Source organism: Lampris incognitus, assembly GCF_029633865.1.
Source record: "Lampris incognitus isolate fLamInc1 chromosome 5 unlocalized genomic scaffold, fLamInc1.hap2 SUPER_5_unloc_1, whole genome shotgun sequence".
Taxonomy (NCBI): Eukaryota; Metazoa; Chordata; class Actinopteri; order Lampriformes; family Lampridae; genus Lampris; species Lampris incognitus.
In genome coordinates, this window is record NW_026611071.1 from 311,426 (window position 1) to 455,604 (window position 144,179).

General features: G+C 43.4%; 1 protein-coding gene, 1 pseudogene and 1 gene segment (V, D, J or C); all 3 read left to right on the plus strand.

Moving 5' to 3' along the window:
- Positions 1–19,275: 19,275 nt before the first annotated feature.
- Positions 19,276–99,109, plus strand: LOC130131917 (immunoglobulin mu heavy chain-like). The gene is made up of 14 exons (XM_056301644.1): positions 19,276–19,340; positions 33,895–34,179; positions 51,905–51,924; positions 81,154–81,202; positions 82,595–82,894; positions 91,474–91,791; positions 92,207–92,510; positions 92,565–92,902; positions 93,015–93,299; positions 93,596–93,913; positions 94,593–94,916; positions 96,171–96,458; positions 98,510–98,655; positions 99,024–99,109. Exons 1-14 carry the CDS (start codon positions 19,295–19,297, stop codon positions 99,030–99,032), a joined length of 3,030 nt encoding a protein of 1,009 aa, XP_056157619.1. The 5' UTR covers positions 19,276–19,294; the 3' UTR covers positions 99,033–99,109.
- Positions 99,110–107,757: 8,648 nt separating this feature from the next.
- On the plus strand, positions 107,758–110,775 carry LOC130131912 (myosin-9-like; annotated as a pseudogene).
- A 29,449-nt stretch (positions 110,776–140,224) lies between these two features.
- LOC130131915 (immunoglobulin heavy variable 4-38-2-like) lies at positions 140,225–140,721 on the plus strand. The segment is given in 2 exon segments: positions 140,225–140,303; positions 140,414–140,721. Coding segments are annotated over 2 exon segments (354 nt in total).
- The last annotated feature ends 3,458 nt before the right edge of the window (positions 140,722–144,179 follow it).

Here is a 144,179-nt window from a genome sequence, read left to right on the forward strand (position 1 = left end):
AACACACACACACATACACACACACACACACACACACACACACACAAACACAAACTCATCGGTGGTTTAATTTATAAAGAGAGGGCGACTTAAAGAGCCAGTTGAAGCTCGTGTAAGTCGTAATTTGGTTTTAATTATGAATGCCATTAACTTAAATTATGCTTAAAGTATGCTTAAATTAAAATGTTAGATTGTCTAATTTTGGGCCATGGCAAAGTTAATGTAGTACAATTCTAATTTCTAATGTTCTAATATTTTCTTTTGTTTTAGTTGTTTTTATAACTGCAAGCAATATTGTATGAAAACCAAGAATAACAATAAGCAAAGAGGCAGACAATTTGACACAAATCTGATCTTATCTTTTGTGTACAAGTTGCTGAGTACATCTGAGTGACTGATTAGTGTATAGGATTTACTGCAATATATAATCCAGTAGAAGATAAACAAAAACACTTTAAAACCTGTTCTTTTACCATGCTGGTCAGGACTTCCACCTTTAAGTTATCTGAATGAATCAGACTTGTTATTGTCTGAGACAAATGTACCAAAACAGCCCAAATGTCCTCCACCTACAAAGTAAATCTTACCACTGACTTTCTCAATGTCGGAAATGAAATGATCACGACGCTGAAATTTTCACTGAAATCAAAAATTTGATGAAACCAAAAGGAGCACTTCCATATTCATCTTAATTAACCAACTAGCATACTGTCCACATCTACCCTCAGAAAGAAATGTAAGGTTTGCTGTTAAATGCAGACAATTTGGACACTTTGTTTGTGAAACTAGACTCCATAGTTCACAATACTGGATATACTCCAAAACCAGGACATCACCATTTGAATGATTATGACCCTCTCTTAAACGTGTTTAATGATTAAGCATAAAATACGGCAATTGCAATCTGTTAATATTTGTAAATAAGTACTCCATATTCTTTGAATACATCAGTAGCCACCTATTACACCAGTTGCTCGTGCTATGGAGGTCTGCTTGAAGATGGGCTGTAGCAGCGTCCTTATTAATTATTCTAAATATTTTTGTATCGTCCGCAAAAAGGTATGAATCAGATTGTATCACACTTGGTAAATAATTTATATAACCTGCACAACAGGGGAATGGGCCTATGCTTGCGCAGGGACAGTTTACAGTCTAATGTCTAAGTTCAGTGGAGATTGGTGTAGGTTTTTTTCTAGACCAGATTCTAGTACTTACCCCAAAGACAACACACACACTCGTGGGTATAGTTTACAATAAAAAGCAATTTATTTCAACAGCTCAAAGTCAAGTTATTTCAATATCAATACTAAATGAGATGTGTTATATTATATATATATATATATTACTCTATTATACTTTTTAAAAGTTCTTCCTAATATTCTATTTATTGTCTATATCTATCTATATTCTATTTTATACCCTTCTAATATATTACTTATGCAGCCATATTCTACACTAACAAATTAAACAAAATAATCCAAAATAAAGTATGAGTGCACTCAAAGAAAATAATAAAGAAAAGAAAAGGGGGAATGATTCAGCCTTCCAATTTGTGCAAGGTGCAATGTCCAGATCCTACCACAATCACAGGGGCAAGTTAATGTAGAGGGCGATGATGATGAATCCAAATCCAGGGCGATGATGGGGGCAATCCAAAGGGGGTATCCAAGGGTTCCAAAAGGTGTAGCAAGGGGGGATTGTTCAGGGTACTAAAAAAAAACAGTCTGCACAAAATTGTACAGATTCCTTATTAATTGCAATCTCTATCAAACAAGTACAAACAAAATAAAAATACCCAAATCTAGAGTCAATTCTCAGAATTAAATCATTTCCTACGTATAACTAATATGCAGTTGAATGACAACAGCCTATTGCTGTAAGAACAGTTAAAAACAATGTCATCGCAGCCAGGCTGCATGACGGTCAGACGGCACTATCAACGTGAATTCACGTCCAGCTGGCTGCTTTGGTTTCTATGGATGCCATGTAGGCCGAGTTGGCTCGGTGGCTAGTGGCAACAAGCATATTATTATATTAAAACGTCTAACATTCCTACATCAAATAAACCCTATGGATCGGGTGTCCTGACTGGTTTTAAAGCTCTGAATCATATGGGAAACTGCTAAGGATCATAGATATACATTTTAGCTGGGTTAGCTTAGCTTAGCAACCAATCGAAAATTGTCAGTCTTTAGATTTCAAGATTTTAAACTCTTAGCTCACCAGGATTCCAGCAGCGTACAAAACACAAGAGACAAGAGTCTTCCTTCTTCCTTCAACAGGAGATCATCTGTCTTTGGATAAAATCAAGATATCCTACGTAAATGGCTATGATTACATGGAACACAGAAAGCTGTTTACTTTTAGCTTTGGCTAGCGGCTCACCAAGGAAGCTTCGTGGGAGGGATCTTTATGTCGTAGTTCAAATGTCCTATAGTTCAAATATCCGTAGTTCAAATATCAATAATTCAAGTATCCATAGTCAAAGTTGTCCGTATTTCAAAATATCCGTATTTCTCTTCTCTTCCAGTCTTTCTCTCGTCAGATTCCTTCTCTCTTCTCTATTGTTGACGGTTGTTTGTTATGGTTTAAACTCTGTAGCTCGTGTGCCTCCTAGAGGCTACTAGTGGAACTTACATATGTCACAGGGTACATGTAATCATGTGGGTTACATTTACATAGACAACAAAGAGTACAGGGCCCAACACAGAACCTTGTTGAACTCCAGAGGTCACCGGTTTCCATTTTGAAGTGGCCCCATTTACCACCACCTGCTGTTTCCTATTATGTAAAATAATCCTATATCTCTGTCGTCTATGCCATAAGATTTGAATTTTGACAGCAGTCTTTTATGAGGAACTTTATCAAAAGCTTTTTGAAAGCCCATATAGTATATGCAATCAGCTGATTCCCCTCTATCCAAAGCTGCTGACCACTTATCAAGAACGGTAAGAAGCTGAAGTGTAGTCGATCTTCCAGATAAAAATACATACTGCCTGTTACTAAATAGTCTGTTAGACTTCCTTTGGTCAACAATATACTATGTCCTGATTAGTTTTTCCATTGTCTTACATGCTACAGATGTCAGACTAACTGGCCTGTAATTTCCTGGGAGTGACTTGTTTCCTTTTTTGAAAATTGCACTGATATGTGCCTCTTTCCAATCACAGGGTAAAGTTTATTCTTCTAATGATTTATTATGCAGCATTGTTAGAGGTTCAGTAATCACACTAGTCAATTCCTTTAAGATACTGGGATGTAGCACATCTGGACGTGGTGATTTTTAGACGTTAATATCATGTAGAAGCCGTTTTATATCTTAAAAAGTTATTATAAAACATTCTGTTTGCTGAACTTCCAATCTTGGCAAGTCAGGTAATCACAAATACAGGTTCGATCACCAATACACTACTGAAATAATCTGACAGTATTTCTGCTTTTTCAGTATCTGTCTGTTTTTGGGGAGTTCTTATCCTTCTGATTACTATATAAATCTCCTACTGACGTCTTAATTTTTGTCCTCTTATTAATATAATTCCAGATAACCTTTGATTTCAGTTTAGATTGTCTTGCTAAGTCTTCTTCGTATAACTTTCTTAAATAACGTGTTCCTATTTCTCACAAAGTTTCTAATTCTTCAATATTGATGTTGTACCTCTGGTTTTTTACTTCTTATTGCCTTTCTCGCAAGAATTTTTTTTTTCTACAATTTTCCGTTTTGCAATACCGTCCAAGGGGAATTTATGCTTTTTATTCTGGGACCTGGTTTTACTGTTTGGTACGTACTTATCCTCTATTTCTTTCAACTTATCCTGTATTAATCTCTATTTGTCTTCAACACCATAATTAGATAGGTATTGTGTCCAGTCAAAGATTTCCAAATCTCTACGTGCTTCCTCAAAATTCCCCTTGTTGTAATTTTTTCTTGTTGTTTCATTTCTCACCGTTTTTGTGTAACAAATGAACTTAAACATTATGACACAATGATCACTTTTACCTAAAGGGCCTAAATACTGAATGTTATCTATCATTTTATCCTCATTTGTAACTAACTATAAGATCCAACACATGTGTTGTGTCATCACCTCGCCACCTTGTTGGTTCTTGCACATGTTGAAACAGCAATGCATTCTGAATACAGTCCAGAAACCCATTATCTAGTGATGTAAGATTATCCCCCTTTGCATCATTAAAATTCCAGTCTATATTTGTCAAAATAAAATCACCCTTAATTAATTTATGTAAGTACTTTCTAGTTGACACCTCTTCCATTAGAACCAAAAGATTATTATTGTTAGTTTCTGTACCACTATCAGACCTATAAATTAAATCCACCATCAAAAACTCTTGGTTATTGCATTTGATCTCCACCAAACAATTCTCTTAAAACTCTGTTGCTAATGCAATTTCTTTAACTTCTAATGATTTATGAATATAAAGCAGTAAACCTCTACCTCTATCTTTGTCTATATTCCTTGAAAATAAATTATAACGTTCTATATATCATCCAAATTAAATTCTGCTGGGCTCATTTCGTGCTTCTGATTTTTGGACTTAACTTCAGTAATTCCTATAATATGAATAAGAGGGAGTGATTTCAAATTAGCAATAAATTCATGCATTTTGTTATGGCGTTGCTCTGCATTTGTACAGAGACACATAATACTCTCTGAGGGTGGAGATTTACAGACATGCTGCGGTTTATCGCAAACAAGCTTATGATCAAGTCACTGGGTGTTGGGGATTCTCACCACCCTCTTCTCCTTTAAGAACTTAAAAAGGACAAGCACATAAATATATCATTACAATACGTTATAACACACCATACTTGTAACTAGAGTGAGATCTTGATATGTTATGAATTTGTTGTATGGTTATTTTGATTTAATTATCACAGGATAGGCACTCCCCTGACCGCACGTCACTGACTGCACATAAAACAACTTGTGTTGGGGTCCTTGGCTTGGTGTGCATGACATCATTTGATCCTTGGGGAAAACTACTTGGGGAGCCCGGCTGTAGAGGAAGTGGCTTTACGTTTAACTGTTGCGTTATATTTTGGATAAGACAACCAACACGGGGAGCGCTGGAAAGGATAGGGCACAGATGTTCAGATGCCAGTGGAAATCTTTATGGCAGTAAAATGCAAGGGCTCATGGGAGTTACCAGAGGTGACAGCAACAGCAGGGCACATCTGGAAATGTCCAACTTAAAGCCAGAAGATTCTGCTGTGTATGACTGTGGCAGAGTGCTACAGTATTGGTAGGGAGTGGAAGGGCTGAACAAAAACACCTTTGAGACCTGTAGGGGGCACCAAGCCCCCAACACACACACACACACACACACACACACACACACACACACACACACACACACACGCACACACACACACACACACACACACACACACACACACACACACACACACATTGGTGGTTTAATTTATAAAGAGAGGGCGACTGAAAGAGCCAGTTGAAGCTCGTGTAAGTCATAATTTGGTTTTAATCATTAATACCATTAACTTAAATTATGCTTAAAGTATGCTTACATTAACATTTTAGATTGTCAAATTTTGGGCCATGACAAAGTTAGTGTAGTACAATTCTAATTTCTAATGCTCTAATATTTTCTTGTGTTTTTTTTTATATAACTGTAAGCAATATTGTATGAAAACCAAGAACAACAATAAGCAAAGAAGCAGCCAATTTGTGACACAAATCTGATCTTATCTTTTGTGTACAAGTTGCTGAGTACATCTGAGTGACCGATTAGTGTTACTGCAATATATAATCCAGTCAAAGATAAACAAAAACACTTTAAAACCTGTTCTTTTACCATGCTGGTCAGGACTTCCACCTTTAAGTTATCTGAATGAATCAGACTTGTTATTGTCTGAGACAAATGCACCAAAACAGCCCCAATGTCCTCCACCTACAAATTAAACCTTCCCACTGATTTTCTCAAGGTCGGAAATGAAATGATCACGACACTGAAATTTTCACTGAAATCAAAGATTTGATGAAACCAAAAGGAGCACTTCCATATTCATCTTAATTAACCAACTAGCATACTGTCCACATCTACCTTCAGAAAGAAATGTAAGGTTTGCTGTTAAATGCAGACAATTTGGACACTTTGTTTGTGAAACTAGACTCCATAGTTCACAATACTGGATATACTCCAAAACCAGGACAAACCCATTTGAATGATTATGACCCTCTCTTAAACGTGTTTATTGATTAATCATAAACTACGGCAATTGCAATCTGTTAATATTTGTAAATAAGTACTCCACGTTCTTTGAATACATTATTGTGGCGGGGTGATTTTCAATGCAAAGTATACTTCCTTGTTAGTCCACTATAAGAAGTTCATACCAGGCTCTTAGTTGGACCAGAAGAAGAGCAGCTCCCAGCAGTTCAACTTCAACACAAATCATGTTGTCTGTAGCTCTGCTGCTGCTGCTGCTGGCAGCTGGATCCTGTGAGTCTCTTTGAGGGAGAAACATTCAGGACCACAAAGCTTCTTCTGTTTATCCTTTCTGCACTGAGGCACAAAGTTGAGTTTTCAACTTTTTTCTCTCTCTTCTACAGGTGTGAACAGTGAGCAGTTGAATCAACCAGCGTCTCTGACTGTCCAGCCAGGACAACCACTGACCATCACCTGTCAGGTCTCTTATTCTTTTAGTAGCTATTACACAGCCTGGATCAGACAGCCTGCAGGAAAAGGACTGGAGTGGATTGGAATGAAAAGTGCTTCATACACATTCTACAAAGAGTCACTAAAAAACAAGTTCAGTATCTCTTTAGCAGCTTCCAGTAAGACAGCGACTCTAACAGGACAGAATATGCAGCCTGAAGACTCAGCTGTGTATTATTGTGCCCGAGGCACACAGTAACACAAACCACTGGTAGACCTGTACAAAAACCCTCTCTGTCCCTGAACAGTTAAGAGATGATCCACCAGATGACACAACCTCAACTCACTAAAAACTTCAACCACTGTTTCCTGATGAAACACAAAAACACCCTTTGAATAAATGTAAAAGTAAAAAATTGGAGGGAAAATAGCATTCTATTGAGAGCATCTAAATAAATCTATTCATGAATAAATAGCTATGTATGTAGTAATTTTACCCAGATTCACATCTCATTCTTTTTCCAAATAAATGGGTGCCATATTGGGACTATAAGAAACTTTATATTTTGCTCTACATTATGTATTATGTTGTTTGGGAATTATAAAATAAACAGCAAAGTAAAAGTAGTGATAGACAATATCCAACTAGAAAGAGTATATGAAAATAAATGTCTAGGTGTGATACTAGACCACAAGATCTGCTGGAAACCTCACATAACATATGTGTGAGCAAAGCTGGCAAGGAGCATTGCAGTCATGAGAAAAGCAAGACACATTCTGGATCATAAGTCATTGTACACTCTGTATTGTTCATTTATTTTACCATACCTGATCTACTGTGTGAGGTATGGGGTAACACCTACAACACCAACCTACAACCATTATGTACACTACAAAAAAGAGCCATAAGGACAGTTCACAATGTAGGATATAGTGACCACACCAACAAGCTATTTTTAAAGTCAAGTGCCTTGAAGTTCAGGGATTTAGTAGAATTTAACACAACACAAATAATGTTCAAAGCAAGAAACAATCTACTACCGAGCGATCAGGCACGGAACTATGCACGGGCTTACCTGGGCTTGAGCCCAGGGGCCAATCAGGAGAGAGGGCCTATGATAGAAGGGGAAAACATATATACTTTAATTTTTTTATAGGCCCCAAGTCCGAAATCTCCCCCGAATCCGAGCCCCCTCCCCCCTCCAAATGGTGCTTGTAGTCTATCGTCGAAATGGCAATGTGTGTCTTTCATGTTCACGTTACCTTAGCTGACCCTGGGTTGTACGTGTATCTAAATGCTACCTTAGCCTACCTCGTTTATAACCAATCAGGGGTCATGTTCTCTTCAAAAGTGGTATGCAATGCGCAGGTGCACGTTGGTTTTGAGATTGTGGGTAAACGACAGCTAGTTTACCAATTCAAATCGATGCAATCAAAATGTCAGAGTCTCAGCCACCGCGTAAATTTGAAAGTGGTTATCAAAAAAGAAAGACACAGAAACTCAAGGAGCTTCGTGAGCAAGAACTGCTTAAAAAGATTCCGAAACTTACTGGATATTTCGGTAAGGCTCCTGCTGATCAGTTGCCCGTGGGGAAGAAATTGAGCGCCGCTGCCAAAGAGCTCGACCCAGCTACAAGTTGCAGCGCTGCTAATCAGCAGCAGCAGAAGAAGCAGCAGCAGCAGCACTTCCAGGCCCAGCAGCAGCAGCAGCAGCACTTCCAGGCCCAGCAGCAGCAGCAGCACTTCCAGGCCCAGCAGCAGCAGCAGCACTCACTAGCCCTGCTGCTCCCAACAGCACACCATCAGCCGACCCAGGCGAAGATCCGGTCAAACAGCCTAGCGACGAGAACGCGGACTTCAATATCACAGCAGCCGACCCTAGAGAATCGACCGCAGAGCCCTTGGCTACTAATGCTGATGGTGTAGCAGCAGCAGCAGCATTAGTAGCCACCCCGATCAAGCTGCCAGGTCAAACGTGGATGAGGATCCATACAGTACAGATGCAGCATGCTGGGGTAACATTAATGAAGATGTGCAGACTTATTGGGCGTGTAAAGGGCCAGAATCATGCCAGAATAAAAACGTGGATTTCTCAGCTTCTGAGAGACAATATAAACATCAAAAGCGGTGTTTTTCAAAAACGTTATTCAATCGAAGGCCTGTTAATGGAGAATATGTGCCCCGTGAGTGGCTCCTTTACTCCCCATCTAAAGGAGTGGTGTTTTGTTTCGTCCGTCGCTTGTTCGGGGACATAACATCACATTCAAAGCCATTTGTTAATAATGGCTATAATGATTGGACACATGCCCATGATGGCCTAGTTGAGAGTGAAGGCTCTGACTCCCACAGGAAGGCGATGCTTGCGTGGCTTGCTAGGACGGCAGATAAAGGACAGATCGATTCAGACCTGAAAAAACAATTGGAGAGTGAATGTGATTGCTGGAAAGATGTGCTCAAACGGGTGGTGGCAGTTATTAAGTTTTTATCTGAGCGTGGGCTGCCTTTTAGGGGTGACAGCGAGTTATTTGGTCTTCCAAGTAATGGCAATTATTTAGGCATGTTAGAAGTGATACGCCAATTTGATCCTTTTCTAAAAGCACACATCAATAAATACGGGAGCGCTGGCCGAGCAAATCCTTCCTAGCTTTCTTCAAATATTTGTGAAGAATTTATCGGGCTGATGGGACAAAAGGTGCTTTCAGAAATAATAAGTCAACTGAAGATCGCAAAGTACTTCTCCATCAGTGTCGACTCGACTCCTGATGTTTCGCAATACGTACGTGTCAGAGGACACGTTTTTGCGAGACCGAAATACGTGTATATGGACACGTATTAGTTGCCACTGGGGCCGCAATCCCGTCTTCTGGCCACTGGGGGCGCAACAAAAAGGGCGGACAGCGTCATGGTGGCAGCAGTCCTGCAACCAACATAGTAGACGAATGCGGGAGGTGCGGCAAGACGCAGCACACCGATGAGCGGAAGTGTCCTGCAATGAACAGGAAGTGTAACAACTGTCATAAAAAGGGACATTGGGAGCGTGTATGTCACTCTAAAGCGGTGACAGACGTCACTGAAGAGGTTAAACAGCTGTACTTTCTGGGAGAAGTCGGCAAAGACAGCAGTCAGGAACATTCGCTCCGCCATCTTTGTTCAACATTTTCGACATTCTATTGCGTCATGACCATGGTCACGACAGACCTAGTAGGCTACAGGGCGCCCCTAGCGGCATCTGTAAGATACGTGTCAATGAACACGTATAAGTGACTTGCAGAAGCGTGTCCATACACACGTAAAGAGGAGGAGACCGGTGTGGATGTTTCGCAGTAGATCACCTTACGTTCATTATGCGTTATGTCACGTGTCGCCCGACGGCTCCATTGAGGAGCGTTTCCTGAAGTTTTACCAACAGCAAGTCGCACAGGAGAAGCGTCGTGCAGTTCAGTTCTCGCTGCTTTGCAGGAGATGGATCTCGATATAGCCAACTGCAGAGCCCAGTGCTATGACCATGCTGGCAATATGGCAGGGTGGTACAAAGGGTTTAGTCACGCATACGGGAGATTAATCCACGAGTGGAGTGGCTTCCGGTCGCTGCCCACGCGCTCAGTTTAGGGGGAGTAACACGTGTTACCTGCTGTCTTGAGACAGACGAGTGTTTGTCTTTGGTGCGGCGCCTTTTCCATGTTTGTTCCAAGTCAACCTCGCGCTGGCAGATGGTTACCTCGGGGTTACAGCCAGACGATAACAAGCCAACTGAGACGCTTAAAAGCCGATCCGATACGCGGTGGTCCGCGCATGCCCAAGCTACAAAGGCACTCTGCCTGAATTATGTTAATATCCAGCAGTCTATTAAAAAAATATCTGATGACCCAAACCAAAATGTGACCACTCGTAATGAGGCACGAGCACTCAACAAGAAAATGGAACGTCTCGAGACGGCTTTCCTTTGCAGCTTGTGGAATACTTTTCTCCAACCATTTCAAAAGACAAGCACTTCCCTCCAGGCTGCGGAGCCTGACCTATGTCACGCCGCTGATTTGGTGCGCTCATTAAGAGAATTTGTAGCTGCGGAGGAAACTAATTTCAGCCACTTGTACCCGCAATCTCACCCTTTCAGTCACTACCCAATGCTCATGACCATAGGTGAGGGAAGATTGACTGGTAAATTGAGAGCTTTGCCTTCCGCCTCATCTTCCTCTTCATCACAACGGTCCGGTACAACGTCAACATTACTGCTGATGCTGCACCAATCCACCTGCCAATCTCCCTCTCCATCCTACCCTCACTCGTGAACAAGACCCCGAGATACTTGAGCTCCTCCACTTGAGGGAACAACTCATCCCCAACCCGGAGGGAGCAACCCACCATTTCCGGTAGAGAACCATGGCCTCAGACTTGGAGGTTCTGACTCTCATCCCGGCCATTTCACAAACTGCCCCACTGCGGTGCTGGAGGTCGCGTTCTGATGAAGCCAACAAAAAAAGCATCATCTCCAAACAGCAGAGATTCAATTCTGAGGTTCCCAAAATGGAAACACTTGTCACCTTGGCTGCGCCTTGAGATCCTGTCCATGAAAATCACAAACAGAATAGGAGACGAGGGACAAGCTTGGCGGAGTCCAACACCCACCGAAAACATGTTTGACTTTGTGCCGAGAATGCTGACACAGCTCTCACTTTGGTTATACAAAGACTGGGTGGCTTGTTGTAACTGCCCCGGTACCCCATACTCCTTCAGTACCCCTAACAGAGTGCCCCGGGGTACAAGGTCGTAAGACTTCTCCAAGTCCACAAAACACATGTAGACTGGCCTGAGCACTTCCGCAAGGGTAAAGAGTTGGTATGTTGTTCCACGGCCAGGACGGAATCTGCATTGTTCCTCCTGGATCCGAGGTTCGACAATCGGTTCGAGCCTCCTTTCCAGCACCCTAGAGTACACTTTCCCAGGGAGGCTGGACAATGTGATGCCCCGATATTTCGAGCACATCCTCCAGAATATAATTTGAGAGGGAAATTAAACTTCAAGAAATTATGTGTTCGTACAACTTTGAAGAGCATGGGGATTTCAATCTGTGGGGTAAAATTGTGGAACAGTCTGACCATGGAGCTCAAATAAAGTACAAACATTACACAGTTCAGGAAGAAGTACAAAGGTCTGATTATTTTTTATTTTCCTTTCTTAATTTATGTTTATTTACTTACCAGATTCATTTCCACTATTCACTGATTAGACCTGCACATTGAGTCTAGTTTAGGTGCTATTACACAGTAAATCCTGTAGATGGGGGACTGCGGCCACAAATGAAAGGTCTCTGGTCTCTGTGTAGCTGTAGTTTAAGTTGTATTAACAGAATGTTGAGTGTTTTGGAGGCATTATTTTGATTGTTAGATTGCTGGTTGGCATACTACTGTGCAGCTGGCTGGGCTCCGTTTTCTCAGTGGCCGGCGTGGGGTGGCATGTGGCCAGCGGAGGTGCAGCATGCATCACCTGAATTTTGGTGGCGTTTCGCTCAGTAGGAGACACATACTACTATGTTTATGTGTGTGATTAACTTCTAATGCGTTTGTGTGTTCAGTTAAGTAACTGTCATGATAAAGGAGAGACCAATGGCTACTAATGCTTTGCACGATGTGTTGGTTTATTTTCAATGTATTTGGGTTTGATTGTTTAGGATTGTGTTTGCTGATTGGTGGACCTTTCTCATGGATACTTGCCTGTAGTGTTTGACTTTACCTGTTTAACACTAGAACGACCGGGATTTCACTCCTACCTAAAACCACCATGGGCGGTCAAAATGACGGCCGGTTTTTAAACTCTATATTCTGTCAAGGCAAATACCCAACTGAGATATTAATGCATTAGATATGTTAGTATGTCTGTTAGGATATTTACTGGATACCAATGATTTTTTTTAACGAAGAAAGGATCTCTCTCTCTCTCTCTCTCTCTCTCTCTCTCTCTCTCTCTCTCTCTCTCTCGCTCTCTCTTTCTCTCTCTGTATGTGTATATATATATATATATATATATATATAGATATATATATATATATATATCCGCTTACTGTCCACAATAGTGGAAGCATTATATCCACCAACCATGGAGCATAAACCCCTCTTAGAATACATACAAGCAGTGGATAGAAGCAGCCAAAGCAGAAACATGATACTGAGCATTAAAGATGGGTAATGTCTCAAGTTACTGTAAATAGCATGGGGTGTTGTGTCTTTTTGTTGCTGTACACTCAGACAGTAGTGGGGAGGAATATGTCCCACATGACACTAAGACAACTTTTTGAGGAAGTAAGATGTCAGTCAGTAATGTTAGCAAAGGGGACTTAACACATAGTATTTACTGTGAAGGAAACACCTGCTGTCAACAGTAATTTGGGTGAATATGAATATTTGCTGGAGAAGAGAAGTACACTAGAAAATAGCAGAAAATAACTGTCGATAACACCATGGGCTAAAAGGGACAAAAGTAAAATAAGTGCTGGTACTATTGCATGAAGGCAAGAACAAAAAAGATGACTAAAAAGAGTCTCGTTGATCAGCAAAACCTGATCTTATCATTTATGTAACAATACTAAGTACACATGAGTTATGTATTTGTGTGGAGCATTTTACTAGTTGGTATATACAGTACAAAACACCTTGTAGTTCCTCTGCTTTGCTGCTCAGGACATCCACCTGTCAGTTATTTGAGTGAAGCAGGTGTTTTATTGTGCAAGATGGACACATCAAAACAGCCCAAATGTACTCCACATACAAAGTAATCCTTCACATTCACTTTCTCAAGCTGGAATTAAAATGATCCAGCAATCCAGTCTTTCACTGAAATCTAAGACTGGTACAAAGAACATGTCCACTTCTGTATTTGTGTCAGGTCACCAAGTTGTTATTCAAATCTCTCTTGAGAAAGACATGTGAGGTTTTGCTGTGTGTGTTCAGGGAAGATTATTAGAAAACAAGCAATCAAGCTCTATTCATATTTACATAAGACTAGTGACTATTCCTGGAGCACTTTAGTATGTAGGTGTCCTATTCTATGCAAAGTATACTTCCTTGTTAGTCCACTATAAGAAGTTCATACCAGGCTCTTAGTTGGACCAGAAGAAGAGCAGCTCCCAGCAGTTCAACTTCAACACAAATCATGTTGTCTGTAGCTCTGCTGCTGCTGCTGCTGGCAGCTGGATCCTGTGAGTCTCTTTGAGGGAGAAACATTCAGGGCCACAAAGCTTCTTCTGTTTATCCTTTCTGCACTGAGGCACAAAGTTGAGTTTTCAACTTTTTTCTCTCTCTTCTACAGGTGTGAACAGTGAGCAGTTGAATCAACCAGCGTCTCTGACTGTCCAGCAGGGACAACCACTGACCATCACCTGTCAGGTCTCTTATTCTGTTAGTAGCTACGGGACAGGCTGGATCAGACAGCCGGCAGGAAAAGGACTGGAGTGGATTGGATGGATATATACTGGGGGCACATACTACAAAGATTCACTAAAAAACAAGTTCAGTATCTCTTTAGCAGCTTCCAGTAAGACAGTGACTCTAACAGGACAGAATGTGCAGCCTGAAGACTCAGCTGTGTATTATTGTGCCAGAGACACACAGTAACACAAACCACTGGTAGACCTGTACAAAAACCCTCTCTGTCCCTGAGCAGTTAAGAGATGATCCACCAGATGACACAACCTCAACTCACTAAAAACTTCAACCACTGTTTCCTGATGAAACACAAAAACACCCTTTGAATAAATGTAAAAGTAAAAAATTGGAGGGAAAATAGCATTCTATTGAGAGCATCTAAATAAACCTATTTATGAAGAAATATCTAGAAATATACAAATTTCATCCATATTTACATCTTATTAATGTCCAACTAAATGGTTGCCATATTAGGACTATAAGAAACTTTATATTTTGCTCTACATTATGTATTTATGTTATTTGGAAATTATAAAATAAACACCACAGTAAAAGCAGTGATAGACAATCTCCAACTAGAAAGAGTATATGAAAATAAACTCCTAGGTGTGATACTAGACCAGAAAATATGCTGGAAACCTCACATACAACCTCAATTCATTGAGAAGCACAATATGTTGACCGGTAGACAGTACGGGTTTTGACCAAACAGATCGACATCTCTGGCACTCATTGAATTAATTGAAGAAATAACTAATTGCATAGATTAAAAAAAAGTTTGCGGAGGGAATATTTATAGATGAAAAAAACATGTTTTTTCACAAGAATGATCATAATAGATTAATAGATAAATTGGAAAGGTATGGTATCAGAGGGGTGGTACAGAATTGGCTAAGAAGATATTTAAGTGACAGGCAGCAGTTTGAAGGTAGGCGAACATGAATTGTCATGCATGGATATTACTTGTGGTGTACCACAGGGGTTGGTTTTAGGTCCAAAACTGTTCATTCTCTACTTAAGTGATATATGCAACATATCAAAAATATTGAAATTTGTTTTATTTGTGAATGACACGAATATATTTTGTGCTGGTGAGAATTTACAGCAGCTTTTGCAGGTGACCACAATAGAAATGGAAAAATTAAAACTGTGGTTTACAAAAATAAATTATAGTTAAATCTGGACAAAACAAAGGTTATGTTGTTTGGAAAATATAAAATAAAAACACCAAAGTAACAGTGTGATAGACAATGTCCAACTAGAAAGAGTATATGAAAATAAATGTCTAGGTGTGATACTAGACCACAAGATCTGCTGGAAACCTCACATAACATATGTGTGAACAAAGCTGACAAGGAGCATTGCAGTCATGAGAAAAGCAAGACACATTCTGGATCATAAGTCATTGTACACTCTGTATTGTTCATTTATTTTACCATACCTGATCTACTGTGTGGAGGTATGGGGTAACACCTACAACACCAACCTACAACCATTATGTACACTACAAAAAAGAGCCATACGGATAGTTAATAATGTAGGATATCATGAACACACCAACAAGCTATTTTTAAAGTCAAGTGCCTTGAAGTTCAGGGATTTAGTAGAATTTAACACAACACAAATAATGTTCAAAGCAAGAAACAATCTACTACTGAGTAATATACAACAAATATTCTCAGATAGAGAAGGGGAATATAATTTCATCTCATCTCATCATCAACCGCTTCTCCGGGGTTGGATCACGGTCGCAGCAAGATAAGTAGGGCACTCCAGACGTCCCTCTCCCCAGCAACGTCCTTCAGCTCCTCCTGGGGGATACCAAGACATTTCCAGGCCAGATTGGACATGTAGTCCCTCCAGCGAGTTCTCGGTCTACCCTGAGGTCTATTCCCAGGTGGCACGCCCGGAAAACCTTCAAAGGAGGGTGCCCAAAAGGCATCCTGATCAGATGCCTGAACCACCTCAACTGGCTCCTTTCAACACTAAGGAGCAGCGGCTCTACTACACCAAGCTGCCTCCGGATGTCCGAGCTCCTCACCCTATCTCTAAGGCTGAGCCAAAACACCATACGGAGGAAACTCATTTCAGCCGCTTGTATCTGCAATCTCACCCTTTTTGCTCACTTCCCAAAACTCATGACCATAGGTGAGGGTTGGAACAAAGATTGACTGGTAAATTGAGAGCTTTGCCTTCCGGCTCATCTTCCTCTTCACCACAACGGTCCGGTACAACGTCCGAATTACTGCTGATGCTGCACCAATCTGCCTGTCAATCTCTCGCTCCATCCTACCCTCATTTGTGACTAAGACCCCGAAATACTTGAACTCATTTACTAGAAGCAACGACTCATCCCCAACCCCTACAGAGCAATCCACCATTTTCAAGTAGAGAACCATGGCCTCAAACTTGAAGGTGCTGACTCTCATCCTGACCATTTCCCACTCAGCTGCAAACTATCCCAGTGTGCACCAGAGGTCGTGCTCTGATGAAGCCAACAAAACCACATCATCTGCGAAGAGCAGAGATGCAATTCTGAGGTTCCTAAAATTGACACACTCCTCACCTTGGCTGCACTTTGAGATCCTTTCCATGAATATCTCAAACAGAATCGGACACAAGGGACAACACAGCTCTCACTTTGGTTATACAAAGATCGGATGGCTTGTAGCAACTGCCCCGGTACCCCATATTCCCGCAGTATCCCTAACAGAGTTCACTGGGGTACATGGTCGTAGGCCTTCTCCAAGTCCACAAAACACATGTAGACTGGCTGCTCAAACTCCCATGCCTCCCTGAGCACTTCCAAAAGGGTAAAGAATTGGTATGTTGTTCCAGGGCCAGGATTGAGTCCGCATTGTTCCTCCTGGATCCGAGGTTCGACAATCGGTTCGAGGCTCCTTTCCATGACCTTAGAGTACACTTTCCCAGGGAAGCTGAGCAATGTGATGCCCCGATAATTGGAGCACACCCTCCGGAATATAATTTGAGAGGGAAATTAATCTTTAAGAAATTATGTGTTCGTACAACTTTGAAGAGCATGGGGATTTCAATCTGTGGGGTAAAATTGTGGAACAGTGTCACCATGAAACTCAAAGAAAGTACAAACATTACACAGTTCAAGAAGAAGTACAGAGGTCTGATTATAAAGAGATATAGGGATGATGAAGAGTTGTGTTAATGTAGAGGACTGAAAAATATTGGGTTATAACAACAGACACCCTTCTATTTAATTTTTTACTTTCCTTTCTTAATTTATGTTTATTTACTTACCAGATTCATTTTCACTGTCCACGGATTAGAACTGCACATGGAGTCTAGTTTAGGTGCTATAACGCAGGTAGTCCTGTAAATGGCAGTCAAGGCGCACAAATGAAAGGTCTCTGGTATCTGTGTAGCTGTAGTTTAAGTTGTATTAACAGAATGTTGAGTGTTTTGGAGGCATTATTTTGATTGTTAGATTGCTGGTTGGCATACTGCTGTGCAGCTGGCTGGGCTCCGTTTTCTCAGTGGCCGGCGTGGGGTGGCATGTGGCCAGCGGAGGTGCAGCATGCATCACCTGAGTTTTGGTGGCGTTTAGCTCAGTAGGAGACACATACTACTATGTTTATGTGTGTGATGAACTTGTAATGCGTTTGTGTGTTCAGTTAAGTAACTGTCATGATAAAGGAGAGACCAATGGCTACTAATGTTTTGCACGATGTGTTGGTTTATAGTCAATGTATTTGGGTTTGATGGTTTAGGATTGTGTTTGCTGATTGGTGGACCTTTCTCATGGATACTTGCCTGTAGTGTTTGACTTTACCTGTTTAACACTAGAACGACCGGGATTTCACTCCTACCTAAAACCACCACGGGCGGTCAAATGATGGCTGGTTTGTAAACTTTATATCTGTCAAGATAAATACCCAACTGAGATAGTAATGCATCAGATATGTTAGTATGTCTGTTAGGATATTTACTGGATACCAATGATTTTTTTTAACGAAGAAAGGATCTCTCTCTCTCTCTCTCTCTCTCTCTCTCTCTCTCTCTCTCTCGCTCTCTCTTTCTCTCTCTGTATGTGTATATATATATATATATATAGATATATAGATATATAGATATAGATATATAGATATAGATATATAGATATATATATACGCTTACTGTCCACAATAGTGGAAGCATTATATCCACCAAACATGGAGCATAAACCCCTCTTAGAATACATACAAGCAGTGGATAGAAGCAGCCAAAGCAGAAACATGATACTGAGCATTAAAGATGGGTAATGTCTCAAGTTACTGTAAATAGCATGGGGTGTTGTGTCTTTTTGTTGCTGTACACTCAGACAGTAGTGGGGAGGAATATGTCCCACATGACACTAAGACAACTTTTTGAGGAAGTAAGATGTCAGTCAGTAATGTTAGCAAAGGGGACTTAACACATAGTATTTACTGTGAAGGAAACACCTGCTGTCAACAGTAATTTGGGTGAATATGAATATTTGCTGGAGAAGAGAAGTACACTAGAAAATAGCAGAAAATAACTGTCGATAACACCATGGGCTAAAAGGGACCAAAGTAAAATAAGTGCTGGTACTATTGCATGAAGGCAAGAACAAAAAAGATGACTAAAAAGAGTCTCGTTGATCAGCAAAACCTGATCTTATCATTTATGTAACAATACTAAGTACACATGAGTTATGTATTTGTGTGGAGCATTTTACTAGTTGGTATATACAGTACAAAACACCTTGTAGTTCCTCTGCTTTGCTGCTCAGGACATCCACCTGTCAGTTATTTGAGTGAAGCAGGTGTTTTATTGTGCAAGACGGACACATCAAAACAGCCCAAATGTACTCCACATACAAAGTAATCCTTCACATTCACTTTCTCAAGCTGGAATTAAAATGATCCAGCAATCCAGTCTTTCACTGAAATCTAAGACTGGCACAAAGAACATGTCCACTTCTGTATTTGTGTCAGGTCACCAAGTTGTTATTCAAATCTATCTTGAGAAAGAAATGTGAGGTTTTGCTGTGTGTGTTCAGGGAAGATTATTAGAAAACAAGCAATCAAGCTCTATTCATATTTACATAAGACTAGTGACTATTCCTGGAACACTTTAGTATGTAGGTGTCCTATTCTATGCAAAGTATACTTCCTTGTTAGTCCACTATAAGAAGTTCATACCAGGCTCTTAGTTGGACCAGAAGAAGAGCAGCTCCCAGCAGTTCAACTTCAACACAAATCATGTTGTCTGTAGCTCTGCTGCTGCTGCTGCTGGCAGCTGGATCCTGTGAGTCTCTTTGAGGGAGAAACATTCAGGACCACAAAGCTTCTTCTGTTTATCCTTTCTGCACTGAGGCACAAAGTTGAGTTTTCAACTTTTTTCTCTTTCTTCTACAGGTGTGAACAGTGAGCAGTTGAATCAACCAGCGTCTCTGACTGTCCAGCAGGGACAACCACTGACCATCACCTGTCAGGTCTCTTATTCTGTTAGTAGCTATTACACAGGCTGGATCAGACAGCCTGCAGGAAAAGGACTGGAGTGGATTGGAATAAAATACACTGGGGGTGCATACTACAAAGAGTCACTAAAAAACAAGTTCAGTATCTCTGTAGAAGCTTCCAGTAAGACAGTGACTCTAACAGGGCAGAATATGCAGCCTGAAGACTCAGCTGTGTATTATTGTGCCCGATACACACAGTAACACAAACCACTGATAGACCTGTACAAAAACCCTCTCTGTCCCTGAACAGTTAAGAGATGATCCACCAGATGACACAACCTCAACTCACTAAAAACCTCAACCACTGTTTCCTGATGAACCACAAAAACACCCTTTGAATAAATGTAAAAGTAGAAAAGTGGAGGGAAAATAGCATTCTACTGAGAGTATCTAAATAAACCTATTTATGAAGAAATATATAAAGGTTTACAAATCTTATCCAAATTCACATCTCATTCTTCTCCAAATAAATGGGTGCCATATTAGGACTATAAGAAACTTTATATTTTAATAATAATACCACTAAATTAAACTTCTATAGCGCTTCTCTAACACTCAAAGTGGCTTTACAATAAACGGGGTGAAAGAAGACAACAGATAAACACAACAGACATACAGGGGTGGAGGGGAAGGGGGGCTACGAGAGGGAGAAGCAGCAGCCACACACGGCGGCAGCAGTACTCTCCCACTTAAACACTCACAAAAGGGCAAGAAAAACAAAAAACCACAGCAGTGTAGACGTTGGTGTTGTGTAGGGGTTTACCCCACAGACCCGAGGTATCCACTAGGTGGCACTATTTACCCCATAGCTGGGGGCTGGGTGGTGGGCATTGTAATGTCCGTAGACGCCTTGTCTTACTGACATAAGAATAATTCAAGAACGAGCCGACTTCGTAGGTTCTTAACTGTGTAGCTTTTACTAGCGTTCATCCGACATACAACCTTCATAACATGCGCTTCTCACTTCCTGTATACGTCACACGCACTGCACGTACACCCGTGAGTAGGTCAAGTTAAACACGTGACCTTTCATTCATTACATCTCCCCCTCTAAGATGATTTTCTAAACATTTCTCTGAACATTTACTGCCAACAATTTTAACCTGTATATCACCCCCCTTTTCACAAAAAAATAAAAAATCTCCCACAGTACACAAGTCCATACGCCTCACAAATCCAGCCGGATTGCAGGCTTGCTCACCCTGCCAGAGCGAGTAACATGTGGTGTGGAAGTTGGCATTTCTGCTGCTCGGGACTCATCCGTGTTTCCACTCTCCCCTGGAGTGACATGGTCAGGATCCCTGCTGACAAAGGTGAGTGTTTTGGGTGTGGCCAACAGGTGGCGCCTGTTCCTTCTGTAATGTTCACCTTGAGCTGTCTTCACTATGTAGGATCTGGGAGTGGAGCTCTGACTGTGAACAACTGCTGGCATTGTCCATGTTTTCTGTCCATCAAGTTTGGTGAGTACTGCGTCACCCGGGTTCAGTGGGCGCAGTGTCCGCACGCCGTTCCTGCGGTTGTAGTAGAAAGCCTGCCTCGATTTGGCTGCGGCGTCAGCGGTTTTGATCCGTTCCTCTTTAGGCCAGGCCGGTTTCAGGTTATGCTGCAATGTGGGTAAGGTGGTTCTGAGTCTCCTACCCATGAGCAATTCCGCTGGACTGGCTCCAGTGGAAGAAGAGGGTGTAGCTCTGTATGTCAACAGGGCGAGGAGAGGGTCTTCCTGCCTTAATATGCTTTTGGCTATCTGAACAGCCCTCTCTGCCTGTCCATTACTCTGGGGGTAGTGTGGGCTTGAAGTCACATGGATGAAATCATAATCCTCATTGAACCTCCTCATCTCTTCTGAAACTAGCTGTGGCCCATTATCACTAACTACAATTTCAGGGATACCAAAACGTGCAAATGTAGCCTTCAGCCTAGCTATAACCTGACTGCTAGTAGTTGTTGGTAGATTTAGAATCTCCAAAAACCTGGAATAATAGTCAGACACTATCAAGTAGTTTTGCTTTTTGTACTCACACAGGTCTATGCCAACTTTCTGCCATGGTCTGGATGGGAGCTCACTTGACATTAAAGGCTCTTTTCTCTGTGTGTTCTTGTGTTCTCTGCAGAATTGACATTGCTGTATCTTTGTTGTAATGTGCTCTGTCATTTTGGGCCACCACACTGACTGGCTAGCTCTCTCTCTGCACTTAACTATCCCCTGGTGCCCGTCGTGTATTCTGTCTAAGATCACCTCCCTCATCTCTGTGGGAATGACGATACGACTGCCTCTGATGACTAAACCATCTACCTCAGATAACTCCCCTCTCACCTGATAAAAGTCTCTGACTGTCTCCGGCACTTTATCGACATACTCAGGCCAGCCGTGTCTGATGAAGCCCAACACTGTCTGGAGCTGCAGATCCCCATCCGTGCTCTGTTTTATCTCCTGCATCCTTTGAGGTGTGGCAGGCACCTGGCACACGATGGCATCAATGTGCGCTGCAACATCATCATGAGAAGCACCATCTCCGTAGCGCTGCTCTGGGCCTCTGGAGAGTGCATCAGCCACAGCTAAAGTTTTGCCTGGTGCGTATTCAGCCACTGCATTGAAACGCATCAGCCTCATTAACAGTCTCCGGCACCTAATGGGCACATTATCCAAGTCTTTGCTGTTCATGAGAGGCACTAGTGGTTTATGATCGGTGACAAGTCTGAAATTGTCAAGCCCAAACAAGTACTTCTCGAACCTTTCACATGCCCAGACGCTGGCTAAGCACTCTTTCTCGATCTGTGCGTACCTTGTCTCTGCGTCACTCAGCCGTCGGGAGCAGTAGGCCACGGGCTTCCAGTGTTCCCCGTGCTGCTGGAGCAGAACGCCTCCCAGCCCGTAGCTGCTGGCATCTGCTGACACCACCGTAGCCTTAGTGATGTCGTAAAAGGTGAGTACCGGGGCGGTGGCGAGTGCTGCTTTAAGGTCTTGGAATGCTGTGTTCTGTGCAGGTCCCCACAGCCACTCTGTCGTTGCTTTAAGCAGTCCATAAAGCGGCTGACCTACAGTGGACAGCTCTGGGACGTATTTTGCCAAATAGTTCACCATCCCGAGGAACCTCTTGAGTTCCGTCACGTTCTGGGGCTGAGGAAAGTTCTCTATTCCGGCCACTTTGTCCGGGTCAGGTCTGATGCCTGCCTCGTTGATGATATGACCAAGGAAGCGGACTTGTTTCTGTTTGAACTTGCATTTCGCTTGGTTCAGTTTGAGACCTGCTGTTTCAATGACCCCCAGCGCTTCTGCTAGGCGCCGGTCATGGATTTCCTCAGTCTCTCCATGTATAAGGATGTCATCCATGTACACCTCTGTGCCCTCTAGCCCGGTCAGAGTTTCCGCCATCTTTCTCTGGAAAATCTCTGGAGCACTCGTTATACCAAATGGAAGGCGGCAGAAAGCATACCTCCCAAATGGGGTGATGAAAGTGGTGAGCCCCCTGCTGTCTTCATGCAAGGGGATCTGGTAAAACCCACTTGCTGCATCCAACGTTGTGAAGAACTTTGACCCTGCGAGCCTTGGCATTATTTCCTCCATAGTGGGCAGCACGTATTTCTCACGTTTCACCGCTCGATTCAGCCTCCTGAGGTCAGCGCAGCAGCGAACCTCTTTCTTGTTCGGTTTCAGCACCGGCACCATAGCGGCGCACCATTCTGTGGGCTGAGTCACTTTTTCAATAATGCCCTCATTTTCCATGCGCTGCAGTTCTTTCTTAACCAGTGGTACAAGTGGCAGCGGTATCCGTCTGGCTGTATGCACCGCGTATGGCTGGGCACCCTTCACCAGAGCTATTTTCACTGGGTCTGTTTTCAGCAGTCCACTTGAACCGAAAACTCCACTGACCTCATTCATCCGCTTCACTAGACCCATCTCCACTGCCTCTGGACGACTCAGCAGACAGTTGCCTCTCCCCTTGATCACATACACTGGAAAGGAGTATTGTTTCTCCTTGTAGTTGGTTGTGGCTTGAAACTGTCCTATGCAGCTGATGTTTCCACCTGGGCTTATGAAGCATGTGTCAGGAGGTCCCAGTTTTATGTTTGGCTTCAGCTTTTTAAATGTCCCTTGGTTGATAACAGTAGCGTCAGCCCCCGTGTCAATTTTAAAGGTTATTGGTACATCACTTATTGTTAAACTAACAGTCCAATCTTCCTGACTGCTCTCTTTGCCAACTTCTCCCAGAAAGTACAGCTGTTTAACCTCTTCAGTGACTTCTCTCACCGCTTTAGAGTGACATACACGCTCCCAATGTCCCTTTTTATGACACTTGTTGCACTTACTGTTCGTTGCAGGACACTTCCGCTCATCGGTGTGCTGCGTCTTGCCGCACCTCCCGCATTCATCTACTTTGTTGGTTGCCGGACTGCCGCCACCATGACGCTGTCCGCCCTTTTTGTTTTGGCGTTCGTCCCGCCATCGGACAACATTGACGTTAGCCAGCTGGGCCTCTGGTTGGTTAGCTTGGAGGCTGAGCTGCTTTGTTATTGCCTCCGCCTGGCGCACTTGTTCAATGACTTTCACCAGAGTAAGGTCCGCTGTGAGCTGGAACTGACGGGAGAGCACCTTATCTTTTATGCCCACTACCAGACGATCTCTGATATGTTCATCCCTCTTGTCCCCAAACTCACAGTGTTCAGACAGCTCATACAATGTCCGGATGTACATCTCCGCTGTCTCTCCTGGCTGCTGGCTACGTTGATAGAAGCACGCCCTCTCATGTATGATGTTACGGCGGGGAATAAAGTAGCCGTCGAACCTTTTCAGTACGAAATCATAGTCCACTTTATCACCCTCCGCCGCGAAGTCAAACGAGCTGAATATCTTTTCAGCCTCGCCGCCCATTGCATAAATCAGCGAACTCACTTGAATCTCCCCGTCGTCTTTATCCAGCTTTGTCGCGAGCCTGAATCGCGAGAACCGTTGTTTCCACTGCGGCCATTCAACTGGGCAGTCAAACTTGAATTCACTCGGCGGATTAAACTTCGGCATGACCGCTCGTGTTCAGATACACAGACTATTCTGACACCATGTAATGTCCGTAGACGCCTTGTCTTACTGACATAAGAATAATTCAAGAACGAGCCGACTTCGTAGGTTCTTAACTGTGTAGCTTTTACTAGCGTTCATCCGACATACAACCTTCATAACATGCGCTTCTCTTCCTGTATACGTCACACGCACTGCACGTACACCCGTGAGTAGGTCAAGTTAAACACGTGACCTTTCATTCATTACAGGCATCAGGGAATCTCCACACACCCCGGCGGGCCTGCGTACCGCACGTCTAGGAGCCAGACCTCCTCCGAGTCCCTTGTAGACCAGCCAGGGTCCAAGATGTAGCCAGTTACGAGAAGAAGGATGCTGGCGTCATGGGAAATGTTTGGCGTCTGATACTGACGCACGACGCACCCTTAGCGTCTGTGTGAGACGCACCAGGCTTTCACCTGACTTTAAACTGAACACATCCACCGCAATATGTGATGCTCAGAGAGGTAAAGGTAAAGGAAAGATCAGCAATAATGTGTATTTGAATAAAATAAAGGACGTCAGACCAAAACTTTTTAGTATGTGTACAATACCAAAACAGATGCAGAGCAGTTTCAGGCATAGTAACACAAAACGAGCAACCAATATCAACATCATTGTTAAGCCTTTTAAGATATAATTTAGCAGGGTAGAATCTATGAGTTAGTTTAAACGTGATTTCTCTCACTTTATTAGTTAACAGGTATTTGAGAGGTAAAGTCCAAACTCTTTTCCAAGGAATGTTCTCCACAAATTTTTCCTAGAAAATTTTTACATAAGGTATTGATACTATATCTCTTTGAGATGAAGCTCTAACACATCTATTTCTACTTTTACGATAATTTGAAACACAGTTTACTGATTACAGATCCATCCAGCTCTATAGAGGGAACAAGAAAAACACTTCATTTTGAGTCTCTTATCAGCATCAGAGCACCATAAGGAATGGCATCAAAAACAACTGCATACTCCTTTGCAGGTACTGGAATTTTTAAATTTTGATAAAAATTCAGAGTAATTCAGCAAGTGACCTTTTGAGTTAAGCAGTTCACCCACCAACCTAATATCATTGTTAAACCAGTTTCCAAAGAATAATGAGTGATTTTTATAAAGGATATTCCTGTTGTTCCATATAAAGTATTTACGAGGAGAGAAGTTGTGTTTATGTAGGAGAGACCAAGCCAACAGAGATTGCTTATGAAAGTTTGATCATTTTACGGGTATTTTAAGAATATCATAATTGCATTGTAGAACAAATTTCAGGCCACCTATTATAGAAAAAAATATAATTAGGGATGAAATTCCATAAGGAAGTGGTGTTTTTCACGAACTGTCTTATATAATTACTCTTAAATATATTGTTTAATGTTGTAAAATCCAAAATGTTTAATCCTCCACAATCAGCAGTATTCATAATAAAAGTTCAAAATGTGTCTTGTTATTCAAACAAAAGGTTATCAATATTTTTTACAGTTGAATTCTCAACAGGGAAGGAAAGAGCGACATAAGTTAGTCTTGAAATGCCTTCAGCTTTTGAGAGAAGACGTCTCCCTCTTAATGATGGCTCTCTCTGTAACCATTTATTAAATTTTTTGCCTGGCCTTTCAATGACTGGCTCAAAATTCAAAGAACATCTTACAGATTCATCTATTCTAATATTTACACCCAAATATGTAACTTGATTCTTAATTGGAATACCACATACAGATGACATTTTATATGTCTTGATAGGCATTAATTCACATTTGTTCGTGTTTAAACATAAACCGGAAGCATTGGAAAATTCTTAATAAGGTCCAAATCATGAGGAATTTGAGTAGCATCTTTTAAGAAGAGGACTGTATCGTCTCCCAGCTGACTGATGAAGACCTGTCTGTCCGCAACCACTACACCCTGCAAATCACTATTGGAACTGTAAGTAGCAAGAAGTTGTGCAGTGATCAAAAAGTGATAAGGGGAAATGGGACCACCTTGTCTAACTCCGCGATAAAGGTTGAACTTGGAGAAGTACTATATTCTAACTTAATTGAGCTACTACCGTTATTATAAAGAGTTTGATAGTTTTACAAAAGAAGTCCACGAAACCAAACTTTGATAGGGCTTTGATAGGGCAAAAGTAGTTAACGTTGATTGTTAAGTACTTGGACTTGACCTAGTAGATTGTAACATGTCTGTTGCAGAGATTAATGCACATTTTTTTGGAGCTACCAAATAGAGATGTTCCTACGATGCCATCTTGGTCCTTCCCCAACCGCCATAAAAGTTAAGATGATAAAGACGAAGTAGATGACGTGACGAGGAAACATGGAGGTGAGTGAAATTACAAATACAGAACAAGAGGAGGCATCCAAACCAACCCAAGATGGGGGAGATGAATTTGTTACTAAAAGGGTTGCAACTTCTATTGTGTGGACATGGTTTGGCTTTAGAAAAGCCAACACCAAACAGAAAACTATACTCTGCAAACTGTGTCGCATGACAGTCATTGCTGGAGGTGGACATACTTTTAACTCAAGTGTTGTCCCACTGTACTGCCCTGTATTTTTGTTCAGCCCTTCCACTCAATACCAATACTGTGGTGGTAGTAGTGAGTGGAAGGGCTGAACAAAAATACCTGAGACCTATAAGGGGCACCAATCCCCCAACACACACACACACACACGCACACACAAACACACACATTGGTGGTTTAATTTATATAGAGAGGGCGACTGAAAGAGCCAGTTGAAGCTCGTGTAAGTCGTAATTTGGTGTTAATCATGAATGCCATTAACTTAAATTATGCTTAAAGTATGCCTAAATTAAAATGTTAGATTGTCTAATTTTGGGCCATGACAAAGTTAGTGTAGTACAATTCTAATTTCTAATGCTCTAATATTTTCTTTTGTTTTAGTTGTTTTTATAACTGTAAGCAATATTGTATGAAAACCAAGAATAACAATAAGCAAAGAGGCAGACAATTTGACACAAATCTGATCTTATCTTTTGTGTACAAGCTGCTGAGTACATCTGAGTGACTGATTAGTGTATAGGATTTACTGCAATATATAATCCGGAAGAAGATAAACAAAAACACTTTAAAACCTGTTCTTTTACCATGCTGGTCAGGACTTCCACCTTTAAGTTATCTGAATGAATAAGACTTGTTATTGTCTGAGACAAATGCACCAAAACAGCCCAAATGTCCTCCATCTACAAAGTAAACCTTCCCACTGACTTTCTCAAGGTCGGAAATGAAATGATCACGACACTGAAATTTTCACTGAAATCAAAAATTTGATGAAACCAAAAGGAGCACTTCCATATTCATCTTAATTAACCAACTAGCATACTGTCCACATCTACCTTCAGAAAGAAATGTAAGGTTTGCTGTTAAATGCAGACAATTTGGACACTTTGTTTGTGAACTAGACTCCATAGTTCACAATACTGGATATACTCCAAAACTAGGACAAAACCATTTGAAAGATTATGACCCTCTCTTAAACGTGTTTAATGATTAAGCATAAAATACGGCAATTGCAATCTGTTAATATTTGTAAATAAGTACTCCATGTTCTTTGAATACATCAGTAGCCACCTATTACACCAGTTGCTCGTGCTATGGAGATCTGCTTGAAGATGGGCTGTAGCAGCGTCCTTATTAATTATTCTAAATATTTTTGTATCGTCCGCAAAAAGGTATGAATCAGATTGTATCACACTTGGTAAATAATTTATGTAACCTGCACAACAGGGGAATGGGCCTGTGCTTGCGCAGGGACAGTTTACAGTCTAATGTCTAAGTTCAGTGGAGATTGGTGTAGGTTTTTTTCTAGACCAGATTCTAGTACTCACCCCAAAGACAACACACACACTCGTGGGTATAGTTTACAATAAAAAACAATTTATTTCAACAGTGCAAAGTCAAGTTATTTCAATATCAATACTAAATGAGATGTGTTATATTATATATATATATATATATATATATATATATATATATATATTACTCTATTATACTTTTTAAAAGTTCTTCCTAATATTCTATTTATTGTCTATATCTATCTATATTCTATTTTATACCCTTCTAATATATTACTTATGCAGCCATATTCTACACTAACAAATTAAACAAAACAATCCACAATAAAGTATGAGTGTACTCAAAGAAAATAATAAAGAAAAGAAAAGGGGGAATGATTCAGTCTTCCAATTTGTGCAAGGTGCAATGTCCAGATCCTACCACAATCACAGGGGCAAGTTAATGTAGAGGGCGATGATGATGAATCCAAATCCAGGGCGATGATGGGGGCAATCCAAAGGGGGTATCCAAGGGTTCCAAAAGGTGTAGCAAGGGGGGATTGTTCAGGGTACTAAAAAAAACCAGTCTGCACAAAATTGTACAGATTCCTTATTAATTGCAATCTCTATCAAACAATTACAAACAAAATAAAAATACCCAAATCTAGAGTCAATTCTCAGAATTAAATAATTTCCTACATATCACTAATATGCAGTTGAATGACAACAGCCTATTGCTGTAAGAACAGTTAAAAACAATGTCATCGCAGCCAGGCTGCATGACAGTCAGGCGGCACTATCAACGTGAATTCACGTCCAGCTGGCTGCTATGGTTTCTATGGATGCCATGTAGCCCGAGTTGGCTCGGTGGCTAGTGGCAACAAGCATATTATTATATTAAAACGTCTAACATTCCTATATCAAATAAACCCTATGGATCGGGTGTCCTGACTGGTTTTAAAGCTCTGAATCATATGGGAAACTGCTAAGGATCATAGATATACATTTTAGCTGGGTTAGCTTAGCTTAGCAACCAATCGAAAATTGTCAGTCTTTAGATTTCAAGATTTTAAACTCTTAGCTCACCAGGATTCCAGCAGCGTACAGAACACAAGAGACAAGAGTCTTCCTTCTTCCTTCAACAGGAGATCATCTGTCTTTGGATAAAATCAAGATATCCTACGTAAATGGCTATGATTACATGGAACACAGAAAGCTGTTTACTTTTAGCTTTGGCTAGCGGCTCACCAAGGAAGCTTCGTGGGAGGGATCTTTATGTTGTAGCTCAAATGTCCTATAGTTCAAATATCCGTAGTTCAAATATCAATACTTAAAGTATCCATAGCCAAAGTTGTCTGTATTTCAAAATATCCGTATTTCTCTTCTCTTCCAGTCTTTCTCTCGTCAGATTCATTCTCTCTTCTCTATTGTTGACGGTTGTTTGTTATGGTTTAAACTCTGTAGCTCGTGTGCCTCCTAGAGGCTACTAGTTTAACTTACATATGTCACAGGGTACATGTAATCATGTGGATTACATTTACATAGACAACAAAGAGTACAGGGCCCAACACAGAACCTTGTGGAACTCCAGAGGTCACTGGTTTCCATTTTGAAGTGGCCCCATTTACCACCACCTGCTGTTTCCTATTATGTAAAATAATCCTGTATCTCTGTCGTCTGTGCCATAAGATTTGAATTTTGACAGCAGTCTTTTATGAGTAACTTTATCAAAAGCTTTTTGAAAGCCCATATAGTATATGCAATCAGCTGATTCCCCTCTATATATATATATATATATATATATATATATATATATATATATGCAATCAGCTGATTCCCCTCTATCCAAAGCTGCTGACCACTTATCAAGAACGGTAAGAAGCTGAAGTGTAGTCGATCTTCCAGATAAAAATCCATACTGTTTGTTACTAAATAGTCTGTTAGACTTCATTTGGTCAACAATATACTATGTCCTGATTAGTTTTTCCATTGTCTTACATGCTACAGATGTCAGACTAACTGGCCTGTAATTTCCTGGGAGTGACTTGTTTCCTTTTTTGAAAATTGCACTGATATGTGCCTCTTTCCAATCACAGGGTAAAGTTTATTCTTCTAATGATTTATTATGCAGCATTGTTAGAGGTTCAGTAATCACACTAGTCAATTCCTTTAAGATACTAGGATGTAGCACATCTGGACGTGGTGATTTGTAGACATTAATATCATGTAGAAGCCGTTTTATATCTTAAAAAGTTATTATAAAACATTCTGTTTGCTGAACTTCCAATCTTAGCAACTCAGGTAATCACAAATACAGGTTCGATCACCAATACACTACTGAAATAATCTGACAGTATTTCTGCTTTTTCAGTATCTGTCTGTTTTTGGGGAGTTCTTATCCTTCTGATTACTATATAAATCTCCTACTGACGTCTTAATTTTTGTCCTCTTATTAATATAATTCCAGATAACCTTTGATTTCAGTTTAGATTGTCTTGCTAAGTCTTCTTTGTATAACTTTCTTAAATAACGTGTTCTTGTTCTCACAAAGTTTCTAATTCTTCAATATTGATGTTGTACCTCTGGTTTTTTACTTCTTATTGCCTTTCTCGCAAGAATATTTTTTTTCTACAACTTTCCCTTTTGCAATACCGTCCAAGGGGAATTTATGCTTTTTATTCTGGGACCTGGTTTTACTGTTTGGTACGTACTTATCCTCTATTTCTTTCAACTTATCCTGTATTAATCTCTATTTTTCTTCAACACCATAATTAGATAGGTATTGTGTCCAGTCAAAGATTTCCAAATCTCTACGTGCTTCCTCAAAATTCCCCTTGTTGTAATTTTTTCTTGTTGTTTCATTTCTCACCGTTTTTGTGTAACAAATGACCTTAAACATTATGACACAATGATCACTTTTACCTAAAGGGCCTAAATACTGAATGTTATCTATCATTTTATCCTCATTTGTAACTAACTATAAGATCCAACACATGTGTTATGTCATCACCTCGCCACCTTGTTGGTTCTTGCACATGTTGAAACAGCAATGCATTCTGAATACAGTCCAGAAACCCATTATCTAGTGATATAAGATTATCCCCCTTTGCATCATTAAAATTCCAGTCTATATTTGTCAAAATAAAATCACCCTTAATTAATTTATCTAAGTACTTTCTAGTTGACACCTCTTCCATTAGAACCAAAAGATTATTATTGTTAGTTTCTGTACCACTATCAGACCTATAAATTAAATCCACCATCAAAAACTCTTGGTTATTGCATTTGATCTCCACCAAAAAATTCTCTTCAAACTCTGTTGCTAATGCAATTTCTTTAACTTCTAATGATTTATGAATATAAAGCAGTAAACCTCTACCTCTATCTTTGTCTATATTCCTTGAAAATAAATTATAACGTTCTATATATCATCCAAATTAAATTCTGCTGGGCTCATTTTGTGCTTCTGATTTTTGGACTTAACTTCAGTAATTCCTATAATATGAATAAGAGGGAGTAATTTCAAATTCGCAGCAATAAATTCAGGCATTTTGTTATGGCGTTGCTCTGCATTTGTACAGAGACACATAATACTCTCTGAGGGTGGAGATTTACAGACATGCTGTGGTTTATCGCAAACAAGCTTATGATCAAGTCATGGGTGTTGGGGATTCTCACCACCCTCTTCTCCTTTAAGAACTTAAAAAGGACAAGCACATAAATATATCATTACAATACGTTATAACACACCATACTTGTAACTAGAGTGAGATCTTGATATGTTATGAATTTGTTGTATGGTTATTTTGATTTAATTATCACAGGATAGGCACTCCCCTGACCGCACGTCACTGACTGCACATAAAACAACTTGTGTTGTGGTCCTTGGCTTGGTGTGCATGACATCATTTGATCCTTGGGGAAAACTACTTGGGGAGCCCGGCTGTAGAGGAAGTGGCTTTATGTTTAACTGTTGTGTTATGTTTTGGATAAGACAACCAACACGGGGAGCACTGGAAAGGATAGGGCACAGATGTTCAGATGCCAGTGGAAATCTTTATGGCAGTAAAATGCAAGGGCTCATGGGAGTTACCAGAGGTGACAGCAACAGCAGGGCACATCTGGAAATGTCCAACTTAAAGCCAGAAGATTCTGCTGTGTATGACTGTGGCAGAGTGCTACAGTATTGGTAGGGAGTGGAAGGGCTGAACAAAAACACCTTTGAGACCTGTAGGGGGCACCAAGCCCCCAACACACACACACACACACACACACGCACACACACACACGCACACACACACACGCACACACACACACACACACACACACACATTGGTGGTTTAATTTATAAAGAGAGGGCGACTGAAAGAGCCAGTTGAAGCTCGTGTAAGTCATAATTTGGTTTTAATCATTAATACCATTAACTTAAATTATCCTTAAAGTATGCTTACATTAACATTTTAGATTGTCTAATTTTGGGCCATGACAAAGTTAGTGTCGTACAATTCTAATTTCTAATGCTCTAATATTTTCTTGTGTTTTTTTTTATATAACTGTAAGCAATATTGTATGAAAACCAAGAACAACAATAAGCAAAGAAGCAGCCAATTTGTGACACAAATCTGATCTTATCTTTTGTGTACAAGCTGCTGAGTACATCTGAGTGACCCATTAGTGTATAGGATTTACTGCAATATATAATCCAGTAGAAGATAAACAAAAACACTTTAAAACCTGTTCTTTTACCATGCTGGTCAGGACTTCCACCTTTAAGTTATCTGAATGAATCAGACGTGTTATTGTCTGAGACAAATGCACCAAAACAGCCCCAATGTCCTCCACCTACAAAGTAAACCTTCCCACTGACTTTCTCAAGGTCGGAAATGAAATGATCATGACACTGAAATTTTCACTGAAATCAAAGATTTGATGAAACCAAAAGGAGCACTTCCATATTCATCTTAATTAACCAACTAGCATACTGTCCACATCTACCTTCAGAAAGAAATGTAAGGTTTGCTGTTAAATGCAGACAATTTGGACACTTTGTTTGTGAAACTGGACTCCATAGTTCACAATACTGGATATACTCCAAAACAAGGACAAACCCATTTGAATGATTATGACCCTCTCTTAAACGTGTTTATTGATTAATCATAAACTACGGCAATAGCAATCTGTTAATATTTGTAAATAAGTACTCCATGTTCTTTGAATACATTATTGTCGCGGGGTGATTTTCAATGCAAAGTATACTTCCTTGTTAGTCCACTATAAGAAGTTCATACCAGGCTCTTAGTTGGACCAGAAGAAGAGCAGCTCCCAGCAGTTCAACTTCAACACAAATCATGTTGTCTGTAGCTCTGCTGCTGCTGCTGCTGGCAGCTGGATCCAGTGAGTCTCTTTGAGGGAGAAACATTCAGGACCACAAAGCTTCTTCTGTTTATCCTTTCTGCACTGAGGCACAAAGTTGAGTTTTCAACTTTTTTCTCTCTCTTCTACAGGTGTGAACAGTGAGCAGTTGAATCAACCAGCGTCTCTGACTGTCCAGCCAGGACAACCACTGACCATCACCTGTCAGGTCTCTTATTCTGTTAGTAGCTACTGGACAGGCTGGATCAGACAGCCTGCAGGAAAAGGACTGGAGTGGATTGGATATATATATACTGGGGCCACATACTACAAAGAGTCACTAAAAAACAAGTTCAGTATCTCTTTAGAAGCTTCCAGTAACACAGCGACTCTAACAGGACAGAATATGCAGCCTGAAGACTCAGCTGTGTATTATTGTGCCAGAGACACACAGTAACACAAACCACTGGTAGACCTGTACAAAAACCCTCTCTGTCCCTGAACAGTTAAGAGATGATCCACCAGATGACACAACCTCAACTCACTAAAAACTTCAACCATTGTTTCCTGATGAAACACAAAAACACCCTTTGAATAAATGTAAAAGTAGAAAAGTGGAGGGAAAATAGCATTCTATCGAGAGTATCTAAATAAATCTATTTATGAAGAAATATCTAAAAATATTCTAATCTTATCCGTATTTACATCTTATTAATATTCAACTAAATGGTTGCCATATTGGGACTATAAGAAACTTTATATTTTGCTCTACATTATGTATTTATGTTGTTTGGAAATTATAAAATAAAAAATACCAAAGTAAAATTAATGATAGACAATGTCCTGCTAGAAAGAGTATATGAAAATAAATGTCTAGGTGTGATACTAGACCAGAACATCTGCTGGAAACCTCACATAACATATGTGTGAGCAAAGCTGGCAAGGAGCATCGCAGTCATGAGAAAAGCAAGACACATTCTGGATCATAAGTCATTGTACACTCTGTATTGTTCATTTATTTTACCATACCTGATCTACTGTGTGGAGGTATGGGGTAACGCCTACAACACCAACCTACAACCATTATGTACACAACAAAAAGAGCCATAAGGATAGTTAATAATGTAGGATATCATGAACACACCAACAAGCTATTTTTAAAGTCAAGTGCCTTGAAGTTCAGGGATTTAGTAGAATTTAACACAACACAAATAATGTTCAAAGCAAGAAACAATCTACTACCGAGCAATATACAACAAATATTCCCAGATAGAGAAGGGGAATATAATTTGAGAGGGAAATTAAACTTCAAGACATTATTGTTTGTACAGCTTTGAAGAGCATGGGCATTTCTATCTGTGGGGTAAAGTTGTGGAGCAGTGTGAGCATGGAACTCAAACAACGTACAAACACTACACAGTTCAAGAAGAAGCACCAAGGTGTGATTATCAAGAGATATAGGCATGATGAAGAGATGTGCTACCTGTCTAAGGTTTACTGATCTCCAAACAGCAAACACTCCTAATAAAATGTTTATATTAGTGTATATCTGGGTTGTTTTATATCTTCCATCCATCCATCCATTATCCAAACCGTTTATCCTGCTCTCAGGGTCACGGGGATGCTGGAGTCTATCCCAGCAGTCATTGGGCGGCAGACGGGGAGACACCCTGGACAGGCCGCCAGGCCATCACACAGGGCCGACTGTTACGGCCACGGGTGTGTCCGTGTCCGTATAGTTGTGTGTTGTGTTGCCTCCTGTATCTAACCCTCCCTCTGACTCTACATCCAGGTATCCTCCAGGTGCTCCTCCTCACCTCACCAACCGGGCAACAAATTGTCCAGTTCCATCAGCTGTCCAGTGTCCCATGTAAACCCCCCCCCCCCCCACGTGTCTTCAGGTCCCCGGCCAGCTGGTTTAGTTTGTGTGATTTTCTTTTGTGTGTTGTAGCTACTTTGTGTTGATGTCTTTGTCTCTGTAGCTACTTTGTGTTTGTGTTTTTGTCTCTGTAGCTACTTTGTGTTTGTAATGTCTGGCCCGTTTTCATTTAAGTTTTGCATTGTTTAAATCTTGAGTATTTTGAGTTGTGTTTAGCCTTTAATTTGTTTAGTTCTTTTGGGCAAGGGGGTCAAGGTAAGATGCCCATGAGCAAACCCCCCATCACGTAGCTTACCTCTGTTAGACACACTAGGTTAGCAGCGGCTGCCACTTTTTGTCTTTAGGCTTGGTGCTTTTCAGCACTGTCGGGGGGGGGGGTTACTTTTGTTAGTAGTGTATTGTTTTGGCAACCGTTCGGTTCCCTTGTCCTGTCATGGTGTTAATAAATATTTATATTTTATTATATATAAACGTTTATGTCTCATGTGTTGCACCTTCACCTCAATGTTACCCAGTACACTAATTGTTGCACCCTCATCGGACCGAGGGACGTGACACACACACACACACACACACACACACACACACACACACACACACACACACACACACACACACACACACATTCATTTCATACCTAGGGACAATTTGGATTCACCTGGCCTACATGTCTTTGGACTCTGGGAGGAAACCCACACAGACACGGGGAGAACATGCAAACTCCACACAGAGGACGACCCCCCAGGGTTGGACTATGCCGGGGCTCCAACCCAGGACCTTATTGCTGTGAGGCGAGCGCGCTACCCACCGTGACACACACACACACACACACACACACACACACACACACAATGAGGAGCGGAATATCAACACAAATACAGGAGAAAAGGTTTTAATACATTGCAGTACAGCCCCGTTTCGTGCGTCGCGCACTCATCAGCAGCTGGCGAGTGTGCGACGAACGAAACAGGGCTGTACTGCAATGTATTAAAACCTTTTCTCCTGTATTTGTGTTGATATATACAGTGCTGCTTGAAAGTATGTGATCCCCTTGAGCAGTTTAGATGTTTCTGTTGTTTTACCATGATTTTCTTATTCTATCATCACCAGTTTTTATGTATGAAATGTCAGATATATGTTTATCAGTTGCATGTACTTGTTTAGTGGGACTTGTTTAAGTAGCCCAAAAACTACATGAAACATGGAATTAGTGTATGTGCAAAAGTAAGTGAACCCCCAGCTGCACTGGTTAAGTCAAGCAGGTAACAGACTGAGGTGAAACACATTTGGGTGCTTAATTAATCATTTAAGCAGGCCAATGAAATGAGACATCCTTGGGAAAGGGTTTGGCCTGCACTAATTAAAAGACAGAGGAAACCAACCAAACCACTGTGGTCCCATACAAATCAACAATGCCGAGAGCAAAGGAGATATCCGAGGACATGAAGAAGAAGGTAGTGACAGCCCATCAGTCTGGGGAGGGATATAAGACCATCTCCAAAAGATTCCAGCTCCATCCATCTACTGTAAGACAAATAATTTACAAATGTAGGGCCTTCAACATGACAGCAACTCTGCCTAGAAGTGGACGCCCATCAAAAATATCACCCAAAAGCACCAGAAAAATAATAAATCAGGTAAAGGCCAACCCACACATCACCTCTAGAGAGTTGCAGAGCTCTCTGGTAGCATCTGGGACAAATGTGCATGCGTCTACAATCAGACGGAAATTGAATAGCCATGACATTCATGGGAGGGTTGCTAGAAGGAAGCCTCTGCTCTCAAAAAAGAACAAAGCTGCCCATTTCAACTTTGCCAGAGAGCACTTGGACAAACCAGAGACCTTCTGGAAGTCCATTCTCTGAACAGACGAGTCCAAAATAGAATTATTTGGTCACAATCAAAACCAACATGTTTGGAGAAAAGCCAACACTGCATATGAAGAAAAGAACCTCCTCCCAACAGTGAAGCATGGTGGTGGAAATGTGAAGGTCTGGGGCTGCTTTTCTGCTTCTGGACCTGGACGACTCCATATTATCCAAGGAACCATGAATTCTCCGGCATATCAACAAATTCTTGACCAGAATCTCCTGCCATCAGTCAGGGAGTTGAAGCTGGGACGAAAATGGATTATGCAACAAGACAATGACCCAAAGCATTCCAGCAAAACTACAAAGGAACGGCTTCAGAGAAAGAGGATTCGTACTCTGTATAGGCCCAGTCAAAGTCCGGATCTTAATCCAATTGAAATGTTGTGGTGAGACCTGAAGAAGTTGGTACATACCAGATGTCCCTCCAACCTCTCTCAACTGGCTGAGTTCTGCAAGGAGGAGTGGGCAAAAAGCCCCATAAGCAGATGCAAGAGACTGGTTAGTGGTTACAGAAGACGTTTGGTTGAAGTAATGGCTGCAAAAGGAGGAGCCACAAGCTACTAATACAAGGGTTCACATACTTTTGCACATGTTAAATTTTCAGTTTTTGTGAAATAAACTACCTTTGTTGAATTAAATAATGAAAATATATCTCTTTGTGTGTGTGTGTCCATTATTTGGAAGGTGTGCTTTACAAATTGGGATTTGGATGTATGTGTAATAAGCTTATTTTAATGTTTTTTACAAAAACAGTGACCATGTCTGGAGGGTTCACAAACTTTCAAGCAGCACTGTATATATGGCAGTGACTTCGGTGGACAGCTTGGGGATGTGGAGTGGGAGATACAGGCTTTGCCTCCCGGCTGCGACGGTTCCCTCCATCGGAAGCGCTCCCCAGTCGGAAAACTAGAGTGGGGTGTAACCGCAGTGAGACTGCCACCCAGCCAACCGACCATATCCCCCATTGAGAACTCTTCCCAGATCGGCAGAGTGGGCCACGCACACGGTCTCTATCTTTGCTGCTCCATTGATGGACACCACTACTGGGCCATTGTGGACAAAGGGTCCACCATCTCCATTGTGCATCCAGGGGTGCTGCCAGAGACAGAGTGGAGGCCCACCACCTGTAAAATCAGAACTGTGACTGGGGAACTAACCAGCATGCTGGGGAAGAGAGCACTGCAGGTGCAGGCAGGGAAAGCCGCAGCCAACCACGAGTTTTGGTTGGCTGAAATACAAGACCCTGCTTCATCGGGCTGGACTTGCTGACTCGCTGGGGGGCTCTGGTCAATGTGTCGAGTAATGCCATTCACCTCGGCACAGAGACCTCTCTGGACGGTGCCGGAGGGCCAGGGAAGGTGGGATGTATCCACATCCAGCCAACTCCACCTGTCACCACGCCGCCGCCGCCCCCACCCCCACCCCCACTGTCACCACCACTGCCACCCAAGGTGATGACGACACTGCCCGGCCCACCAGCAATGACGACAACCCCTATTGAGGCTACCATTCCTCAGACACCCTCATCGGACACTGTTGCCACCATCCAGGATCTGTATCAGCGGAGCAGTGAAGGGCTGGACCCTCAGCAGAGCCAACAGCTGAGAGACCTGCTCCAACAGTTCACTGAGATTTTCGCTGCACACGAGGAGGAGTGCATCCAGACCAACCTGGTGCAGCAAACAATTGACACTGGCACAACTCTGCCCATTAGACTGCGACCCTACTGGTTAGCGCTTGCCAAGCGTGAAGCTGCAGAGAGGATGAGTCTAAAGATGGCTGCGGCCGGGATGATAGAGCCATCCAACCGCCCTTGGGCCGCCCTGCCATCCTGGCCAAAAAGAAGGATGACACCTGGAGGTTCTGTCTGGACTTTCGTCAACTGAATAATGCAACTTGTAAGGACTCCTACCCCTTGCACTGCATTGACGACGCTCTGGACCACATCGCAGGGTCGCAGTGGTTCAGCTCACTTGACATACGGAGCGGTTACTGGCAGGTGGAGCTGGCACCAGAAGCCAGACCCAAGACAGCCTTCACCATCGGCCAGGGACTCTGGCAGTTTCGCGTGATGCCCTTTGGTCTCTGCAATGCCCCCGCCACGTTCGAGAGACTAATGGAGAGGGTGCTGGCTAACATCCCCCACAACCGGTGCGTGGTTTACCTTGATGACCTTCTGGTTCATGCCGCTGACTTCGAGCTGGCCCTAGAGAACATCCGTCAGGTCTTCCAAGCCATTCAGGGGGCGGGTCTGCGCCTGCACCCCAAGAAATGCAACCTCCTTTGACGTGAGACCAAGTTTTTGGGGCATGTGGTGGGGACAGAGGGCATGGCCCCTGATCCTACTAAGGTGGAGGAGAAATGGTCAGTTCCGCGAAACGTCAGCGAGGTGCGCAGCTTCACGAGGCTCGTCTCCTACTTCCGACGTTTTGTCCGCAACTTTGCCTCCATTGTCAGTCCCCTACAACGTCTCACCGAGAAGGGACGGGAGTTCAACTGGATCGACAACTGTGCAGCCGCCTTTGCGCGGCTCCGCACCGCCTTGATCACTGCACCCATCCTGTCCCTTCCTGATTCTAAGTGCCGCTTCATTGTGGACACAGACGCCAGAGATGTGGGGCTGGGGGCCGTCTTGTCTAAGGAGGTTTGCTGGGAGAGAGAGAGTGGTGGCCTACTACAGTCGTGCCTTGAGCTGCCCCGAACGCAATTACTGCGTTACACGATGCGAGCTCCTGGCGGTAGTCGCGGTGTTCGATCATTTTCGCCCCTATCTCTGTGGCCAGGCCTTTCTCCTGCAGACGGATCATGCGGCCCTGATCTGGCTGCTCAGCTTTAAGGAGCCCGAAGGCCACGTGGCTAGGTGGATTGAGGAGCTGCAGAGCTACGTTTTCGAGACCCAGCACCGAGCCGGGCACCTGCACAGCAATGCAGTTGCCCTCTCTCGTCATCCCTGCAAGGACTGCAGACACTGTGAGTGCCAAGAGGAGCAAGACAAAGCAATCCTCCAAGTGTCCACCATGTGGCAGGTTGAGCCAGAGGAGGCGTGGCTGATGGCAATTGACAACCAGGAGTGGCAAGCAGCACAGGATAGTGGGTCGACACCAAGGCACGCCCCCACTGGCAAGCTGTCTCTGCCATGTCAGTGGAGACCAAGGCCTACTTTTCCCAGTGGGCCACCTTGGACTGTAGTACCGGGTCTGGCAAGCGCCGGGCCGGGGAAGAAGTGTGTGGCAGTTACTGGTGCCCAAGGACTAGCGTCAACGAGTGCTACGGGTGGCCCACGGCTCGGTGGGGGCGGGTCACTATGGGGTGGCCAAGACGCTGAACAAACTGCGCTAACGGTTCTACTGGGCCGGATGCAGGTACGACACTGAACTTTTTGTGCACTGTTGTGATGCCTGCACCACCAAGAAAGGACCAAGCAGACGCTCTCATGCCCCTCTACAATAATACCAGGTGGGGGGCCCCATGGAGCGGGTCGGTGTTGACCTTCTTGGCCCATTTCCCACCACAGACAATGGAAACCGCTACGTCCTTATGGCCATGGACTACTTTACCAAATGGCCTGAGGCGTATGCGGTCCCAGACCAGAGCGCTGCCACTACAGCCGAGTGGCTGGTGTGTGAGATGTTCTGTCGGTCAGGGGCGGAACTTCGAGGCACAGGTGTTCGCTGAGGTGTGTCAACGCATGGGGGTGAAGAAGACCAGGACAACGACCCTCCACCTCCAGAGCGACAGACTGGTGGAGAGGTTCAATCGTACGCTCACAACACAACTTGCTATTGTCACCTCACGGCACCAGCGAGACTGGGACTGTCATCTCCCCCTGGTCCTGTGGCCGTACCGGTCGGTAATACAAGAAAGTACTGGGTGTTCACCGGCCGCGCTCATGTTCGGGAGAGAACTGCGGACCCCTGTGGACTTAGCCTTTGGCACGCCCCCTGGCACTGACCTTCCCAAGATATCTGGCTTCGAGTACCTGCGGGACCTCCAACAACGTCTGGCCAAGGCACACGAGTTTGCTCGGCAAACAAAAGCGGGCGTATGACACTCGTTGACAGGGCCGCTCCTTTACCCCAGGAGCGAAGGTGTGGGTCTTCAACCCAACTCGGAAGAGAGGAGTCTCCCCCAAGCTCGCCAGCCAGTGGGTGGGGCCCTGTGAGGTGTTGGAGCAGCTTTCGGGTGTTGTGTACCGGGTGAAAATGTGTGTCCGGGGGCGGGTGGTAGTTCTGCACCGGGACCGTTTGGCACCTTACCGCCCCTTGGCTGAAGGACCTGCAGATCAGCTTAGCCGACCCGGGACGGTCCCTCCTACACCCACAGGCCCTACCAACCGGACGGACAGTGGGGAACAGGGACCCGTGCCTTCCCCTTCGCTATAGGGACTTTGTTGTCGGCTGAGGACAGGCGACACGCTGGAGGGGGGTAATGTAGCGAAGAGGCTACCCCGTTAGAATTGTGCCCTCCTGTTTCACCCATCAGGCACTGCGTTCAGATGGTCAGTTATGTTATTAAATGTTTTGCAAGTGTTTTATGTGGTTTTATTTATGTGTTTATGTGATTCCTATTTAGTGTGGTATAATTGTAGTTATCGTTCTGTTATGTTGTGTAACGTTGGTACTGAAACCATGATCAACATTGTTGTTCAGGTAGATGACCCCCATGTATTGTTTCGTGTTTCTGTCAAGTTCCTTTCTGCGTGAGTTCAATATAGGAGACTGAAAGGTTACCTTTGTCACTATTTTCACATTCGCCATAAAATAAATACAACTGTTAAAACAAATACTCAACGGCCGGTTAAGTGCTCAACAAATAAAGAGAAAAATAACTCAGTGGGTCAAGCAAATTCTTTATGAGACAGTACAAGCCTGTATCATGCCATAAGCAGCCAGCTGTCAATAAAGCTACTCGGGAAAGGACCTTTCCAGCTTTGACAGCTGTTTGTTGCATAAGCGGCCTCAAATCCTCTACATAGCATTTATAAAAGAAGAAGACGCAGAAGAAAACGCAGAAGAAGAGAAGCGGGGAGACGAGAGATTCAAGGCCGGTGAAGAGGAGATAGTTGGAAAACGTAGCAAACGTCAGTTTTATAATTTACAAGTTTAATCGCACAATATTCGAAGGCGTAAGCTGTAAGTGTGATACCGGTGGATGTGAAGTGGACGTCGGTTAGATGTTGCTGCGTCCTTCTCCAGTTCGCCGTGACTCGTTAGCCAGCTAGGTAGCTAAGCTAGCAGCTGCTATAGTAGCCTTGTTTGCTAGTTCCGTGAACATACGCAGCTGTTAAAAGAAGACTCGTACGGGATCAGACACACCAGAGAGCGGGTGGAGCCGCCGCCAGGGTTTGCTCCCCCTTCCTCCGGCTACGTGGGGTTCTCACGCTGGAACAAGTCACCAGCAGCAGGCCTTTGTCTCGTCCCCACCGCGCCTGCTGGGCCATTCGTGCGCAGCGCCACGTCCTGACCATTGCGGAACTGCCCTTCTCCTGACCTGAGTGAGTACGTTTGTCCGTTTAGCTCGCAAGAGGGACGGTAACATCGGTGGGACACGTGAAACCAGACCTGCAGCGAGGGTGGGTTGTTGAGGACCTCTTCATTAGTTTGATAGATGCCGGCTTTAGTTTAGTTCATGTTTAATGTGCTTGGTTTGGAATACTGAAAAGGTCCCTACTTTAATGTTGTATTTGAACCGTATTGAGCTTGATATAGTGAAAGTGCACTATTTATTTTGTTTTTGTTTTGTTGTGTTGGTTCTTGTTGTTGTTGCAATAACTAAATATTTCGAGTTGCAACTTTGTCTTGTTTGATTATTCATCTAAAGGTTATTAATTTCATGGGAATTTGTATATTTACGGAACCCAAACTAAGATTAATGTAAATTGGATTACAGTGAGAGAACCCCCTTCTCCTCCTCCTCCTCTTTGTTCTTCTTGTATTTAATGGCGGGTGGCAACTAGCGTTTAAGGCGCATTACTGCCACCTACTGAGCTGGAGTGTGGGCCAGAATATTAAAGGATGAAAGGCAAGAGAGAGAAAAAAAACCCTAATAATAATAAATAATTATAGCGCTAGATCCTCTTCATTATGCCAATTTCTTTTAAGAACACAAACAATGGCTTATATTTCTCCCCCTCAATGCTGAATACATTTTTAAGGTTAAATACTCCCACCCAAATGTCTTGAGTTCCTTCTTCAGCTTTTCTCTGTGTGTTGAGTATTTCTGGCAGTGAGTGAGAGAACCTAGGAGGGAATTATCAGTCTACGTCACTCTAACGTCACGCAGGTTCTACTGCGCATGTCGGCTGCAGCAAGGAAGCGGCCGGCATCATCGTGTTGTGTTGTGCAGTCGGTTGCCAGAATCATTTTGACAAACAAAACGCTCAAGTTTTACCGAATTCCATCAACTCACACCCCTTTTAAGACTAACCGGAGACGTCCTTGGTTGCAAGCAACCAGAAGAGGCGATTGGAGCGAGGAACTAATTAAAAATGCCTACATTTACAGAGATCACGTCATAACAGGTAAGTTAACGTTAGGCCCCAGCTAACAGGCTAATCAGACATAATGTTACATCGCTCGTTTTAACTTAGAACAACAAACGTTAAATAATGTAATTATTGAGTCATGTGCATATATAACTAACAATGTTTGCGAGCAATAGAGTAATTATGTTCAAGTTTGAGTTGAACTAGCTTAGAAGCTAGTGTACCTTGGTTCAATTTTGCTAAAGTTGTGTTGTTAGTAACTGTTAACGTAGTAATGGTAGGCCAATGACCTGTTTTGTTGTGTTAACGTTACTGTAAGTTACTGTTAGTCACACTTTATTTTTACAGAAGGGGCATCTGAGGACTTCGACAGTCCTGACTTTGCCCCGTCTGTCGTCTACTCGACCCAGTCCAGCAAAGGTGATGCAAAACATGAAAGGTAAATATGGTCACTTCCTTGTGATTTGTTGTTCACTGTGATCACCCACCGTGACTCGAACTAGCATAACTCGAAGTAGTCGAAATGAAGAAATGGTGAGTAATTTAATGTAGATATATTTTTGTAAGGATTATCTGTTGGGCCAGGTAGTTTCTGTTATGTCTGCATTATCTCATGAAGCCCTTTGAGGTGTGCTATGTGATTTCCACTGACTTGAATTGAGGATGTGATAAACCTGTGGTCAGCTGAGTAAATTAACTGTTTTTGTACTAACTGCTTGCTCTCTTCTGTGTGTATTGGATATGAGAGAAAAAGTAGAAGGGATAAACCCCCCCCCCCCACAGACAGCCAGACAATAGACATAAGTCCATAGAAGTTGTTTATGAGGCTGCATCGGAATCCACACGCGCTTCCCTCTCCCCAAATGATTGCGGAATGGAGCCTGGTGCTGGTCCTTGCACGGGTAAGAGCTTCTAACATCTTAACTATTGTACAGTAGGACATTCACTACCAGGATTAATCAGGTTGTCCTTGTTTATATATTTGTTGTGAAAAAGTATTTGGCCATGATTCTGTTTGGCACACTCTGAATGATCACCCAGAGTATAGCCGTTTCCCAGATATGAAAAATAGGACTGTGAAATTTCTATTTATCTTTGTAGCTAATCTCTTTTTCAGAAGCCACGGTCCCGAAGGCTCTCCATGATGACCTCAAACAGAAGTACAACCAACTTTCTACCGAATGTGATAACCTGCGTTTGGACATCAACAAACTCAAAGCCGAGAATGAACAACTAAATGCAACACTCAGGAACACACAGTTTTCCTTTAGCGCTATCAAATGCAAAGCAGCACAGGTTCTGTTTTTCACAAGTCTGACCAGTGTCATTTTTGAGTGGTTGCTCCAAATAGTTAAAGACAGTGTTGAGGTTGTGCGTGGCTGTCTGACCCTCGAGGACCATCTATTGGCTATCCTGATGAAACTCTGATTAGGGCTCAGCAACAAGGGTATTGCATTCAGATTTAATGTTACTGAATGTACCCCAACTTCAATTGAGGACTCATCTGAAAAAAATGGGTAAAATTGATCACAATCAATCTGACGTGACAAACTCCATGCTCCTTGCCACAATTGAACAGATTGGTGAAAGACAGAACAAGTTTCTAGAGAGGCTGCCATCAATCGAAGCTACTGGGGAGGCCAATACCAAGACCATCCAGGATCTTACCGCCTTGGTGTATGAGACAGGAGAGCAGGCAGGTGATGCTGGCAATAAAGTTGCTATTCTAGAAGAGAAGTTAAAAAGTTGGAGGGAGTGAACAAAAAGCTTCAGGACCGAGTGGACGAATTGGATGCCTCCAAAAGACGATGGAACCTACGAATATCAGGTATCCCAGAGCGCGAAGGAGAAAATGTGAAAATGTCTATGATTGGTGTATTTACATGTGTGTGTCCCCTGGATTAGCCGACACCCTTCAGGAATCCGTTGGTGTCGTCCATAGACTGGGACCAAAGAATGGTAATGGGCAGCCACGGCGCATCATTCTTCAATTCACCTCACGGTCTTGCCGCGATCGCATTTAGAAAGATGCCAAGAACTCTGAAGCGCTCAAACAAAAGAAGATCAGGATCATGGAAGACCTAACTCAGCATACAAAGGATGACCAAAGCAAACTATGGCCGCTCTTGGAGCAAGCAAGGGAGGAAGGAAAGCAGGCTGGCTGCAGTGGTCCTTATGCGATCATCCCTGGGAAAAGAGTCTCGGCAGACGATATCTAACCTTTTTATGGCTTCTGACTTCAAATGATGAACAAATGTTCTAGTTATTACTACTTGGTGCGCAGGTAAATTTTCAAACCCAATGTTGTTTAGTATGCCTCTCACATGCTAATAAGTTCCATGTTGTGCTGGTTTGGGTTTAAAGGATTTCTCGCTCCCCTTCACTTGCTTGCTTTACCTCTTGAGTGCAAAACAATGGGGGTGCGTTATTGTATGTTCAGTTCCATTGTCACTTATAAAAAAATCTTAATCTCCCTTTATAATGTAGCAAGCTCTTGATTAAGTTTATCCCCTTGCACTGTGGGTCTGGGGGTTGAGTTTACTTGAGGGGCCGATTGCACGGGGGGGGTTGAATTAATTTAATTGTGTCAAGTTATGTGAAATTATTTTATGTAAAATTAATTTGGCGCAGTTGGATTCATTTGCTTGCTTTTCCCGGGTGTGGTCGGTTTCCTGGTTATTTTTTTTTTTTGGTGGACTTGGCTTTTAGAATTTACAGTGTAAGTTTTAGGGTGATTAAAAAAATATATTTATTTTTGGGTCCATGTTGAGATAGCCCACTGCTGACAAAGTTATTGTTTTTGAAAGGGTATAAGATTAAGTTATATTTTGCGCTTTGTTTTTTCTCTTTCTCTAACTCTCAAACTTAAACATATTCCATATCTACCAAAAGGGTAGGTTTTTTTTAATTCTTTTTTCATTCAATTCAATTTCATATTGTTCCATTTGTAATATTAATTTTGCTTGTTTTTCTCTTAATGTGCGGGGGATTCGTGAAGTCACTAAATGCAAAGCTTTGTTTTTATTTTGCAAATCTTAGAAAAGGGATATTTACTTTTTACTGGAAACTCACATAAAAAATTCTGGCGAAGTCAGTGGGGAGGTAAAATATTGTTTTGTTATGGGTCAAATCACTCTGGTGGGGGAGCAATTTTATTTGATGGCAACTTTAGCAGAAGCTCAGTTGAAACACATTTTCCTAGGGAAGGAAGATGGATAATTTGGTTTTACAAATTGAGGATTCTTTCTTTATTTTAGCAAATATTTATGAGTTTAATAGATCTCCTTTGAACATTTTACTACCTGAGAATGTATCCACCAAAATGTCTTCCTTAAAACAAAAATATGTCTCTGTCTCAGTAATTGCAGGTGGGGACTTAAATGAGGCACCCAATTTATATTTAGACAGACTCCCCCCAAGAGATAGTGTGAACAACCTTTATCCAGTAATTCGTTTTGTTGGAAACCTTTCCTTGTTAGATACTTATAGATGTACTCATCCAACCAATATGGATTCATTTACATGGTTTAAGAAAGATTTATCAAAGAAATCACGGATAGATTTTTGGCTTATATGTGGTTGTCTTACACCCTTGCTACTTTCCAGTGAAATCTCTCATGCTCCCTTAACAGATCATGCCTACATTGACCTTGTTATTTCTAATTCAGCTAATAGACGGCGTAGACATCCGGGGTGTTGGAAATTGAACCGCTCGCTCTTACAGCAGCCTTCTTACTGTGAAAATATTAGGAAAAAAATAATAGTATTTAAGAATATATCTCCTGTTTTGAAATAGGAACTATTAAAATTTGAATGCCGTATTGTTTTGTAAATAAAGCAAAGAACTCTCAAAAACGAATGCTTCTAGAAATTCCAACATTTTAAAGGAAATAAGTTCCATGTTATATTTAGATCAACCCACTGAAGATCATAAACAACTATATTCACTACAGGAGAATCTGAATGATCTTTATGTTGAGAAAGCAAAAGGTGCCTTCATAAGGTCCAGGGCAAAGTGGCTAGAATTTGGAGAAAATAATTCTGCTTACTTTTTTTTAAATTAGAGGAAAAAAAGACGTGAAAACAAAAAATATCATCTCTCTATATCAATGGAGTCTTAATTAGTGAATAATCTTCAGTTTGCTGCATTTGTTTCTAGTTTCTATCAAAATATGTACATTAAGTCCTTTACCCCACTTAATTGCAAGTCCTTCTTTGATAAAGTTAAATCATTTATCCCTAGAATTAGTCAGTGTTGACTTTTGTGAGTGCCCACATAATTTAGAAGAATTAGATGAAGTAGTCAAAAAGGACCCCCCTTAATGAAAGCCCTGGCCCTGACGGTCTACCCCTGGAGTTTTACAAAACTGTCTCGGATGATACTAGAGAGCTGGTTTTAGATTTGTTTGAGGAATGTTCCTAAAAGGGTGAGCTGTCTGAGTCAATGAAGCAAGGATTTATTACATTAATACCAAAACCTAACAAAGATATTCTATTTTTAGATAATTGGCATCCATTAACAATGCACAACTCAGATTACAAATGGTTTGCTGCATTATTTGCCGATAGATTAAAGCCTTGTTTGGAAGAAATAATTTCTGTTACACAGTCAGGCTTCATGAAAGGTAGACACATCGCAAACAATATCCGCCTGGTCCTGGATATTATCGACAATCCAGATCTAATCCATGACGATGCTATTATACTATTCCTAGTGTAGCTCTCTCCACGACAACATGGACACAGGTCGGTTCTTTGAAACGGGCGTTTATTGCTTGGACACGTCTTGTTTCTCTGATACATCCACGCCTTAGTCACTCCCATTTCAAAGAACCGACCTGTGTCTGTGGTGTCGTGAAGAGAGATACAGTGAGAACTCGTTGGCCGCTTGTCATGAAAAGAGGTTCTTACGTCCTTGGGAGTCTTTTGAAAGATTCTCTTGACTGTCTGCTTTGGCTTCAGATGTCAGTAATTGACCTTTAACATAATATATGCAGCACTTGAAAACCTTTTATTCTAAGAAATAAAATATGGTTCGTCAGCAATGGCAAGAAAAGCATTTCTCTCATCGTAGATGTTAGGACCCAAGTATTGTGTAAGGCTGCCCTTTATATGCCTGAGCGTGCGACTTATTGTATTTTCATTGTCACACTTACGCTGCCACCAAAATCACTCATTAACTTGGAATGTGGGATTTACTTTTAAACAAAGATTATGAAAGGAATTTATCAAATGGTTTAAGTCTGAATGAATTTGACTTTAAGTATGTGATTTAGTTGGCTTCAAGTAAGGTAACTACCGTGTGAATAGGTCTTTCGAGGTGAACTGATCCAGTAAGTGGTTTTCCCTTATCTAGTGTAGTGTCACTGATTAGTAGCTTCAGTTTTGTCTTGACTGCATGAGCATGGGCTTTGCGAACCTCAGGGTCAGTCATTTCTACTTCTCCCGCCATTTCCTCTTCATGTGGAAGATTCTGCTGCCAAAGAAAGTCGGGCCCTTTCAACCAATTAGACTCTTTCAGCTGAAATGAACTTCGTTTATCATCTGGGAGATTAGGCTGTCCGTCTTGAAAGGAAGTGGGAGTTTGTAGTGGCTGTCTTCCTTCTGCCTTATATTTTCTTTCACTTTGGACAAGAAGAGAAGGTCTTCCTGAGAAATTGGATTATCATCTGCAGTGATATCTGTGAAATCAGATTCGAGAGCCTTGATTATGTCTGTTGGATTGAGCTCTTTGACTTGAGTTCTGCACATGAAGTCTGCACAGCACAGCAGGTGTTACTTGTCGCACTATGATTCTATGACTGGTTCCTATTGCATTGCCGTAGTCACTTGCTGGAGTCACGCAGCCAATGATGCTCCAGCTGAGATCAGTTCACTGTGCATACGGATGAATTCCTTCACTGGACAGGATCTCCCTTGGAAGAAGTGCTTGTTGGCCGTTATAGCCTATCAGAAGGCCTACTTCACAATCCAATGGTGGTGGAATCTTGTCTGCCAATTGTTCCAGATGAGGCCATATCAGAGCCGTTTCAGAAGTTGGAATGTGCAACCTGTCTGCTGGAATGAACTCTTGTGTGAAAACTGATGGCAATGGAATCCTTTTCTCTATGTTGTATCCTTTCACTTGTAGATTTGACAGTTTCTGACAGGGTATGACTGTTGATCTTGCAGACGTTGTGGATAGCCGCAAACTGACATTCTCTTCGTTTGTGTTGAGGTCTTTGGCCACATCATCTAGGATGAAAGTCGTATCACTCTGCATGTCTAAGAGCACGTAGACAAGAACTTCTTGATCTGGCTGTTCTGTGGATGGGACCAAGACTGGTATGATTGAGGACATTTGTGTGCTTAGGCCTTCTTGTATGACTCTGTTTGTAGTTGCTGTTGCAGCCATTTCTTGGGTGTCTGCTTTATCCTTTGAGTTGTCGTCTCCTTTCATAGGTGTAGACATTTGATGTTCTTTGAACTTGTCATAATGCAAACATGTAGGGTGTCTCTTCTGACACTTTTCGCATGTGCTCTTGTTATTAAAACTTCATGAGTGATGACCAGTCTTCAAACAGCCAAAGCAAAGCTTCTCTGCATGTACAAACTTGACACAATCTTGAACTGTCTTTTCACAGAACCTTTTGCACTTGGCAAGGATATGTCCTGTTCTTCTGCAGAACATGCATGGTGGGATGTTACTCTGTGTTGTGTTTGTGGACAGTGTCTTTGCTTGAATGGGTTGGCTTTGTACATGCTTTGTTTTCTCGCTTTCCACACTCTTGAGCGTTTGTATTGAGGATATGGGATCGCAAGCGAGATCTGCTTCCTTCGATAGGAAGTCTACAAACTCATTGAATGGTGGGTACCCAGCGTTTGCTTGTCTAGCTTCTATCGCTTTGCGGTTCCATCTGGATACCAACCAATCTGGCAATTTCAGTAGAATTTTTTTGACTCTCATTGTAGTCATTGAGGACTTCCAATGTCTTAATGTGGGGCATTGCGGCCTCGCAGCTATTGAGGAAGTCTGCAAATTCTCTTATTTCACAACCATCCTTAGAGCATATTTTTGGCCATCCATGCAGCTTGTCTCTGAAGGACTTCCCAATAATAAATGGGTCTCCGAAACGTTTTTCCAACAGCCGGCAGGCTGAGTCATATGCTGCTTCGGTACCTAGTAGGAAAAATCCTTCAATGGCTTTGTTTGCAGCGCCACGTAAGTACTTTCTTAGATAATACAGTTTTCATTCTTTGGAATGTTTTTCCTGCCTATCAATTGTTAGGGTTTGTGCAAGACCCCAAGCGCAAGACACCAAGCAAAGATAGAGTTCGCCGAAACTGGCGTACTTTATTAACAGTTCATACAAAGGTCCAACGGGACAACATGCACGGCAACGAAAAGAGTCCGGCAAGTCGCTTTGCGGGTAGTCACCAACAAACAGAGAAAATACGGGAAAACTCACGGGTAATCCAAATTGCGGACGCGGCAGGATGATTCTGCAGGGAAAAAAACTCCGCAGAGAAAATAACAAATCCACGGGTCGAGATAAACTCGGAGAGAATACAGAGTGAGGGAAGCGTAACCACTTCAACGAGAATGTTACGGCACGAACTGGCAATTGGCTCCGGGAGACCAGCAAACTTAAGCCCAGCCCTGACTACTAAGCCCAGCCCTGATGAGCTGATTGGCTGCAGGCGCGGGATGGGCGAGCCGTAACAGTACCCCCCCCCTCCACGGGAGCGACCAGGTGACTTGCCAGGCATGTCGGGATGGGAACGATGAAACTCAGTGAGCAGCCCAGGGTCCAGGATGAGCTGGCGGGATACCCAGCTACCGTAGCCTTTCCAGTCCACCAAATACTGGAACCCCCGTCCTCGGCTCTGGACGTCCATCAGCCGGCGGACCTTCCACTGGGGGTGCCCATCCACAATCTCAGGGGGAGGCGGAGCTGGGGCCGGAGGCATCAGAGGATTGTGGGAGACAGGCTTAACCCGAGACACATGAAAAACAGGATGGATCTTCATGGAAGCCGGAAGCTTCAGATTCACCACCGCGGGACTGAGCACCTTCCTGATCTCAAAGGGCCCGACGAACCGGGGGTTCAGCTTCTTCACGGTGGGCTGAAGCGGGAGGTCCTTGGAGGACAGCCACAGCCTTTGGCCTGGTTGGTACGTAGGCGCTGGGGACCGGCGTCGGTTGGCTCCCCGACTGGCGTGCTCAGCTGCCCGGAGCAGAGCAGCTCTGGTCACCTCCCAGATACGACGACACCAGTTCAGGTGGGCCTGCACGGAGGGAACTGCCACTTCCGACTCCTGTGCAGCAAAGAGAGGCGGCTGGTAGCCCAGGGATGCCTCAAAAGGTGAGAGGCCGGTGGCAGAGCTGACCAGGGAGTTGATGGCATACTCGACCCAGGGGAGGAACCGGCTCCATGAGCTGAGCTTCTTGGCGGCAACGCACCGGAGGGCGGACTCCATGCTCTGGTTCATCCTCTCCGTCTGCCCGTTAGTCTGTGGGTGATATCCAGAGGAGAGACGAACAGAGGCACCCACCTTACAAAAGGCCCGTCATACCTGGAAGACAAACTGGGGCCCTCGGTCTGAGACGACGTTCAGGGGAAGGCCATGAAGACGGAACACGTGGCTCGTCAGGAAATCCGCCGTCTCAGAGGCCGATGGGACTTTGCGGAGGGCCACCGGATGCACGCCCTTACTGAACCGGTCCACCACTGTCAGGATCACAGTATTACCCTGGGAGGGAGGCAGTCCAGAGACGAAATCCAACGCCACATGGGACCAGGGCCGGCTTGGAGTTGAGAGTGGCTGCAGCAGACCCGCGGGTGCCTGGTGAGAGGCCTTGCTGCGAGCACAGACGGAGCAGGCCTTTACGAAGTCCCTGATGTCGTTCTTCATGGTGGGCCACCAGAAACGCTGAGCCAGGAAGGTGAAGGTGCGGTGGACACCCGGGTGGCACGCAAACTGACTGGCATGGCCCCACTGAAGATCCCGGGGCCAGACTGAGTCCGGGACGAACATACGGTGTGGAGGCACGTGGCTCGGGGCTGGATGGGAGCGCAACGCCTGCCCGACCACGGTCTCGATGCCCCAGGTAACCACGCCCACCACCGTGGCCTCAGGAAGGATGGGAGCCGGCTTCACTGTAGCTGGCTCCCTCCTCGGGTGTTGTCGGGACAGGGAGTCTGCCTTCGTGTTGTGGGACCCGGGGCGATAGGTCAGCCTGAAGTCAAACCGACTGAGGAAGCTGGCCCACCGTGCCTGCCGACCATTGAGACGCTTGGTTGCTCGGACGAACGTCAAGTTCTTATGATCAGTCCAGATGGTGAACGGCTGTTCCGCCCCCTCCAGCCGATGGTACTACTCCTCCAGAGCAGCCACCACTGCCAGTAGCTCCCGGTTCCCGACATCGTAGTTCTCCTCGGTGGGGAGGAACCGGCGAGAGAAGAAGGCACATGGATGGACCTTCTGGTCAGACGCTGACTACTGGGAGAGGACAGCCCCCAACCCGGTACCCGAAGCGTCCACCTCCACGATGAATTACCTCTTGGGGTCGGGGTGGAGCAGGACCGGGGCGCTGGTGAACCTCTCCTTGAGGGACTGGAACACCGAGCAGGCAGCTGGGGATCAGATGAACGGCTGGGAGGGGGAGGTCAGCCTGGTGAGAGGTTCTGCCACGTGGCTGTAGTTCCTGATGAACCTCCTATAGAAGTTCGCAAACCCGAGGAAGCTCTGTAATTCCTTCCGGGATGTGGGATCGGGCCAGTCCACCATGGCGTGACCCTGGAAGACCCCAAGCGCACGACACCAAGCAGGGATAGAGTTCACCGAAACTGGCGTACTTTATTAACAGTTCATACAAAGGTCCAACGGGACAACATGCACGGCAACAAAAAGAGTCTGGCGAGTCGCTTTGTGGGTAGTCACCAACAAACAGAGGAAATACGGGAAAACTCACGGGTAATCCAAATTACGGACGCGGCAGGATGATTCCGCAGGGAAAAAAACTCCGCAGAGAAAATGGCAAATCCACGGGTCGAGATAAACTCGGAGAGAATACAGAGTGAGGGAAGCGTAACCACTTCAATTAGGATGTTACGGCACGAACTGGCAATGGGCTCCGGGAGACCAGCAAACTTAAGCCCAGCCCTGACGACTAAGCCCAGCCCTGACGAGCTGATTGGCTGCAGGCGTGGGATGGGCGAGCCGTAACATCAATGTTTCGAAAGATAGTCGCCAGTCTTTGAATTTCAAAGGATCTCCAGTGAATAATGCAGGCTCTGGTGTTGGAAGACGATTGGCACTTATAGCTTCTGCTAGTATGTTGACCAAATCAGAGATGTTTTGTACTTGGGGCATAGGCATCAAAGTTGGTGGAGCTTGAGGTACCAGTTGCAGACTCTGGGGACTAGGAGCTTGACTTGTAACTGGTAGAGATTGAGGAATGAATAGGGGATTTGATGCATGGAGGGCTTGGGTTATGACTGGCAGAGACTGAGGAATAACTGGAGGAATTGTGAGGTTAAGAACTTGAAGTTCTCCTGCTGGTTAAACATCATGCAGCAAATCGATCGGTTCAAAATTTTCTTCGACTTGATCGTAGGCCTTTATTCGAGCTCTTGCAGCGTTCAACTTCTTCTGTTCTTCTAGGCGTTTAAGCTTTCTACGCTTGTCTTGCATTGCTTGTTGTCTAACTAGCTTCTCAGATTCAAACTGTGCCAGCCGTTGTTTATCTTCAGCCTCTAGCCTTTGAAGTTCTGTCGCTTCCCTTTCTTGTTCACCCAACACTGCCAAAACATCATGGGATGCGGCAGCTTCAGCCGGAGCCTCCTTTTTATTGACTGAGTGGATGCTAGAGTGGGAAGAACCATATTTTGATCGATGAGACAATGGCTTTGATAAAGAACTCGGTGAGTCTAGGATCGATCCAACATCAGGCCAAGGTGGTTCTTCCTCTTCATCTGTTGTACGCCCTTCAAGTTGCCTTTCTGCCTTTCAAATAATGAATGCTGAAAGTGATATGCACGTGTCAACTCTGCACTGCTGGTCTGGTTCAGGAGTTTGCATTCGACGTAACGCTTTATAAATGACCTTTACATCAGAACAGGTGCTTTCCATATTCTCAGTCAGCTCATTCAATTCGTCTTCGGAGGCCTCATCAGTCAGTATTTCCTTACCTATTCTTACATGATACCTCAATTTCTCATAGATGATTCTATACCGACGTTGTACACTCTTCAGCCTTTCTTTTTGAAGCTCTTTTCCCTTTTCTGTTAGGGTTCGGGTTCTTTCACTTCTATGTAGCCTTTCCACTTCTTCTGTAGATTTGGTGTCAGTAGCTTCAGGTTGAGCAGGTGGTTTGGCATGTTTACGGCAGGTCTCAGTGCTTGTGTCAGACATCTTAAGATAACTTGAATGGCTATCAAACGTATGTAACTATTGAGCTTGAATTGGATTTCTGTTAGGCTGTGTGTAAATGTAAGCTACAGTAGGCCTAAATGTGAGTCGCTAGGAAGGTTATTAATAACTGTATGAATTCCTTGACAACTGTGTGAAGACTATGTGGGGAACCTAATTTCCTAAATATAGACTTCAATATTGCATCAAGATAACTACCATTATTTAAATTATCTAGACTTCGAGTTGACTTCAATTTCAAAACAAAAAATAAGAAGATTGGGAATTACTTTGGCACAAATATGCAAGTATAACCTTAATAGGCAGAGAGAATATGCTTAGAAATGCGTTAAGTCACTTATCCTTTACATAAGAAAGGTTTTCACATCAATGGTAAGCTTCACTTAAGTTGCCTTTTAAGCTCGGTTACTTTTCATGAAATACAACATTTGAACAATTCTTAAATTTCAATTTATAATAATGTCCTTTTCTTTAACCCTTACTAAAAATGTGTTTACTTGCTTATGGGGTTAAATTGTTATTATACCTTGCTTAAGGGGTGGCGTTCCCCTTTAAACCTTATGACATGTAACAACCACGAACAATGGCACATTAGATTTATCCCCAAACATATAGGCTAAGCATAGTATGCAAGGTTAATAGACTTGAGTCCTTAGTTGCAATTTCCAAGTCGAACCACTTCTCACAACACCTTAACTTAATGGTTGCGGCGGAGCACTTGGATTTGGCATGAAAAGTTGCGCTTTCAACACAGTCAAATCGCCGTTTCTTGCAGTTGCTATGCTGACAATGCGTTATTTGCTTTGCTTATCTGATATGCTGGATCTTCGTCGCGTCGTTACCCGCTGCAATCTTGTCGTCTCTCCTACCCGTGTTGAGCAGGCGAGTTCTCACTGTAGCTGTCTTCACGACAACACAGACAGTCACGCCCGTTTCACAGAGCCGACCTGTGTCTGTGAGAACTCGTTGGCCGTTCTTATGTACTTGAGAGTCTTTTGAAAGTTTATTTTGATTGTCTGCTTTGGCTACAGACGTCAATTATTGACCTTTCACATAATATATGCAGCACTTGAAAACCTTTTATTGTAAGAAATAATCTCCATATGGTTCGTCAGCAATGGCAAGAAAATAATTTCTCTCATCATAAATGTTAAGACCCAAGTGTTGTGTCAGGCTGCCCTCTATATGCCTGAGCATGTACCTTATTGTATTTTAACTGTAACACTTACGCCTAGATTTTTACAAGGCCTTTGATACTGTTGAGCACCCCTTTATTTTTGAAGCTTTAGCTCATTTTGCTTTTGGTAAAAAATAACTTAAAAAAATAATCCAAACTCTGTATAAAAACATTGATAGTAATGTCTCACTGCTTAAAGGCACCTCTGCGTTTTGAATTTCAAAGAGGAATGAGATAGGGATGCCCAATAGCCGCTTATTTATTTTTGATAGTTGCAGAACTTTATAGTTTATATGTTGTTCACTGTTCAGATATTGAGAGTATACAAATTGGGGATAATTGTGTAAAGATAAGCCAACTGGCTGATGATACATGTCTTTTTCTAAAAAATGAAAATCAGGTTCCAATCGTCCTAGAGTCTTTAAAGGGTTTTTTCCAAATCCCTCTGGTCTAATTATCAGTCAGATCAAGAGTGAAGTAATGTATGTACATGACACTGACAAAACATCTATATGTGGGTTAACAGTAAAACAATCAGTTCAATACCTTGGTATTAAGATAGACAACGTGTCCTCTGATAGAATTTTAGGGAACTTCAGGCCCAAATTAGAAAAGCAAAAAACATCTTTTGTTGCTGGTTACAGAGAGATCTTACTGTTTAAGTGTTGCTATCTAAAACGGAAGGCATTTCCAGGCTTGTGTACCCGGCATTGTCTCTTTATGTTGACAATAAAATGTGTGCAGCTATTAATTCACTCTTATTTACATTTATTTGGAAAAATACGACTGACTATGTAAAAAGGAAAACAATCATTAGAAGATACTCTGAAGTTGGCTTTGATGCTTTGGACTACATTACTATTAATAATATCTTTAAAATCATATGGATAAAGCACTGCCTTGCTGATAATGATTCCCCATGGTATTATATGCCCAACCTGATTTTTCAGAAATGTTGTGGTTTAAAATTTTTACTTTCCTGCTATTATAAATGTAGTAAATTGCCCCTTAAACTAACAAACTTAAAAAAAACTCTTGAAGCCTGGAAATTAGCATTCAAACATAATTTCTCCCCCCCATACCCACACTATTTGGAACAACCAGTATATGCTATTTAGAAACAAGTCTATAGTTTTTGAGAACTGGATGGACAATGATATACTATTTGATTGGATTTGATAAATTCCCAGGGTCGACTTTACAGTTATGAGGATGTTATGCAAAAAACTGGTGCAGACCTTTCTTAGAAGGAATATGACAAAATTGTCAAGAGTATGTCTACAGGACTGATGCATCTTGTAAAGGCTCCTTTACGTTATGGCCCTTCTTTTCTCCTGTTAAGGTTTTTTCTGTGGAGTTTTTCTTCATCTGAATTAAGGGTCTGTGGATAGAGGCCGTTGTTCATTGCACAGAATGTAATGTGATTGTAAAACCCTCTGGGACAGAATTATGGTTTAGACTGATACCATGGATGAATTATAGTAGAAGATGCCAGATCTAAAATGGCGCCTGTTCATTCCTATAAGAATTGCTCGCCTGGTGCATACGCCGAAAAAGTTTCTGGCTTCCGGGTTACTTCCGGGTACATGCGCAGTAGTGTTACTCCCATCATGCCTCTAGGCCAGGGGTTTTCAAAGTGTAGGAAAGTGAGCCTCCCCTCAGAGAACATAAAAACGCCTGCGCCCCCCCTCCTAATTATTATTGCTATTATTACTGTTATTGTTGTTGCTATAATGTATGTTCCACTCAGGTATAAAAACGGGTTTCAACAATAAATGATATATCTTTGAAGATGATCTTTTATTTTTTTTAAACATCTTTTTCAAACATTTTTAAACATCTTTATCTTTATGTTTTAAAGATATTTTTAAACGTTTTAAACATCTTTATAAACACCTTTTTCAAACATTTTCAAATGTTGTAGGGAATGTTACTAAAAATCGATCCATTTTGCTCCAAGCATTGCTGAATTTAACTAAACTTAGCTAGATGTTTACGGTTACCTTTTCTTCACGTTTTTTTTTCTCACGCTGCGCCTCCCCTGAAGCTCTCTGGCGCCCCCCAGGGGAGGCGCGCCTCACACTTTGAAAACCCCTGCTCTAGGCTATGATAACGAGCGAACCGCGTTCAGGATCCGGTGCAGCGCGTTCATGAATGCTATGCGAGCGGACTTCATGGGTGCATAATAAGACTACTACGGGACTTATTTGCGAGTTGAAACCATGGATGTATTTATACAGACGGCAACACGAGTGCTCGTACACAGCCGTGACGTCATGCAGAAAAACATTCTGGGCTTTGGAAAATTTTAAAAAGAGTAAAACCCCATGGCTTGAAAATATACAGTACAAAGAGTAATAATTGGCCGTGATTATAGCTGCAAGTGTCCTGTCAACAGTTTTACAGGCGTCTCTTTTACAATGGTGGTCTATAGGGAAAATGCGTTTTGGGCTGCAGAGGATTTTTCGCTGCAATTCCGCGAGTGACCACTGGAAAAGAACTTGGTTGCAAGGCTGAGCGGCGCCGCCGTATCCGGTTCCACTATTACGTCCATGGCCGATACAAATCTGACTTGACTTTTGCTGTTGTTGTTATAACCAAACAGCAAAATCAAGAAAAAGGTGTTGTTTTTAGTATGTTGCTGAGGAGGCTTTCTCAAAACTTTACCCAATAAACACTGAAACACAGTGATGTACTGAAAAAAAATGTCCATGACCTGTATCTTTACTTAATTTGAAAGAGATTTCACAATGTTGACATTGTCAGTGGTAAAATCTACATCTAACAAATTTAACAAGTGAACATTGGCATCTAGTGGGGTAGAGTTGTGGTTGCATCTCTGAATGTGTAAATAAATGATGGAAGGCTTGTTATGGGACTTTATCAAGCCATGAAGTATTTAGAAATGGGGAACAACAGTAGAGGACAAAAAAGTACATTTCTTTGATTGTAGAGATCTAGTGAAAAGTAACTGTCTATGCAGTATTATTAGACATTTTAAACCCAGGGCATTTTATAGTCTGTTGCAACTAGAATGGGCTGCTTGTTTTAATACCTTGGCATCAGATTATAGACCTTTTTCTAAGTTACTTGTCTATATTTAAACTTTTGGAATGTTGGCTCAAACATGTCAGTGATGCAATCTTTTCAATTGCCCCCTGTCTCAAGTCTTTCAATGTTATGTAAAACATGTTTTACACTCTATTTGTCTGTATTGGCAAGTGTTTATTATGTGTTGCTGTGCGATGGGAGGGTGACACATCAGCACAGATGACACCAAGAAACTGGCAAGGATTATCAGGAAGGATAACTCAGTCATTGTTCTTGATACAGACATGCTGGAGAATTAAGTGGGGGAACAAACTGGCCAGCTATAGACCATGGGATACACTTCCCATCCTCTGTGACTCCAGTAAAACTATGCCACTCCAACTAAATCCCAAATGTGATTGAGTCAGCAGTGTTTCAGAAGTCTTTTGCCCCTCCAGCCACAGGTGAACAGCTCTCCCTTGTGCCAGAGCCATGACGTGGTGAACTTATGTAACATGGTTGACCAAACCTGACTTCTTAGGAAATAAATCCACCAATGACTAAATTTTTAAAATGCTCAAAAAAATTGAGAAATAAGTAAATGAGTTAATGCAATAATTAATTAAATATTTCACGCATTCAAAAAAGCTCCAATAAATTGGGAAATAAATAAAACACAAAGAAATTGAGTACATTTATAGATGTGTAAATTAATTTATTTCACATTATTTATTTTGTTGTTCACTGTCATCTCAGAATTTATTTTCCCTTGCAGGATTTATTTTCCTTCAACATGATTTCCTTAGGGGCATGGCCTAATTTTTTTTAACCTTCAATATGCAAGGGAAGGTGTGGCCTAATTTATTTTACCTTCAATATGCAAACTATGAATTGTCCCAGATTCGTGATTGGACGATGTATGGCACAGTATCTGCTTTAGTTGCAAATGACCAGGTGGGAGTATGAGTATGAACAGGTAGCAACATGCCTGTGTTTATTTAAACAATCCAGCGTTCAGTCCAGTGAGGTGGAGGGAGGTCAGCGGCTGGGTGGGCAGTGGGCATTCCCAAATCCAAATTACATCCTTTGGTGCTCGCTAAGGTTTTATAACAATCTGATCCTTCTTCATTCTTCCAAAAGCCACAGAATTCTAGAATACTGTGGCCCCCTGGCTGAACTACATTCCAAATGAAAACCTAAACACAAATATTGTCAAAGTATTTATGAAGTACTTTTTTTCTTGGTTTATATCATAGCTGTGAACTGACCAAGTAACACTGCTGCCTTTCCTCAGAGCTCCCAAACCATTGTGGATTTCATTGTGTTCACTACAAACAGCAGTTATGAGATACTATTTGTAAATATTGTTGGACCATCACCTGAAAAGAAGAACACAAACACAACACAAAGACATAACATTTGTGGTAAAAATATGTAATTTATATATGTAAAATATATTTAAATGATGTACCATTTCATTAATTCATGTCCAGTATTATGATGTATAATAAAATGACTGATGGTAGAACTGAGAGTGAATTCATGCAAATAAACTGGGTGCTGAGGTGACAGAACAATGAGATCATATGTATTGAGGTCACCTACAGATCAATTAAAACACTCATTTTTTGGGCAACGTGAAAATAGCAGTTAGTCACTTAGGGCGTGCTTTTACCCAAAACGATGTAGAAGCAAACTTTTAAGACACAAAGTGTCAACAGCATATTGGGAGACAAATGGTGAGAAGGTCAACATATAACAGCATGTATCCCATCATTAATGCTTCTCCTGTGCAGTTAGACCCCTGTCCAGTTCAACTACATCATGTAACAACTTGTAAACCTTTTAAAAAGTGAATCAACATCATCACAAACGTTGTATAGTGAAAGTGAACAGTAAATATTATTTATGAGTAACTGCACTGATTTGTAGAAATGGAAGACAAACTGAGATGACTTGCACAAATCTGTATAGACTTCAAAATGGTTGACAACTTTCAGGGCTGTTTTTGATGTATTAGTGAGAGATGAATTCTCAATCAATGAAAAGAAAACGTGACATGATGCCTTGAGCCAGCCTGAAAAGAAAAAACAAAACAAAACTGCAAAACTACAAGTAAAAAAAAAAGAAAGAGTGTGACTTGGGAAGCCATATATGACCCATGTACTCATGTCATTCACAGTATCAATCAATCAGTCAATCAAGTTGCATTTTATATAGCGCTTTTCTAGCTGCAACAGCCACTGGAAGCGCTTTTCATTTCTGGTCAAGTCTGAATTTCAGACACCTGTTACAAGCCATTTTCTGTACAATCGCTGCCTATGTCGTATTGCAAGGCCACCGAAATGTGATTTACAACGATTAACTTATTCACACATGTATTACAAAAAGATTTGACATGGGCCGTTTGAGACTACTGACATTAAGCAGACCAGTGACAGACCTTAGTCGGTATGCAGATAATGGATTGTCGACAGTAGTGGAATGGTCACCAGAAACTACAAAGTTATTTTCCTGCACCTAACGGTACTCAATTTCACATTTAGCCAGTATCTTAGAAAACACAAAGTGACAAAAGCATAATACATGATACTGGCTGCACAGCATGCATGCAAGCATCCACTGCAGCTAAACACTTCAGTTCAGCTACACAATCGCAAAAGCGCATGAATGTAAGAACGGTGGCATACCTTTGTGGACTCTACATTTGTATAGGTTTGTAAAAATGAACAAAAAATGTCACTGCAAAGTAGAGGTCTAAAACTCAACAATAAATATCAATTCACATGTTGTGTAGATTTGTAAAGTCCATTACTAAACACTTCAATTCAGCTACACAAACAGTTGCATACCTTTGTGAACTCTACATTTGTATAGATTTGTAAAAATGAACAATGATACTTGAATTAAAACATCTAGAAAATAATTGTATAGAGAGCTATTAATAATAAGGATATGAAATAACAAGTGTGTGCAGCTGATAGGGAAGGCGTTTCAGCGATGGTTGTCTGACACAGGGCAGCCTTCTATAAAAAAGTCAGAATTTAGAGACATTTTGTTTTTTCTTGTCTATGCATAAATGTATAAAATGTGTTGTAGGTAAAGGTCGACTGATTTATGAGAAAAATAAGTTTTCCAGATCAGGTTGCTCAGAAAAGCCTGTGGCAGCTACAGACTGCAGCAGCTTAGGTTTTTGTCATGGTGTTTATCACCGTGAACTGGGTGGGGACACACAGTGATAAACACCATGACAAAAACCTCACATGAGAGACAAAGATCTGTACAAGCTTAGGATGTATATCAACAATTATTAGATAACACATATATATGTATATATATGTATATATATATATGTGTGTGTGTGTGTATATATATATATATATCCAGTGAGTCAAGCAAATTCTTTTTTATTTTGATCGTTATTTGTTGAGCACTTTCCCTACCATTGAGTGTCTCTTTTAATAAATTTATATATATATATGTATATATATATATTTTTTTTGGACAGCTTATGAGGGGGAAAGGAAGGTCTCTTTAAGGCCTAGCCAATAAGCTTTTTTTTTTTTTAGTTGTTTGTCTGCTTGTTTGGTTTTTGTGGAAGAAGGCTAATTTCAAGTCATTTCTGTTTTTTTCTGTCATTTTGTTTTTCTTGTCTATGCATGAATGTGTAAAATGTGTTGTAGGTAAAGGTCGACTGATTTATGAGAAAAATAACAAGTTTTCCAGATCAGATTGCTCAGAAAAGCCTGTTGCAGCTACAGACTGCAGCAGCTTAGGTTTTTGTAATGGTGTTTATCACTGTGACCTGGGTCGGTACACACAGTGTCAAACACCATGACAAAAACCTCACATGAGAGACAAAGATCTGTACAAGCTTAGGATGTATATCAACAATTATTAGATAACACATATATATGTATATATATGTATATATATATGTGTGTGTGTGTGTATATATATATATATATATCCAGTAAGTCAAGCAAATTCTTTTTTATTTTGATCGTTATTTGTTGAGCACTTTCCCTACCATTGAGTGTCTCTTTTAATAAATTTACATATATATGTATTTTTTTTTTTTGACAGCTGATGAGGGGAAAAGGAAGCCCTCTTTAAGGCCTAGGCAATTAACGTTTGTTTCTTGTTTGTCTGCTTGTTTGGTTGTTGTGGAAGACAGTCATTTTTGAACATAGCTATTGCTTGATTCCTGTTTCAAACAATTTGTCAGTTTGACTGTTTCAGAGGTTGACCGAATGAAAAATGTCTCCAAAAGTGTGTTTTACAACCTGAAATATATCAATGAAGTAAATCAAATTTTCTGCCTCACTGACACAAAACATTTTGTTCTTTACGAGCAGAATGGACCACTAAAATGAGTTGCTTTCAAGCCTCCCCAAAAAAGAGAATAGGAAAACTACAACATGTACATAATTTTGTTGCAAAGGTTTGGACTGGCAAGAAGAAGAGAGACCATATGACTCATGTCTTATACTCTTTATACTAGTTACCAGCTGTGTCATAATACATTTTAATATTACTCTATGGATCTGTTGATACAAATAATATGCTCCCAGAATATGTTGCTGTATGTCACTGATATCTGTAAACTCCCTTTTTCTTAACTATTCCAATAAATAAATAAATAAATAAATAAAAAGTAAGGTGGGGCCGCTTTAACACTGAGCCAGAATTTCACTACTAACTAAAAACTTTTCAGTCTGGATTTCACTCGGTGACATTTTAGTGAGGCTTTTGATTGGCTCTGTTTATTATTTAACTTAATCTTGAAACTCAGTAGCCTATTCTTCTTGTTTGCTTGATTATAATCTTTCAGTGCTCTGGTACTGATTATTTTCTTCTTGTTTTTATATTATTTCATTGATTTTGTTTTTTCTTGTCTATGCATGAATGTATAAAATGTTTTGTAGGTACAGGTTGACTGATTTATGAGAAAAATAACAGGTTTTCCAGATCAGATTGCTCAGAAAAGCCTGTGGCAGCTACAGACTGCAGCAGCTTAGGTTTTTGTCATGGTGTTTATCACTGTGACCTGGGGTGGGTACACACAGTGATAAACACCATGACAAAAACCTCACATGAGAGACAAAGATCTGTTCAAGCTTAGGATGTATATCAACAATTATTAGATAACATATTTATTTATTTATTTCATTTTTAACATGTGCCTGCGCATAGATTTAATGACAATAAATTGAATGTGTGTATATACAGTGCATCCGGTAAGTATTCACACCCCTTCACTTTCCCCACATTTTGTTATGTTACAGCCTTATTCCAAAATGGATTAAATTCCTTTTTTTTTCTCATCAATCTACACACAATACCCCATAATGACAAAGTGAAAAAGGTTTTGTAGAAATTTTTGCAATTTTATTAAAAATAAAAAACTGAAATATTGCATGTACATAAGTATTCACACCCTTTACTCAGTACTTGGTTGAGGCACCCTTGGCAGCGATTACAGCCCCAGGTCTTCGTGGGTATGAAGCTACAAGCTTGGCACACCTATATTTGGGGTATTTCTCCCATTCTTCTCTGCAGATCCTCTCGAGCTCTGTAAGGTTAGATGGGGAGCGTCGCTGCACAGCTATTTTCAGGTCTTTCCAGAGATGTTCAATGGGGGTCAAGTCTGGGCTCTGGCTGGGCCACTCAAGGAAATTCACAGACTTGTCCCGAAGCCACTCCTTCGTTGTCTTGGCTGTGTGCTTAGGGTCATTGTCATGTTGAAAGGTAAACCTTCGCCCCAGTCTGAGGTCCTGAGCGCTCTGGAGCAGGTTTTCATCAAGGATCTCTCTGTACTTTGCTCCATTCATCTTTCCCTCGATCTTGACTAGTCTCCCAGTTCCTGCCGCTGAAAAACATCCCCACAGCATGATGCTGCCACCGCCATGCTTCACTGTAGGGATGGTATTAGCAAGGTGATGAGAGGTGCCTGGTTTCCTCCAGACGTGACGTTTGACATTCAGGCCAAGAGTTCAATCTTGGTTTCATCAGACCAGAGAATCTTGTTTCTCATGGTCTGAGAGTCCTTTAAGTGCTTTCTGGCAAACTCCAAGCGGGCTGTCATGTGCCTTTTACTGAGCAGAGACTTCCGTCTGGCCACTCTACCATAAAGGCCTGATTGGTGGAGTGCTGCAGAGATGGTTTTCCCTCTGGAAGGTTCTCCCATCTCCACAGAGGACCGCTGGAGCTCTGTCAGAGTGACCATCGGGTTCTTGGTCACCTCCCTGACCAAGGCCCTTCTCCCCCGATTGCTCAGTTTGGCTAGGCGGCCAGCTGTATGACGAGTCCTGGTGGATCCAAACTTCTTCCATTTACAAATGATGGAGACCACTGTGCTCTTTGGGACCTTCAAAGCTGTAGAAATGTTTTGTACCCTTCCCCAGATCTGTGCCTCGATACAATCCTGTCTCGGAGGTCCACAGACAATTCCTTTAACGTCATGGCTTGGTTTCTGCTCTGACATGCACTGTCAGCAGTGGGACCTTATATAGACAGGTGTGTGCCTTTCCAAATCATGTCCGATCAATTGCATTTACTACAGGTGGACTCCAATCAAGATGTAGAAACATCTGAAGGATGATCAGTGGAAAAAGGGTGAACCTGAGCTCAATTTTGAGTGCCATAGCAAAGGGTGTGAATACTTATATACATGCAATATTTCAGTTTTTTATTTTTAATAAATTTGCAAAAATTTCTACAAAACCTTTTTCACTTTGTCATTATGGGGTATTGTGTGTAGATTGATGAGAAAAAAAAGGAATTTAATCCACTTTGGAATAAGGCTGTAACATAACAAAATGTGGGGCAAGTGAAGGGGTGTTAATACTTTCTGGATGCACTGTATATATAACTTAAAAGAAACACTCAACGGTAGGGAAAGTGCTCAACAAATAAGGAGCAAAATAAAAGATAATTTACTCGACTCACTATATTATTTATATATACATATATATACATACATATACATATATAAACATTTATTTATTTATTTATTGGAGAGCTGATGAGGGGAAAAGGAAGCCATCTTTAAGGCCTAGGCAATTAACATTTGTTTTTTGTTTTTTAAATTTGTTTGTCTGCTCGTTTTGTTGTTGTGGAAGACAGTCATTTTTGAACATAGCTATTGCTTGATTCCTGTTTCAAACAATTTGTCAGTTTGACTGTTTCAGAGGTTGACCGGATGAAAAATGTCTCCAAAAGTGTGTTTTACCACCTGAAATATATCAATGAAGTAAGTCGAATTTTCTGCCTCACTGACACAAAACATTTTGTTCTTTACGAGCAGAATGGACCAGTAAAATGTGTTGCTTTCAAGCCTCCCCAAAAAGAAAATAGGAAAACTACAGCATGTACATAATTTTGTTACAAAGGTTTGGACTGACAAGAAGAAGAGAGACCATATGGCTCATGTCTTATACTCTTTATACTAGTTACCAGCTGTGTCATAATACATTTTACTATTACTCTATGGATCTGTTGATACAAATAATATGCTCCCAGAATATGTTGCTGTATGTCACTGATATCTGTAAACTCCCTTTTTCTTAGCTATTCCAATAAATAAATAAATAAATAAAAAGTAAGGTGGGGCTGCTTTAACACTGAGCCAGAATTTCACTACTAACTAAAAACTTTTCAGTCTGGATTTCACTCAGTGACATTTTAGTGAGGCTTTTGATTGGCTCTGTTTCTTATTTAACTTAATCTTGAAATTCCGTAGCCTATGCTTCTTGTTTGGTTGATTATAATCTTTCAGTGCTCTGGTACCGATTATTTTCTACTTGTTTTTATATTATTTCATTGATTTTGTTTTTTCTTGTCTATGCATGAATGTATAAAATGTGTTGTAGGTAAAGGTCGACTGATTTTTGAGAAAAATAAGTTTTTCAGATCAGGTTGCTCAGAAAAGCCCGTGGCAGCTACAGACTGCAGCAGCTTAGGTTTTTGTCATGGTGTTTATCACTGTGATCTGGATGGTACACACAGTGATAAACACCATGACAAAAACCTCACATGAGACAAGAGATCTGCACAAGCTCACGATGTATATCAACAATTATTAGATAACATATATATATATTTTCATTTTTAACAGGTGCCTGCCATAGTTTTTAATGACAATAAATTGAATATATATATATATATATATATATATATATATATATATATAATTTGAAAGAAACACTCAACGGTAGGGAAAGCATTGAACAAATAAGGAGCAAAATAAAAGATAATTTACTTGACTGACTGGATTATATATATATATAATTATATATATAATTATATAATTATATAATTATATATATAATTATATATACATATATTAAATGTTTTTGACAGCTGATGAGGGGAAAAGGAAGCCCTCTTTAAGGCCTAGCCAATTAACATTGTTTGGTTTTTTTTCATTTGTTTGTCTGCTTGTTTGGTTGTTGTGGAAGACAGTCATTTTAGAACATAGCTATTGCTTGATTCCTGTTTCAAACAATTTGTCAGTTTGATTGTTTCAGAGGTTGACTGGATGAAAAATGTCTCCAAAACTGTGTTTTACCACCTGAAATATATTGCTGAAGTAAATCAAATTTTCTGCCTCACTGACACAAAAAAAAATCTTCTTTATGAGCAGAATGGACCACTAAAATATGTTGCTTTCAAGCCTCCCCCAAAAAGAAAATAGGAAAACTACAGCATGTACATAATTTTGTTGCAAAGGTTTGGACTGGCAAGAAGAAGAGAAGACCATATAGCTCATGTCTTATACTCTTTATACTAGTTACCAGCTGTGTCAAAATACATTTTAATATTACTCTATGTAATATGCTCCCAGAATATGTTGCTGTATGTCACTGATATCTGTAAACTCCCTTTTTAATAATCCAATAAATAAATAAATTTTAAAAAAAGCAAGGTGGGGCTGCTTTAACACTGAGCCAGAATTTCACTACTAACTAAAAACTTTTCAGTCTGGATTTCACTCGGTGACATTTCAGTGAGGCTTTTGATTGGCTCTGTTTATTATTTAACTTAATCTTGAAACTCCATAGCCTATTCTTCTTGTTTGGTTGATTATAATCTTTCAGTGCTGTGGTACCGATTATTTTCTTCTTGTTTTTATATTATTTCATTGATTTTGTTTTTTCTTGTCCATGCATGAATGTATAAAATGTGTTGTAGGTAAAGGTCGACTGATTTATGAGAAAAATAACAAGTTTTTCAGATCAGGTTGCTCAGAAAAGCCTGTGGCAGCTACAGACTGCAGCAGCTTAGGTTTTTGTCATGGTGTTTATCACTGTGACCTTGGGTGGGGTACACACAGTGTTAAACACCATGACAAAAACCTCACATGAGAGACAAAGATCTGTACAAGCTTAGGATGTATATCAGCAATTATTAGATAACACATATATATATTTTCATTTTTAACAGGTGCCTGCCATTGTTTTTAATGACAATAAATTGAATATATATATATATATATATATATATATATATATATATATAATTATCTATACATATATAAAAAAATTGACAGCTGATTAGGGGCAAAGGAAGCCCTCTTTAAGGCCTAGCCAATTAACATTGTTTGGTTTTTTTTCATTTGTTTGTCTGCTTGTTTGGTTGTTGTGGAAGACAGTCATTTTAGAACATAGCTATTGCTTGATTCCTGTTTCAGACAATTTGTCAGTTTGATTGTTTAAGAGGTTGACCGGATGAAAAATGTCTCCAAAAGTGTGTTTTACAACCTGAAATATGTCAATGAAGTAAATCAAATTTTCTGCCTCACTGACACAAAAAAAAGTCTTCTTTATGAGCAGAATGGGCCACTAAAATGTGTTGCTTTCAAGCCTCCCCAAAAAGAAAATAGGAAAACTACAACATGTACATAATTTTGTTGCAAAGGTTTGGACTGGCAAGAAGAAGAGAGACCATATGACTCATGTCTTATACTCTTTATACTAGTAACCAGCTGTGTCAAAATACATTTTAATATTACTCTATGGATCTGTTGATACAAATAATATGCTCCCACAATATGTTGCTGTATGTCACTGATATGTGTAAACTCCCTTTTTCTTAGCTATTTAAATAAATAAATTAAAAAAAAGTAAGGTGGGGCTGCTTTAACACTGAGCCAGAATTTCACTACTAACTAAAAACTTTTCAGTCTGGATTTCACTCGGTGACATTTTAGTGAGGCTTTTGATTGGCTCTGTTTCTTATTTAACTTAATCTTGAAAACTCCGTAGCCTATTCTTGTTTGGTTGACTATAATCTTTCAGTGCTCTGATACCGATTATTTTCTACTTGTTTTTATATTATTTCATTGATTTTGTTTTTTCTTGTCTATGCATGAATGTATAAAATGTGTTGTAGGTAAAGGTCGACTGATTTATGAGAAAAATAACAAGTTTTTCAGATCAGGTTGCTCAGAAAAGCCTGTGGCAGCTACAGACTGCAGCAGTTTAGGTTTTTGTCATGGTGTTTATCACTGTGAACTGGGGGATACACACAGTGATAAACACCATGACAAAAACCTCACATGAGAGACAAATATCTGTACAAGCTTAGGATGTATATCAGCAATTATTAGATAGCATTATATATATATATATACATACTAGTGAGTCAAGTAAACAATTTTTTTTACTTTCCTCCTTATTTGTTGAGCACTTTCTCTACTGATAAGTGTTTATTTTAACAAAATGATATATATATATATATGTGTGTGTGTGTGTGTGTATGAGAATTTATATATAATCCAGCGATTCAAGTAAATTCTCTGAGACAGTACATGCCTGTTTCTCTCTCTCTCTGTCTCTGTCTCTGTCTCTGTCTCTGTCTCTCTCTCTCTCTCTCTCTCTCTCTCTCTCTCTCTCTCTCTCTCTCTCTCTCTCTCTCTCTCTCTCTCTCTATATATATATATATATATATATATATGTGTGTGTATATATATATATTTATGTTACTTTAATCCGGCCTTGGGGGTATGCTTTCTCCATTTGTGAGTATTGAAAGCGCCGCTAGGATTTGTTTGGTATGAGCAACCAGCCAATATACAACTGACAGAGTCATGATTTTCAAATGTTTCCCAATGTGTCGAAATAGTTTCAGTAGAAAGAAGATTGTTGTTGCAAATGTGGCACTTGAATGGTGAAAAGCTATCGTTTTGTGAGGATTGTTGAGCAGGATGGGATTTGCTTAGGTGGGTCAGTAGAGTAGGAAGTACAGCAAAGTATGCAGAGGAAGAGGTTGGCAAAGAAGAAGTGGGATAGTCAGAGAGATGAAGAGGTTAGACACTAAGGAAGGAGAAAAAGACTTGTACCGATTGGCTAGACAGAGAGACCGAGCTGGGAAGGATGTGCAGCAGGTTAGAGCGATCAAGGATAGAGATGGAAATGTGCTGACAAGCGAGGAGAGTGTGCTGAGGAGGTGGAAGGAGTACTTTGAGGGGCTGATGAATGAAGAACATGATAGAGAGAGAAGGTTGGATGATGAGGGGATAGTGAATCAGGAAGTGCTTTGGATTAGCAAGGAAGAAGTGAGGGCAGCTATGAAGAGGATGAAGAGTGGGACTGGGGGGAATAGCGTGATCCTCCCACGTGCTACGTCCCCCTGGCGAAACTCCTCACTGTCAGGTGAAAAGAAGCGGATGGTGACTCCACATGTATCGGAGGAGGCACGTGGCATTCTGCAGCCCTCCCGAATCGGCAGAGAAGGTGGGGAAAGAGTGGGGATGGGTACAGTTGGGGAGAAAAGGGGGGGGTCCAAAAATAAAAAAGAGAAAAGAATGGGCAGACAAATACACTCACCAGCCACTTTATTAGGCACACCTGTCCAACTGCTCGTTAACGCAAATTTCTAATCAGCCAATCACATGGCAGCAACTCAATGCATTTAGGCATGTAGACATGGTCAAGACGATCTGCTGCAGTTCAAACCGAGCATCAGAATGGGGAAGAAAGGTGATTTAAGTGACTTTGAACGTGGCATGGTTGTTGGTGCCAGACGGGCTGGTCTGAGTATTTCAGAAACTGCTGATTTACTGGGATTTTCACGCACAACCATCTCTAGGGTTTACAGAGAATGGTCTGAAAAAGAGAAAATATCCAGTGAGCGGCAGTTCTGTGGGCGAAAATGCCTTGTTGATGCCAGAGGTCAGAGGAGAATGGCCAGACTGGTTCGAGCTGATAGAAAGGCAACAGTAACTCAAATAACCACTCATTACAACCGAGGTATGCAGAAGAGCATCTCTGAACGCACAACACGTCGAACCTTGAGGCAGATGGGCTACAGCAGCAGAAGACCACACCGGGTGCCACTCCTGTCAGCTAAGAACAGGAAGCTGAGGCTACAATTCGCACAGGATCACCAAAATTGGACAATAGAAGATTGGAAAAACGTTGCCTGGTCTGAGGAGTCTCGATTTCTGCTGCGACATTCGGATGGTAGGGTCAGAATTTGGCGTCAACAACATGAAAGCATGGATCCATCCTGCCTGGTATCAACGGTTCAGGCTGGTGGTGGTGGTGTAATGGTGTGGGGGATATTTTCTTGGCACACTTTGGGCCCCTTAGTACCAATTGAGCATCGTGTCAACGCCACAGCCTACCTGAGTATTGTTGCTGACCATGTCCATCCCTTTATGACCACAGTGTTCCCATCTTCTGATGGCTACTTCCAGCAGGATAACGCGCCATGTCATAAAGCTCGAATCATCTCAGACTGGTTTCTTGAACATGACAATGAGTTCACTGTACTCAAATGGCCTCCACAGTCACCAGATCTCAATCCAATAGAGCACCTTTGGGATGTGGTGGACCGGGAGATTCGCATCATGGATGTGCAGCCGACAAATCTGCAGCAACTGCGTGATGCTATCATGTCAATATGGACCTAACTCTCTGAGGAATGTTTCCAGTACCTTGTTGAATCTATGCCACGAAGGATTAAGGCAGTTCTGAAGGCAAAAGGGGGTCCAACTCGGTACTAGCAAGGTGTACCTAATAAAGTGGCCAGTGAGTGTATATTTTGCAGTTCACCTTTATTGATAGCCTACATTTAGCAAAAAAATAAATAATAATAAGTGAAAAATACATCGATATTCGGGCCCAGCCTTAGAAGTTGTTTATCTGTATGAATATCCATACAATACTACTGAGTAATTCATAAACTTGTGTTTTACTTGTCTAAACTACAGTAGCACCCCCCCAAACCCCATCCCCCATCCCACAGGTCAGACAACCACCACCACAAGTAAATGGTCAACCTGTGGAAAACACTGAAATGCCATAATGACCAAAAATAACATGAAGTGCACAGATCTGTATCTTTTTTAGGTTTTAAGTTTTATTTTTAGCCTTTTTATGCAGGGAATGTGGACCAAGCATGCAACATATTTACAATGATGCCCTGCTGGAGGGCTGTTGGGTATCACTTGTGGTCACCCTGACAGTAACTGCTGAAGGAGGAGTGTTTGTATTTCTTTCTTTCTCTCTTGTATTTATTTTGTATTTATTTCTCCCAGCCATGGCTGGGAGGAATAAATACATAAGTTATGTTCATATGTATATGAAGTTTAACTTATTTATAAGTATGAAGGTGCAATATCAATTCTGCATATTAAGTGAAACATAAGCAATAAGCTACAAAGTCAAAACAGGCAAAACATGATGGAGTCTTGGAACAGAAACTGAATAAAGTGTGCATACGTTGTGGTTGTGGGAGCAAGGCATAAGGCAACTTCCTCACTGGTTAATGTTTATGTAACAGACAGGAAACAATATTCACCACACCAGGTGCTTCCGCTTCATGTCAACAAATTGGAACTTCACGTTGAAACAAAGGCAGCAACCAAGGGTTCTAACTCTGAGACTGAAAATGCTGCAACACCAGAAAATATTACAAATATCTGTCTCAACCAAGTTTATTGTGATTTTAATTATCCAATCACATTGCTGCAACAGGCAAGCTAGTGGGTTGTTTATGTTATGTCACTTTTTGCAATTGTTCTTTTCACTATATAAGGTATGTTAAATCACCATATTAATATATTATGGCATACCTGATCATATCCACTTAAACTGTAATGCCCTGACTACAGGAGTGTGATATAGCCTGGACACCAATATGAGCCCTGAGTAGATAGTTGGTTTATTGTCTTTGAAAGTAAATTGTTTTTCAAGTCAGGTGCATCAAACAGGATACACATAAGAAAGACAATATACTGTAAGACAACAATGATTTTAGAGACAGGTATCAATGACAATGATTCAATACTTTTCCCCTATAGTTGCTGTCCATGCAAACTGTTAATGCTAACTCTAACTAGTGTTACTCTAGTTGCTGTCCATGCTAACTGTTAATGCTAACTCTAACTAGTGTTACTCTAGTTGCTGCCCATGCTAACTGTAAATGCTAACTCTAACTAATGCTACTCTAGCTGTCCATGCTAACTGTTAATGCTAACTCTAACTAGCGCTACTCTGGTTGCTGTCCATGCTAACTGTTAATGGTAACTCTAACTAGTGCTTTCAACATCATGACGTTTTAGCTGACGACTGATTGTCATTCAGATAACTGTCTTTTATCCATTTTATGCAATGATTATGGTATAACCCTAATAACAGTGTAATAATACACATACACCTTACGAGGAACAACCATTTATTGACATCAAACACTGGAACATATAAATATATGACATTTTTCTTTGCCTTTTAGGTTTTGTAATCACTTTTGTAGACAAAGCCCATTACTGAACTAGACAAAGAAATGACATATTGCTTCCTCCAAGTTATTGAGCTCTCCTTTTTTATTTGGCTTAAAACCAAAATGTGTCCACAGGGGTGCAGTTGTTTTTGGCTTTGTTACTACAGCTTGACCTAAATACGTTCATTTCAGTAGCTGGTATAGTTTGAGATCGTTTGATAATGTTTCACCCCATACTCTGCTGCAATATTTGTTTTAAATAACTTTGTGGTGGAGTAGCTATAGTCATTCTCATCTACATGTTTCAGTTTAACTGGCTATAGTGACTGGCTTTTGCAAAACAAGACTTTTTTGGGGGGTTAAGGAAATGTATTAATTAAAGCCTCTGCAGTGTGCTCTGACTTGGTGAGTTGAACTATTTCAGTTCTTTGCACAAGCGTAGTGATCATTAGCAGTTCATCTCCATGTAACATGATCGGTTGTGTTGCCTTATTGGAAAGCATCCCTATGATTTCTTTTCTCGCTAATTGCCTTTGTGCCAAATCTAAAATCTACCTAATTGAAAACTGGAATACCTGACACTACAGCTGAATCAAATTAACCACCGGGCAGAATAGAAAACTAGCAGTACTGGAGATCGCTGAAGAATGGATTGAAAACTACTAGTATAGAGAGTCCTGTCAAAACTATCAGTCAGCTTAGCAAGCAGTGAGTTTGCACAACCAGTGTATTGTACATGAGTGTGAGGGCAGTGACTGAGTAAACATACAAAACCATTAGATAAACCTTTAAAATGTAACTTCAGGTAATAATAAACAGACTGCAAATCCAAAATATTAGCACAGCTTAGTGTGCTACAGGCATCCAAGCATTTTTCTAAATTTCTCCATCTTGAAAAGATTGGTATTCAAGGAGGGGTATTCACAGTTTATTTATCAAATATTGGTCCTGCCTGCTCTGCCCAGCCCCTGCCTTCAGTCGTTGGTCTGTTTCCAGGGAACACCGCTTGGCTTTCTGCTTCCCGGTTTGGTCAAGGTCCCCTCCCCTATGAGCTCTTGCCGTGGACCCAATGTTTCCTGTCTGCTCCTCACTCTGCCAGCCTCTCATCTTGCCTGGCATTAAAAGACTTGTTTTACTGAAACCCTGCCTTGAGTCTGTCTGTGTTGGCATATTGGGTTCAGTCTTGCAGCCCCAGTTAACGGTACGATCTGGCCAGTATGGACGCAGCCACCACAGACGGGCCCCAGCAAGCGCTCGCCAATCAGGACATACTACTCGGGTTGCATGACAAGACCCTGAGACCTGTTATGGACCAAATCAGTGCCGTTGTGCAGTCCCTCATTGACCTCCAAAGCAATGTGGCTGCCCTGAACTTCCCTGTAGTGTCCAGTTCCACACCCCTGTCTCGCAAACCATCTATCCCTGCTCCTGAGCGATATGATGGTGATCTCAGGGGTTTGCCAAGCCTTTCTGTTGCAGTGTTCTCTAGTTTTGGAACAACAACCTCATACATATGTATGCCAGTGAGAGAGAGCAAAAATCACTTATGTGATTGGTTTGCTCCGAGGTCCCAAGTTTGCCTGGGCAACCGCGGTGTGGGAGAGGCAAACCACTGTCTGCGCCATGTATGCCAGCTTCACTCTGGAGATGAGGAAGGTTTTTGATCATCCAGTTCGAGGTAAGGATGCAACAAGGCAGCTCATGTCTCTCCGGCAGGGTAACTGTAGTGTGGCCGAAATTGAATTCCGGGCTCTCGTCGTGGAGAGAAGCTGGATCCATGAGTCTCTCCAGGAGACGTTTCAACATGGGCTTAAAGAAAACATCAAGGATGAGTCGTGTCCCGGGCGGAGCCTAGTGGGCTCAATGAACTCATTGCTTTAGCCATCCGAATTGATAACCACCTTCAGGAGCACCAAAGGGAGAAGGCAAAAGCAGTCTGCTTTTGTCTCCTCCATGCCTATTTCATCTGTATTGATTGCTTCTGTTCCCCAGACTCCACCCAACCAGGAACCCATGCGGCTGGGCCGGACTCGCCTTTCCACAGAGCAATGTCAGTGGTCGTTCAACCTGAGGAGTTGTCTATACTGCTTGTCTATACTGTTGTCTATAGCCGCTGGCCGGTGCACCCAGCAAGAGTCGGCTCGGCAGTTGTGGGAGAGATACTGCTGAGCTGAACCACTTACTCCTCCCTCTCTCGCCATCAACTGGATGCCACTTTGGTGTGGCGGGGCCAGCATTGTCCTCTGTCTGCTCTTCTTGACTCCAGTGCTGATGCGAGTTTTTTTAGGCCAGCAAGTGGCCAGACAGTTCACTCTGGACACCACTCCCATCGACCCGCCTCTGGAGGCCAACTCTCTAAATGGCCTTGCCCATGTCATGGAGAAGACCATTCCTGTCCTCCTCCATCTCTCCGGCTACCACCAGGAAAAGATCAGTTTTCACATCATTGACAGCCCCCATTTTCCCGTAGTTCTTGGGCACCCGTGCTTGAAACTCCCCAACCCATACTTCAACTGGATCATGGGTAGGGTTAATGCATGGAGTTAATTTTGCCATTGTAACTTTTTACACTCAGCCTCTGCTCCAACTCTCCCCAGTTTGCAGTATTTTCCTGAGCCACTAGACCTCTCCACAGTTCCCTCAGTATATCATGATCTATCCTCAGTTTTTAGCTAACACCAGGCTCTGTCTCTACCTCCCCGCCGGCCCTATAACTGTGCCATAGACTTGGAACCTGGAGTGCCTCTGCTCAGCAGCTGGCTTTACAACCTCTCCTGGCCGGAACAAGAGGCCATGGAAACATACATTTGTGACTCCCTGGCTGGAGAGATATATGCCCCTCTTCTTCTCCAGTGGATGCAGGGTTTTTCTTTGTAAGTAAGAAAGATGGCCCACTTAGACCATGCATTGTCTTTCACAGCCTTAATCAGATTACTGTTAAGAACAAATATCCGTTGCCACTAATCAGCTCTGCTTTTTTCTCCCTCCACGGTGCCGTGGTGTTTTCTTTCTAAGTGGGATCTCAGCAATGCCTACTACCTTGTGTGCATGCGAGAGGGGGATGAATGAAAAATGGTATTTAAAAAACTTCTCCGACACTTTAAGTACCTAATTATGCCATTCGGCCTGATGAATGCACCTGCTGTGTTCCAAGTCCTGATAAAGTCGGAGGGTAAAGTTGCAGTGCCATCGGTGCAGGCCAACCTACAAGGCTGCTGGCGCATCTGGAATCAGGCCTGCGCTGCCCTGCTCCATGTCTCCACCCAGTCCCAGGTTAACCGTCACCGCACCCCAGCTCCTGCGTATGTCCCTGATCAAGAGGTGTAGCTTTCCACCAAGGACCTGCTGCTGAAGGTGGAATCCAAGAAGCTCTCTCACCACTTCGTTGGTCCTTTCCCAGTGGACAAGGTTATTAACCCAGTGGCAGTACGGCTCAAACTCCCAGCCGTCCTTCAGGTGCACCCCATGTTCCATGTCTCCCATCTGAAGCCCGTCTTCTCCAGTCCCTTGTTCCCCCCAGCAGTGGCCCCTCCATGCATGGGATGGCAGCCCAGTATATCCCATCCGGTGGCTTCTGGACGTACTCCATCGGGGCCACCCTGTAGTAACTGGTGGATTGGGGGGGATATGGTCCTGAGGAATGCTGCTGGGTCCCTCAAAATCACATCCTGGACCTTCCGCTCATCCGAGCTTTCCATGAGCTCCATCCTGACAACCCCGTGGGGGGGGGGGGTGACAAGCCTGTGGGGGGGCCCTCCCAGGACTCACCCTCTTTGACCCAGTCTCCCTAATTGTCTCCCTTATCTTGGCTACTCCCCCTGCCCTAGTTTCGCTGTCTCCTGTTTGTGTGTGTATGTGTCTTCAGGATTGGAGGCAGGTGTTTGGCAAGCAGAGCGGAGGTACACCACCTGCATCTCATTTACAGCAATCAACCCTACCCCTTATGTACCCAGCCTTGCCACATCCACCTTGTCAGACCGTAGTGCCTGCGCAGTTCAGCCTACACTTCTGGCCTTTATGTTGCGACATTGCCTGTTTCCTCATCTAGACCCAGCTCCCCATGTTTCCCACAGTCCTGCCTGCTCTGCCCAGCCCCTGTCTCCGGTCGTTAGTCTGTCTGTGTCGGCATATTGGGTTCAGCCTTGCAGCCCCGGTTAACATGAATTGTTTTTGTTTTTCTGGAATCTCTAAAAGTGCTGTTGTTGTTGGCTTTGGGCAAGAAATTCAACTTTTAAATGGAAAATAGATTGTCTTGACTAAAACTTACCAATGTCATGTGACCAGTGTGAAAGGTCACATGACCAGACCAGCTTACTACCTGCTTGGTAGAGGCTAGTTCCCATCGATGCAGAGAACGGTCAACTGAGCATGCGCAAGTACTCGTTGCCTCCGTTGTTTGGGTAGGTTAAGGTTAGGGCTAGGGCGGGGTTAGGGTTAAAGTTAACTAATCAGACGCAGAGTAGGGGTGGGTCTTCCTAGAATCCTAGCGCCTGGATGCTACGCGGGGTGTGTGGAGGCATGGTAGAGGCATTTCGCGCATGCTCAGTTGACCGTTCTCTACTCCATTTCCGTTCTCTGCATCGATGGGAACTAGCCTCTACCCTTCCTGCTTGCGCCTCAGGAAGAAGATGTCTTCCTCAGACTTCTACAAAAGGAAGTAAGTGAAACACCTTAATTAACAGATAGAACTATAATATTTGGTACATATATTCTTTAAAGGCTGTACTACTGAAATATATTGAGAATTGTACTCCTGCATATATATTTTGGTCGTAAGAGGTGTAAATTTGTTAATGGTCCCAATTGTGACCGCAGCCCAGTATCACGCCAAAACATGTAATTCACCCGCCGGTCCAACGTGTCAATGTCACGGTTTGCCTCGCTCAGGCGTGAAAAGTACACGCGTATATGACGGTGCAATGCCAGCAGGGGGCGATGATTAGCACAATGCCAGCAATTCCCCACGGAGGAAAAGAAGCATGCAGCATTTTCCAAAATCCCTCCCCATCAGGTATACGTGGCTGCTATATTTTTTTAAATATTTTTTCTGTTGCTTATGAGTGTTGTCATGTTAATTACATTTCATTTGGCGGTAGAGAGTCGACCCCTAACCCTAATCATCGCCCCCTGCTGGCACTGCACCTTCAGACACGCGTGTACTTTTCACGCCTGAGCAAGGCAAACCGTGACCCTGACACATTGGACCGGCGGGTGTATTACAGGTAGACTATGAATGGCGATGCAGAGGTGAACTCTCTGGAGGATGAGACAGATGTCCATGAGAACTAATTGGTGTTCCCCACCTCCCACTCCTGCAGTCAATCCATCTGATAGATGACTCAAAGGCCAACAGCAACCCTTCCTACAAAGTACAGCCCATCTTCAGTGCACTGAATGAGTCTTACAAAACGATGCCATAGTCAAAATGGTTGTCGGTTGACGAAATTATGATACTTATTGTGGCAGGCATGTTGCAAGCAATTCATCAGGGGCAAAACAATCCGGTTTGGATATAAATTGTGGAGCCTAGCACCCTTTGCTGCATGGCATCCCCTCTTTTTCTACTATCACTATCCAATGAAAGCAGAAAATTCCAAAAAAAAAAATCCTGACAGACTCGTTGGACTATAATGACATAAATTCAGTGTTCAATACGAAGCCCCGTTGTCTCCTGCTGTAATCATCAGAAGTAAGCTAATGTACAATTTCAGACTGTAGTAGCCTATTTCAATGTTAATGTTTATTCGGGTTTTGGTTTACTGTTTATTGCTCCAAAGGGGTGTGGTTAGCGCGGTCGCCTCACAGCAAGAAGGTCCTGGGTTCGAGCCCCGGGGTAGTCCAACCTTGGGGGTCGCCCGAGGTCATCCACTGTGTGGCGTTTGCATGTTCTCCCCGTGTCTGCGTGGGTTTCCTCCAGATGTTCCGGTTTCCTCCCACAGTCCAAAGACATGTAGGTCAGGTGAATTGGCCGTACTACATTGTCCCTAGGTATGAATGTGTGGGTGTATCGGCCCTGTGTGATGGCCTGGTGGCCTGTCCAGGGTGTCTCCCTGCTTGCCGCCCAATGACTGCTGAGACAGGCTCCAGTATCCCCGCGACCCTGAGAGCAGGATAAGCGGTATGGATAATGGATGACACCTTTTATTTTACTTTTACAGTGTTGGATTGTACGTGGTGTCTAGTTTCCATGTCCCGGCTTCTGTTGGTCATAAATCAATGAGCCACCCTCACATGAGCTTGCCAACGGCAGTTTTTGTGTTATTGTAAGTTGAAACGTGTTACGTGAGCAACAGTAATAGTTATGAAGTAAATTCTAACCATGTCTCATTCTTCTGTGTTGCATATGTTGCTGTTATGATTTTAAATGTGTAAATCGGTCTAACTGAACAGTTTGTATGCATTCTGACTATGCTGTTTTCCACCGGTCACTATTGTGACCGAGTATAAAACCTAATATTTCACTAACTTAACCAACAAATAATCAAAAAGGGCATCAAGTTTGTGTGTTGGGGAGGTCAAAGGAGTAAAATGCATGTACTCAAATTGCAAAGAAACATTTGGGAATAAACCGGTTAATTTCCTCAAAGCTTCATATTTTGTACAATAAGCCATTAGCACATCCAGTGTGGGTTTTTCTAGTTCTGTGTTTTTTCTGTATTTTGTTAAACATCAGTTTGTGACGTGTCTAAATAGACCCAATCAGAGAGACAGAAGTAAGCGAGAACACATTCCTGAAATGGCCAAGTGCCACGGATAACGTAGAGTCAAGTCTTTTGTGGGCACTGGTTTTTGTACAGAGTTACTGTGACGTTACAGCACTGTGACACTTATTTTGACTACTGGGGAAAAGGCACGGTGGTCACGGTCTCATCAGGTAAGAGAAACTCTTATTTCTGATAACACACACACGTCTTCATTTCTTCAACATAACACATTTTAGGGTAGAAGCAAGTTTGGAATTTGTGGTGTTTTTCTGTTGGGATTAAGCAGAGATGAAATGAAACGACTGCACCTATATAATCTGGCGGTCACATGTTGCTACTGTAAAACAGTAGTTTTACTGCTCATTTACAATCTCATTTATCAGCAGTTGCAAAATGTTCTGTGCTGTTACAGTTGCCGGTCCACGGCACTACCGATGTGGATACTAGGTAGTGATAATGCCGGTAACGGTAGTTCTGGTTGGCCGTGTGAAATGAATTGTGTAATGATGATAGCTGGGTGTTAACTACTCACTAGTAACCGTTTCATCAGGTAAGACTTTTAACATCATGCACAGTTTGAAACCCACACTGATTATTTGCTCAGGATTTAGATTTCTCTACTTTGTGTTTGAGCGGCCAGAGGCAGTTTGGTTGTGTTGAGTTGGCAAATGTCAGGTCCAGATTTCTGCCGTTGCAACGTAATGTGTTTAAAATGTTAATTAAGTGTAAAGATACGCAGCACAGTGCTGTCATTATTATCACTATTATCGTTATAGAATAGCTTACTTAGGAAAGTACGAACTAGCAAGCGTTTTTCTTTTTTTTTTCAATTAAGTTTTTAAAAAGATATGAACAGAACAGTAAAATATACAAACAGATAGAAATAATAATGAAAAATAACAGTAAATAGTTGTCTGGAAATATTTCAATATTCAAACAAATATTTTAATTAGATATTAATTTAGTCAGTGTCATTTCTCATATAAATGTTCAATTTTTCACAGTTCTTTTTAAATATATTCTAGCAAGCGTTTTGCAGTGATAAATATTCCGCTTTTATATCTAATTGCTGGTAAAATCAAAGCAAAAGGTATTTTCTGTGTATTTGCTACCAGACAGCCTTCACCAAAGCCGAGCTTATCCAGGGCAAACTTCAGTTTAAAAAGCAGAATGCAGTGTTTCAGCCGTGTAAAATGTGGAAATTAAAATGGGTTGTGTGATGTGCAGTATAAGCTACAGCAATGCCTAAGCCAATATTTGACAGTGTCACAGATTCCTCTCTGGTTTTCCAAAGCCTGAGTTAACCAACACTTTTTATGTAGCTTGAGGAATGTTCAGGGGACTTTGTTGAGTACATAAATGGTAAAAAATATTACTTTCAATATACTGCTTACTGGTGTGAAACTAACACGACCTTTGTTATCACAGGGAGGTTGTTGTGCCCCTGTTCTAGTCGAGCAACACCAGAATGTGTGTGACTTCCTGCAGGAGGACTTGTCAGTAAGAGAGACATGTAATGTGTGTATTGCTGTTGTAAGGACGGTTTGTCTCTCCTCTGTCAGCCACACCAAAGGCCCCTACTGTGTTTCCTCTGGAGCAATGTGGCCCCGAGACCGGAGACACCGTGACTCTCGGCTGCCTCGCCACCGACTTTACACCCGCCTCACTGGGCTTCAGATGCACCAACGCCGAGGGAGTTGCCCTGCCTGATGTACTTCAGTACCCCGCTGTTGAGAAAAACAGGGCTTACTTTGGAGTCAGTCGGGTCCGCGTGCAGCGAGACTACTGGGACGCCAGGAAAGTTGTCAACTGTGTTGTTGAGCATTCAGCAGGACAAAAACAATGCCGCCTTCAGAAGAAAGGTGAGTTACTTGTAGATGATGAAAAACTCAAACACTTTTTTAATCCAACATGTGAGTTGGTTTAAATTACATTTATTAGATCAGTACTTCGCGTATAATGAAGAAATTTCTGTTAAGTATTTTTTACAATTATCTTTTCCTTACAGAAATGTTTAATTGTCTTCTATGTTTCTAAACAGAAATGATTTCTAATGCAAAAGTGTATGTGCAGAAAAAATTCATAAATATATTGGATTTGACAAAATATAAGAAAAAAATGTAACAAACAGAATATCTTATGTCATCCAGTTGTTTTTTTAAGTGACCAAAGTAAAAACAAGGTTCAGTATTGAAATCAATAACTGATTTAGGTGTCTTAGAAATATCTGCAAAGTTACAAAGCTATGTTGTTGTAAGAAAGATTGGAACAGGAACAAAGGAAACACAAAGAACCTCATGATAGTTGTAATTCCATGTTATTCAAGTTGTACTGCGTCAGTGGCAGGTTGCAGCAAGTTGTACTGCGTCAGTGGCAGCTTGCGGCAAGTTGTACTGCGTCAGTGGCAGCTTGCGGCAAGTTTTACTGCGTCAGTGGCAGCTTGCGGCAAGTTTTACTGCGTCAGTGGCAGCTTGCGGCAAGTTTTACTGCGTCCGTGGCAGCTTGCGGCAAGTTGTACTGCGTCAGTGGCAGTTTGCGGCACGTTGTACTGCGTCAGTGGCAGGTTGCGGCAAGTTGTACTGCGTCAGTGGCAGGTTGCGGCAAGTTGTACTGCGTCAGTGGCAGGTTGCGGCAAGTTGTACTGCGTCAGTGGCAGCTTGCGGCAAGTTGTACTGCGTCAGTGGCAGTTTGCGGCACGTTGTACTGCGTCAGTGGCAGGTTGCGGCAAGTTGTACTGCGTCAGTGGCAGGTTGCGGCAAGTTGTACTGCGTCAGTGGCAGGTTGCGGCAAGTTGTACTGCGTCGGTGGCAGGTTGCGGCAAGTTGTACTGCGTCGGTGGCGGGTTGCGGCAAGTTGTACTGCGTCGGTGGCAGGTTGCGGCAAGTTGTACTACATCGGTGGCAGGTTGCGGCAAGTTGTACTGCAACAGTAGCAGGTTGCGGCAAGTTGTACTGCAACAGTAGCAGGTTGCGGCAAGTTGTACTGCGTCAGTGGCAGGTTGCAGCAAGTTGTACTGCGTCAGTGGCAGGTTGCGGCAAGTTATGTTGCGTCGGTGGCAGGTTGCGGCGAGTTGTACTACATCAGTGGCGGGGTTGCGGCAAGTTGTACTGTGTCAGTGGCAGGTTGCGGCAAGTTGTACTACATCGGTAGCCGGGTGCGGCAAGTTGTACTGCGACAGTGACAGGTTGCGGCAAGTTGTACTGCGACAGTGGCAGGTTGCGGCAAGCTGTACTGCGTCAGTGGCAGGTTGCGGCAAGTTGTATTGTGACAATGGCAAGTTGCACTGCGACAGTGACAAGTTGCAGCAAGTTGTACTGCGTCGGTGGCAGGTTGCAGCAAGTTGTACTGCATCAGTGGCAAGTTGTCCTGCGACAGTGACAAGTTGCAGCAAGTTGTACTGCGACAGCGGCAAGTTGCAGCAAGTTGTACTGCGACAGCGGCAAGTTGCAGCAAGTTGTACTGTATCAGTAGCAAGTTGTACTGCGACAGTGGCAGGTTGCAGCAAGTTGTACTGTATCAGTAGCAAGTTGTACTGCAACAGTGACAAGTTGCAGCAAGTTGTACTGCGTCGGTGGCAGGTTGCGGCAAGTTGTACTACGACAGTGGCAGGTTGTGGCAAGCTGAACATTGCTGGAAAGGAAAGGCTTAAGCTTGCCCATGCAAACTGAGATACTGGCTCGTATTTTTTCCTCTCTTTCCATCCTAACGTAGGCCATCTGCACTTAACATATGCACCGTGTAGTAATATGTCTGCTTCCTTCCATCTACTTGCATAATCCTTTGGTTTTCTTATTGTTGTCTTCCTGCACTTTGTTTCACCAACAATCACTGTTCAAAATCCTGTTTAGTACAGCTGCCATGGCATGGAAATCTTCTTACCGCAGTATTAGAGGAGAGTAATATTGCAGGTTTAATAATATTACAAGTCGTGGGGGGGTCAGTGCAGCCGTTCCAGACTCGCGTTTACACCAACACGTACAACGAATGTACAACACATACATCAACAAGTGTCAAACTCCCTCTTTAAGAAATGTTAATAGGCAGAAGATAGCTATCGAATGTCAACAACAAGCGGGCTTAACCTAAATACTTATTTACCCGCTCATTTATATTCTGTTCACATGGGGCTTTTAATTTTTGGGGAGGCCCAGTAATTTCTTATAATTGCAGAGATCATTTGTGAATTGGAGTTGTGTTATGTGTGTTACCTGCCCCCTGCTTGACCCCATTCAAAAGGGGATTATCAGGCTAACTGATGGACTTTCTGGTCATAATTCGACAAGCGTGTTCATGGCACGCGCAACTCAAATACACCACAAAATGCTGAATATTTAACAGGTCTACCACAAGAAGTCAGTCAGTTGGTATCAAACTTGCAAATCGTAAAAACAAATAAGTACGTAAGTTGCATCGCATTGCTTAAAAAGTAAAGCCATGTTTACTGGGGGAGTGTGTGATTTAAGTCAAGAAAGTATTTGGAGCCGCTTGGCAAGCCAGTTCTCCAGCAGGCTAAAGTAGTCCAGTTGAAATGCACCACACAATAATGTAAAAGCATGTGGTACAGTTAGTTGTTAGGCTGAATTTGAGTTACTTGTTTTTTTTCCTCCTCACAGATGTGCATTTAGTTGTGGTTTCTATTTGGTTTGTCTGTTGTAGTTTCAGAGGAAGTTGAGCCTCTTAGTGTTAACTGAATGAGGGACACTGAGAGGACAAAGAGAGCAGATTGTGCACAATGTTGGGCAGCGAAGCTCTCAGAGAATATGGGAAAGGCTGTTAGGATGGTGATGAGGTTGTTGTTGCAGGCCGACTGTTTAGTCAAGGGCAGGTTTCCAGCTGTGTGGGACTCTGTCAGTGTTAGCTTGTATGTACAGTCAATGGATATGCAGAAGCATGTACTGAAGCCCCGCCCCCTTATTGATTTTGTATATGTTGTAAATTTTAAAAAAATCCACATTTACACTCTAGTGACAACCAAACATGTTGGGGGGGGGGGTGACCAGTTTAAGCTCTTACTAACACGGCATAAAAAGTTAATGAATATAGTTTTAGTCTCTTACCCTCCACTTTAGCACATTTATTGCCCTTAGCTTCTGCATATATATCATTCTCTGCTTCTGCATACATATATCTGTGTATGTTTGTTTTTCAGTCGAGTTTCATCAGTTGCCAACTCTTAACGTGTTGATCTCTCCTGAGATGAAGAATGAGAGATCAGCTTCCTTCTCCTGCTTTGCCACTGATTTTTCACCAAATGCTCATGAAATCAAATGGCTCAGAGACGATGAGGAAATCCGTGACAAAATCTCTGAGATCCAGACCTCCTTTGAGCCCAAACGTAATGAGAATGGGACTTTGTACAGTGTCGTAAACTATCTCCAGGTTGATAAAAGTGCTTGGACGGAATCGGAAGCCAAGATTACATGTGTGTTTAAGCAAAAAGAAGAAAATGTCAACAAATCTGTGGACTATAATACCACACCGGGTGAGTAAACCTATGGAAAGCAGAAATGATCATAATTGCAATTCTAATGATTTCCCAGCTGTAACAGTTCAGTCTTGCTTAACCACTCCTCTCTCTACAGGTTCCACCACATGTACTGACCCATGTGTATATGTTGACATTGAGATCTTGCCCCTCAGTTTGGAAGACCTGTTTCTGAACAAAAAAGCTAAACTTGTGTGTGAAGTGCTGGAAAAACAAGGATCCGTTGAGTCTGTTGAGTGGCAGGACAAAGATGGGAAACCTTTAAACAAGGACAGTCATAAGAGCAGCCGAGGACCCCACAACCTCTACAGAATTGAAGTGGATGTCCTGTTTGAGGAGTGGAGCGAGGGGATGGAATATTATTGTGTTGTTGAACACAACGACTTAATTAAAGCTGTAAGGGAGCGTTTTCAAAGGGACAAAGGTGAGAATGTTTTTGGTTACAGTACATGAAAGACTAACAATGTATTGTGCTGTCATTTAGTGCATGTTTTACATATAATATATTTTAATATTAAATGTCAAATATGTTAACATATCTATAAAATATGATTGCTTATGGCAGGAAACAGGCTTGTGCTGTCTGTCTCATAAAGAATTTACTTGAATCACTGGATTATTTATATACACACACACACACACATATATATGTTTGTGTGAAGCATTCTCAGTTCTGGCACTAAGTTGTGATTGTTCTCTCATGCTTGCAGGAGAAACGATTAAGCGGCCATCTGTTTTTCTGCTGAGTCCAGTAGAACAAACTAGTAATGACGTGGTGATCCTGACTTGCTATGTGAAAGATTTCTACCCCAAGGAGCTTGTAGTGTCTTGGCTTGTTGATGATGTGGCAGCAGATCCAGCTACCTATACATTCAATACCACAAATCTTTTAGAAAACAGCGGATTCTACTCTGTATATAGTGAGCTTACGTTGAGCTTGGACCTTTGGAAGAAAAATGACAAGGTGTTCAGCTGCGTTGTCTACCACGAGTCTATGATGAAAACAACAGGAGTCATTATTAGGTCCTTTGTACAAAACACCAATGAAAAACCCAACCTGGTTAACGTCAGCCTTAACATCCCTCAAATTTGCAAGGCCGAGTAGATGTGATGTTGTGTCCATGTGTGTTTTGCTATGTGTGTGTTTTGTTTGTTGCCTGTGATATGACATGCTGTTTGTCTTTAAATGCAGAACTAAAATCAAAATAAAAAAGATTTACTTCAGGACTGTTTTGATGTATGTTCAATTCAGTTTGTATCCTCATTTCAACATTTTTGCAATGCCATATGTTTAGTTAACATACAAGTTGAAGAAAGTACACATCAGATGGAGGTATCAGCATACCAGCAGCTTAAAGTATAGTGACCAGTAGGCCATAGACATGTTTATATGCAAAATTAAATGCTCTAAAATGAAGCGTCCGATACTCATCACTGACCATAAAAATGAAAAATCCCCCAAACAGCCTAACAAGTAAAGCCTAAATGACACTAATCTTAACAACTACATGACTAGATGACTAATAATAACTTATTAGTTGTTGTTTTCTGTTGTTATGGTGCATTTATTTGTACTGTATTGTCTTGTCTCATGTGCCTGTGTTACCTCTGTTGGTTTTAGCCTGTCAAAATAGATATCTTTTCAAGAACTAAATCACTTAGCCTGGGCTCCCAAGACATCACTGTGTTTTAAGGACTCACAATAGTACTCCACAAGCCAAGCCACATGCATGCCATTATCTTTTCTTTTTATTTTTCTTTTGTAAAGAAGGGTCTTTCTAGAGCAAGTCAGGAATCACTGTTTTTGCCAACATCTCCATTTTATTATACAAATATGTATTGTGGACTTAGGACTAAGGTCAAACGTATTGTTCAGTTAGTAATCCATAATACACAACTGGAGAGCTGGGAATGAAAAGACGTAAGGCAGTCTGGTCACTGCCTCTTGCACGCCTGAGTATTAGTTTCAAATACAGTCAAGTCCAAAGAATAAGCACACAAGAAGCACACAAAACCCTTACACCATGTGCACTAGTTAAAGCTGCAGAATAAACCATGTTCTTTGTAAGGCAACAGAATCAGTGTGAATGAGAAGACAGCTTCTGGGTATATTTTCTGCGAGTGTACAAAGGGCACCAGGAACAGCTATCAAGTAATAATATTGGGTCGTGTAAGGATGTGTAGTCTCTATATGGTGGCTATTGTATGAAATCTTAATTTATTTGAAATTCAGTGGAGGACAAAGGTAAAACTGCCAATGTAACACCACGTTAATCTCTTCATGCAGAATTTATTTTTCTGACAGACAACCAGTGGGGTCATACCACAGAGACGGAGCAAGATAGCACCGGGAAAACAGCCATTACCTTCATCATCCTCTTCCTCATCACTCTGTTCTATAGCGTCGGAACCACTGCCATCAAGGTAGTGAGCCTCCATTACAAAACGTTAAGGATGAAATAGTTTCTGAGACAGCATGGTTTGATAAGTTAGAGTTCAATATCTGGCATTGGTATATCATGCAACTTGGATTTAGCATATTTCCCGGACTATAAGTCGCTGTTCTTTTGCTCGTCTGGCTGCTCCTGCGATATATATTCCAAAGCCATTTCATTCATTCATTTTCCAAGCCGCTTGTCCCAACTGGGGTGGCGGGGATGCTGGAGCCTATCCCAGCAGTCATTGGGCGGTAGGCGGGGAGACACCCTGGACAGGCCGCCAGTCCATCACAAGGTCCTATCCCAGCAGTCATAAAAAGAGTCGTATTGTTAATTAGATTAACAATGAGGCGACACAATAACTCAGACGGATAGCACGCTGATTCAGCTTGACTGTCTTTTTACTGAAGGCCTTCTTCTGTGGTGTTACATGTCATTCAACAGGTACGTTACAGCAGCAGCGCCACCACAGGCTAAGCCTAGTTACTACACATCACATCTCCCTCTTTCAAGCAGAACACCTGAACATGTAACCAAAGCAAATAAACCTCAGTCCTGTAACACCACAGATGCAGGAGGTCGAGTCTTCTTGTAGGTTACAGTAGTCCCCCTCTCCCGGAAGTGCGCCCTCGCGCTTAGTTTTTCCCGCGCGCTCTGAAGAGACTTATGAGGATCTGCACACTTCCGGACACCACAGCTGCCACCAATGTAACCGAGCATATCTTCCGCCCGCTGCGGGATTCGAACCAGCGTTGTACTGCACCACGAGGCGGAATCGCTAACCGCTCGACCAAAGGGGCCAATCTCAGCCAATCACAGCGCGTGTTGCAAAGATCAAAGGATGGCCAGACTCTCTCTATACACACGGCGCTGTCCTGGTCGCTGCACTAGCGCCTCCTCTGGTCGGTCGGGGTGGCTGTTCAGGGGGAGGGGGAACTGGGGGGAATAGCTTGATCCTCCCACACGCTACGTCCCCCTGGTGAAACTCCTCACTGTCAGGTGAAAAGAAGCGGCTGGTGACTCCACATGTATCAGAGGAGGCATGTGGTAGTCTGCAGCCCTCCCCGCATCAGCAGAGGGGGGGGGGGCAGAGACCGGGACGGCTCAGAAGAGAGGGGTAATTGGCCGGGTACAACTGGGGAGAAAAGGGGGGAAATCACAAAAGAGAAAAAAGGAAGGAATAAATGCAGTGGGAGCAGGATTAAGAAAACAGTGCCGTGCAGGGGTCTACACCCCGAGTATACATAGACACCGAAGAGACTTGTTGTTTCCTCACAACATGTTTTTCTCTCTGAGTGAGACTTATACTGCGATTCCCTTGTGGTCCGGGAGATGTGGTAATGCAACACAATCCAGTACAACTACACACAACAACAGGGTTTGAATAAGGTTAAATGAAACAAAGAGAAACGATCAAGAATGAAAACACACAAAGCTGTTGTCCTGTGGCAGTGAGGAAAAGAAGAAGGATGATGTTATAAAAGATGGCTGAGACACAACACATGTCATTACTAGAGACACAACATAGTGATTCTTCTTCTGTTTCTGAGTCAGTATTTCTCTTCTTTTTCCTTTCCAGATTAAATGAAAACGTGGAAAAGGTGACGAGTGATTGCTTTAAAAAGTAATGTTTCACATGTTGGTTCTTTGTCTACTCATTTGTTCAGAATGTAAGTGTTCACAACCGTCATTTCTCTCATTCACTATGTCGGCTTTGTATTCTCATTGAAAATAATAAATGTGGAACTGAAGAAAATGATTTAGGGAACTGGTACTTTTTCTCTCCTACTTCTTCGAGTAGGTTCTCATTGGGGTCCTGTTGGCTTTTAAATGATCAGATCTAATTTAATATCTGCCTCTCATATTGGTGCTGGTTCTGCCTTTGAAACGTGTTTAACTGCAGCTTGTTTGCTTTGAAATGTGTATTTTACTTTGCACCGCCCCCGCAGCTGGACTTACCAGACCATGTCCAGCTCTATATTCAAATGGACCGTTACTGCGGTGTGGTGGTAAAAACAGGCCAGAGAACTCAGTCAAGCAGCACAACAGAGAGAGAAGCCCACATGTAAATACTTCTGAGATATTTAGAGTTACACTTTAGTTCCCTATCTGGCAGAGCCAAACTTCACACCTGCTGTTGGCGACGCACCGCTGCTCTGTTCAGTCTTTCACTTCTGTTTTTCGGGAGCTTTTTTTGGTACCAGCATGTTATCCAACGCTTCCGCCTGCTTCCTGCCTGTTTCGCTCAGCCCTGCCCTGCTCTAGCTTTTGTGCAACAGCCATCCAGCTCCACCCGAAACTAAGCTCCTGCCACTGTGACAGTACATCTGCGCCCTCTAGCCTGGGTAACAAGACAACAGACTTAGTACTGACGGTAGACTTGGTGACATGTACACACGTCACAACAGGTATGTGTATCTCCAGCGGCTCTGAAAAAGGGCCCGAGCCATCAAACATTCACGTTGAACACTCTAGATGAAAAGAAACGCTTATCTTATACATACTTCCTGTGTCTCAGTGCAGCGGGTTGTCCATCCGACCGTCACCATGTCCCCTGACTGGAGGTGGGTCTCTGGGGCTGCAGAAGTGAGCCTTGTGTGCACCTACAGCGGTTACTACCCAGACGACCTAGAGGTGCAGTGGCAAATAGACAGCCGTGCTGTCGACATCGTTCCGGTCCAAAAGAAGTTTCAAGCTGTGGAAAAGGAGGGAAAAACTTTCAGCCTAAGCAGCCAGATTGAGTTGGACCGGAAAAACTGGACAAATGGCTCAAATGTCACGTGCAAGTCCAAACACCACGACGCCGAGTTGAGCAAATCAATCAGTATTTGTGCAAGTAAGTGCGGCTACTTCTCAGTGACGATGCAGCAGTGTCGTTGCTCCATCACTCCTCTCAACATACGCCTTTCACACTACAACTCCTTTAAAATGTACATTTAGGGGCGTCAGCAGAACACAACTGATGACAAAAGTCTAAACATTCAGAGAGAAGATGTTGAGCTTGGCAAATGCATGTTTGATTGATGAAGTTAAAGATAAGAAGTTACAAGAAGTAACATCCAGGATGTTTGGTCTGACTTGATCAATGCTTTCAAGTTAAATTAACTTGATTTTTGACTCGTTTGACCAGCAAATGATTTGAACGATAATCATGAGAGATGTTGCCACTGGATATAAAGATTTAAAGATATGATATGGCTGTTATGGAGTCAGATAAACACGACTTCGCTAAACAAGTGATCTTTTGGCAGTTTACCCTTCCTCCCCTCCTTGCATTCACCTGGAGACCCCCAGCTTCAAAACAGTGATGATGGCAAAGCCTGAGGTGACGGCTACGTGTGTGGTTGAGACTGTCTATGATGCCAAGGTGACCTGGCATGTCGATGGGGAAGAAATCTCAGCCACAAGAACCGTGCCGAACCGGACCGGCAGCAAGACCTATTTCAGCAGCAACCTGACTGTTTCCACAGACAAGTGGATGACGTACAGTCGCGTGACATGTAGGGCTGAACACCCCTGCTCCCCTCCAGCTGAAAAGACGGTGGATATAAGTAAGTCACCTGTACCAAATGATGTTCATGTGATATTTGATACAACTGAACTCTGCAGCAACCCCTGTGTTTGTTTCAAAGGGCTTACAGCGGACAGGGCCCCGTCGGTGCTGATCAGAAGATCTCTGCCACACTTGCTTCATGGAGACGATGCCGTGCTGGAGTGTGACGTCAGACAACTCTCCTCTAGCGACCTCTACGTCACCTTTCAGGCCAACGGAAGTGACATATCTGAAAAACAATTTGTTGATCCTTCCAAAGCCACAGGCCTCACTTCAACCACTCTCCAGTTCTCAGTTCCAAAAACCCACCAGGGAAAAGACAACACGTTCACCTGCAAAGTGAACCAAGGCTTCGTCAACAGCTCGGTATCAGACTCAACCGGACGGATTTTTGGTAGGTGACCAGCTGAACTTCTGTTGTCAGTTGTGTTTAGTCTATTGTTGTCCAATGTCTCTTTGTCAAACTCTTTCAATAGTAATTCTTGACTTTGTGTGGGGCCATTTAGGTGACCTGTCAATGGAGCTTCTTCTGGTCCCCAGTAAAGACTCAGGACAACAGAAACTCTTGTGCATTGGCTGGGGTTTCAGTCCCCAAATCAAATGGCTTTCTGGGTCTCAGGACAGATCGGCATCAACTAAAGACATCTTATTAGGTGAAGACGGTCGTGTGGCAGTAATCAGTCATCTCAATGTGCCTCAAAACGAGTGGACAAAAGCAGTGGTCTTTACTTGTGAAGTCTCTGACAAGGTTTTAAATAAAACTGTCCGCGATGAAATGGGCTTCTGTTCAGGTAAAGTGAAACAAAAAGGGAAGTAAAAACCTACACTAACTGTAGAATAACAGTCACTACCCCGAAGTAAATATGAAAATATAGTGTTTATAATTCCACTTATAACTGTACATTCAGAATATTTCTAAATGTATTTTCATGATCAATAAGAGTTCCACGATGAGTCATCCAGTATTAAGGAGCTGTATTTTATATATCATTTGGTCTTTATTTAATGATATGCCAGTCAGACATGTACATCATAGTCTTGTTCACTTTGACAAGGAACATTTTTTTTATTTTATTTTCAATAACAGCAGCATCATCTCGGAAAGCTGGTGTCTTCATTCAGGGTCCAGCTCTCCAGGAACTGCAGACGGATGAACAGTTGGCTTTCACCTGTCTTCTGGTTGGTCAAAATCTTGAAGATTTCTCCATCACTTGGAAAGTTGGTGGAAATAAGTCTCAGAGGGCATTGACTGAACCACGGCTGAGTCACGACAATGGGACGGAGACCATTCGTAGCTTCCTGAACGTATCAGCAAAGGCTTGGCTCACATATACACAAGTATCCTGTGAGGGGAAGCACCTATGCTCCACACAGGGTTACGAGACGCACATAAGCAGAAGTAGAGGTATCCTTACCAACACAAGCATACAGTTGACCTGCAGCCTCAGGCCCCGGTCACACCAGAAACTGGCAGTGCAAAAGAATGTTGCGTGCTCCTGTGGGAACAAACTTGCTGACCAAAAAACACTCGGCACAGTGAAATGAATGGAACATGGTGAGACCATCCAGTCTTGCTTCACAACCAACTGCAAACCACGCTGCATTTCTCTTGTGTAGTAATTTATCTTCTGGCAGAGCACAATAGTTAAAACTGGATGATTTAACGCTAGTGAAAAAGGGAGCTTCCTCCATTTTGGATCCTCACTAGCCACTGCCCCATCAGATGCCAACGCAGTCCAAGCAGTTCTGCTACTGGTTGACAGTGTGAATTTGCATGTCAGAGTTCCTCAAAGCTGAACTCTACGTGACGTCATCGAGAAATTTACTTTGCTACCGGATGCAAATCCACTGATAGCAACAGTTTCATTCAGAGTAGTTGGTTTTGGCGGGAAACATCCCTGTCGTAAATGCTGGTGTGACCAGGGCCTTAATATTGCAGGACAAACGGGTGGCATCAATAATCAACCCTGCATTAATACCTCACCATTATCTAAACTGTCGCTTGTGCTCCCATAAATGAAATGATGGAAATGAAAAGAGCAAAATACTCTGCTCATTGTTGTCTTCCTTTTTCCTTTCAAAAGATCCTAAGCCGCCATTTGTGAAGATAACAAGGCTGAATGACACGGACCTGCCGGGCTCAAACATGGAAACGCTCATTTGCCTTGTGACTGGATTTTCCCCCTCTGGCATCTTAGTGTTTTGGGAGAAGGACGGCTTGAGGCTGCCAGTATCACAATATACTATCAGCCCTGTCTGGAAATACACAGACAGCAACACCTTCTCACTGAACAGCAGACTGAACATATCCCGGCGGTCCGAGAGGGACCAGGAAGCTGCATATTCCTGTGTAGTAAAACACGAGTCATATGAGGAACTATTCAAAAGCACAGTACAACCTGTGTTTGGTAAGCAGCAAATAATAATATTTAGTTGAAGGAAGCATTAGCACTTGTAATGTACAGTTGTCTAAAAGAATAGTTGGGTTTCCAGGGTTTCTATTGTGTATCCTACTTAGACAAAGTCAGACAACTCGTGGGTGTATGTGTGGCTGTGCTTGCAGGGTGAAGGTAGGTTGACAGGGAGTCTGGCCTCGCTGAGCTCAGCTGCTGCAGGTCTACCGGGATCCTCTTAAAAGAAGGGAAACACACTTTCTCTGAAACCGAGTGTTCATACTTGTTACTCGCTAGCCTGCCATTCACCATTTCTCTTCATTCTACGAATGGTCCAAGTAGATATCCATCATCTGAGCTAAGCTAGGCTAAACTCACCGTTCAACGTACCTTCAAACTACACGCAGATATAACAGGGCCTCCGGGTGGCATGGCGGTCTATTCCATTGCCTACCAACATGGGGATTGCCGGTTCGAATCCCCGTGTTACCTCCGGCTTGGTCGGGCGTCCCTATAGACACAATGGGCCGTGTTTGTAGGTGGGAAGCCGGATGTGGGTATGTGTCCTGGTCGCTGCACTAGCGCCTCCTCTGGTCGGCCAGGGCGCCTGTCAAGGCGGAAGGGGGAACTGGGGGGATTAGCTGATCCTCCCACGCGCTACCTCCCCCTGGTGAAACTCCTCACTGTCAGGTGAAATGAAGCGGCTGGTGACTCCACATGTATCGGAGGCGGCATGTGGTAGTCTGCAGCCCTCCCCGGATCGGCAGAGGGGGTGGAGCAGCGACCTGGACAGCTGCACAGTGCCGATTCCGGTTTCTACTGCAGTGGTCATACTAGTTTCCTGTTTGTTGGCGCGTGCTATTGACAGTGGCATATTTTCCGCGATGCCTGCAAGATTTGCCGTGGATCAATGTCAACGACATGCACACAACTGTCGACAAACCTTCACCTGCACCTCCCAGCAAACAGGTGAAAAGGTTCAAGTTGTACATATCAAGTTACGGCCACCATTATGAGGACGAGCAGACGAGCAGACGGACGGGATTGTGGACGTAACTGGATATGTACAACTTGAACCTTTCCACCCGTTTGCTGGCAGGTGCAGGTGAAGGTTTATTGACTCAGACATCAGGTTTAAAAGGCGTTCCCGGAGCAGCCGGAAGGTTTCATTTCACTGGGCTGAACATACTTTCTCATGGGTGTCATACATAGTTGATCTTAATTCTCTATATTCAAAGAACATTTATAAAAGTGACACGTGTTCCCCAGCTCCAGTGACACCGAGTCCACCTTCAGTCACCCTCCTCCATGGTCCTGGCGAGCTTGTGTGTCTGGCAAATGGTTTCAGGCCTGCACCGGTGAACATCAGCTGGTTCCTTGATGAGACTACAGAGTTGTGGAGCTACAACACCAGTGAGCCACACAGAGGACCACAGGGGGACTTCAGCGTCCAGAGCCGACTCCGCCTGCCCCCTGTTGACTGGCCACTCGGGGCAGTCTACACTTGCAGGGTGACACATGTTACCCTGACACTGGCCTTAAATTTCACCAAACCAAGTAAGTAAACGACTCATTAACACGTCACACAAGAAGATAAAACGGTTCTCCCACAAAATATCAAAGCTCGACCAGAAAGATGTCTCGTGCACTGGCGCCACGTGGTCCCTGTAGCCCGCGGCCGTAAGCCACGGTAGTTTGAACTCTTCTTGCTCTGAGTTGAAAGGGGGAGATGTGGGTTTCTGCACTGTGGGGTAGTAGGGCCTCATAAAACCCATTTTACTTTTTTCTCCATTCCGTTTTATTTTTTCCCAGTTTCGGGATTTCCGGTTTTCTTTTTTCCTGGATTCTCTCTTTTCTTCTTTGTTTAACTGTATAGATTTAATCATTTAATCACTGCCACTTGTCCCATGTCCCCTCGGGGGTGAAGAAAGTAGTGCTGGTTCTGATTAACTGTCTAAATTTAAGTTTTTACTTATTTTACCAGTTTCTTACAAGATATCGTTGTATAATAAATGTAAACAAGACAATAAAAACAATCATAAAATTTTAAAATGCTTCCAAAAAGGGCTTCAAATCTTAGAGACTGGGTGGACTTAACACAGTCGACCTGATAAAGGACAAACTCAGTATTGTATAAAATAATGAGCTCTCTAACGGGACGATGGGCTCAGCACTACTGTAACAACACCACATCTTGCACCACAGGACTTCACCATGGACAGGAGTGGGACTTGCAGCGGTCACTTGCTGCCTTCTCCTTCTGCCGTCGCCTCTTGTTCTGCTGCTTAGTGGCTTCTGGACTTCACCGGCACACCAGCACACAACTGCTTGGACAAGGACAGATCATTGTAATGATCACGTGACCATACTGGGCCTGTCCCATTACCCGCACCTAAGTTACCAGGGTTCCTAGTAAGCTAGGCCCTACTTGACTTGCATTTTCCTGTCTGTGGTAAGACGGCAAGTGTGGACCAAGGCTGTGCAGAACTTGTGAAACAAAGTCGCACACTGAGGTGTTGTTGTCACCACGTCACTCACGCTACAGCTAAACACTTGTTTTAGCCACCGGCAAGCTGTGGGCTGCTGACTTCAAGATTAACACACTTACTGACTCACGAGGCGTCTGGGTAGTGTAGTGGTCTATTCTGTTGCCTACCAACACGGGGCTCGCCGGTTCGAATCCCGTGTAACCTCCGGCTTGGTCGGGCGTCCCTACAGACACAATTGGCCGTGTCTGCGGGTGGGAAGCTGGATGTGGGTGTGTGTCCTGGTCGCTACACTAGCGCCTCCTGTGGTTGGTCTGCTCGGGGGGGGGTGACTGGCGGGAATAGTGTGATCTTCCCACGTGCTAGGTCCCCCTGGTGAAACTCCTCACTGTCAGGTGAAAAGAAGCGGCTGGGGACTCCACATGTATCGGAGGAGGCATGTGGTAGTCTGCAGCCCTCCCCGCATCAGCAGAAGGTCGGAGCAGCAAGCGGGACGGCTCGGAAGGCTGAGTTTGTTACCTCAGCCTCATTCTTTTGATTAGTCATCAAATATTCAACAATGAGGTGTAGTAAATGTGTAATAAGCTGTGCTAAGATGATAACAGGTGTTAAAAAGATAGCCTACATTAAAAACACTTCTTGTCCGTCGTTTCGGCAGCCATTGTTCCTCCAACACCGGCAGCAACATGGCGGCTACACGTGACTCTGGACACTGTTCTGGAGCGGTATCAGCATCAGGGTGCACCCAGTGTCGGTCACGTGGACTGTAGGCTGAACGCTTTTCAGATGTAGGACACACTTGGACCACATGGAAAGGTGCACTTATGACCACAGAGTTTCAGGGGTTCTGCATTTTACTCCAGACCCTCTACACACCGAGACCCCGTCTGCAAGCTCTGCAGAATGTCCAGGCCTCTGACGGGCGATGTCGTCCACTTTATACACATGGACTACGTACATACACCAGTGTGCTGCATGACAGATGACTTGCATTGTGAGAGCATGTTACCCCTGCAAGGGGTAAAATGTCCCTTCAGAAACATCTGGGCAGGGGTTTTATGTCTGTGGTGCAGTCATTTCATTGAAGATGGTCTTTAATTCAGCAAACATCTACTGTTACAGAACTTCTAGACCATGTGTACGTTGACCAGAACCAGCATGATGTTGTTATTCAAGATGTGGAGGAAGAAGACTGGTACATGGCCTTCACTTTCCTCCTGCTCTTCTTCATTTCCCTTCTCTATGGAGTGACAGTCACCCTCATAAAGGTGAGCATATGAGCAGCGGCTCTGAAGGGCTTTGGCAGCATTTTGTGTCACTGGTATGATTTACCTCTGTTAACATGAATACATGCTGGTTATATGCAGGTAAACTATTTATCCATATTCATTATGGTCTAAAACGTAAGACAGCACCCATCCTGATGTGTTTCCAGCCTGCTGGAACTTTCTGGTATCACAGCAGTTACACATGCTGTTCAGTTTTGTGCCAGAACCAAGATGAAATCAGAATAAGACAAACAAGATGTTGATATGGTGTCTTATGATATCTGAAGCGTGTGTGACTTCAAAAAATGTTATTTTTAGTTAATTTCTGCACATATCTTACAAAAGACCATTTACATTTTTCCTTTCAGACTAAATGACATCCCAAGACAGATCCAACGGATTCCTGTCTATGGCCGGAAATGTGGATTTTTGTTTCTTTCCTTTTTAACGGGCAGATATATACGTATATATAAAGTTTACCCATTCTCTTAATGTTTGTTCATGTAAGCTGATTTCAGTAATTCCATCTTGTACAGTCGAACCCGCTTCAGTGGAGAACAGCCTGACAACTCGAGGGTTGTTTACATCTTTATGCCAGAACAACAACGGCTCAGTCCAGGTCTCTCCGGACCTGTCTTTCAATACTACTCAGCTTGATTTAGTGACGTGGACACCAAGTGGTCAGCACCGCTTCCACCCAGCCAGAGGGCCCCTGTGTATCCCAGCCCATCTGTGTGGAGATCCACGTGCTCCCTGTGTGTGCACGGGGTTGTGTTACACATGCTCTCCTCCCGCTGCACAAAGGTGTGTATTTTAGATGAAGTGGAAACTCTTAATTGTGTGTGGGATGTGCGTGTGTGACAATGGACGTGTCCGTTGTTCCTCTCTGACTTCCACCCTCAGCCAGAACCCCGAATAAGGTCAAGACAGTGACTGGACAGTGGATGGATGAATGGACGCATGGATGGAGTATAACAAATTATGTCATCTCATTAGTTTTTCAGTGTCATATCTGGTGTAGTAATGTGCATATTGGCAATTTGTCATCGCAGCTTTCGCCGCTTTCTACATTGCAGAGAGTAACACAAATACTAAAACATTACAGTTGTATTTAACTTGTCATGGCTGATGATTGAAAATGCAGTCACGCGTCATTTTCACCTCGTGAAATGAATTAAACTGTTTACATGAATTTGTGTGTCGGCGTGCTGATTATTCCGTGTCTGATAGGATATTAAAAGTGGTGTATAAATAACACTTTGATTACTTGCTTGATATCAAAACAAACCACTCAACTCACTCCTCGGGACCATCTATGCAAGGCATTAGTTTCAATTTTGTCTAACCGCTGCTGTACCAAGAGTATCCACAAGAGGGAGCCATAACCCCATTTTCAAACTTACATTTATTGGACTTTGCGTTTTATAAATCACAGAATCAGCATGAAATAAATCCAGTATAATTCCCATCCCTCCTCTGCTCCCTAACACGTCTCCTACCCCCCCCCCAACCAACATCCTTCGAAATAACATCAAGTACAAATAAATATATGACAGATATACAATGACCTCATTCACATAAACACACAAGGGAGAAAATAAAAATAAAATGATAAAAATACACTCATTTTTATCTTTTTAAACTAATTCTTCATTAGACTGCTGCAGTTCTGCTCCAACCAAGAAAAGATTAGGTTCTGAACTATCCAGTCTGTTATTTGGGTTAGGTTCTCATAGTAGGTAAGAAAAGGCCTCCAGACTCTTTCATATGTATTTGCTTTCCCCTTCAATGTAAACTAGATTGTTTCGAGCTTCAGGTGAAACATCATCTCTTTAAGCCATCTGGTCTGGGATGGTGGCCCCGCTCTCTTCCAGTTGAGGAGGATGAGACGGCGAGCTAACAGGGTAGTAAAGGCAACCACATGGCACATTTCAGTCGACCACACTGCGTCCTCTGGCCTCAGTCCAAACAGGGCACTAATGGGCTGAGGGACAACTGTCATATTATACACGTCACTAAGGGATTCAAAGACCTTTTCCCAAAAAGTCTGAGGGCTTGAGCGTGACCAAAACATGTGCAGCCAGTTTGCAGTGGTGGTCTTCCACCGGTCACAGGTGGGATCAGTGTTTGGGTAGTACATCCTTGCCCGTTTCTCCTTAGTGAGATGAAGACGGTGAACTATCTTGAATTGTATTAGACCGAGTCTAGCACAAGGAGATGAGGAGTGCACTAGGTCGAGAACTGAAGTCCACCGGTCCTCTGCAAAAGACAGGCCGAGGTCTTGTTCCCAAACTGTCCTTAGGTTGTTTAGAGACTGTGGGTTAAAAGTGTTAATTACATCATGCATCCAGGAGGTGGCGCCTGTGAGACTAGTGTTAAATCCTAAAAGAGCATCTAAGGGGGTGCTTGGAGGTGGCTCTGGGAAAGGGTGATAGCCTTTTGTACAAAGTGCCGAACCTGAAGGTGTCGAACTCCATTTTATCTTCAGCTGTAATGTTTCGTCTGTCCCCACGTGAAAGACAAGTCAAGTCATGTGTGGCAGTGGCACTGGTCTGTATGCAGATGCTCACAGGTTTGAAATCATCTGGAGATATCTAATGGCAGAAGTCAGGGCAGCGCCTCCTGGACAACACAAACAATAACAGTCGAAGGAGAGAGAGAGAGGGGGGGGGAGAGAGAGAGGGGGGGGAGACAACTGTCTGTGGTTGCGAACACTTGTGTGTGTGTGTGTGTGGGGGGGGGGGGTGATCCGTCCAGCATCCAAACTGCTTATCCAACTGGGGTCGCGGGAGTCTATCCCAGCAGTCATTGGGCGGCAGGCGGGGAGACACCCTGGACAGGCCGCCAGGCCATCACAGGGCCGAGAGACACACACACACACACACACACACACACACACACACACACACAATGTAGTACGACCGATCCACCTGACCTACAGGTCTTTGGACTGCGGGAGGAAACCGGAGGAAACCCACGCAGACACGGGGAGAACATGCAAACTCCACACACAGGACGACCCGGGACGACCCCCAAGGTTGGACTACCCGGGGGCTCGAACCCAGAACCTTCTTGCTGCGAGGCGACCGCGCTAACCACTGCGCCACCGTGCCGCCCACACACTTCATTGAAAGCTCACCGCCATCGGAGCAGCTTAAAGCAACGTCAGCGTTTTACCTGCCTTTTCTCTTCATGGAGGACGAAACTGGCTCCACATATTGTTCTTCATCACAACAGGAACAAGGTGGTCATTCAAGAAGGAAACGTGTCATCTTCTCTTTCATTAGCGCCACGTGTTAGACGTTCCTTACAAAAACAAGAAACATGCATATTTACTGAATATGAAACATATAATCTGTTTCAACATGAATAAAAACAAAGATAACAAGAATCAATGAAGAATCAAGAACAATGTGTTGTCATTTCTATCATGTAACGGAAGTTCCTTTCACCAGCCCACAGCAGTGCAACACAAAAGATAAAAACATCCACATTTCCAAAAGCACCAAAACCAGAAAACAAAGCCAAACACACACACACACACACACACACACACGGAGTTAACAACACAGTGTGTTCAGTGCAACACAGTCCCAAAACTCCGCTGTCTGGATAATGAAGCCAAGCAGCATGACTGTCGGAACTTCCGGTCTATATGGGCTAGCAGTTAGCTTAGCTTGCTCAGCTTCCGTGTCCTGTCAGAACGCCCTCGATCGGTGCGTCCCTCTCGGGCGCTGCTCCAGGCAAGGCCGTGGTTCTTGGGCCCACAGGACGCAGCAGACCAGGTCCCTCAGCCGATTCACCTAACATTATTTTATTTAAATCCCAGAGACTACCGTAAATTGCTTCAACAGACGCCGCCAGGATGCAGACGAATGGTCGCGCATGCGTAAAACAACTCGGGTTTCCGTAACAGATCGGGTAGGCGTGGTCACAAAAATTGAGCTTCGCGGGGACATCGGCAGGAGGACGTACGCTGAGGTCCGCCATTGCGTCATTTTAGTCCGCGAGGACCCCAGCCGAGTACAGTCTGTATGGTCCGCAAGACTATGAAGCGGCCTTAAGCGGCTTGGATAATGGACAGGAAGGGAACGTGCCCTCAGCTCCTCCCCCCTCTGTGTCGTCACGGCGTTCCCTCCCCCGCTGCGCCTCGCAGTGTATATAAACTGGTGCGCTCAGCGCGGCCGCGCCATTGCTTCTAGACTTCTACGAGAGAACAACGAGAGAGTAACGCGTCCACTGTGAAGAGATAACTGTAAAGCGACCATTGAAGACTACGAGGTAAGTATCGTCACACTTTTATGGCTCCATCATTTTCTACATTCTCCTTAAAAAAAAGTCACGAGTGCAACGTATTCTCATGAACGGTTCGTATGATATCGTAAGAAAAGTGAGGTCCACATTTTCGAAGATATCCTACGAAATTCTGCGATTCAGAACGCATACGCAATCCCCCCGTCGCCCAACCTCCCCCCGCGGGGGGGCCTGTTCTGTGGGGGGGCGCGCCTTCGGGGGGGGGCAGGGGACTGTTCTGCGGGAGGGGTTAAGGGGGCCCTCTTGGGGGGACGCCTGGGCCTGTTCGGGGGGGCGCCGGCCTGTGGGGAAACTGTTCTGCGGGGGGGCGCGCCTTCGGGGGGGGCAGGGGACTGTTCTGCGGGGGGGTTAGACCGACCCGGGCTTTTCATGGGGGCGCCCGGCCTGGGGAGAGGGGTTAAAGTGTCCCGGGGGCGCCCGGGGCTGTTCATTGGGGGGTGTTAGGGTGCGACAGGATGGGCCGGGTGGGCTATTCTGCGGGAAAAGTTAGGGTGCCCCGAGTTGGGGCGCCCGGGGCTTTTCAGTGGAGGGGGGGTTTAGGGTGTGGTGGGGGGGCAGGGGGGGCCGGGGAAATTGTTGTGCGGGCGGGGTTAGGGTGGGCGTTCGGGGGGTGGCGCCAGGCCTGCAAAGAAACTGCTCTGCGGGGGGGGGGGGGGTGGTTAGAGTGCCCCAGGGTGGGGCGGCTGGGACATTTCAGTTGGGGTGCGGCAGGGGAGCAGGGTGGGCCGGTGGGCTGTTCTTGGGGGCGCCCGGCATGCAGGGTTCTGTTCTGCAGGAGGGCATTAGGGTTTGGCGGGGGGCCGGGAGGCCTGTTCTACGGGGGTGTTAGGGTGAAGTGGGACACTCGGGGCTGTTCTGCGGGGGGGTTAGAATGCCCCGGGGGGGCACCCGGGGCTTTTCATTGGGGGTGCTAGGGTGCGGCGGGATGGGCAAGGTGGGCTGTGCTTCGGGAGGGATTAGGGTGCCCTCTTGGGGGGAACGCCCTGGGATGTTCAGGTGGGCGCCCGGCCTGCGAAGAAACTGTTCTGCGGGGGGGGGGGGGGGGGGGTTAGGGTTTGGTGGGGCGCCGGGGGGGGCTGTTCTGCGGGGGGGTTAGAGTGCCCCGGGGGGGGGCGCCCGGCCCCCTCGCAGGCGGGAGGGGGCGGGTTAGGGTGCGGCGGGAAGGGCCGGGTGAGCTGTTCTGCCGGAAGAGTTAGGTTGCCCCAGATTGGGGCACCCGGGGCTTTTCAGTGGGGGGGTTAGGGTGCGGGGGAACTGTTCTGCGGGGGGGGGGTTAGGGTTTAGCGAGGTGTTGGGGGGCTGTTCTGCGGGGGGGGGGTTAGTGTGCCCTCTTGGAGAGACGCCCGGGACTTTTCGGGGGTCGCCCGGCCTGCAGGGAAACTGTTCGGCGGGGGGTAGTTAGGGTTTGGCGGCGGGGGCTGTTTTGCGGGGGGAATAGCGTGGCCCGGGGTTGTTCTGCAAGGGGGCTTAGGGATTGGCGGCGGGGGCGGTTCTATGGGGGGGGTTAGAGTGACCCGGGGAGGGCGCCTGGCCCCATCGCAGGCCGGGGGGGGGGTTAGGGTGCGGCGGGGTGGGCCGGTTGGGCTGTCTGCAGGAAGAGTTAGGGTGCCAGTGGGGGGGTAAGATGCAGGGGAACTGTTCTGCGGGGAGCGTGGTTAGGGTTTAGCAGGGTGCCTGTTCTCTGGGGGGGGGGGGGGGTTAGGATTTGGTGGGGGGGCCGGGTAGCTGTTCTGGGGGGTTAGTGTGCCCCGGGGGGTGGTGCTCCACCCCCTCGCAGGCCAGGGGGTTAGGGTGCATGGGGGGAGGCACCCGGGGCTGTTCTGCGGGGGGTTAGTGTGTCCTTGGGAGGGTGCGCGAGGCTGTTCAGTGTGTGTGTGTGTGGGGGGGGGGGGTTACGTTGCGGCGGGTTGGGCCGGGTGGACTGTTCTGCAAGAGGGGTTAGGGTGACCCAGGGCTGTTCGGTCTATTGAGGGGACACTCGGGGCTGTTCGGGGAGCTGCCCGGCCTGCGGGGGGGGCTGTTCTGCAGCAGGGATTAGAGTGCGGTGGGGTGGGCCAGGTGGGCTGTTGTGCGGGGGAGGTTAGGTGGTCCCCGGGCTGTTTGGGGGGGCTCCCGGCCTGCGGGGAGGCTGTTCTGTGGGGGGGTTAGGGTTTGCCGGGGGGGCTTTTCTGTGGAGGAGGGAGTTAAGGTTAGGGGTAGGGGTAGGCGTGGCCCAGAATAACTTGGAATACATACGAATTTCCGTGCACTACTTTTCGTACGATATCATACGAACCGATCATGAGAACATCCTGGTGATGGTACCTTCAGTGAAGAGGTAGAGGATGAATTGAATTTGTTGCTTCCATTAGTCACAAAAACTCATCATTTGTAAAGCAAGACATGCACCAATGGTTAGTGAGTGTGTTAACAGATGTTTTATCAACACTCAATACTGCAACTCATGATTAATTCAGGTCGTTACTAGTTGTTAGTTAAGTGTTCTGTATGACCTCATCTAAAGTGAGGACGATCTATGCCTTACAGAGCACTTACACCTGAGACTGAAAGACCAGCGGTACCTTGAGACTCACAACAGTCTAAAGGATCACAACATTCTTCAGAAAGTGTAAGTACATGATTAACACACTATTTACACACCTTCTACCAGATGATTAACACTATTTACACACCTTCTACCAGATGATTAACACTACTTACACACATTCTACCAGATGATACACACCTTCTACCAGATGATTAACACTACTTACACACATTCTACCAGATGATACACACCTTCTACCAGATGATTAACACTATTTACAAACCTTCTACCAAATGATTAACACTATTTACACACTTTCTACCAGATGATACACACCTTCTACCAGATGATTAACACTATATTTACACACCTTCTACCAGATGATTAAAACTATATTTACATACCTTCTACCAGATGATTAACACTAGTTACACACTTTCTACCAGATGATACACACCTTCTACCAGATGATTAACACTATATTTACATACCTTCTACCAGATGATTAACACTATTTACACACCTTCTACCAGATGATTAACACTATATTTACATACCTTCTACCAGATGATTAACACTATATTTACATACCTTCTACCAGATGATTAACACTATTTACACACTTTCTACCAGATGATACACACCTTCTACCAGATGATTAACACTATTTACACACCTTCTACCAGATGATTAACACTATTTACACACCTTCTACCAGATGATTAACACTATTTACACACTTTCTACCAGATGATTAACACTATTAACACACCTTTTACGAGATGATTAACATTATTTACACACCTTCTACCAGATGATTAACACTATTTACACACCTTCTACCAGATGATTAACACTATATTTACATACCTTCTACCAGATGATTAACACTATATTTACATACCTTCTACCAGATGATTAACACTATATTTACATACCTTCTACCAGATGATTAACACTATATTTACACACCTTCTACCAGATGATTAACACTATATTTACACACCTTCTACCAGATGATTAACACTATATTTACACACCTTCTACCAGATGATTAACACTATTTACACACTTTCTACCAGATGATACACACCCTCTACCAGATGATTAACACTATTTACACACTTTCTACCAGATGATACACACCTTCTACCAGATGATTAACATTATTTACACACCTTCTACCAGATGATTAACACTATTTACATGTCTTCTTCCAGATGATTAACACTATTTACATACCTTCTACCAGATGATTAACACTATTTACACACCTTCTACCAGATGATTAACACTATATTTACATACCTTCTACCAGATGATTAACACTATTTACATACCTTCTACCAGATGATTAACACTATTTACACACCTTCTACCAGATGATTAACACTATCTACACACCTTCTACCAGATGATTAACACTATATTTACATACCTTCTACCAGATGATTAACACTATTTACATACCTTCTACCAGATGATTAACACTATTTACACACCTTCTACCAGATGATTAACACTATTTACATACCTTCTACCAGATGATTAACACTATTTACACACCTTCTACCAGATGATTAGCACTATTTACACAATTTCTACCAGATCATTAACACTATTTACACACCTTTTACCAGATGATTAACACTATTTACACACCTTTTACCAGATGATTAACACTATTTACATACCTTCTACCAGATCATTAACACTATTTACACACCTTCTACCAGATGATTAACACTATTTACACACCTTCTACCAGATGATTAACACTATTTACACACTTTCTACCAGATGATTAGCACTATTTACACACTTTCTACCAGATGATTTCCAAACTGGGAAATAGTGCAGCGGTATTCTTTATAAGGTTGGGGATACCACCTGCAGTCAGCTGAGACTGACAAAGTCACTTAGATGAGTGATGAAACGTGTTTCCTGCTAAACGTAGTGTCCAGATGAACCGATTCAATTTTTTCTGGGATTTCTACACCTGGATTTTTGAGCACTTATTGCAGTGCCCGTTCAAAACGAATTTGACCTGTTGTAGAAATTTGTAATCTGAGTGTGGGGACAGTTGATCTGAAGTATTTACTACAGTGACGTCATCACGTCTGTGCATTTGACGAACATTAGCCGAAAGAACGAATGACTGCGCAAGGTTCGAATATACGTGAACTAGCTCGTGGAAGAGGGAGGGATTAGTAAAGAGAGGGAGACCCAGAAAGAGAGAGAGGGGCAGGGAGAGAGAAAAAAAGAAAAGTGTGACTGAAAAAGTGAAAGAGGGGGGAAGTGGTGAGCACTCTAATTTGTTTGAGCTCTACAACGAAGCGGCGGTCGTCTGAGAAGGAGTTTGTTTCACAGCGACGCTGACATCGTCTGAGCCGCCACTTCTTTTATTATATTTAGGGGCTTCTTCTATTCTTATCATTTTGCTACCTCCCTGTTTTTACTACCTCACTTATTTATGCTAAATGTTGTTTGTTCTTGTTTTTAGCTTTTTAAAAAAAAAAAAATTAATCATTTACCTTGTCTAGTGTTGCTGGTCTGAGAGTTACCAGATAAAATGTCGTTGTTTGCACACAATGGCAGTAAAGTATCTTATCTTATCTTTCTTATTATTCTTTTTTTTCAGATCCCCACAGTTGTTGTTTATCATCTCCATAAAATCGTCCTGCATCTGAAAAGCAGCCACAGCAACCATGTCGTTCCTGTACGTGGACCGCAACCTGGTCAACAACCCCTTGGCACAGGCTCAGCTAAAAAAGGCTCTGTATGATGAGGCCAAGGTCCATGAACTGCAGGTGCTCGAGATGAAACAGAAACACAGCCAGGCCTTTGACGAGCTCAATGAGCAGCTTAAGCAAGCTAAGAGGAACAAGGTGTCTGTAGACAAGGCCAAGGAGGCTCTGGAGTCTGAGAGGAATGAGCTTGCCATAAAGTTGCAGATACTGATGCAGAGTAAAGGAGAATCTGAGCATCACAGGAAGAAGGCTGAAGCCCAGGTCCAGGAACTGCTTGCCAAACAAGCAGAGACTGAGCATCAGCGCCAGGAGCTGGCTGAAAAGTTGACCAAGCTGGAAAGTGTCAATAGTGTGCTGAGTGATGTGGAGGGCAAGTTGATCAAGGCAAGAACATACTGCTCTGCTGTTGAGTCCCAGCTACAGGATGTCCAGGAACTGCTGCAGAAGGAGACACGCAAGAAGCTGTCTCTCAACACACGTATGCATCAGCTGGAGGATGAACAGAGCAGCCTGAGAGAGCAGCTGGAGGAGGAGGAAGAGGCCAAGAAATCTGTACAGAAACAGCTTTTCAGTGTGCAGGCTCAGCTTGCTGACATGAAAAAGAAAGTGGAGGCAGAAGCTGGCTGTCTGAAGAATGCTGAGGAAGGAAAGGAGAAGCTTCACAGGGAGCTGAAGGCAGCGCACCAGCGATGGGAGGAGAAGTGTGCTGCCTTTGAGAAGATGCACAAGACCAAGATGCATCTCCAGCAGGAGCTGGATGACCTGCACGTGGGCCAGGACCATCTCAGACAGATCATCTCCAACTCGGAGAAGAAGCAGAAGACGTTTGACCAGACGCTGACAGAAGAGAAGAACATCTCTGCACATTATGCACAGGAGCGTGACCGTGCTGAGGTTAAGGCAAGGGAGAAGGTGACTCATGCCCTGACTTTGACCCGTAAGCTGGAATCTTTTATCGACATGAAGAATGAATTGGACAGCAGCAATAAACTGCTGCGTGCTGAAATGAAGGAGCTGGAGAAGTCCAAGCGTGGAATGAGGCAGCAGCTGGATGAGATGAGGACCCGGCTGGAGGAAGTAGAGAATGAGCTGCAGGCCACAGAGGATGCCAAGCTGCGCCTGGAGGTCAAGATGCAGGCAATGAAGGCCCAGTACAAGAGGGACCTGGCAGGACGAGATGAGATGGGTGAAAAGAAGAAAAGGGCACTGATTAAACAGGTGCGAGAGATGGAGCTTGAGCTTGTGGATGAGAGGAAACAGCGTTCTGTCGCTGTGGCAGCCCGTAAGAAGCTTGAACTGTACCTGAAGGAACTGGAGGCAGCCACTGATATGGCCAAAAAGAACCGCGACGAGGCCCTTAAGCAGCTGAAGAAACTCCAGCCCCAGATGAAGGAACTTATCAGGAAGCTAGAAGACACTTGTATGTCCAGGGAAGAGATCCTTGCTCAGGCCAAGGAGACCGAGAAGAAGCTGAAGGGCATGGAGGATGACATGATCCAGCTGCAGAAGGAGTTGACAGCTGTGAAGCATGTGAAAAGACAGGCCCAGCAGGAGAGAGACGAACTACAGGGTGAGATTAACAACCAGGCCAGCAAGAATACGCAAATTGCAGCGGAGAAGAGAAGGCTTGGGGCGCACATTGCTCAGCTCGAGGAGGAGCTCAAGGAGGAGCAGAATAACACAGAACTGGTCAACGACAGGCTGAAGAGAGCCATGCTGAAGAATGACCAGATGAATGTGGCGCTTACTGCTGAGCGCAGCACCTCCCAGCGCATCGAGGGGGTTCGAGCCCAGCTGGAGCACCTGAACAAGGAGCTGAAGGGAATTGTCAAGTCCAAGTCCAGTATCTCCGCCCTGGAGACCAAAATCGCCCAGCCGGAGGATCATCTGTACATAGAGACCAGGGAGAGGCAGGACACCTCCAAGTTGGTCAGACGCATCGAGAAGAAGATGGAAGAAGTCATCGTGTAGGTGGAGGGTGAGATACGCAACACAGAGCGGTACAAAGACCAGGCAGAAAAGTTTAAATCTCGTATAAAGCAATTGAAGAGGCAGCTGGAGGAGGCTGAGGAAGAGGCACAGAGAGCAAATGCAAACCATAGGAAACTGCAGTGGGAGCTGGAGAATGCCGCCAGACCGCCTCAATGTTTCACCTCGGGTACAGCTCTGGGCAGGGCCATACAGCTCCATTCCAACGACAGCTCTCATAGCCATTAAAAGGGAGAAAGAAATCGACGAACAAATAAATAAATAAATAATAAAAAGGATACAAATAAAAAAAAAGAGAACGTTTAAGGCGCGCATTGTTCAGCTAGACGAGGAGCTCGAGGAGGAGCAGAATAACAAAGAAGTGGTCAACAACATGCTGAACCATAGGAAACTGCAGCGGGAGCTGGAGGATGCCACAGAGTCCGCGGATGCCATGAACCGTGAAGTTAGCACCACCTTCCTCTCACCATGTGTCAGATTGTTAGCCGTGCCGGTATTGAAAGCGACGAGGAAAAACATACCAGGTGTCATGATCTGTAATCTGTGCTCTCTCATGCCATGGTTTTTGATTCAACTGCGTCCGTGTGCCTGAATGACCTTCATTGCATGGCTTCATTCACCTCTGCCTTCTCCGATTGGCTGTCCAGTTTCTGCCCTGTCCTGCACCCAATCTCCCTGATGGGCCTCCATGGGGTATATATACCCCTTGGTTGCTCTGCTCTTTGTCTGGGGTTAATGGCCTCCGTCGGGGGGGTTGTTCAGCTGGATAACCAGCAGTCTGTTTCCCGGTCTGCTGGCCCTGAACCCGCTAGCCGACAGCCTGCCTACCGGCCAATAAACCACCAGTCAAGGGGTGGGGCCGAGCCGGCTCCAGCCCTGGACCCATTCTGGGGAACCCGCACAGTGGCCAACTCCTTCTACAGGTTCCTGTTCTGCTGGCCACCTCAGCCGACCCGTCGGGTTCAGCTGCCCAGCGTCCCCGAGCCTCAGCTGCCCAGCGTCCCCAAGCCTCAGCTACCCAGCATCCCTGAGTCTCAGCTGCCCAGCGTCCCCGGGCCGCCTATGAAGCCTGCTCCAAGAGCGGCTGCCACGCCGCCTCCGAGGTCTGTCTTCTGAATGGCTTCCTTGCCGCCTTCCATGCCTGTACCCCGAGGGGCTGTCTTGTCACCTTTGAAGCCTGTCGCCCGAGCAGCTAACTCGCTATGTCTGAAGCTTGTCCCCCGAGCGGCTGCTTCACCTCCTCTGAAGCCTGTCCCCAGAGCGGCTGCCTCGCCGCCTCCAAAGCCTGTCCCCCGAGCGGCTGTGTTGCCGCCTCCGAGGTCTGGTCCCCCAGCGGCGGCCATTCTGCCACCTCCGAAGTCTGTTTGCCCGACGGTCGTCCCGCCACCTCTAAAGTCTGTTTGCTTCGCGGCTGTCCCGCCGCCTCTGAACTCTTTGCCCAGCGGTTTTCCTGCTGGCTCTTAAGTCTGTTTGCCCAGCGGCCGTCCCGCTGTTTCCGAAGTCTGTTTGCCCAGCGGCCGTCCCGCTGCCTCCTAAGTCTGTTTACCCAGCGGCCATCCAGCCACCTCTGAAGTTCATTTGCGCAGCGGCCTGCCAGCTGCCTGCGGAGTCCGTTTGCCCAGTGGCCCTCCAGCCGCCTCCGAAGACTGTTTGCCTAGCTGCCCTCCAGCCACCTCCGAAGTTCTTTTGCCCAGTGGCCATCCAGCTGCCTTCCCGAGCGGCCCTCCAGCCATGGCGGTACTGTCGACATCGCTGGTCTTCGGGTCATCCATCTGCCCACCCGCTGGAGGTGCTCTGACTCCTGGTCCTGCATCCTGATCGCCCCCCCGATCGGTCCCAGCCCTCGGGCAATCCGCCTGAGATCCCTGGCCCCATTCGTCCTCCCACTGGGCCCCTCTGTCCATCCTCTGGGTCCTTTGGTTTTGGGACGTCTGGAATCTGCCCCTTGGGGGGGGGGGTGTTGTTCTGGTCTGTTATCTGGGCTCTCCCATCCCCTGATTGGTGGGATGGTTAACCTGCGTCTGTGTGCCTAAATGACCCCTGATGGTCCGGCTTCCCTCACCTCACCCTTCTCCGATTGCCTGTCCGGTTTTTGCCCTGTCCTGCGCACCTGCACCCAATCCCCGATTGGTCTCCAAAGGGGTATATATGCCCATTGTTTGTTCTGCTCTTTGTCGGTTCGTCTCATTCACACACTGAGACACATTTAGATACAAAGGGACTTTTGTTCACCAGAGTGCCGTGTGTGTTGTCAGCTTTCCCCGTTGTCTGTTCCTGCCGTTTTGTTTTGTGTCATTCCTGCTGTGAGCTTTCCCCGCTCTCTGTACCTGCTATTTGTCATTTTCCTGTAATAAATGAGCTGTCTGAACTGGTTGCCTCCACCATCTGCACTTGGGTAATCTCCCTTCTACTCCTGTGACAGCACGAACCGACCAATATGGACCCTGAAGATGGTTCAACGTAACGGAGACAACGTAGGCTGAGGCCGGTGTCTGGGGTGAATGGCCTCCGGCAGGAGGTTGTTCGGCTGGATAACCAGCAGCCTGTATCCCGGTCTGCTGGCCCTGAACCCGCTAGCCACCAGCCCGCGCACCGGCGGGTAAACCACCAGTCGAGGGGTGTTGCTGAGCCAGCTCCAGCCCAGGACCCATTCTGGGGAACCCGCCTGGCAGGGGAGGTCCCCGTAGTCTCTTCCAGGCCCATGTCCCTCGGCAGCCGGCTGATGTCCTGTCCAACTAACAGCCGCCGGCCACACTGGCCGAATACGTCTATGAGTTCCTGTTTGGCCAGCCACACCAGCCGACCTGTCAGGTTCAGCTGCCCAGCGTCCCGGAGTCTCAGCTGCCCAGCGTCTCCGGGCCGCCTCCGAAGCCAGCTCCATGAAGCCTGCTCCTCAAGCGGCTGTCTCGCCGCCTCCAGAGGCTGTCCCCCGAGCAGCTGTTTCGCCGCCTGCACAGCCTGTCTCCCGAGCGGCATTCTTGCCAACTCTGAAGCCTGTCCCCTGAGCGGCTGTCTCGCCACCTCCGAGGTCTGGTCGCCCAGCTGATGCCCTTCCGCCGCCTCCGAGGTCTGGTCCTTCAGCACCGGCCCTTCCGCAACCTCCGAAGTCTGCCTGTCCCGCGGCCGTCCAACCGCCTCCGAAATCTGTTTACCCCACGGCCGTCGCGCCGCCTTCGATGTATGTTTGCCCAGCAGCTGTCCCGCCACCTCCAAATTCTGTTGGCTCAGCGGCCCTCCAGCCGCCTCCGAAATTTGTTTCCCGAGCGGCCCTCAAGCCATGGTGATACTGTTGGCATCACTGGCCTGCGGGTCATCCATCAACCCGTCCACCGGAGTTGCTGTGCGTCCTGGTCCTACGTCCTGGTCACCCTCCCGATTGGTCCAAGCCCTTGGCCTGTCCGCCTGAGATCCCTGGCCCTATTCCTTCTCCCCCTGGGCCCCTCCGTCCATCCTGCTGGGGACTCTGGGTCCTTTGGTCTGGGGTGTCTGGAATCCGTCCCTTAAGGTGGGGAGGTCCTGTCATGGTCTGTGATCTGGGCTTTCCCATCCCGACTGGTGGCTTTGTTCATCCTCGTCCATTTGCCTGAATGACCCTGATGCCCCGGCTTCCCTTACCTCCCCCTTCTCTGATTGGCTCTCCGGTTTCTGCCCTGTTCTGCTCACCTGCGCCCAATCTCCCCGATTGGCCTCCACAGGGTATATATGCCCCTTGGTTGCTCTGCTCTTTGTTGATTCGCCTCACTCACACACTGAGACACACAGACTTTTGTTCGCCAGAGTGCTGCATCTGTTGTCAGCTTTCCCCGCTGTCTGTACTTGCTATTTGTCATTTTCCTTTAATAAAAGAGTTGTCTGAACCGGTGGTGGCCTCCACCGTCTACACTTGGGTCCTCTCCCTGCTAATCCCGTGACACCAGGCTCCGTCAGCCGATCCAACGCCAGCTCTCCCACCCAGATACATTCGACACACCTCCCCCGCACTCCACACGATGACGCAAACGCAGACAAAACCACTGGACAGTCGACGCTAGGCAAGGCCGCCGTCATACCGCCTCAGTGTTTCATCTCGTGTACAGCTCCTGGCAGGGCCGTACAGCTCCGGAAAGGGCTGTAAGCCCCCTCCGCTGATCCAACGCCAGCTCTCCTAGCCATTAAACAGAGAGAAAAAAAATCGATGAACAATAAACAAATAAATAAATGAAAATAAACAACTTCACACGGAGACACAAACTTAGACGTAGACATGGACAAAGACACTGCATAGTCGGCACTGGGTGAGGCTGCCGCAAATGCGAGTTCACGCCGCCATCTTCCCACACCTATGGTTGATAAATAAAAATTAAAAGCGCTACAATAAACATCATTAAAGCACAGGGTGAATGTGTTGAGCCTTTGTAGTTAGTTGGTATAGAAATCTGTTTCAATCACGTTATGCAGACTTGATGAAAGAGGACAAGGTTATTTTTATTTGAATCTAGTAAAGTTAAATTGGCAGGATCTACTCATGTTTAAAACCACATTATTGTTGACTTGACTGATAACTGATGTATTACAAACCTTCTCTGCCACTCCCGACTTCCTCATACAATACCACGCCTCCTCTCTCATCACCCTGTCATATGGCTTCTCTAACTCCACAAAGACACCGTGTAACTCCTTCTGGCTTCAAGTGTCGGAAGACGGCGGCGCAAGGCAAAATTCCCTTACAAAAAACACTATAGTTTTATTATAGAAAATTACTTTAGAAATACCACAAAAAAGAAAAAAAAACTATCAAAATTTACTATAGTATTTCTATAGTGTTTTGGGACGCATTATAGAAAAATACTATAGTAATACTTTAGAGTTGGCTATGGTGATGATTTAGTTATACTATAGTGTTTGTTATAGTGTTCCCTATAGTATTTCTATAGCAACTATAGTATAACTATAGTTATACTGTAGAGTTTTATATAGTATTGCTATAATGTTATCTGTAGTATTCCACTATATGAAACAACTATAGTAATACTATACAGCTAGCTATACTGATATTAGTGAATTTATATCTAATTAGCTATAATATTTGTATAGTCAGCCCTATAGTCAATATGGTCTCACACAAATGAAAGCATATGTAGTGTCGGTGTGACCAGAGCTTGTCCTTACTCCCTACTTGCCCACTCTGGGTTACACTAGAATGCAGAGCAGTTTCAATGGGTAAGATTACACATTAACCAAAACACATTCACAGAAAGAAAAGTGAAAACAAAACCACATTTTAATCTATTTATTAATCAATTTACATTTTGAGGTATTTACTCTCATTGTTCCGTTTCATTCTCATGACGGCCAAACTTTCATTGAAGGTGGAGTCAGGGTGCTGCTCCTGCACATACTCTGTAGGGGACAGAACAGAAAACTTATTAGAATTTAGCAAAACACAACACCAGAAATAACTACTGGTGGACTCGGAAAAGGGTCTACTCACTTGCAATCGCAGACACAGCTTTGGGGTGGAGCTGCGCTTTTGCCTCCAACCCTTTCCAGGCATTTGCCTGCTTGCCAGACAGTGATGATGCAGCCATGGTTTCCCGGCTCAACAAGACGGACATTAGTTCCGTTACCTTCTTTTTTGGCTCCTTGCTCGGCCGGGAAAGGACATGTTTTTTGACTGACACCCCCTCAGCCAACTCCACCTGGTAGAAATCAGACAAATGGGTAGGCGTGAGAGTGACAATACATTTTAATGCAGTAAAAATTGTCTTCGGCTTCTAAGCGATATTTAGGCTAGATATTTACAGTAGAAATGGGTGAACACATACAATTCAACATTGTCATGAATTACACTTTGAGAAAACGCATAACATGTATTTTTACTGCGAGACAATCATATACAATGTTATTAACGATTGAATTATACATGCACAATTTCACACCACCTAGCAAGGAGATTTGTGTAAGTTGATGGAACTTGATGACACTGTATCAACAGCCACATGGTCCTCAGGGGTGGGGACAACAGTGGGCATCAGTTGTCTCTAGATGAGGAAGATATGACAGAAATAAGGATCAGCTGTTATCTGTCATGTTATTCCATTTAATCAGAGGAGATCTATGTAGCCTTTTGACCTTGAAATAACAGCTTTAAAATCATTTTGATGGTTCCGACTTGTAATAGGAAGAATTGTGCCCATTTTGACTCACTACCCCCAATGCCTGGTTCTAGTACTATGTCACTTTAGGTAGTGTCACGATATTTCCACATTTCTCAAAAAGATTGATTGGTGTGTGTGAGAAAAAAAAACTTCTCAGAAAGATTGAATGATCCTAAACAGGAGTTACAGTGACAGAGACACAGGTATATTTTTAAGTTTAAGGACACATTTTCTGTTGTTTGTGTGGTCGGTATATGAAGAGAGTTTAAGATGCTATGAATCATATATACGAACCTTGTGAGCTCGCCATTAATTTCTATGTTGCACAAAATATTTATTGCTGAAAAACATGACTTACCTTGACCTGCACTAATGCACCGCTGCAGATGGATGTTCTCTCTTTTTTTAATTTAATGCTGAGAGATTGTCCGATTTCCCGACTAGGAACTGCGAGTTATGAGAGCGTTTTATTTAGGTTTTATTTCTCAGAAGTCGGCGATCCCGAGTTAGACCATGGGGCGATATAAAAAAGGGTATATAGCAAAACTGGACATGCGGGCTCAGGCTGGAGGGAGGGAAGCAGTCATTGAGGCCTTTTTTGCAGAAAAACCCCAAAACAAAACCATTGGGACATAAAACGGGAACCCCTAGCTCTACACCTTTTCGGACAGGTTTGTCGGGATTACATAAAATGGTTACAGCTGGTTTGGAAGGAGGACAGGAGAGGAGTCAAAACATGTTTTGACAAAGGGAAAAGATAAGATTCTGCATCATCTCATCATAATGCCACGTGCACTCTGCGTGCGTTAGTTATCACATATACGACCCCCCCCCCGTTTTTCCATATTGCATCGTTGCAAAAGGAAGACGGAGGTTATTACATAATGAGGTGAAAATGTATTACATTTTATCGAGTTATTACATATGTGATGTGTGCATACTTATTTCATTTGCCTTCGCTCTTCATGGAGTCCCTCTGTGTCAAGCCCTAAAAAATGTCAGAGGAAAAAATTCCTTCATTTGCAAATCCAAATACATTTCTAAATGAAGACCTGCAGTCTATGAGGAAGACTAAAATGATAGACTATGAGAGATTATGCTGTCAGCAACATTTCTGTAAATTTCAAACATATACTGTAAATTTGATTCTATTTCTATCTATGCACATTCTTAATTTAATAACTCCATCCAACAGTTAACTAACTAAGATCTATGGAAACAAGAGGGTTTCTTTTGTTGTTTTTTTCTTTTCCTTTACTTACACGTCAAAGACTCCGGTTGAGGGCTTCTTTCTGTGATTTTCTTTTTCTGGTCATGTATAAATGATATAAAAAAGAACTTGTCAGCTGGCAAATAATCAAATGATAAAAGGTAAACATCCATCTGTAGTTAGGGTCAATTGTCGCACATTACAAAACATAAAATAACCCTTTTAAATCACCAAGAGGAGGACCTCAACAGTGACAAGGGATAGGAATTGATAGCTAAGATTTGATCGATAGCGGTCTACTTTCGTGGGGACAGACAGACAGACACTGTTCTAGACGGCTCCGGCCACGAGGCCACGCCGTAAGAAAATATTTAGTTTACGTTAAGAACGTGACAGTAAAATCCAGGAGCTGTTAGATTTTTCATATTTAAAAAAGGACCAGCTGCCGTATTTCAAAATGAACATGGGGTCCATCCCAACATCAGTTCCACCACATGTAGTACCATGTGTTTCCAATGGGGGGTAGAAGAGCTAAGAGTTCCCTGCCACTCTGTGGCCCATAGAAATCAATGGAAATTAAATGGCAGGGAACCTCACACAAATTTGCCCCATGTTTATTTTCAGGTATGGTGGTGGCTTCATCATGTTAATGGTATGCTTGTCATCAGCATAAACCCAGAAATATGTCAGTGTCAAAATAAAATGGACTAAAAATGTATTGACATTTATTTTAAAAATGAAAAACTAAATCTGTAGGCTAAATTAGGCTATCCAAAATACATAGGAGTAAATAGCGGTCTGAAACCGGTCTGAAACTAGAATATTTGGGTTTTTAATTTTTACCAATCTTTTGAAAATTTTTAGAAAATGTTTCACACCACCATATAACAGAGTACTATGTGTAGATAAATGAGACAACAATCCCAATTAAATTGATTTTAATGCCATGTTTTAACGCCATAACGTGAAAAAAGTCAGGGGTCTGAATACTTTCCAGAGCCACTGTATATGGGTTAAGCTGTTATCAATTGATAATATTGAAATATTGGAAAAAAAGAAAGCATTGCCTGAAGTTCAACATCAACAAAACAATCAGTAAATAAAAGATCTGGTCTGTAAGCAAATCATCAGTTTGTCAACAAGGAACTTGTGATATCCACTATTCCCATTATTCTATTCCAAATAGTGGCCATCTCTTTGTGGAAAAAAAAACTTCATTTACAAATACTTTTTGATTATTGTAGGCAATTGAGGTGCCTGATAATCATCTCAAATATATTCAGTTCCTGACCCAGGTCGCTTGTTTTGTGGTTCTTCTCAAAGCCTTTTCAAGATGTGTTTTTACTGACTTGATTTTCTCACACTGGCCAGAAACTCCTTTGTTGGCATGGAAGCCAACCTGCTCAGCCGAAGGAATCTGTCTCCTGCACGTCTGCCCCAGTTGGAGGCCACCAAAAAAGCCAAAGCTCAGCAAAAGGCCGACAGGGCAGAGAAGGCCAGCGACGTCGTTTTGAGGCCCTCCACAAGTAACGAGAATCAGGTCATGAGATTACAGATCCCCCAGATTCCTCAGGCAGAGGGAGTCTCGGTCAGGAGCTTCAAACCATCCACGACGATGAGTAGCAGACCGAACAGAATGGCTAGTGAAATGAAATGCCAAACTTGTAGTGAGCAGGTTTTGATATGTAATGAGTGCGCATGCGCGAGTGTTGAGACTTGGAAGATATGCCTAGTAAAAGGTCAACGTTATGCCTTGGTCTCCGGTCCATTCTTTACTAATATAAGTACTATAAAGTACAAGACATGGTGTCAAAAGTCGTCGTCCTCGCCTCTGAGATAAATACCATCACCCGACGCAAGTGACCGGAATGATCCATGTAGTTTGACTACGTGAGAAAAGAACTTTTGAATTCGCCGAGTGCACTAGCAGAGTTAACGCTAACGTGGCGCTGCATTGATACAACGTTTGAGAGGAGCATTCGGAAGGTAAAACAGAATGGATTCTCTATTTTCAATAAGTCCGCCTGAAGCATTTGACTTCGGAGACTTTGGTAGTTGGCCTAATTGGATCCGACGTTTTGAAAGATTCTGCACAGTGGCAGCAGGACTAAATGCAAAGAGTCAAGAGTATCAAGTTAACTTGCTAGTTTACACTATGGGAGACATGGCGGATGACGTTCTGAACACATTAGCACTGACGGGTGAGGACAAGAAAAAGTACGACAAAGTAAAGCAAGCATTCGATAAACATTTCATATGCAAGCATAATGTGATCTACGAAAGAGCTAAATTCAACAAACGTAGCCAGGAGCCTGTGAGATGGTTGAAGCGTTTATTACTGCTGTGCATGAACTGGCTGAGCATTGTAAGTATGGAATTCTCCAAGATGAGATGATCAGAGACCGCCTTGTCGTAGGTATCAGAGACCATGGACTTTCAGAGAAGTTACAGCTAGATTCTGAGTTGACTCTCGTGAAAGCTATCACAAAAATCCGCCAAAGTGAGGAAATTAAAAAGCAACAGCCTGCATTGAGACAGAGTAGCACAGATGGCACAGATGCAAAAATGGATGCAGTTAGATTCTAGTTCAAACAGAAATACTCTCCACACGGAAAAAGTGGTTTTAAACCAAAGGAAAGAGTGCAAAATAATGCAAATACTAAATGTGGCAGATATGGGAAGGCACATGAAAATTCATTCAATGCATGTCCCGCGCGCACTGCTGAGTGCAAGAAATGTAAGAAAAGGGGGCATTTTGCCGCTGTTTGTAAAACGAAAATGAGAGTGGAAGAAATTAAGGAAAATGACTTGGATGAAAGCGTAGAGACATTGTTCCTGGGCACAGTGAATTGTACAAAATCCAACACATTCTGGCAGAAATCGGTTGCAGTGAATGGTCAGCAGATGACGTTCAAGTTGGACACGGCGCTGCAGTGACAGCTATCCCGGCAAATTTGTATTCACAAAAGCGACATGGAAAGCTGCTACTGACAACCAAAAGACTGTGTGGACCAAGTAACTCTCCTATAGAAGGGAAGGGACATTTTACTGCGGATATTAGTCACAATGGAATTGCAGCGAAGCAGCAGTTGTATGTCGTGCCAGAGTTAGTGACTCCTTTGCTTGGCTTACCAGCGATACAAGACCTCTGCCTGCTCAGCCCTGTGCAAGCTATCACAGCAGCTGAGGTAAGCTACAAAGAACAATATCCCAGAGTTTTCACAGGCTTAGGTAAGCTAGAGGGAGAATACAAAATTAAATTAAAAGAAAATGCCACTCCCTTTGCCCTCGCTGTGCCATGCCGTGTGCCATTGCCCTTAAGAGGAAAAGTTCAAGAAGAGTTAAAAAGGATGGAGGAAATGGGCGTTATTTCTCCCATAGAGGAAGCTACAGAGTGGTGCTCAGGAATGGTCGTAGTACCAAAACCTAATGGAAAAATTAGAATATGTGTCGACCTAATCCGCCTGAACAAAAATGTGTGCAGGGAGAGACATATTCTTCCAGCTGTTGATGAGACGCTAGCTAAGCTAGCTGGAGCTAGGATTTTTTCCAAACTGGATGCCACTGCCGGTTTTTGACAGGTGCCTTTGCACAAAGATTTAGCCCCACTCACCACCTTCATCACACCATTTGGCCGTTATTGTTTTAATCGGCTTCCCTTTGGAATATCATCTGCGCCAGAACACTTTCAGAAGCGTTTAATGCAGATGCTTGACGGCCTAGAAGGAACTTTGTATCATGCAGATGACATCCTGGTGTTCGGTGCCACGACCAAAGAGCATGATGACAGGGTGCATCAAGTGTTGCAAAGACTGCAGCAGCGGGGCCTAAGTCTGAATGACAAATATCAGTTCGCAGTGAAGCAGGTCAAATTTCTCGGACACGTTGTCAGTTCAGAGGGCATACAAGCAGATCCTGAGAAGATTAGGGCAATTAGAGAGATGCCACCACCCAAAGATGTGGCTGACGTAAAACACTTCATGGGGATGGTCAACTATGTCGGGAAATTCTCTCCTAACATCGCAGAGCTCAATGGGCCAATCAGAGAACTCCTGAAAGCAGAAAACATGTGGATGTGGGGAGCAGCGCAGCAGTGTGCCTTTGAAAAGGTGAAAAACGAGCTCAGCTCATCTACTGTCCTTGCCCGATACAGTCCAGAGAAACTGACCAGGGTGTCAGCAGATGCATCGTCTTACGGATTAGGAGGGGTCTTATCTCAGCTTCAATAACCTGGATACTGGAGGCCAGTGGCTTTCATATCTCGCAGCATGACTGAAACAGAGTGCAGATATGCCCAAACTGAAAAGGAGGCCCTTGCTGTCACCTGGGCTTGCGAAAGATTTCAGACCTACCTCCTGGGCCTACACTTTGTGATGCGAACCGACCACAAACCGTTAATAAGCCTTCTCACCTCAAGGACGCTGGATGATGTCCCGCCTCGTATAATGCGCTTCAGATTGAGACTTCTGCGTTTTTCCTACTCAATCGTACGTGTACCAGGGAAAAATCTTATTGCAGCTGATGCTCTATCAAGAGCTCCACTCCAGCGTACTGCAACAGAGGAAGACCTTGCACTTCAGAACGACGTCACAGCTCAATTCAGTGAGGTCATCCAGCAACTCCCGGCCTCACCTGAGAAGTTGCTACAAATAAGAGCACAAGAAGAAGATCCAGTGTGTAAGCAGCTGTCCTCCCTGATCCACACAGGATGGGAAAGAAGCAGTTCTGCGCCACAGTTAAAGCCTTTCTGGCAATACAGAAACGACCTGTTGATGGTGGATGGCCCGTTGATGAAAGGAAAGAGAATACTGATTCCAGCAAGCATGCAACAGGACATCTTGGACAAAATTCACCAGGGTCACCAGGGAATGGTGAAATGCATGGCCAGGGCCCATGAAGCAGTGTGGTGGCCTGGGCTGACAAAACAGATCAGAGGGAAGGTATGTCAGTGTGAAATTTGTGCTAAAGAGAGTCAATATGCCACAGAACCTCTGATGACCACACCCTTGCCATCACGCCCATGGGAACGGCTAGCAGCTGACTTATTTGAGTGGAAGAAGGGTCAGTATTTAGTAGTCATTGATTACTATTCAAGATACATTGAGGTTACCAATTTAACAAGCACTTCAGCAACAGCTGTGATTGTGAAAATAAAAGTCATCTTTAGCCGCCACGGGGTGCCGGATACACTCGTCACAGACAACGGACCGTAGTTTGCTGCTGTAGAGTTCGCAGATCTTGCTAAAGATTACAACTTTCAACATGTTACCAGTAGCCCCCATTACCCGCAAAGCAATGGGGAACCTGAACTTGCAGTAAAGACTGTGAAATCCTTGTTGCAGAAGAGTGAGGACCCTCACAAAGCGCTTATGGCGTACAGAGCTACTCCTCTTGCCCATGGAGTATCACCGGCACAGCTCCTGATGGGGCGCAACATCCAAACACCCCTTCCGGCGTGTCCACGCACTCTCAAACCAGCATGGCGAGACTTGAGAGCTTTTGAGTTGAAAGACCAGGAGCTTAAAAGAGAACAGGCTGAAGGACACAACAGACGACATAGAGCACGGGAGACACCACCACTCCAACCAGGTCAGAGAGTTTGGATACGGAATGTTCCACACACAGGAGTCGTCTCTGGATCAGCAGGGACACCACGTTAATACGTGGTCCAAACCTCAACAGGCAGTCTCCGAAGAAACCGTTCTCATTTGAGTAGTGCCTTCACCGTCTGGAAGCCAGCCAGACTCTGGACTACACACCAGAGTTGGCAGGGCAGTCAAGCCTGTTAAAAGACTGAATTTGTAGTTTAGTGTTGTGAGTATACACGGAGCAGAATAACCTCCATACCACAACAGAGAGGATCAGGTGGTCTACCCTACCTCTCAGTTAGGTTATGTACTTGTCTTGATATGTTCATAGGTAAAAAAAAAAAAAGGAAAATGAGATGTGAAATGTGTCTAGATATGAGATGTGAAATGTGAAGTTCATTTAACCAGTTTACATATGCTCACATTTACAGAGCTGTTTAAGGTGCCAGCTGTTCCCCTGCCTTGTAGGTAAAATCAGCATTAGGCTTTATTAACATATGATTTAATTTGTCTGTAAAGATCCTGAAACTATCAGTTTAAAAGGGGGCGATGTAGTCAGCAGGTTTTGATATGTAATGAGCGCACATGTGCGAGTGTTGAGACTTGAAGATATGCCTAGCAAAAGGTCAACGTTATGCCTTGGTCTCCGGTCCATTCTTTACTAATATAAGTATTATAAAGTACAAGACAAAACTGAGCCGCTGTCATCATTTGCAAGAGTAGAATAGCCCAACCTCCCACTGCTGCCCAAAACTGCAGAGGTGCCAGTCATGCCGGTCAAAACCAGCCAGGCAGGAAGTGCCAAAAAGGACAGCGCCACCAAGAGAAAGACCCAACTAACCAGCAAAGAGCCATCCCTGAGATTACAGCTCCCCCAGATTCCTCAGGCAGGGGGAGTCTCAGTCGAGAGCTTCAAACCATCCAGGCCGATGAGTGGCAGACCGAACAGAATGGCTAGTGAAATTAAATGCCAAACTTACCCGCTGCCATCATTTGCAAGAGTAGAATAGCCCAACCTCCCACTGCTGCCCAACACTGCAGAGGTGCCAGTCATGCCGGTGAAAACCAGCCAGGCAGGAAGTGCCAGAAAGGACGGCGCCACCAAGAGAAAGACCCACCTCACCAGCAGAGATCCATCCCTGCAAAACAAGAGCTTTAGGACAGAGAAAGAGCAGGATGGAGCAGCAACAGAGAAAACAAGAAACCCCAAACGATATAAAAGATAAAGATAGGACTTCCGGTGGGACGGTAGAGCAGCATGCACGCTTGAGCTGTGAACACTCTCGCGCCAAAACATTAAACTCCGCCAAAACTTGACAAGTAAACACAGAAGGACCTAAGACCCCTGACAATGATTGGAGGTTCAATAAAAAACCAAGAACAAAAGAAACCCAAACAACCCAAGTTAAAAATAAATAAATAAATAAACCGTTCAGCCGATGACAAGCATGCTAATAACACTACGGCGTCATTTCAAACTAGCCTGGATTCTTTTTTAATTAATTGTTTTTTTTATTGATTATTTTTAAAAAAAAAAATTTTTGCCCCTTGGTAAAGAAGAAGAAGGTTATTTTTTTAAAAAGAAGGATGTTAAGTGTATAGTAGGTTGCAGTATCACCTTTCTGAAGGCCTCGTCTTGTACTGTACTCCAGACCCATGCCACGTCGCCTCTCAGTAGGTCGTTGAGTGGTTACCAATACTAACTAGTGAATACTGATGAGTCACTACATCTTACAGTTTTTCAAATATCACAATATTGCGATTCGAAATTATGATTTTTTTTAAAATATAATTTTACAGTATATTTCTCATACTTGATACTCATGACCAGTGCTCCCTGGAAGAACAAATCTTTTATCTCAATGGGACCTTCCTGGCTAAATAAAGGATAAATAAACTATTTCCTCTCAGAGATGACTAAAGTATTCTGATTCTGAAAAACAAAAAAATAGATGAATAAATATATAAATAAATAAAATAAAAACTTGGATCGGCCGGGGCTCACACCATAACTGTATTTTCTAACACATCTTTACTTTTTACAGTGTCTTTTTTTTTTGCATATCGTTCTCTATGATTAATATATTAAGAGAGCAAGGTACCAGGTCAAATTCCTCATACACAAACATACTTGGCGAATTAGACTGATCCTTGAATCTTAAGGCTCCATCCGAGGTAGAGGCTAGTTCCCATCGATGCAGAGAACGGAAATGGAGTAGAGAACGGTCAACTGAGCATGCGCGAAATGCCTCTACCATGCCTCCACATGCCCCGCGCAGCATCCAGGCGCTAGGATTCTAGGAAGACCCACCCCTACTCTGCGTCTGATTAGCTAACTTTAACCCTAACCCCGCCCTAACCCTAACCTACCCAAACAACGGAGGCAACGAGTACTTGCGCATGCTCAATTGACCGTTCTCTGCATCGATGGGAGCTAGCCTCTATCCTCCATCCACTCTGTAGTATAGCCGATTAGACAAGTTGATGAGATATCGCGAGAAGAGGACAACCGAGAACGACGGGAAACTGAGAAGGTAGATCAAAACTGAATGCTGTGATTTGAACAGGAATATATGTTATTTGTAATGGTGTGGCTGCCCGCTACTGCAGAACTAGCCGGCATCCTACATTCCGGATCAGAATAAACTAGACGGACAACAATATTGACAAACAAGTGTTTATTAGCGCACACGATTCACACACACACTCCGACAGTCAACGTCGCTCCACAATATACGGACGGCATCGCAACGCGATCGTTCCCCCTTCTGCAAGACATAAACCTAAACGCAAATGTAATATTACTTGGTGTTGAGATCGGCCGGCTGAATGTTAAGAAATTATGGACTGTTTAGCCATATCACATGAACTCATCAGGTACTCACTGTTGCAGTTGACAGTCTTCCGGTTTTGGATGGGGAGAGAACCCGACAGAAAGTCGGAGCGGACATTCGAACTGTGGAGGGCGTGACGTCATAATTGAGATGGGGTTAAGTGTCTGGGATTAGAGGGGTGTTTGGGGCTATGATAGATATTTATGGTTATTTATGGTGTTGCGTAATGAATTGAGTAATTGTCTTTTGATAGAGTTGTTTATTGTAAGATGTTAGAAGTATTTTTGCAGTTGATTGATTTGAGTAAAGTGCAATGGACTGGACCAGGGAATGAAATGCCGGGCCAGGTTTGGGTTATGGGAGTTTTGGTCTGAGGTGAGCAGGGGTCAACACCTGTCTATAGGCCAGGAACTTTGAATGCCAGGATTGAGTGTTATCTTTTGAGTTTGATTATTGAAGGTAAATTGTAGTTTAAAGTTTAGTTAGGAATTGAGATTATATTGGGAGGTTTTTTTTTAAAAATTTCCCCCTCTCCTGACTGGCAAAATTTGATACCATAACCAAGACAATAAATCCATCTTGCCATTTTTAATAACACTGCCTCCAGTAGGTCACTGCTCGGCCAGCTTGGCTACATTATTAAAGCAAGTTAAAAGAACCAAGGACTTCTTTAAACAACACAACATTTATGGCGACGAGGATGGTCATTTGCTAATTTGCAACGAACTCAAAGGCAAGGAAGGATGACACAGAATTCACGTTCACTTCGCCAGGAAAGTGCAAGTTTGGAACTGCTAGCAAAGTAAGCTAGGCTAGGATATTTTAGCATTCGATAGCCATGGATGGAGGACAGCAATCCGCAGCCTCAGCCGCACCTGGACCCGCCTACCATGCTCAACTAGTCCCACCGATCCCACTGAACCTCGGAGCATCTGATTTATTCACGGAACACGTTAAGGAAGGACTCGTATAAATTCTTTGAAATCGCCAGCGGAACTATTCATGCACAGGACGCGGTAAAGAGAGCTATTCTTTTGCATTGTATTGAAGCACCCACTCAAGAGGATTTTTGCTAATCTACCAGGAGAGAAAGGTACATATGCTCAGACTGTTGCAGCCCTAGATGCATATTTCACGCCACGGAGAAATGTTGTTTTGGAAAGACACAAATTTAGACAGCGCCCACTCAGAGGATTTTTGCTAATCTACCGGGAGAGAAAGGTTCATATTGTAGCGAATTCGGGGGACAACGCAACCACAGGAACTGCTGCGGCCAGGAAGCGAACCCGTGTCGCCCGCACCGCAGGAGACATCGCTAACCGCTCGACTAAAGGGTCAGACCCGCGAGCCAGCGGCCAGCGTGTCTTCTTATCCATGCACGTTACACTACCCCCCTCCTTCGGGAAGCGCGTCCCCGCGCTTAAGCATATCAGCTCCTTCACGCCTCAGGGCGCACACGCTTCCGATGGCCTTACGGTCGCTCCATCCCACTTCTGACACCAATGTAGCGAATTCGGGGGGCAACGCAACCACAGAAACTGCCGTGGCCGGGACGCGAACCCGTATCGCCCGCACCGCATGAGACATCGCTAACCGCTCGACTAAAGGGTCAGACCCGCGAGCCAGCGGCCAGCGTGTCTTCTTATCCATGCACGTTACAATATGCTCAGACTGTTGCAGTCCTAGATGCATATTTCACGCCACGGAGAAATGTGGTTTTGGAAAGACACAAATTTAGACAGAGTGCGCAGTTACCAGAAGAGTCTATAGATGCTTTTGTGAACGCATTAAGAGAACTGGCTAAATCATGCGACTTCGGCACACTGGAAAATGATATGCTAAGAGATCAGACTGTGGAAAAATGTGCAATGAAAAAACTGCGTGACATATTGTAACTGGAGGAAGGACTGGTTTTAGACAAAGCACTGTCAATTGCAAGGGCTTTTGAAGCTGCACAAGCAGAATCAAAGTTATTTTCTGAGAACAGTAGTTACAGGGCGAAATACAACCATGTTCACTTCACAAAGAGGCACACTGATCAAAGGAAAGCCACAGCGCTAGAAGGAAGCAGACATGCTGACGGAGAACGACTCAACAGCGACACCAAGTCCTACAGATGTGGAATGGCAACTCACAAAGCCGATGAATGTGGCGCCAAGACAGCAAAGTGACTGTTCTGTAACAAAATCGGACACTATGCGAGAGTGTGCAGAGAGAAAAATAGCGCACAAAAGGAAAAGAACTGTAACAGAAGACAGAAATAAGGATAAGGAAAAGTCCAAATCCGGTAAAACAGTTAGAGCAGTATATGAGCCTTCTGACTCAGATTCAGATGAGTTTATTCATGCTGTCAATTCTGAAGGTACTGAGACAATAAGAATAAACGGACTAAAGCTGAAAATGGTTATAGATACAGGAAGTGGTAGAAACTTCATAGGAGAACATCTGTATAAGAGAGTATTGTCCAATAGAACAGAACTGAAGCCAACCAAGAAGCGATTCTATGCCTATGCCCAGACTACTCCACTTAAATGTGCAGGTTATTTTGAGGCAGAGTTGAGATGGCAAGACAAGGTCATAAAAGATGACATATATGTGATAGAAGGAAATGTTGAGGCATTGCTGGGGGGGGGGGGGACATGCTTTGCTTTAAAGATACTGAACCCTGGGGTAAATGTGAACACAGTAGGCCAGACAGAGAGATTCAGTGAGTTAGCAAATGAATACCCATCACTCTTTAAAGGACTAGGTCAAATCAAGGGTTGCAGTCATAAAGTTAGTCGACGAGAAGGTCCCACCTGTAGCTCAGGGTTTAAGGAGCGTCCCTTATCCAATGATAGAAGCTATAAACCAGGAACTAGACAAAATGCTTGACCAAGGAATAATAGAGGAAGTGAATGAAGGATCAGAATGGGTTTTCAATATTCTAATCATCCCAAAGAAAGACACCAAAGAAGTGAAGCTATGCGTAGACCTTAGGGAAGTTAATCGTGCTGTGATCAGAGAAAGACATCCAGTACCAACTGTTGATAGCATCTTACAAGCAGTGCAGAAAGCAAAAGTGTTTACCAAATTGGATGCACGTAAAGGGTTTTGGCAGTGTGAGTTAGCCCCTGAATCAAGACACCTGACCACGTTCATCACACACAGAGGGTGCTACCGTTTCAGAAAAATCCCGTTTGGATTGTCGAGCGCACCCGGAGTCTATCAGAAGGCTATGGACTCTGTTATGTGGAATGCCCGGTACTGTCTGTTATATGGATGATGTGGTGGTCTTTGCTGAAGACGACAAGCAACTTGAACAGAGACTGAGACAAGTGTTCCAGAGATTCATGGACAGACGTCTAACCCTGAACAGTCAAGTGCATATTCGGATTACAACAGATAGAGATACTTGGACATGTGATTACGGTCGAAGGAATCAAACCAGACCCAAGGAAGGTCGAGGCAGTTTGTAATGCACCAAGACCAGAGAACGTGCAGTTACTGCACACATTCCTAGGCAACTTCGGATTCCCGATGAAGTTCATACCGAACTATGCAAACCTATCCTAAGTAAGCTGACTAGAAAAGGACAGGAATGGGAGTGGACCACAGAAACAGAAAAGTCATTCCAAGCAATGAAAGAAGTATTGGTAAGTGAGCCATGCCTAGCATACTTCAAGCTAGATGTACTAACAGTAGTCGTTAGTGATGCAAGCCCAGTAGGACTAGGGGCGGTCTTGTTAGAAACCCAATCAGATGGACAGAACAAGCCAATAGCCTATGCGAGCCGTTCATTGACTCCAACAGAACACCGCTATTCTCAGATAGAGCGTGAAACTCTTGGTTGCGTTTGGGCAGTGGAACATTTTAGAACATACTTGTGGGGGGGGGGCAAGTTTACACTGCAAACAAATCACAAATTCTTCCTTTACATGGTCAACCCAGAGAAAGCAACACTGTTACCACCCCCAATACAGAGACTTGGCTTGAGACTACAACCATATGACTATAAGATCGAACACATAGTAGGAATATCCAATGTGGCGGATTCATTATCACGACTTCCCTTACCAGAGACAGAGGATAATGGGTATGTGGAAACATGTGTGGACAGAGTGCTTTCAGTGACTATGCATAGTGTGCAAACAATAACACTTAAGGACACTAAACAGGCAATGACTGAGGATGAAACATTCAAGCAGTTGAAGACAAGTGTGGGGACAGAAAAATGGTCAAACCCAGTCCCGGAGGAATTGCAGTCATACAACAGATATGCAGAAGAGTTAAGTACACACGGACTTATACTGAGAGGACACCGTATTGTGTTACCAAAAGCAATGGTGAAACAAATGCTGAGGATCGCACACGAGACACACCAAGGAGTGGTACGTACAAAACAATATCTGAGGAGCAAGTTCTATTGGCCTAGCATGGACATAGATGTTGAGAGACTGATTAGAAACTGGTCTGCCTGTGTGCTCAACCAGCTGCTACACAGAGATCAACCCCTCCAACCACTTGAACAACCACCCAGGCTTTGGACAAAAATAGGTATTGCTCTAGTAGGTCCTATCCAGAACAACTAAATATTGCCTGTAATAGACTACTACACTTCATTTCCAGAGGCAGTTGTTATATCGGACATACTTGAACTACCACCCAGGCCTTGGACAAAAATAGGTATTGACCTAGTAGGTCCTATCCAGAACAACTACATATTGACTGTCATAGACTACTACACTTCATTTCCAGAGGCGGCAGTTATATCAGGACATATTTGTTTTGTCAGTTAAACAAAATCGGCAACAATAAGATGTACTGAACGACTCAACCATACCAAATAGGCCACATATAGCTAAATTATCCCCAGTAACCTGAATAACAGATCCCTTCAATGGTGTATCTGAAAAGGGCACCTGGATTCCCTGTGTCTCCAAAACTTTTAAGTCATGGACAAGAGGCTGTAGGATTTGACCAAAACCATATTTCTTTAAATCCTCAGAATGAAAAAGCAACGCAAGATGAATGTTCATCAAAAGTGAATTTAGCCTGGTTGGCAAATTCCTTAAACTAAAGTATACACAGCCAAGTTTGTGTACTCCTTTTTTAGATCCGAGCGGATTGGCCATTTTGAAGTCATCGTAACAAAGCGGAATCTGAAGCGCATGTTCTTGCTGTGAAAATAATGTGTGATTTCTTAAGTATGAACCATCATTGTCTTTGAAAATGCCATCTTTATGAAGTTTTACTTGCTGGAAACAGTTGTTGAGTTCCCGGTTGGTAAATATAGACTCAAGAGTCCCAAAAATTGGCACATAAATGAATTTGTCATTGACTGGAACTTGACTGTATACACCAGTCGTTCTATCTCTGCACACATCGTAACACACACCAAGAACATGCTCTACAGGTTCAACGATTTTCCATTTTTTTCTCAAAATGTCTTTGCTTCTTAGTTTCGGTATTGAGGAGTGACAATGGACTTTCAAGCTGCTCAAAACAGTCTTTAACCTTATCTAAGACTTGTTCAGTTACCTCAGATGAAAGACATTTAAGAACAGCATCCTGCGCTTGGACATGGATGTCATTTACAAGTTCCTCCATTGAATCAACTAAAGACTGCATAGTACTATCAGAGACTCCAGATGCTTGTACTTGAGCGATAATAGAGCTACACATATCCCGTAACTGTCTTTCTTCAAGAGGTGCAGGGTAACTGATCGGAGGATCAGCACTTGGCAGTAAGTCAGGAGGCACAAACATTATTGTCCACATTGTTCAAATCATCAACAGAACTCGAAGCTACACCATCTCCATGAACTCTCAACAAATGTTTCTTGAATCCACAATAAGTGTAAAACACAGATGAGCACCCATGTTCACCACATTTCAAATGCAAAGTATGCCCTGGGTACAAAGCATGGCTAAACGTCAAATGTTGAAAAAAAAAACTGAACAACTTGTGTGCTGTACCTTGCAAATCTAACAGGTGAACATTTTCAAACCTCAATGTTATTCACTCTAACCCTGATTTCCTTGACCCTTGGACTCTCCTTTGCAGTGCCCAAGTCAATCCCATATACAGTTGTTTGGATGAATGTGTAGAAGTGTTACAATGCCTCATCGTAGGATACAGCAAACAGAAAGTGTAATTGTATGACAAGCAAATACTTGTTTGTGTGCTTCATTTCAGTCAGGTATACATTTAATTAAAGGGGGGAGAAATTAATTTCGTGATTAATATCGTATCGTGATATTAATCGCGTATCGTATTGTATCGTACTGAAAATTTCATATCATTACATCCCTATTCTAGAACATACCTTCATGAACTTGATCACATGGTCAGCAGCTTCAGTGGCACTGATTTTTCCATGTCTTTTTCCTCTTGCAGTCGGAGGCAAGAGATGAATGAGCAGGGGGATAGCTGCCAAGCCACTGTCCCATCCTAGTGGATTAGAATGCAACAACCACATGCACGCCATGAGTATACACAGTCATAGCTCATAAACACACATGAAGAACACTGACAAACAAACATCTGCGTACACTTCACAAATCAGAAACAATTTATTGTCATCCCAGTCATGTACTTTCATACACAAAAGAGACGAAATTTCTTTTCACTCAACCCACAGCAGTGCAACAAAAAAGACAAAAAACATATCCAAAAGAAAATGACACCACCAAAAACACACAAAAACGGAGAGAACAAAGCACTGAAAAAAACCCCACACAAACAGTCAACACAGTGCATTCAGTAAATTTGCAAGTCCAAAATGTCTGTCCAGAGAACGAACACCAGCCAGGATGACTGTCGGAACGGCTGGTCTGCATGGGCTAGCAGCTACATCCAGTCAGACCATCCTCAATGCTTCCTCCTCGGGTGCAGCTCTAGGCGGGGGGCCGTGGTCCCTGGGCCTACCGGATGCAGTAGACCAGGCTCCCTCAGCCGATCCAATGCCAGCTTCCCTGTTGGATCAGCTCACTTACCAGATCAATGATTATGGTAAGATCACTTACCATAATCATTCAATTCCTCCTGAGTGGACAGAAGGTCATCCAAATGAGTACCAGGGCGAAGGTCTTTGCAGAGTGATAATCCTGGTTTTGAAGAATGTTGGCCATTTTGCGATTAACTTGCCAGAGAGACGTCTTCTCCAAAGAGCACTGTGAAGTCTTGGTCAATCTAACATACAGAGAAACCATGTCAAAACATGCACAACTCATAATTAACACACCAAACTAGTCTATTTTCCTAGGTAACGCGGACATTGACTGGTGGGACCCTCCTACACCATAGCAAGACACAGATTAAAGACAAGGTCAGTGTGAAATCTAGTTCAAAATAAGTTGAACATGACCAGTGTAAAAAGTTGACAACAGAGGACAGATACTTTAATGAGGATTTCAGTTTATGAAGAAGACTATATTGGTCACTTACCCATGATTCTCGATCATATCCCCCACTAAGATGTTGACAAGTTTCTTTCTTGTTTGATCAGAAAGGCTTTTGGTTTTGTTGTACTCTTTGAATGTCTTGTCCTCCTGGTTTTTGATGCAAAGCTACGTAGACCATCTGCAATATAGAGGTCACACGTAAGCCTGCAATGCATTTTGAAAATGCATGACATTCAACCAACAACCTAAGAACAACTCACATCTTTTGCCACCTTATCATTAGGTGGTCCTTCTACCAGTTGCCTTCTCCGTGCTTTGGTGCTCTCTGTAATTACAGTGGAGTCTGAACTTGCCGTGGACCTCACAGAGTGAATTGATGAGCATGACCTTTCAGACACAATTGGTGAGAATGACCCCTCATCTGAGCAGGAGACCTCCGAGACTTCATTCTCCTCTAAGGGGACAAGGGTGTAGGATTCAGTTGCATAGTATATTTCGCATAAGGCAACATCACTGCAGTGGCTCGCTCTAGAATATCTGTAGTTCAGGGTATATGCAGGAATACTGAAGCTAAATTCACTACCTTTTAATACTTTTTAAAAAAAATCTTGACACCACTTTGAGTTATAACTGTTTTCATCAGCGACACCTAAGGTGGTGTAGTCAAGTATAATGTAGTGGGTATGCTGCAATGCCCCCCACCACCACCACACACTCACACACCCCAGCGCATAATTCCTTAATGTAAGTAAACAACTGGTGAAGTTTCATGGTGATATATATTAGTTAAAATGTTTACCCTATTCACATGTAGTGTCTCACCTTAAATCAAAGATAACTTGAAATATTGGTATACATACATAATCTTGCACTATAGCTTGCACTATAGGCTATGTTCAAATAATTTCACATGAACTTTTAGCAGAAAAAACTTTTACAACAAACGGGATATTCTTTGAAAAAGATAGCTACAAAATTTAATACCTTGTAAAATGGCAATTAATAAATTTTAAGGGCCTTAATTTTCACCAAGTTGATTTACTACCTTTTAATACTTCTTAAAACCCCGCAGAAACCCTGAAATTGTACCCGTAGTGATAGATAGTTGTTTCTCTTCCTAATGACAAATGTATGTATTGTAAGTCGGTTTGGATAAAATAAAAGTATCTGCTAATACCTTAAATGTAATGAGAGGGGTGTTTCTGTTTCTTACCTGAGTCCTCAATGAACAGCTTGAAAGAGACTGCAGCATGTCTCACTAGTTCATCAAAAATATCAGTAGCCACATCAGCTCCTGAGGAGTCTTTCAGATCCACATTGGTTCCATTTGACAAGTTGAATTTAGCTGGAACTGAGAGCAAAACACTTACTGTAATTTCCCTCACTATTAACTGCAGTTTATACATTGACTTTGTAAAATTTGAAAGAAGGTGGTCAGAATAATAAAAACATGCATATGTGATACAATTCAGCAGCACAACAATTGACCCCTTCTAAAATGACCAGAGTTGAATCCACAGCTGTCTAAATAAATTTAAACAAATACTTAATATTATAACCTTCAGGACGCAAAGCTGCAAGGCCATCTATACCATTATTTATTGTTTTAGACCATTGCTTTCAACTGTGACAATCAGTATTCCTGATAAACGAGCAACTGAATATACCAGTGTTGACATTAACTTTTTATTTTAGAAAATTACATATTTTTTGGCAAATAGTTGGGAAATTAGCTACAGTACTCATACTCACATTGCAACAGATGTGAATTGAAAATCAGTGCGCTGCCCCTTCACTTACCTTCTTGAATGAATTGGGTCCTCCTTCATTGGTATTCATACCCATTTCAGGATTCCCTTGTGCTCCACTTGAACCAGCATTTCTTTGAAATAAAGCACAAATCTCAGGCCTTGACTACACATAAATTATTTTTCGAAACTGATATTTTCCAACTCTGTTTAAAAAAACAAACACAAAACTGTTGACAGAGTAAAAACCCTTTCACATACAAATCCCATGTATTTCTCAGGTAAATATAAAATGAGACTGTACTGTATTAAACGGGATACTACAGAGCATGAATGAACCTCCGCGAGACATACACATGAGGTCTCATGCCAGTTAACCTTGCTATGAACTAGGCAATCCTTGCTATCTCTGACTTCATAACATCTTAAAAGTTGGCAGTTGCCAGGGTCTGTTAATACGAACTGCTGAATTAATCCACAGCCTGTCTGACGGATAACAGATTGTTAGAAATTATCTGGCTATGCTATTTCAGGGCAAGCAGCAAAGCTGCACAGGCAACCTAAAGGTCTTTCTGTCACAAATTCAATTGAAGAGGATGTAAGGCCAGGAAAAGCTTAATTTCTCAAAATCAGCTCCCCAATTGCCCCACTGATGTGTCATTATTACTCTCAGAATTGTTACATATGTATGCGTAGCCATTTATCATCATCAACAAGTGATTGTGAGAAATTAAACTTTGCTTGAGGCTATGCAGCAAACTTGTTTCCTGGGTCGCTATGGTGCCTCGTTGCTTTGCTAGCTAACTAGCTAGCTAATGAAACGTTCAAATAATCTTACACTAAATAGCAGAGTTTAATTTGCACAAAACCACAGCTGAATATGTAGCTGCCCTTATATCCTCGGGCTCTGGTTTAATTAAGCAGCTCTTGTTAAAGCATCCTAGTAGCAACTGACAACTTTTAAGACGTTTCCATAAACTGGAGATAGCTAGTCTAGTTCACAGCATGGTTACCCGACATGAGGCCTAGCATATGTCCCGCGGAGGGAGGTTGGCGCTCCTTATAGTGTCACGTTTAACACAGTCCGGTAGGAACACGCCACACCCGTTATTTTACCCTGACGTCAGATTGTGTGAGAACGCACATTTGTTCTCTTTCCTGTTTTGTTTTCACCTGGTAAATAAATGGGATTCGTATGTGAATTTCAGTTGCCAATCTAATCACCAGTGGCTAGCACACTCGTTTCCACCAGCGGCTACGTTAGCCGGCTTGCTTCGATTAGCAACACCCCCGCCAAACACTGCACATTTCAACGTGCAGCTCTGAAACTGCTCCCCAGCATTAGCTCATAACACCACCCTGCATTGTAGTCAGTAGGCTGGTTGTCAGGGTGGAGACTGGTCACCATGACGTCACGATAACTCACCTACCTGACGGATGGGAGCGCCACACCTAACGCTAGAACCACAGCTGCTCGGTCTGGGTCAGTTAGCCCCCTATTTAGCTCAATACGAAACACACGGTTACAACTTAAATAAGCACAAATCATGAACGAAACATAAATTAGCATAAAATATCCTGCGCGTGATTAAGACAGCCTGGTTTTACCTTGTGAAACATGTACCGTCCGTCCTCGCCACGTCAAAGAAAATGGCGCCGGTGGGAAATGGGAGAAGTTCTTTAACGTCTCCCAGAACCGTTACGTGGGGGCGGGGCTTTGATCCATCCCAGTCAGGGTTGAGCTGAACACCAAAGGAGAACGCGCTCCATTCTGACAACGGAGACGAGTCACAGGCACCACTGGCAGCGCCACTTTATAGCAACACCAACACTCTGTTCAACACTGCCCCTACAATTTCAACACATGTATTTGCTGTGTGGAAAATGGCATGATAAAACCTATCTGGAAAAGAACCAGAGGCCAAAGAATTATTAAGAACTTGCAGAATAATGGGGTAACGGTTGAAAATCCCTCCGTGAGCAGTTTGGTGGGAATGTTGTCTAAGATACAGGAGGAGGAGTTCATACCAGAGACTGTACTCTCTAACACTGTAATTGGTTGAAACTGGGGTTAAAGAGGCAGAATTCACATGAGGAATGGAAAGAATGCAAGGGCCAGGCTGGATTTGGGACCTGATATGTTACGGGTTGTGCAGGAGGACCCAGACGACCACACAGGAGGCGGAGGACTCTTAGTAACGTTTCATGAAAATTAACAAAGGGAAAACATAACAGGGGAGAGGGAAATGCAGGATGTGTATGGTGCTCAGGTAGTTTTGCTTGTGGGGGGTGTGAATACGCTGTGTGTAGTGACAGGCGGTAATGTGTCTAGCTATGTGTTAGTGTAAATTATCCTAAGTGTGTGTAAAATGTGAATGGGGCGTTGGGTGTTGTGTAAGTGTATCAGCCAAAGTTCCAAGTCCGAGGGCAAAGGGGAATCGAGGAGTAGTCCGAGTTCAAAGTCTAACTGGTAGCCCGAGGGGGGAGGGAGGGAGGGAGGAAGGGAGGATGGTTGGCAGGCGAGCCGGCTCTGCGCAACAGGTCAGAGGGAAGATCTGGCGATGAGTTTGAGAGAAGGCCAGGTTCTTGTAGAGGTAGAAGTGGTTGCAGATAGGGAACAGCTGAGGGAACGAGCGACCGGGGAAAAACAGAGCCGTGCTGCCAGTCTGTCAGCAGATGGCAGCAGTGGCGCCGAAGGCCGCGCAGTGCCCGTTGGGAGGTGCTGGGGACCTCAGGGTCTAAGTCCGGTGATGGGGAACGTGACCGCGCCCCGGCTCTGGTGGTGAGGAGTGGACACTCAGGCAAAGCCGAGTGCCGTGGAGGTCCAGAGGGAACGGAAGAGGTAGGTTGCGGGGGTTCTGAGGGTGAAACCGTAACACAAGCAGTGGATAGAAGCAGCCAAAGCAGAAACATGATACTGAGCATTAAAGATGGCTAATGTCTCAAGTTACTGTAAGAAAATACCCCGATAATTGGAACACAGCCTCCGGAATATCATTTGGGAGGGAAATTAAACTTCAAGAAATTATGTGTTCGTACAACTTTGAAGAGCATGGGGATTTCAATCTGTGGGGTAAAATTGTGGAACAGTGTCACCATGGAACTCAAACAAAGTACAAACATTACACAGTTCAAGAAGAAGTACAAAGGTCTGATTATCAAGAAATATGGGGATGACGAAAAGCTGTGTTAATGTAGAGGACTGGAAAATATTGGGTTGTAAAAACAGACACCCTTCTATATCATTTTATTTAATTTTTGTTTATAACCAGATACATTTTCACTATCCACTGATTAGACCTGCACATTGAGTTTAGGTGCTATTACACAGTTAGTCCTGTAGATGGCGGACTACGCCCACAAATGAAATTTCTCTGGTCTCTGTGTAGCTGTAGTTTAAGTTGTATTAACAGAATGTTGAGTGTTTTGGAGGCATTATTTTGATTGTTAGATTGCTGGTTGGCATACTGCTGTGCAGCTGGCTGGGCTCCGTTTTCTCAGTGGCCAGTGTGGGGTGGCATGTGGCCAGCGGAGGTGCAGCATGCATCACCTGAATTTTGGTGGCGTTTAGCTCAGTAGGAGACACATACTACTATGTTTATGTGTGTGATTAACTTCTAATGCGTTTGTGTGCTCAGTTAAGTAACTGTCATGATAAAGGAGAGACCAATGGCTACTAATGTTTTGCACGATGTGTTGGTTTATTTTCAATGTATTTGGGTTTGATGGTTTAGGATTGTGTTTGCTGATTGGTGGACCTTTCTCATGGATACTTGCCTGTAGTGTTTGACTTTACCTGTTTAACACTAGAACGACCGGGATTTCACTCCTACCTAAAACCACCATGGGCGGTCAAAATGACGGCCAGTTTTTAAACTTTATATTCTGTCAAGATAAATACCCAACTGAGATATTAATGCATTAGATATGTTAGTATGTCTGTTAGGATATTTACTGGATACCAATGAAAACATGTTTTGTTTTGTTTTGTCTTTTTTACAAAGAAATGATCTCTCTATATATCCGCTTACTGTCCACAATAGTGGAAGCATTATATCCACCAAACATGGAGCATAAACCCCTCTTAGAATACATACAAGCAGTGGACAGAAGCAGCCAAAGCAGAAACATGATACTGAGCATTAAAGATGGGTAATGTCTCAAGTTACTGTAAATAGCATGGGGTGTTGTGTCTTTTTGTTGCTGTACACTCAGACAGTAGTGGGGAGGAATATGTCCCACATGACACTAAGACAACTTTTTGAGGAAGTAAGATGTCAGTCAGTAATGTTAGCAAAGGGGACTTAACACATAGTATTTACTGTGAAGGAAACACCTGCTGTCAACATTAATTTGGGTGAATATGAATATTTGCTGGAGAAGAGAAGTACACTAGAAAATAGCAGAAAATAACTGTCGATAACACCATGGGCTAAAAGGGACCAAAGTAAAATAAGTGTTGGTACTATTGCATGAAGGCAAGAACTAAAAAGATGACTAAAAAGAGTCTCGTTGATCAGCAAAACCTGATCTTATCATTTATGTAACAATACTAAGTACACATGAGTTATGTATTTGTGTGGAGCATTTTACTAGTTGGTATATACAGTACAAAACACCTTGTAGTTCCTCTGCTTTGCTGCTCAGGACATCCACCTGTCAGTTATTTGAGTGAAGCAGGTGTTTTATTGTGCAAGACGGACACATCAAAACAGCCCAAATGTACTCCACATACAAAGTAATCCTTCACATTCACTTTCTCAAACTGGAATTAAAATGATCCAGCAATCCAGTCTTTCACTGAAATCTAAGACTGGCACAAAGAACATGTCCACTTCTGTATTTGTGTCAGGTCACCAAGTTGTTATTCAAATCTCTCTTGAGAAAGAAATGTAAGGTTTTGCTGTGTGTGTTCAGGGAAGATTATTAGAAAACAAGCAATCAAGCTCTATTCATATTTACATAAGACTAGTGACTATTCCTGGAACACTTTAGTATGTAGGTGTCCTATTCTATGCAAAGTATACTTCCTTGTTAGTCCACTATAAGAAGTTCATACCAGGCTCTTAGTTGGACCAGAAGAAGAGCAGCTCCCAGCAGTTCAACTTCAACACAAATCATGTTGTCTGTAGCTCTGCTGCTGCTGCTGCTGGCAGCTGGATCCTGTGAGTCTCTTTGAGGGAGAAACATTCAGGACCCCAAAGCTTCTTCTGTTTATCCTTTCTGCACTGAGGCACAAAGTTGAGTTTTCAACTTTTTTCTCTCTCTTCTACAGGTGTGAACAGTGAGCAGTTGAATCAACCAGCGTCTCTGACTGTCCAGCAGGGACAACCACTGACCATCACCTGTCAGGTCTCTTATTCTGTTAGTAGCTATTACACAGGCTGGATCAGACAGCCTGCAGGAAAAGGACTGGAGTGGATTGGATATGGAATAAGTGGTGGCAGCACATACTACAAAGAGTCACTAAAAAACAAGTTCAGTATCTCTTTTGAAGCTTCCAGTAAGACAGTAACTCTAACAGGACAGAATATGCAGCCTGAAGACTCAGCTGTGTATTATTGTGCCAGAGACACACAGTAACACAAACCACTGGTAGACCTGTACAAAAACCCTCTCTGTCCCTGAACAGTTAAGAGATGATCCACCAGATGACACAACCTCAACTCACTACAAACTTCAACCACTGTTTCCTGATGAAACACAAAAACACCCTTTGAATAAATGTAAAAGTAAAAAAGTGGAGGGAAAATAGCATTCTACTGAGAGTATCTAAATAAACCTATTCATGAAGAAATATCTAAAGGTTTACAAATCTTATCTAAATTCACATCTCATTCTTCTCCAAATAAATGGGTGCCATATTAGGACTATAAGAAACTTTATATTTTAATAATAATACCACTAAATTAAACTTCTATAGCGCTTCTCTAACACTCAAAGTGGCTTTACAGTAAACGGGGTGAAAGAAGACAACAGATAAACACAACAGACATACAGGGGTGGAGGGGAAGGGGGGCTACGAGAGGGAGAAGCAGCAGCCACACACGGCAGCAGCAGTACTCTCCCACTTAAACACTCACAAAAGGGCAAGAAAAACAAAAAACCACAGCAGTGTAGACGTTGTTGTTGTGTAGGGGTTTACCCCCACAGACCCGAGGTATCCACTAGGTGGCACTATTTACCCCATAGCTGGGGGCTGGGTGGTGGGCATCAGGGAATCTCCACACACCCCGGTGGGCCTGCGTACCGCACGTGTAGGGGCCAGACCTCCTCCGAGTCCCTTGTAGACCAGCCAGGGTCCAAGATGTAGCCAGTTACGAGAAGAAGGATGCTGACGTCATGGGAAATGTTTGGCGTCTGATACTGACGCACGACGCACCCTTAGCGTCTGTGTGAGACGCACCAGGCTTTCACCTGACTTTAAACTGAACACATCCGCCGCAATATGTGATGCTCAGAGAGGTAAAGGTAAAGGAAAGATCAGCAATAATGTGTATTTGAATAAAATAAAGGACGTCAGACCAAAACTTTTTAGTATGTGTACAATACCAAAACAGATGCAGAGCAGTTTCAGGCATAGTAACACAAAACGAGCAACCAATATCAACATCATTTTTAAGCCTTTTAAGATATAATTTAGCAGGGTAGAATCTATGAGTTAGTTTAAACGTGATTTCTCTCACTTTATTAGTTAACAGGTATTTGAGAGGCAAAGTCCAAACTCTTTTCCAAGGAATGTTCTCCACAAATGTTTCCTAGAAAAATTTTACATAAGGTATTATACTATATCTCTTTGGAATGAAGCTCTAACACATCTATTTCTACTTTTACGATAATTTGAAACACAGTTTACTGATTACAGATCCATCCAGCTCTATAGAGGGAACAACAAAAACACTTAATTTTGAGTCTCTTATCAGCATCAGAGCACCATAAGGAATGGCAACAAAAACAACTGCATACTCCTTTGGAGGTACTGAGATTTTTAAATTTTGATAAAAATTCAGAGTAATTCAGCAAGTGACCTTCTGAGTTAAGCAGTTCACCCACCAACCTAATATCATTGTTAAACCAGTTTCCAATGAATAATGAGTGATTTTTATAAACGATATTCCTGTTGTTCCATATAAAGTATTTACGAGGAGAGAAGTTGTGTTTATGTAGGAGAGACCAAGCCAACAGAGATTGCTTATGAAAGTTTAATCATTTTACGGGTATTTTAAGAATATCATAATTGCATTGTAGAACAAATTTCAGGCCACCTATTATAGAAAAAATATAATTAGGGATGAAATTCCATAAGGAAGTGGTGTTTTTCACGAACTGTCTTATATAATTACTCTTAAATATATTGTTTAATGTTGTAAAATCCAAAATGTTTAATCCTCCACAATCAGTAGTATTCATAATAAAAGTTCTTTTTACAAAATGTTTCTTGTTATTCAAACAAAAGGTTATCAATATTTTTTGCAGTTGAATTCTCAACAGGGAAGGAAAGAGCGACATAAGTTAGTCTTGAAATGCCTTCAGCTTTTGAGAGAAGACGTCTCCCTCTTAATGATAGCTCTCTCTGTAACCATTTATTAAATTTTTTGCCTGGCCTTTCAATGACTGGCTCAAAATTCAAAGAACATCTTACAGATTCATCTATTCTAATATTTACACCCAAATATGTAACTTGATTCTTAATTGGAATACCACATACAGATGGCATTTTATATGTCTTGATAGGCATTAATTCACATTTGTTCGTGTTTAAACATAAACCGGAAGCATTGGAAAATTCTTAATAAGGTCCAAATCATGAGGAATTTGAGTAGTATCTTTTAAGAAGAGGACTGTATCGTCTCCCAGCTGACTGATGAAGACCTGTCTGTCCGCAACCACTACACCCTGCAAATCACTATTGGAACTGTAAGTAGCAAGAAGTTGTGCAGTGATCAAAAAGTGATAAGGGGAAATGGGACCACCTTGTCTAACTCCGCGATAAAGGTTGAACTTGGAGAAGTACTATATTCTAACTTAATTGAGCTACTACCGTTATTATAAAGAGTTTGATAGTTTTACAAAAGAAGTCCACGAAACCAAACTTTGATAGGGCTTTGATAGGGCAAAAGTAGTTAACGTTGATTGTTAAGTACTTGGAGTTGACCTAGTAGATTGTAACATGTCTGTTGCAGAGATTAATGCACATTTTTGCAGAGCTACCAAATAGAGATGTTCCTACGATGCCATCTTGGTCCTTCCCCAACCGCCATAAAATTTAAGATGATAAAGACGAAGAAGATGACGGGACGAGGAAACATGGAGGTGAGTGAAATTACAAATACAGAACAAGAGGAGGCATCCAAACCAACACAAGATGGAGGAGATGAATTTGTTACTAAAAGGGTTGCAACTTCTGTTGTGTGGACATGGTTTGGCTTTAGAAAAGCCAACACCAAACAGAAAACTATACTCTGCAAACTGTGTCACATGACAGTCATTGCTGGAGGTGGACATACTTTTAAGTCAAGTGTTGTCCCACTGTACTGCCCTGTATTTTTGTTCAGCCCTTCCACTCAATACCAATACTGTGGTGGTAGTAGTGAGTGGAAGGGCTGAACAAAAATACCTGAGACCTATAAGGGGCACCAATTCCCCAACACACACACACACACACACACACGCACACACAAACACACACATTGGTGGTTTAATTTATAAAGAGAGGGCGACTGAAAGAGCCAGTTGAAGCTCGTGTAAGTCGTAATTTGGTTTTAATCATGAATGCCATTAACTTAAATTATGCTTAAAGTATGCCTAAATTAAAATGTTAGATTGTCTAATTTTGGGCCATGACAAAGTTAGTGTAGTACAATTCTAATTTCTAATGCTCTAATATTTTCTTTTGTTTTAGTTGTTTTTATAACTGTAAGCAATATTGTATGAAAACCAAGAATAACAATAAGCAAAGAGGCAGACAATTTGACACAAATCTGATCTTATCTTTTGTGTACAAGCTGCTGAGTACATCTGAGTGACCGATTAGTGTATAG

What these genes read in the sequence shown, in the direction of transcription:
- LOC130131917 (XM_056301644.1), top strand. Translation starts at nt 19,295, where the DNA reads ATGTTGTCTGTAGCTCTGCTGCTGCTGCTGCTGGCAGCTGGATCCT. An exon ending in GCACATAAGCAGAAGTAGAG is followed by an intron (nt 93,914 to 94,592) that starts GTATCCTTACCA and finishes TCCTTTCAAAAG; the next exon opens with ATCCTAAGCCGCCATTTGTG. An exon ending in CTTAAATTTCACCAAACCAA is followed by an intron (nt 96,459 to 98,509) that starts GTAAGTAAACGA and finishes CTACTGTTACAG; the next exon opens with AACTTCTAGACCATGTGTAC.